The sequence below is a fragment of the Emys orbicularis genome, chromosome 1, assembly GCF_028017835.1.
Source record: "Emys orbicularis isolate rEmyOrb1 chromosome 1, rEmyOrb1.hap1, whole genome shotgun sequence".
In the NCBI taxonomy this organism is placed as follows: domain Eukaryota; kingdom Metazoa; phylum Chordata; order Testudines; family Emydidae; genus Emys; species Emys orbicularis.
The window spans coordinates 87084046-87199483 of NC_088683.1; the positions used below are offsets into that span (position 1 = coordinate 87084046).

The following is a 115438-nucleotide window of genomic DNA, read 5'->3' on the forward strand; positions in this document are numbered from 1 at the left end:
AAAGGAAGAAAGGAAAGCAGCAGAATACAGACCCCGGACTTCAGAAAAGCAGACTTTGACTCCCTCAGGGAACTGATAGGCAGGATCCCCTAGGAGGCTAATATGAGGGGGAAAGGAGTCCAGGAGAGCTGGCTGTATTTTAAAGAAGCCTTATTGAAGGCGCAGGAACAAACCATCCCGAAGTGTAGAAAGAATAGCAAATATGGCAGGTGACCAGCTTGGCTTAACAGAGAAATCTTCGGTGAGCTTAAACGCAAAAAGGAAGCTTACAAGAAGTGGAAACTTGGACAGATGACTAGGGAGGAGTATAAAAATATTGCTCGAGCATGCAGGGGTGTAATCAGGATGGCCAGAGCACAACTCGAGTTGCAGCTAGCAAGGAATGTGAAAGGTAACAAGAAGGGTTTCTACAGGTTTGTTAGCAACAAAAAAAAGGTTAGCAAAGGTGTGGGACCCTTACTGAATGGGGAAGGCAACCTAGTGACAGATGATGTGGAAAAAGCTGAAGTACTCAATGCTTTTTTTGCCTTGATCTTCACAGACAGGGTCAGCTCTCAGACTGCTGCACTGGGCAGCACAGTATGGGGAGGAGGTGAGCAGCCTTCAGTGGTGAAAGAACAGGTTAAGGACTATTTAGAAAAGCTGGACATGCACAAGTCCATGGGGCCGGATCTAATGTATCCGTGGGTCCTGAGGGAGTGGCTGATGCGACTGCAGAGCCATTGGCCATTATCTTTGAAAACTCCTGGTGACTGGGGGAGGTCCCGGCCGATTGGAAAAAGGGAAATATAGTGCCCATCTTTAGAAAAGGGAAGAAGGAGAATCTGGGGAACTACAGACCAGTCAGCCTCATCTCAGTCCCTGGAAAAATCATGGAGTAGGTCCTCAAGGAATCCATTTTCAAGCACTTGGAGGAGAGGAAGGTGATGAGGAACAGTTAACATGGATTCACCAAGGGCATCTGATTGCCTTCTATGATGAGATAACTGGCTCTGGGGATATGGGGAAAGCGGTGGACGTGATATATCTTGACTTTAGCAAAGCTTTTGATACGGTCTCCCACAGTATTCTTGCCAGCAAGTTAAAAAAGTATGGATTAGTTGAATGGACTATAAAGTGGATAGAAAGCTGACTAGATCGTCAGGCTCAGCCAGTAGTGATCAACGGCTCGATGTCTAGTTGGCAGCCGGTATCAAGCGGAGTGCCCCAGGGGTCTGTCCTGGGGCCGGTTTTGTTCAACAACTTCATTAATGATCTGGATGATGGGATGGATTGCACCCTCAGCAAGTTTGCGGATGGCACTAAGCTGGGGGAGAGGTAGATACGCTGGAGGGTAGGGATAGGGTCCAGAGTGACCTACACAAATTGGAGGATTGGGCTAAAAGAAATCTGATGAGGTTCAACAAGGACAAGTGCAGAATCCTGCACTTAGGACAGATGAAGCCCGTGCACTGCTACAGGCTGTAGAAAAGGACCTGGGGATTACAGTGGACGAGAAGCTGGATATAAGTCAACAGTGTGCCCTTGTTGCCAAGAAGGCTAATGGCATATTGGGCTGCATTTTTAGGAGCATTGCCAGTAGATCGAGGGAAGTGATTATTCCCCTCTATTCGGCACTGGTGAGGCCACATCTGGAGTATTGTGTCCAGTTTTGGGCCCCCCGCTACAGAAAGGATGTGGACAAATTGGAGTCCAGCGGAGGGCAATGAAAATGATTAGGGGGTTGGGGCACATGACTTATGAGGCGAAGCTGAGGGAACTGGGCTTATTTAGTCTTCAGAAAAGAAGAGTGAGGGGGGATTTGATAGCAGCCTTCAACTACCTCAAGGCAGGTTCCAAAGAGGATGGAGCTTGGCTGTTCTCAGTGGTGGCAGATGACAGAAGAAAGAGCTCAAGTTGCAGTGGGGGAGGTCGAGGTTGGATATTAGGAAAAACTATTTCACTAGGAGGGTGGTGAAGCACTGGGATGGGTTATCTAGGGAGGTGGTGAAATCTCCTTCCTTAGAGGTTTTTAAGGCCAGGCTTGACCAAGCCTGTCTGAGATGATTTAGTTGGGGTTGGTCCTGCTTTGAGCAGGGGGTTGGACTAGATGACCTCCTGAGGTCTCTTCCAACCCTAATCTTCTCTGATTCTATGAACTTATTCATAACAATTGTTCCTTTGAGTAGGAACTGCTCCTATATGTATAGTCTTTTGTTTTCTGTTATATACCTTCAAAAGATTCTTGTGGGGGAATGTACAGTGGCCTCCACATTATTGGCTTCTACACCACTCTCCTTTGCAATGAGTTGCCAGCCTGTCTCCCTGATCTATTGATTCCCTCCAAACAGAAGCCCAATTCTCTGAACATATCTGGAGTCACCCAAGCGGTTCAGATAATTGCAATGGAGTTGAAAGATGGCTCCACCAGGCCTTGTTTTTTGTCCAAATGTTATGTACAGTCGGCGTCACCATACAGCGCCAGACAAAAAAGGAGGGGAAGGGGGATTAGTGTAGTGGGGTTTAGTTGTTTCTGCCGTGGTGGGTTAGAAAGACGACAACAGTTGAAATATGACTGAAGAAAGACACCAAAGCTCTGAAATTTGAAAACCTTCTGCAGGACATAGAAGTGGTCAGAACATGGTAGGGGGACGGGCGCCTGTGCAAACTGTGTCAACATGTCGACACAATCTGCCTCCGATTTGAAACATTTCAGCAGCCGTATCTCCGGCTCCGGGTGGGTGCTGAAATCTCTCAGGGAGATGGGCGCCCCGGCCAGACACAGGCACTCCTAGGCAGGGCCGGCTCCAGGCACCAGCCTGGCAAGCAGGTGCTTGCGGCGGCCGCTCCGGAGAGGGGCGGCATGTTCAGGTATACGGCAATTCGGCAGACGGTCCCTCACGCCCCCTGGGAGCAAAGGACCTCCCGCCGAATTGCCGCCGCAGATCGCGATCGCGGCTTTTTTTTTTTTGGCTGCTTGGGGCGGCCAAAACCCTGGAGCCAGCCCTGCTCCTAGGCCAGGCCAGGCTGCCAGGGGCGCAGAGCCCGCAGGCACAGGCAGCGCGCACGCGGAAAACTGCCTGGCTCGCTCCCCTCGCAGCAGCACGTGCCTCGTAGCCCCTCCCGGCGGCCGGACTCTAGCCTTCCCGGCATGCCCTGCGCTTACCATCGAGTGCTGCGCGGGTGGCGTCGGCGTGGGGAGCGGGGCGGTCCCGCTGGCCTCTCCGTCTCTGTCAGGCCGCGGCAACATGGCGGGCGCGGAGCAGGGGGCGAGCCCGGAGCAGGCGGAGAAGCACCTGAACGGGGAGCTGCTGCTGGAGCCCGAGGACGCGGAGGGCGGCGCGGCGGGGCCCGGCGCCGAGGAAGGCGCCAAGAAGAAGCGGCGGAAAAAGAAGAAGAGCAAAGCCGCCTCCGCGGGTAGGGGCCCGGAGCGGGGCCTGGAGACCCTCCCGCGGGCAGGGAGGGGAGCCGGGCACAGCCCTGCGGCGGCGGGCGGCGGCTCGGTGAGGGGTCGCGGGGGCTGGCGTTAGTGTGGATGGGACTGGGGAGAATCTCCTTGGGGGCGGCTGTGACAGTGTGGCCGCCTCGCGAGGGGCTCGGGAGTGAAGCCGCCGTGCCGGGGGGTAGCGGGATGGTGGTGGCAGGGACGCGTGAAGCGGCTTTGGGGGTCAGTCTGTGGGTGGGGGAAGGGTGCGAGAAGCGGCCGTGGAGGGGGGGTTGGTCTGTGTGTGTAGCTGTGGTGGGACTGGGGGCAAGTCTCTCCTTGACTTGGGAGGTGGTTCTGTGAGTGTGGCTGCCATTGGGACGGGGAAATCTGCCGTGGGGTCAGTCTGCCAGTGGGGAGCCACGACGAGACTGATATTGTAATTGGCTAGTATCTTTGTGGCCTTGCTGTTGTTTCCCTCACTCTCTGCTCCTGTTGCTTGTCTTTGAGGCAGGTGATGTGAGGTGCCTGAAGATCATTCAGAATAGTGGTTAAGATGGAAAGAGTCGTAACATTGGCACAGGGACTGTTGGTTGCTCATACGTTTGTGTGAAAGAAAGTTCCTGTATGTTTCAGCTCACAGCCTGTTTCAGGGACCGTTTGCAGGGAGATTGTGAATGCTGCTTTGTACACAGCAATATCCACCCCTATGGCCAGAGATAAAGAACATAATTTTGTTGCCTTAAAGTTTATCCCACAGGAGGGAGCCATTCCCGCTAACCTCCCAAACATTGTACATAGAGATCTGAGGTGAGTCTGTGTAAATAGTTTAAGGAAGCACAATCTGAGTCTCTTTTAACAGGCTAGAAGTTAGAGTTGAAGATACTTCGTGTTTATCATTATTTTCATAACACTCGTGTTATCTCCCTGGAGCAGGCTGGTGCTAGGAACAGCAGAGTTATACAGACAGAAAAGAACTGTAGTTATTTGACCTATTGGATAATCTTACCTTTATGTGCAGGTTTTTATAATGGCTCCTGTCACCATAGTACCTAACAGTTGTTGTTACATGTTCCCTACTTTAGAAAAGGTGAGAAGTGCTCTGATATCTTCATAATGAGGGCGGTAAAAATATTTAGATAATTTTTTTAGGTTTTTATATCACAATTCGGAGCCATTTTATTTTGGTAATTCACACTCTATTTTGCAAACAGGACAACAAGAGACAGAGAGAGCATTAGAGAGTGCTCTTGATGATGTAGCAAAACAGTTGGATAAACAAACACTGGAGGAGAAGGAAAATGATGATGAAGAAGGCAAGTGTAACATTGTTTTTCTAACATCTAAAATGAAAGTCTATGAAGTGCTTGAAATTGTACTTTCTACAGCTGTCTAGTTTTTCCAGTTTAAGTAATTGTTTTCATCCAAGATGCCACTGTATACTTGCAGCATCTTTTTTTCATATTCAATAATTTGCTAACTGGGTTATTAGCCTCATTATGTCACTTGAGCAAGAGATTAAATTTCAGACAGACACATTATGCCAGCTGATAGCAAAAGTTGTAGTTGGTTTTTATCCTTGTGGATTTATACCACAAAGGAGATCTTTTAGTCTGATATAGTACAAATAATATAAGGGAATGCTGGAGGAAGACTCTGAGGAGATGTTATAATAAATAAAATACACTGTTATAAAACGTGTATTTCTAGTCACTGAGGAAAATTCTACCTGTAATCCTAGTTCTTGCACTGAAACCTAACTAAAGAAATATGAAACACATTGCAATACAGCAACAAAGAGTCCTGTGGCGCTTTATTGACTAACAGATATATTGGAGCATAAGCTTTTGTGGGTGAATTCCGTGCGTCTGATGAAGTGGGTATTCTGTAAGGTGCCGCAGGACGCTTTGTTGCTTTTTACAGATCCAGTCTAACATGGCTACCCCTCTGATATTGCAGTACAGGTACACACTTTTTATTGCTGCCAATATGGATTCTAAACAAGTAGTTCGTGAATCATTTTTTGTTTCTAATCTGAATTTAAACATATTTTATGTTATAAACATATTACATGATTGAAAACCAAATAGAATTGACCTGTTCAGTAAATTAATTGTTCTATGTAATAAAACCACGCAATTAGCACCTGTCTGCTGAATTATCATTTAAAATTGGCTCAACATTCTAAAGTGATCATTTTTAAATTTATCTCTTGGCAAACTACCTCTGGAGCTTTAGGTTTCAGAATATACACCTCTACCCCGATATTACGCTGTCCTCGGGAGCCAAAAAATCTTACTGTGTTATAGGTGAAACCGTGTTATATCGAACTTGCTTTGATCCGCCAGAGCCCCCCCGGAGCACTGCTTTACCGCGTTGTATCCGAATTCATGTTATATCGGGTCGCATTATATCAGGGTAGACGTGTATTAAATAGGAGGTTAGTATCCAGAAACACTTCAGTAGAAAGAAGAAAAAAATTGCATTAGTGCATATAGCACTAGACAATAACCTTTGATTCTGAATGTGTGTACAGTATCCAAGTCAATTTAATTGCTGTTCATAGTACTATGTTCTGATAAAACTGGATTTCTGATGGCTTACTTCAGGTGATATGGGGTAAAGGGATATTAATGTTAATGTAATATGTACATTGTTACTATGATTGCCGTTGAGTCAGAATTCAGCGAGAATAATAGCGAATGCTTCATAGTGAAAGGAATTCCTTGGCGGGAGCGGGGGAGGGAATTAGAATCAGAGTCCTTGGATATTTTATCTCGTGGAGAGTGTTCTTATTCATAGATCAATTAGTACATTGCATTTCATTCTGCTCTGTCTTTTTTACAGTGTAGTTATCAATATTTAAATAAATCTAAAATTTTACGTGGTATTCTCACTGAAATAATGCTCTCCCTATCTTCCGTACAAATTACTTGTAAATTCTTTTACAATATACACAAGTTAAATGTCAGAATTTTTAATTTTTTGATTGCCTTTCGTGTTTTTTGCTTGACTCATTCTCTTCACACCACTTGAAATCTGTATAATTGTGGGAAATAGAGGCTGTGCCTGAAATCTGTTCCTGTTTGTTTTTCTTAAAAAATACTCAATTTTTTGGCAGCAGAGTAAATTGGCAGCAATTTTCAAAGACATGGCAGTGTAGGCCCAGTTAGTTTGGCTTACTGATTGGCAGATTCTCTTGCGAGTGACATATGTTAAGACCATGGGAAGTGAATAACAGTAGCTACTGACTTCTTGAATTTTGCCAGTGTCTGCAGTGGTTAGCATAGGGACCTGGAAGATACCCTGACTCTGTGAGTTCGGGAACTATATGCCAAGACTACTACTTTTTCTGATGCATTGTTAATGGATTAAACACAGTTCAAGGTCAAGATCCATGTGACACAGTTATTGTGATTGAAAGAAATAAGTACAGGCTATTAGGAGAGATTGACCACCTAAATGCTAAATACATTTTTGATTGAGAACCTGGCAGGACAGATTAGAAAGCAGAAACAACAAGGTGTTTGTACCTACAAGACATCCTTAAAGATTATAAAACGAGATACTTAAGGCTGAAACTTGACTTTCTTTTACACACTGGGTTTTAATTAAGTACTAAAATCTACACCCACTGCAGGACTGCAACGATCTAAAAATCACTAATCTACTTAATAACAACTCAGATTACATTGACCATTTTACATAAGTAAAATGACCAGATTACATAAATCATTCTCCATTTGAAAGGCATGGAGATCTAGTGATTCCAATTTTTGTGCAAGGAATGCCCTGTCAATTTTTATAGATGAGCAAATACAGGGTTCTGAGTAAATATGATGAAAATAGCAACACTTTATATTGGAAGAAATTGAGACAACTTCTGGAATCAGTTTTTGTAACTAAAACGGGAGAGTTGGAGTGGGTAGTTTTTGGATCTAGGTGTAGGCAGATAGATGTGCAGAGTAATTAGCACTTCAGCAAAATGTATTGTACAATGTTTTATAATCTTTGCACATATGGAGTAGGTAAACATTATTAGATGTAGCCCCATCATGTTAAGTAAATGTTATTTTTGGATAGAGTCAAACCATGCTATAATCACACTCAGGCTGTTTTTTCTTGTTGCTTTGATGCCATGTGCTCCTCTCTCTTCAAGCTCTGAAAATTTGTAGAAAGGAGTACCATAAAAATTGGTCCCTCCCTTGGGTTACCTGTCATTTATATCTTCTGCACTACTTATGTGGTGAGCTCCACATTGACCTCTGTGAGTTCTGTCATCACTGTTTTTCTTTTCCTTTTTCTGGTAAAGGAAAGTATCCGTTCTCTAAAGTGGTAGTCACTTCTTTCCAGCTGTATTATCTAATATCTTTCTAACCCCTTTTCCCCAGAGGCCTCATGTTAGCTAGATTCAGAAAATGGGATTTGGGATGGAAAGTGTTTTGTTTCTAACAAATTCCTCATAGGCTTTCTTTTTTCATTTACTAACTTCTTAAATATGCCGCTAACATAAAGGAACTATTCAGAGATATGCTATCAGCAGTGGTGTTTTCAGAAGTATCTTGTTACATCTGAATCTGGAGTTGGGAAGGAATCTGCAACTGTTGGTGATTGCTTCTAGCTGTCTCTCTTACCTATTCAGCTTTCTTCAGAGTTTCTAGAATCTATGAATTTGGGGACTTGTAACAAATCTGAACAACATCAAGTTCAATGCAGCTGAGGTAGAAGCAGCATTGGTCCCAGATGCAGTGTTGTACCTGGTTCAAAACTCAAATTCTTCTATTTGCTTATGGCATAGTTTAAAAGGGATGTACACATTTTAAGTGAAGTCAGATGTTTAACTTTCAGATAGAGTTTGTATAAAACTGTTGATTTTTCATTGCTGTGTACAAGCTGTAAACTAAGGTGTCAGATACAGGTTGTCTCATAAGCTGTATAAAATTGAGGTATCAGTTTTCTGAGTGTTCTTTAAGCCATCTTACCTGGTAGTTTTTCAGTAAGGTGCCATGATAATTTTTATCCTACATTTAACTCTTTGAGGGTGTGTATGTATATATAAACACATTTCTTTTACAGATGGAGAGGGTGAAGGAGATGGAGCAACAGGGAAGAAAAAGAAGAAAAAGAAAAAGAAGAAAGGACGTAGGTGTCAATTACAACAATAATAAATAAATAATAATCTCATATTCTCGCTTAAACTTATTCTCCTATATTATGGTTGTCCAATTAAAAATATTGTGGGGGATGGCACACAACGTAGATCCTTGGCCAAGGCAGTCTGAAAGTTCTCTCTGGTGCCTCTGAATGCCGCACTGAGCATTGGCCAGGTCAGGTCACTTGAGGGCATCATAGTACATGGTGTTCCAGGGATAAGCCTAAATTCTGGCAGGAGGCTCTTAAATATACTTTGCTATTTTTGCTTTTCTTGCAGTTTATAATAATTTACAGCTTGCAGTATAAAACTTCTTAAAATGTTTACTCAACAGCTAAGGTGCAGACAGATCCACCTTCTATTCCAATATGTGATCTATTTCCCAGTAGCATATTTCCAAAAGGAGAAGAATGCGAATATCCACCAACACAAGATGGGTAAATGTTTTGTTTCTGTTTTTAAGTCTAAAAAATAACTAAGTTTAAAAAATAAATACTTCTGATCTGAAAGAACTTCTGATATACAATGAAAGACTTAATTTTCCTGCAGCTTTGCTTCACTAACCCTTAATGCAGATTGTGAACAAAGTTGATGGTAATGCCTCTTTACTGGATCATCTAACAAGTTCTTCCACAGAGGTCATCAGGTCAGAAATGTTCTCCCTTCCGACCCTTTAAACTCATTGGTCTGGATTTATATTTTACTCAAATATTTGTGTAGCTTGCTTTCTTTTGGAGTCCATATATAAATTAAAATAACTGCAGTAGCATGTGTGAACTTCCTTGATGCTCTTAATAGGATGTTTCCTGTGGAGCATAGTGATGACTGGAGTTGGGTGAAAAATATAGAAGGTGTGGGGAGCGAGGAGTATTTGAACACATGCAAATAATGTGATTTTTACTATCTTTTACTTGCTATCCACAGACTTTCTTAGGAGCAGACTTTTTTTAGGTGTAACATTTATGGAAAAAGTGTGTCTAATGTATGAAAGTTTACGTCCTGATGTCAAGCTCTCCTCCTGTTTGTTAAAAAAACAACAACACCCTTGTCTGCTCAGGTAGCAGAAGTAATGCCATGAGACTTAGGTGACCATCACACACATTAACTAACAGAAAATGGGGTAAAATTTGTTGAAAACATTGTTTATGAAATAGTCTTCACAGCTCTAGCAATATCTCTTTTTTTAAATGGCATGTAAATTTATAAATCACACCAATTTTTGTGTCTGCTAATGTTATAAGTATGCCTAAGATTACTGTAACTAAGATTTGAGAGAAATATTTTTCTGTTTACTTTTATGAAGTGCTGTCAACTACCTGTAGTACTTCTTACTTTCTGTATTTTATATTGCCAGTTTCTCTTGTTTGAGTCTGTCAAAGCAATGTAGAAGTGAAAGTTTCAAAAACAAAATGTGATTGTAAAATCAAAAACATTGGTAAGGGAACTCATGGACAGGTGCAGTACCTAAATGAAAAGTAGCTTCATTTTTTGAAACTGCTTAAATTTGAGGTTGATAGTGTTCCTTTAAAATGTGTCTTAAGTCAAAATACAAAGCATACTCTTTGACTGAGTATCCTGTGCCTCTCCACTCTCATCTGCTCTTACCCAAAACAACTCCACATACTTGCAAAGCGATTTTCTCTTTAGTTGGTTCCACATATAGATTTTAATAATTTGATATGTTTTAGCCAGCTAAATGCAAAAAATTACTAATTGTTAGGTTTCCTTTGTTTAACAAGGGATGATTATCTAACCTCAACAAGGGGGAAAAAAGTTCTTGCTTTGTGAAGAACTTGAAAGTTCAGTGAGGCTACCTCCTGTGGCTTTCCAGGCTTAGGTGAACAACTTTTTTGAGGGCAAAGAACTGTATAGAAATTCTAAGGTGTTGTTTGAACACAGTCAATAAATATTGCAGTATTTGTGAATGAATACTTGATTTTTCAGGGCTATGACTGACATAACTCCTTGAACAATGGCAGTTGAAATAATTTGAGATAATTCTCCCATTTTAAAAGTGACCTATACACGATAGTGGTGGCTTTCAAACTGAATCAAAGAAGATATGGAACTTTGAAGTCATTTAGTTCATTTACCCACCTACTATCAGTAAGGCTGGGAGTCTGTCCCGGAAGTCATAGATTCTGTGACTTTCCGGGACCCCTGTGACTTCTGCATCCGACAGGTATGACTGACCCCAGGGCTGCCCGAGCAGCAGCGGGGCGATCCCGGGCCAGCGGGGCTGCCCCCTGCCAGCAGCGGCAGGTGCCCCAGAGCCCCCACCCTGAGCACCAGTGGGCACCCCAGATGGCCCCCCCAGCATCAGCAGGTGCCCCAGAGACACCCCCCCTCCCCCAGAGCAGCAGCTGCGCCCCCGGAGCCCCCCAGAAGACCAAAGATTTAGTCGGGGGTATTTATAGTACAAGGTCAGGACGGGTCACAAGGCCATGAATTTTTGTTTATTGCCCGTGACCTGTCCATGACTTGTGCTAAAAATGCCCATGACTAAATCTTAGCCTTACCTATCAGAGCAGGGTTGTGTCCTGCTGGATACATTTGGGTAATTTTAGATCAGGGGTGGGCAAACTTTGTAGGAGCGTTTAGGAGCCAAAGCGGGGCCATGCCATGGCTTCCAGGAGTCGCATGGTGCAGCCCCCGATCCTGCGCCCCGGCCAGAGCGGGGCCCAGCCGCATGGTGCGGCTCACGGGCCGGCTTAAAATGACTTGCGGGCCAGCTTTGGCCCACGGGCTGTAGTTTGCCCACCCCTGTTTTACATGATATAAGAGAAAATGTGGAAAACCAAACCCCATGCTCTCAGTGTTCCTAAACCTCCAACCACCAGAAGCTGGGACTGGATGACAGGGTTGGATCACTCAGTAATTGCACTGTTCTGTTCATTCCCTCTGAAGCATCTGGCAGTAGCCACTGTCGGAAAACAGGCTACTGGGCTAGGTGGACCATTGGTCCAATATGGCCATTCTCATGTTCTAAGTCACTTGAAAGACCATTCCACAGTACAGTAGGGCCTCATCAGTAATTTTTTTAACCTCTACTCAGGCTAAATTTTCCTCTGCTTTTTTTCTTTTTCTCTGAAATAACTTCAGTTTGTCTTCCTGAGATTGAGATTCTCAGAACTGAATCTAGTGTGGTCTTGCTAGATTATTATGGATGGGGTTATCACCCCTGAAGTGATGTCTGGGCACTTTCAGCATAAAATTTCATTACTTTTTTTGGTATCATGTTTTATTGCAAGCTCATAGAACTTGTTGTCCACTCTCATATTAATTGTTTTTGTTTGTTTGTTTTGTTTTTTGTTTTGTTTTGGTATTACTGGTGAATAATTGATTTTGGATTACTTTTTATCACGTGCATTAATTTTGCATTTTTCCAGGCTGAATATCATTTTATTTACTGCCTGTGTTTCTAATCTCTACTTTCTTTTCAAGAATTTCTCTTCTCTGGTGTTTACATACTAAGATGTGACATTGGGGAGATTTAATTAACATGCTGTCAAAATCTTTTTACCCTTTCTCCTATCCCATGTTACTGATGAAAGTATCAAAGTAAGAGTGCATATATAACTGATTTTTTTGAGGTGCCCCCAACTGCTGAGACATCCCTCTAACATTTCATCCATCTTGCTCACTGTTCTGAGCCTTCATGTGCTTTCCCACTGCTTTGAGCCCCTCATGCCTGTACCAGCTCCATCCTTCTCCGTGCCACTCTATGTCCCTGTCAAATTTGATGGGCCCATGGAGCACTGGGAAAGTGGGGCTGTGAGGAATGCCTATACCACCTGGAATCAGGAAGGAGGAGAATGGAGATGGAACATTCTTACCCCAGATCTGGGCCTAATGTATGGGAAAGAGTCTTTACACATCCATCTGCAGCTTAGGAGGCTCAGAGATGTATGAAGTGGCCCATTCATCTCCATATGTTCTCAGCTAAATGAGAACACCCCAAGGAAATAAAGCCTAAAACAATAGCTTTAAGATGTGTGAACAGTGCAATTCATCTCAGTGGGTGTTCCTGTTATTTTTGTGAGCTTGTGATATGCAGCAAGCGTGCCCATTGTCAACCCCTCACTTTTGTCTCAGCACCATGGGCTTGGAGCATGCGCCGAGCATGCCTGTTCTCAGCTTCCCATGCAGAGAAGCAGGACTTCTCCATATCCTGGCTCACGTGAGAAGTCAGGGAAAGGAGGCCGGGGCATTCCAGTTCCATGCGCACACATGAGGGAAGAATGTGGGGCTGACAGGCCCAGTGCCACCCATGTCCTTTGTATCCATCCCTCTGGCCTGAGGCCTCCAACCCATCTCTTGTAACACCCATCCCCATTTATCACCTCATCCATCCCTGCACTCTCCCAGTCCCCACATACACCCACATTCTTCACTGTGCCAGTCCTCCCTCCCCACATTCCCTAAGTCTGCATTAAAAAATATTAAGAATCTAAGCATGTTACGAGCGCCTCCTGTTTAGGGGGCTTGGGAGAGCCCTTGATCTTAAGCACATTCAGGTTGGTTCAGGAGACACTCCTAATTGTCTTTCATCTTCTCTCAAATCAGTGCTAATTGATTGATCAGAGCTGGTGCTCTACTATAGTAGTCCCCCAGATGGCAAAGTTGCAACATGCCCAGCAATCATTTTCACGCCTCTGTGAAAAGTATATACATTATTATCTTTCTGTAAATAGTTTGAACCCCTTCCAAATTAGCTGTGAAAATTAGCAGGGCCCATTTTCCAAAAGTTTAAAAAAACAATAGAGAACTACTACTGCCCAGCCAGTTAGGCCCCATTTTTGGACCCAAAGGGGCAGTGTGTGCCATGCACTAATGCATCAAATCATGCCAGACCAACCTAATTTACTTCTTTGATAGGGTTTCTGGCTTTGTGAATTGTGAGGAAGCCATAGATGAGATACATCTTGATTGTAGTAAGGCTTTTGACACAGTCCCTCATGAATTCTCATAAGCAAACTAGGAAAATGTAGACCAGAGATGAAGTTACTATAAAGTTGGTTCGCAACTGGTTGAAAAACTGTACTCAAAGAATAATTAATAGTTGGTGTTAAACTAGGAGGAGGTATCTACTTGGATCCCACAGTATTCTGACCTGGGTCCAGGATTATTCAATACTTTCATTAATGACTTGGATAATGGAGTGGAGAGTATGTTTATAAAACTAGTGGATGACATCAAACTGGGCAGGGGGACGAGACATCAAGCACTTTCAAGGACTGAATTAGAATTCAAAATGACCTTGACAAATTGGTGAATTGTTGGTCTGAAGTCAACAAGATAAAATTCAATTAAGATAAATGCAGGATACTATACTTAAGAAGGAAATATCAAATGTACAACTACAAAATGGGGAATAATTGGCTAGGTGGTAGAACTGCTGAAAAGGATCTGGAGGTTATAGTGGATCATGAATCGAGTCTTGTATGTCAGGCATGGGAGACAATTGTTCTGCTCTACTCAGCACTAGGGGGATCTCAGCTGGTGTACTGTGTCCAGTTATGGATGCCACGCTTTAAGAAAGATATGGGCACTCTGGAGAGAGTCCAGAGAAGAGCAGTAAAATGATAGGTCATGTTTTCCAAACCTTTTATGAGGAAGGGTTTAAAAAACTGGGCATTTTAAGACTGAGGGGGCAATAACTGTCTTCAGATATGTTAAGGGTTGTTCACCAAAGGTAGAACAAGAAGTCACTGGTCTTAATCTGCAGCAAGGGAGATTTAGGTTAAATATTAGAAAGATTTTTCTAACTATCAGGATAGTTAAGTATTGGAGTAGGTTATTAAGGGAGGCTGTGGAATCACTATCACTGGAGGTTTTTAAGAACAATTTGGACAAACGTATACTTGGTCCTGCCTCAGTGCACAGGGATGAACTAGAAGATATTTTGAGTTCCCTTCCAGCTATACATTTCTATGATTCTATAAATGTTGAATAACTGAGATCTGTTGGGGGACATCAGAATCACACCAGAGCCCTAGCTGTGTGTTTAAAAAAAAAAAAAAAAAAAAAAAAAACAGTGAAGAACTAAGGCTGTCAAGTGATTAAAAAAAATGGATCATGATTAATCACACTGTTAAACATTAATAGAATACCATTTATTTAAATATTTTTGGATGTTTTCTACATTTTCAAATGTATTGATTTCAATTATAACACAGAATACAAGTGTAAAGTGCTCACTTTATATTTATTTTTTATTACAAATATTTGCACTGTAAAAAACAAAAAAAAGTATTTTTCAATTCACCTAATACAAGTACTGTAGTGCAATCTCTTTATCATGAAAGTTGAACGTACAAATGTAGAATTATGTACAAAAAAATCTGCATTAAAAAATAAAACAGCATAAAACTTTAGCACCTACAAGTCCAATCAGTCCTGCTTCTTGTTCAGCCAGTCGCTCAGACAAACAAGTTTGTTTACATTTGCAGGAGATAATGCTGCCCGCGTCTTGTTCACAATGTTACCTGAAAGTGAGAACAGGTGTTCTCATGGCACTGTTGTAGCCGACGTCACAAGATATTTACATGCCAGATGCGCTAAAGATTCATATGTCCCTTCCTGCTTCAACCACCATTCCAGAAGACATGCATCCGTGCTGATGAGGGGTTCTGCTCAATAACCTTCCAAAGCAGTGCGGACTGACGCATGTTCATTTTCATTATCTGAGTCAGATGTCACCAGCAGAAGGTTGATTTTCTTTTTTGGTGGTTCAGGTTCTGTAGTTTCCACATTGGAGTGTTGCTCTTTTAAGACTTCTGAAAACATGCTCCACACCTCATCCCTCTCAGGGTTTTGGAAGTACAGATTCTTAAACCTTGGGTCGAGTGCTGTAGCTATCTTTAGAAATCTCACATTGGTACCTTCTTTGCGTTTTGTCAAATCTACAGTGAAAGTGTTCTTAAAATGAACATGTGCTGAGTCATCATCCAAGACTGCTATAACATGAAATATGTGGCAGAATGCTAGTAAAATAGAGCCGGAGACATACAATTCTCCCCCAAGGAGTTCAGTTACAAATTTAAGTAATGCATTATTTTTTTTAACACGCGTCATCAGCATGGAAGCATGTCCTCTGCAATGGTGGCCAGAGCATGAAGGGGCATACGCATGTTTAGTATATCTGGCACGTAAATACCTTGCAATGCTGGCTACAAAAGTCCCATGTGAACGCCTATTCTCACTTTCAGGTGACATTGTAAATAAGAAGTGGGCAGCATTATCTCCCGTAAATGTAAACAAACTTGGTTATTTTAGCAATTGGTTGAACGAGAAGTTGGTCTGAGTGGACTTGTAGGCTCTAAAGTATTGCATTGGTTTGTTTTTGAGTACAGTTATGTAACAAAAAAAAAATCTACATTTGTAAGTTGCACTTTCACAATAAAGAGATTGCACTACAGTACTTGTGTGAGGTGAATTGCAAAATACTGTTTTTTTTGTTTATCATTTTTACAATGCAAATATTTGTAATAAAAAAATATAAAGTGAGCAGTGCACACTTTGTATTCTGTGTTGTAATTGAAATCAATATATTTGAAAATGTAGAAGAACATCCAAAATATTTAATAAATTTCAATTGGTATTCTGTTTAACAATGTGATTAATACTGTGATTAATCGCGTTTTCTTTAATCGCGGTTAATTTTTTGGTTAATCGTGAGAGTTACCTGCAATTAATTGACAGCCCTATTAAGAACCCATTGATTGTTGTAAAATACTGTTTTTTGTACTGGAGGCTGTATGTCAGGACCCCTTCTCAAATGATCCCAAATTTGGACCACTAACACTACCGAGCACCCCATAAGATAAGGCAAAGCAAATATCAAGACAGTCTGAGTAAGCATGTGGATTTCAGAGCACTTAAGAGTTGTCCTTTAAACAGAAAATGCTTCTCAACTTTATGTATACTAGTGTTGGTATTCTGCTATAATTAAGTTCAAAACTTTCTTTGAAATACTGACAGAAGATTCAGTTTGGAACCAGTAATACCAGTACATGAGAATACTGTAGTTTGTATTCACATTTGTTGTATTTTGTGCATTCTTTATGCCTTACATTTTCCATTTTAACTAAATTTTGAAACTCTTACATAAACTTTTACGGCTTTTTGAAATCCACATGTTTTACAGCAAATTTGATTTCTACAATATTTATGCTATTTTAGCAGTAGTTCTAAATATGTTAAGCACAACATAGGAAAGTAGACTTAATATTCACTCAAGGACCATTTAAAAATAAATCAACTACACAATTTTCACATGTTGCTATGCCTGATTAAGGCAAAGTTGTAATGCCCTTTTTTCTTTCACTGTCTGGCATTGGGATCTGGGAGAGGCAGATAATTAGGATAACTTTGGTCTCTGGGGGACATGAAACAAGTGCCCAGACCATATACTTACTCACTGTTTTCTTAAATCCTCAGAACTAATAGATGAAATAAATGTCAATTGTATAAACTTAGGGTATGTCTACACTACGAAATTAGATCGAATTAATAGAAGCCGGTTTTATAGAAATCGGTTGTATACAGCCGATTTTGTGTGTCCCCAGATAAAATGCTCTAAGTGCTCTAGTCGGCGGACCGCGTCCACAGTACCGAAGCTAGCGTCGACTTCCGGAGCATTGCACTATGGGTAGCTATCCCACAGTTCCCGCAGTCTCCGCCGCCCATTGGAATTCTGGGTTGAGATCCCAATGCCTGAATGATGCAAAACAGTGTCGCGGGGGGTTCTGGGTACATGTCGTCAGGCCCCTCCCCCTCCGTCAGAGCAACGGCAGACAATAGATTCGTGCCTTTTTACCTGGGTTACCTGTGCAGACAACATACCACGGCAAGCATGGAGCCCGCTCAGCTCAGCTCACCGTCACCATATGTCATCTGGGTGCCGGCAGACGTGGGACTGCATTGCTACACAGCAGCAGCAGCTAACTGCCTTTTGGCGGTAGACGGTGCAGCATGACTGGTAGCCTTCACTGGCGATCTGGGTGCCGGCAGCCGTGGGGCTGGCAGCCGTGGGGCTGCATTGCACCAGCCCCTTGCCTTTTGGCAGTAGATGGTTTATTACGACTGGTAACCGTCCTTGTCGTACAGCAGTGGCTGTCGATCATGGGCACCTGGGCAGATATGCTCAGTCCTATGGAACTGTCTTGATGATGATGGTTATCAGTCGTAGTATGCCATTTTCTGCCAAGCGCCCTGTTGACTCATCGCACGTTAGCAGAGTCTTCCCTGAGCAGCAGATCGTGCAATAGGCCTGAAGGCTAACTGCCAAGCGCCCAGTATTTGCTGCCAAGCACCCAGAAAATGCCGAGGGCTATCAGTCATGCTGCACCGTCGTCTTAAGATGTAAAAAATAGATTTGTTCTGTATTCATTTCTTTCCCCCCTCCCTCCGTCAAATCAACGGCCTGCTAAACCCAGGCTTTTGAGTTAAATCTCTGGGGGGGGCCATTCTGTGTGACAGTTGTTTGTGTTTCTCCCTGATGCACAGCCACCTTTCTTGATTTTAATTCCCTGTACCTGTACGCCATGTCGTCACTCGCCCCTCCCTCCCTCCTTCCCCTGGTCCGTCAGATACTAGTTTCGCGCCTTTTTTCAGACCAGACGCCATAGCTAGCACTGGGATCATGGAGCCCGCTCAGATCACCGCGGCAATTATGAGCACTATGAACACCACGCGCATTGTCCTGGAGTATATGCAGAGCCAGGACATGCCAAAGCAAAACCAGGACCAGCCGAGGAGGAGGCGATTGCAGCGCGGCGACGAGAGTGATGAGGAAATGGACATGGACCTAGACCTCTCACAAGGCACAGGCCCCAGCAATGTGGAAATCATGGTGTTCCTGGGGCAGGTTGATGCCGTGGAACGCCGATTCTGGGCCCGGGAAACAAGCACAGACTGGTGGGACCGCATCGTGCTGCAGGTGTGGGACGATTCCCAGTGGCTGCGAAACTTTCGCATGCGTAAGGGCACTTTCATGGAACTTTGTGACTTGCTTTCTCCTGCCCTGAAGTGCCAGAATACCAGGATGAGAGCAGCCCTCACAGTTGAGAAGCGAGTGGCGATAGCCCTGTGGAAGCTTGCAACGCCAGACAGCTACCGGTCAGTCGGGAATCAATTTGGAGTGGGCAAATCTACTGTGGGGGCTGCTGTGATCCAAGTTGCCAGGGCAATGAGAGACCTGGTGATATCAAGGGTAGTGACTCTGGGAAACGTGCAGGCCATAGTGGATGGCTTTGCTGCAATGGGATTCCCAAACTGTGGTGGGGCGATAGACGGAACCCATATCCCTATCTTGGCACCGGAGCACCAAGCCACCGAGTACATAAACCGCAAGGGGTACTTTTCAATGCTGCTGCAAGCCCTGGTGGATCACAAGGGACGTTTCACCAACATCAACGTGGGCTGGCCGGGAAGGGTACATGATGCTCGCGTCTTCAGGCACTCTGTTCTGTTTCGAAAGCTGGAGGAAGGGACTTTCTTCCCGGACCAGAAAATAACCGTTGGGGATGTTGAAATGCCTATCGTGATCCTTGGGGACCCAGCCTACCCCTTAATGCCATGGCTCATGAAGTCGTACACAGGCAGCCTGGACAGGAGTCAGGACCTGTTCAACTACAGGCTGAGCAAGTGCCGAATGGTGGTAGAATGTGCATTTGGACGTTTAAAAGCGCGCTGGCGCAGCTTACTGACTCGCTCAGACCTTAGCGAAAAGAATATCCCCATTGTTATTGCTGCTTGCTGTGCGCTCCACAATATCTGTGAGAGTAAGGGGGAGACATTTATGGCGGGGTGGGAGGTTGAGGCAAATCGCCTGGCCGCTGATTACGCACAGCCAGACACCAGGGCGGTTAGAGGAGCACAGCATGGCGCGGTGCGCATCAGAGAAGCTTTGAAAACCAGTTTTGTGACTGGCCAGACTACGGTGTGAAACTTCTGTTTGTTTCTCCTTGATGAACCCTCCGCCCCCCCCCCCCCCCGTTCACTCTACTTCCCTGTAAACCAACCACCCCACCCTCCCCTCCCCCCTTCGAGCACCACTTGCAGAGGCAATAAAGTCATTGTTACTTCACATTCATGCATTCTTTATTAATTCATCACGCAACTAGGGGGATAATTGCAAAGGTAGCCCGGGATGGGTGGGGGAGGAGGGAAGGAAAAGGACACACTGCAGTTTAAAACTTTAACACTTATTGCTCGGGAAATCATCTGGGGTGGAGTGACTGGGAGGCCCCCCCACCGTGTTCTTGGGCGTCTGGGTGAGGAGGCAATGGGACTTGGGGAGGAGGGCTGTTGGTTACACAGGGGCTGTAGCGGCGGTCTCTGCTCCTGCTGCCTTTCCTGCAGCTCAACCATACGCTGGAGCATATCAGTTTGATGCTCCAGCAGCCGGAGCATCGACTCTTGCCTTCTGTGTGCAAGCTGACGCCACCTCTCATCTTCAGCCCGCGATTCAGCACACCACCTCTCCTCTCGCTCATATTGGGCTTTTCTATAATCAGTTATTGACTGCCTCCACGCATTCTGCTGTGCTCTGTCAGCGTGGGAGGCAGTCTGTAGTTCTGTAAACATTTCATCACGCGTCTTTTGCTTTCAAATATTCACTAGCCTCTGAGAAGGAGAAAGATTTGCAGCTGGTGGAGGAGAAGGGAGAGGTGGTTAAAAAAGACACATTTTAGAGAACAATGGGTACACTCTTTCACGTTAAATTTTGCTGTTCACATTACACAGCACATGTGCTTTCGTTACAAGGTCGCATTTTTCCTCTTATATTGAGGGCCTGCCGGTTTGGTGTGAGAGATAACTCACGCACTGCCAGGCCACAGATTTCAGCTTGCAGGCAGCCATGGTAAGACAGTCTTTTGGCTTTTTTAACCTTCTTAACATGTGGGGATGGTTTCAAACAGTACTGCTCTCATTAACCATACCAAGACCCGTTGGGTTGGCCATTTAAAATGGGTTTGCAATGTAAAAGGAGGGGCTGCGGTTTCAGGGTTAACATGCAGCACAAACCCAACTAATTCCCCTCCCCCACACACCCAATTCTCTGGGATGATCACTTCACCCCTCCCCCCCACCGCGTGGATAACAGCGGGGAATATTTCTGTTCAGCAGAGCAGGAAGGGGCACCTCTGAATGTCCCCTTAATAAAATTGCCCTATTTCAACCAGGTGACCGTGAATATCACTCTCCTAAGGATAACAAAGAGCGATAAGGAATGGATGTTGTCTGTATGCCAGCAAACACCGGGACCATACGCTGCCATGCTTTGTTATGCAATGATTCCAGACTACGTGCTACTGGCCTGGCGTGGTAAAGTGTCCTACCATGGCGGACGGGATAAGGCAGCCCTCCCCAGAAATCTTTTGCAAAGGCTTTGGGAGTACATGAAGGAGAGCTTTCTGGAGATGTCCCTGGAGGATTTCCGCTCCATCCCCATACACGTTAACAGACTTTTCCAGTAGCTGTACTGGCCGCGATTGCCAGGGCAAATTAATCATTAATCATTAAACACGCTTGTTTTTAAACCGTGTGTAATATTTACAAAGGTACACTCACCAGAGGTCCCCTGTGTGCCCCCAGGGTCTTGGGTGAGTTCGGGGGTTACTGGTTCCAGGTCCAGGGTGATAAACATATCCTGGCTGTTGGGGAAACCGGTTTCTCCGCTTCCTTGCTGCTGTGAGCTATTTACATTATCTTCATCCTCATCTTCCTCGTACCCCGAACCCGCTTCCCTGTGTGTTTCTCCAGTTAGGGACTCATAGCACACGGTTGGGGTAGTGGTGGCTGCACCCCCTAGAATGGCATGCAGCTCCGTGTAGAAGCGGCATGTTTGCGGCTCAGCCCTGGACCTTCCGTTTGCCTCTCTGGCTTTGTGGTAGGCTTGCCTTAGCTCCTTAATTTTCACGCGGCACTGCTGTGCGTCCCTGTTATGGCCTCTGTCCTTCATGGCCTTGGAGACCTTTTCTAATATTTTGCCATTTCTTTTACTGCTTCGGAGTTCAGCCAGCACTGATTCATCTCCCCATATGGCGAGCAGATCCTGTACCTCCCGTTCTGTCCATGCTGGAGCTCTTTTGCGATCCTGGGACTCCATCACGGTTACCTGTGCTGATGAGCTCTGTGTGGTCACCTGTGCTCTCCACGCTCCGCAAACAGGAAATGAAATTCAAACATTCGCTGGGCTTTTCTTGTCTACCTGGCCAGTGCATCTGAGTTGAGAGTGGTGTCCAGAGCGGTCACAATGAAGCACTGTGGGATAGCTCCCGGAGGCCAATAACGTCGAATTCCGTCCACACTAACCCAATTCCGACCCACTAAGGCCAATTTTATCGCTAATCCCCTCATCCGAGGTGGAGTAAAGAAACCGGTTTAAAGGGCCCTTTAAGTCGAAAGAAAGGGCTTCGTCGTGTGAACGTGTCCAGGCTTAATTCGATTTAACGCGGCTAAAGTCGACCTAAACTCGTAGTGTAGACCAGGCCATAGAATAAGTAAGAGCAATCAAATCTTGGATGCCCTTTAGAGCATTTATATATTCAGATATAAAATGGAGTAGGGAGAAATTCTGTTTCTCTGATTTGATCCAGCAAAAAGTCTATTTTCTCACCTATAGATCTGGTGTGTACTAGTAACCTAGTTTTTCTGTTAGGTTCCCATAAAAGGGGATCCTTTATGCACTTCATATAAATGGCGTTAATGTCTGTATTCTGATTTTCGGCTGTTGGCAACAAGTCCTTCACAATGAAATTAAGTCGTTTTGTCCAGCACATCCAGGTCTTACATTTTAAATTTTGTTTGAATGTTTAGGTTTTTATGCTTGTTTTAACATTTAGAGCAGTTTCTGCTGAGTTATTGCCCTTTTAGTTACCTAAATTACAGTTTTCAGTTCCTTCAGTTAGTCTTCTCCAGATACAGTAGAACCTTGTTTATCCGACCCTCCAGGATCCGGCTCTCCATATTAACCGAATAGCCAGCGCACATAGGTCCAGTTGTGCATGATCTCTACTGTGGCTGCTAGACGTTGCTGCTGCCTTGTACTTTCCCATTGTCTGGATTATCTAAATTTTTTATTCTGATCTGGCCCCAGTTAGATCGGGATTTTGGTTCCATTAAAATTTCTTCTGTTTTAGCACCACAGAATGATGTATTGTTTTGTGCATCCAATTGCCTACTTTGAATCTGATGGGGCTGTGCACTGGTTGGCTGTTTCATCAACCGGGGAGGCTGAAACTATGCTCCAAACAGTATAATTTCAATTTTTCTTACTCGGGGCTTTTTTTATTAACTTAGAAACCAAGATTCAAACCAAAGCAACAAAATTCTGGTTTTGCCCCTCTGGTCGTAGTGCTTGAGTCAAAGAGCTTCATAGTCCTTGCAGCCCTTCTAGGGCTTCACAGCCTTTGCTAGCTGAGGCTTCTTCCCCAGCCATCTCCTGCTTTCTGCAGGTGTCTTCCCCTCAGACCCTTTCCCTAATAGGTTCAAAGCCCCCTCTGGTGTCCTTCTCTGACCTTGGGTGTCTTGTCTGCTCCACTGTGGAGGAGACAGGAATCCTTATGTGATTTCCTGTAGGCACATGACTAGGAGCAAGCACATGACCTGCATCTACATGGCCCAAGGGCTGTAACTGGTGCATGAGAATGAGCCCATGTGCCCTGTTACATGGACTTTTGCCATTATTCTTGTGTCTGCATTTTTCTTAGCTTTTTCCATACCTATTAAATGTTGTCCTGTAGTTCTAACATTAAGTTCATTTTGAGAGACTGAGTATAAGCTAACTAAAATGAATGAGAACCTTGAGTTCTCAAAACATACCAGAGGGAACTTCTGCCCGTTTTCCCCCCTTCAGCCATACTCTCAATCTCTCCAAAATACCTTTCTACAAAGAGCATCTTTGCTTGAAAATAACGTTACACAAAAGGTTTTGAGCACCTGCTCTGATTGGATAGGGGAAAATAATCCATATGGTGACCTAAGAGGATCTAGTATTCAACCACACAGTTATTTGTCTATATTCGGTAGACACAATCACATTGAAACGTTAACAAGATCAGTATCCTCTGGGTCCTATAAGGCCATCTCAATTCCAGAATCAGTGTGAAAGAGAAGATCTAAACCAGGGGTTCTCAAACTGGGGGTCGGGACCCCTCAGGGGGTCACGAGCTTATTACATGGGGGGGTCACGAGCTGTCAGCCTCCACCCCAAACCCTGCTTCACCCCCAGCATTTATAATGGTGTTAAATATATAAAACGGTGTTTTTAATATATAAGGGGGGTCGCCCTCAGAGGCTTGCTTTGTGAAAGGGATCACCAGTACAAAAGTCTGAGAACCCCTGATCTAAACATTGCTAGAGTAAATAGCTTGGGCTCCTTGTTTCCTTCGGGAAATAGGTCATCTGGTCCAAATGGTCTTGTTCAACTTGCAGAACTGAATTTCTTAGCTTTGTGCAGTATAACAAAATAGGCATAATTTCCTAATCTAATAGGACTGAGATCTGCATCTCCATGTATTCTCACTGGGAATTCTTCAGCATGCTTTTGCAAGTTTTTAATAGCTTGTGATTATGAGGTTTTGTAGTTCAATCATTAATTTAGTTTTGCATTTTATATATTTGTTAGGTATTGTGAAAGGTCTTGCCATGAAACCAAAGACTGTGGTTTAAAGACAAATTATTTGACTTGTAAAACTTCCTGGGAATTATCCACAAAAGAGTAGATTGTTTCAGTCCAGGCAAAGTACCTTTTCTGGGGTTACTGAAGTATGTATTTCATGTACTGTTGCTCACTTCTAAGAGAGGCTTACCTTTCATATAATGTGAATTATTTTTTTAATCTAATTTTTTAAAAGCATTTGTAGTGGCTGTGCACAGCCAATGGCTATTGCTAATATATAACATAACAAGCACTATAGGTATGAATAGGAGTTCAATATGTCCTATAACCCTGAGACTTATTGTTATGGAATATATTGAGTATCAAAGTAATGTAATTTGAATAAGGTGTTTCATTTCAATTCATGGTATAAAAGGCTTTCTCAAAAGGGATTAATATTGTTAATCTAATTAGAGTAGGAGGATGGAGGACTACTGGGTTTCCAGTGTAAATAGAGTCTTTGTGTCCACTGGAAGAACCAGCCAGGCACGCTTCATATATAGCTTTTGATTCACCTCCATGGAGGTGAATGTAACCAGCCTTGGTCTGAGACATGTTCAAATTTATTTATAACATGACCACTTTGTTCACTTGAGTTGTTTTTAGCATACTAGATAATACAAATAATAATAGGGTTTACCCAGAGCATATGAATTGATGACCCAAGAGAAATGACCCTTCCACTCTTCAGGAATTAAATCTATAGATATAGGTTTACATGCAGACTGACTCAGAGAATTCAGATTATAAAAGTTTGGACAACATTTCTAATTTATTAAGAAATGACATCCTGTTTTATCATTTGTTGAGTTGTGAAATACAGCCAAGTACTGAAGGATCAATAAATAAATATTTTGGTCAATTTTCTCTAGCCTTTATATATGACTATTTGTAAAAGCTATTTTGTTGGTGCATCTCTTTTGTACCTAAAACTATCTGCTATTGAAGAGGAGCATGGCTTGCTAAACTAGAAATAGTTCCTTTACATAGTTTGCTTTCAGCAAATCTACTCTTGAATTGCGCTTCTATTTTTTATTTAGATACACCTCTACCTCGATATAACGCTGTCCTTGGGAGCCAAAAAATCTTACTGCGTTATAGGTGAAACCGCGTTATATTGAACTTGCTTTGATCCACCGGAGTGCGCAGCCCCGCCCCGCCCCACTGGAGCACTGCTTTACCGCGTTATATCCGAATTCGTGTTATATCGGGTCACGTTATATCGGGTAGAGGTGTATTCTAAAATCCAAGAGCTGATCTGGCATTTTTGGCTTAAGCAATTAGCTATAACTTAAATCTGCATATCAGAACATTTCCCATAACGTAATTATTTTCATTTTATACATGATGAAGCAAGATTATTTCTTCATCCTAGGTCTTCTCGTGCTTCCAGTGAAGTCAGTGAGTTTTTTCCTTTGATTTCCTTGGGAGCAGGAGCATCTCCCATATTGTAGCAACACTATAATATGGTATTTAAAGAAATGCTGTCAACTTAAATGTTCTCTAATTGAGTAATCAAAAAATAATTTGTTTCTCTGATAGAGCACCATTTAAAGGGCATATACAGATTTTTTTTAAAAAAAAACTTAAATTTAATTTTATAAGGTTCTTTCTGCTGTTGTTCATACAGCTCTCTTCCCCAGGGGACAATGCATGTGCCGCAGAATAAGTGTGCTGTCTATGTGCCTACCCGTTGACACTTCAGTTTGTTTAATCTTTGCCACTGTTACTGTTAAAACACTCCTGGAGAGCTTGTGGTGAAGAGAGCATGTGAGCTCTTCCCAAAGCTGTGCATTGGAGTGATGTCCTCATGCTAGTGCGTGCAACAAGAACAACAACTGAATATTAGCAAAATAGTGAAACTGACTATATGCAGTGCTGCCAAATGCATACAGCAAACTGGAAAAAAAGAATATTCTCTAATCTAGGTACAGAATTTTTATATGAAAATATGATTTTCAAGATGGCTCTGACCCTTTAAGGGTGATTCTGCACTTTTATTCTGAACCCTTGATGTTAAATACATTTTTGAAAAAGTATCTTGGACTGGATTTTCTTATTGCGACCTAGAATATATGTTTTGTGTGTGGAGAGTTAACTAATAGAGCAAAACAGGTTAATTGAATTTAGTGTGGGGAATCTACCAGATGATGGATTTTTTTGTTTGATTTAACAATGGCTTTGTTTTTAAGTTTTAAACTTGGCTTCTGCTTAGTTCTGTCTGAAGACTGTTATCTTTACTTTCAAGGCACTTGGATTTGAAATAACTAAGTTATGGAGTTTTGAAAACAGCATGTCCGGCATCCTAAATACATTTTTTCCCCTAATTTCAGGAAGACATGGCAAAATGGATTTCTCTGATACATACATTAATTTGAATACAGGCTGGAACAGTTTTTTTTCAGGTTGAGGCTTTGTAAAACTAATTTGAAAATTTGTGACTGCAATTTCAGATTAAAATGTATAATGAATTAAGTTTTATAAATGCATTTTTTATAAATATCACTGCTGGTAGGGTATCTTAATTTAATTTTACAAAATTGATATAAATAAAAACCAAAATATTGAAAATGAAGGCCCTGATCCTAGAAAAAAACCACAAGCAGATATGTGACTTTACTCACATGAATAATCCCATTACTTCAATGGGACTACTTGTGCTTAACGTTAAGTAGTTATATCCTCCTGTGCATAAATGCTTGCAGGATTAGGAACTAAAATAATATTTTTACTACTTTTGTTTTAGTATCCCAATCTTTATCACTTCAAAACAAAATTGCTTCAGTGTTAACAATGAAAAGTTAAACATTCAATACATTAACAAAGTTTACTGTCCACTCATACAGATAGGCCCACACCTGCCAGTGTGTGTGTGTGAGTGATTTTTCATCAGCACCTAAATTAATTACCAGCATAAATCCCATTGACTTCAAACTGCAGATACTTAAGGGGGAATAGAGCCTGGCGGAAGCATTGCAGTGTTCTTGACTTGTAAAAGAAGTTCAATATATTGGAAGATGGTGTTGCTTGCTAGGCTGTTTGCTTTATCAATGTTGTGTTCACATTATTCTCATAGTAATGATGTTAATGAGGTTCTAGACTTGTCTTTTCAACATAGCTGAGTCTTTTAAGTGTAGGAAAAACTATGTTACATCTAAACAAGTTGAGAACATTCACCTTTACTTTGTTCCCATTTTATAGTCTTAAATTGCTGAAGGACTAGCAACAAAAATAAGTAGATTTTTAATTAAAACCCAATAATTTAAAATAATTTTTAAAAAATGTTTATCCTCCCTGTTTGACCTCACATGCATTCAGATAGGGGAGAATTTCATACCTGACTAAATATCCAGATCACTTATATGACCTTTACAGAGTTTTGAACTTGGAGCACATCTCAGTATGCTTTGTTTGCAACATTATCAGTATCTTGACAGGTCACTTGCACATCAGTTAAAGCTAATTGTATAACAGATTTTATATAGCTCAATAAGTATTGTTTGTATTATAGTAGAGTCTAGAGGTCCCTTTCCCAAAGAGCTTATAGTCTTAAATAGATAATATAGACAAAGGGTTAGAGGGGATGCAGCAGCACAGAGAGGTGACGTGAGTTGCTCAAGCAGGCTAGTGGCACATCTGATTAGAACCCTAGTATCCTGACTGAGCCCATTGCCCTATCCCTTAGACCATGAAAGATCCCAATTTGATACGCAGGCAGCTGTTAAATTTTTGTTCCATTTCTTTGAAAAAGACATTTGATAATGCTTCATATGATGAGTGTTTGTTTTTGTGGGTTCTTATATTGCACTCATTGCTGTGATATTTATGCATCTGTGGATAAAAAGGAAACTTAACAAGAAGCTGCTAATGCAGCATTAATTTGAGAATCTAGTAGAATGGTTTGAAAAGTTGCCAGACCAAACTTAACTTGTCCATTTGCATTTTGACACTGCAGTAGAATCATTACTAATCACAAAATGCTGGGCAGTGGTCCTGCTTGGCAAATACAGTAAGAATATCAATCAAGTAACTTTAGCATTAGTTACAGACACAGTGCATAGCATTTTGTATTGTTGAATGTGTAATGAAAGATTATATATGCATACACATAAATGGACAGTTATTGTTGCTGTGGGAACCTTATTTTCACTCAGGTCAGGAAATTCAGTCTTCATTGCACAAGTAGCAATTGCTGGGCTAGATTCTTTTTTGTGCTGAGATTCTTCTTGGCACAAGAGAGGCCACTGTCAGCAGTCACAGCTTCCTGATTCTGTGGCTGGCCTACACCCGCCCCAGAGTGAGCTAGCTTAAGCATTGCTTCTGCTACTCTAACTTACACCATCTGAGTAGGGACCATATGCTAGCTGAAAATCAGTGAGGCGCAGGTGTACTGCTTTCCCTCTCCGCAGCAGGGTGAACAGTTGGCTCTGGAGCCAGCCCCTACATCTTATTGCCACTAAGAGCTACTTTCTGCTAGGGGACTTCCTAGTTCAAGGTGACACAACTCTACATATTTCTTCATGACAGCATTGCCCAGCTTAAAGAAGAACTCCAGTGTTTTACTATTAAACACTGTGAATAGATAGATTGTCTTTTCTGTTCTATATATGTCCATGAAAAGTAAGGAAATACTGTGGAAATGTCACTTGTGTTAGTGGGTGGATCTGAATTTGGTAGAAGTAGTCAAGGCCCTGTGAGGCAGGAAGCTTGATTTATTTATTATTTTTTGAGCTGAAAAAACTTCACAGATTTCTTTGTACTTTGAGCTGTTTTTTTTCCCTAGGATGTATTTAAAAACTCATTATTGGGGGGAAGGTGTAGTTAGGTGCATTTCATTGGCAGATCAGTTTCAGGACCACTGGATGTAAACAGCACTCCCCATTCCCATTGACTGCTTCTCTGGCTTTTTTTTTACCTACAGACTCACTCTCCCCCTCTCTTGGAGGGGTTCCATCCCAGGATGGAATAGGATGCGATGCTGTTGAAAGAGCTATCTTTTCCATAGCATAAAACTGGAGTCCAAACTACTTGTGTCCATTTTAAAGATCCCGTAGTGATACTTGTAAGAATCAGTGTTCTGGCTAACTTCTAGTTGTAATAATTGCAGTGTGAATTTATATAGACAGAAAGTTTCTGTAGCTTCAGTATTTTTCTTCACTTCCTTTCTTGAACTGTTGTGTGATTCTGCTGTGTTCCACCCCAGAGCTGGCTGTGTTACAGTGATGGGTGAAGTAATACCTAAATTTCTGATGAATGATATCGGGCTGGCTGAGGCTCAATCAGATGAGGAGGAGGAGGTGGTGATGGGTTGGGGTAAGCAGATTAAGGTAATAGCCCTTTTGAGGGAGTACATCTGCCACCAGTCATCAGAGTTTGCAAGTTCTGGCTAAACATCAGACCTCAGCTTCTACTAGATGTTTATAGTGCAGCAGTAAGCAGGCTGGCTTTTCACCATCTGTAATGGGCCAGAAGAATGCACCTTTACTTTCAGAAGGAGACCGTACAAACTGTTACTCATGTCTTTCTAGCCTCAAGATTAGACTGTTGTAGTGCATTCTACATGGAGCTACGGCAGGGGTTCTCAGACTTCTGTACTGGTGACCCCTTTCACTTTTTAAATATATTTAACACCATTATAAATGCTGGAGGCAAAGCGGGATTTGGGGTGGAGGTTGACAGCTCGCAACCCCCCATGTAATAACCTCCCGACCCCCAGTTTGAGAACCCCTGAGCTACGGCTTAAAAGCATTTAAAGACTGAAGCTAATGGAGAATGCAGCACCTTACTTATTGAGTGGCGCATGTCGCTGAGAGCACATGGCTCTGAGATCTGCACTGGGTTTATTTTGGTCTCAGGATAGAATTTAAGATTTTGATCATGACGTGTAAAGTCCTAAATGGTCTCTGACCTGCCAGTCTGAAAGATGCCACAAAAACCATTTATTTCATGGGGTTTGGGGGAAAGTTGAGCATAAGTTCCTGGGAGACTAAAGGGGGGTTCGACTTACTGGCTGACTGAGTTAATTCATTCTTTGGATATGATTTTTTTCACTGCTGGATGATCATTTAGTATTGTAAGTCTAATTGATTGTTTGGGTGCCTAGAGTTTTTTTTTAATGGGCCTCCTGTAGTCTTTAAAATAAAAATAAGTATCTTTCATACCCCAAAGGGGCATTGAGGGTTAATTAGTTAGACTGTGTAAGCAGTTTACAGTTGTCAGGTCAGAGTTCTAATAAATACCATGGTGATGACTGGTGGTGATTTTAATTTTTAACACTTGTACATAATGTTTACTTTGAAGGCGAACTGCTGCTTGGAGAACTACAAGTGATGAAAAGAAAGCACTAGATCAAGCCAGTGAAGAGATTTGGAATGATTTTCGGGAGGCTGCTGAGGCACACAGACAAGTGAGGAAATATGTTATGAGCTGGATCAAACCTGGAATGACAATGATAGAAATCTGGTGAGGATAAAGACATTTCCTTGAAAGACACTATTATAAAAAGGGGGGGAGGAGGTGTCAAAATGTCACCTGTTATGACTGCATTTTGAATTCAGGGTACTTTTTGGTGGGTTCTTCCAATGTCCCCCATTTATTCCTTTCATTTCCTCTTGTCTATAGAGTCCATCAGCACCACTACTTTAATCAGTGTAGTTCTTAGTATTGAGTTCCCATACTAACATGACCATTGTATTTATCTATTTCTCACTTTAGCACCTGCGTTGTATGTTTTTCGGTTCTGTGCCTCTGTTCTTCTTGTACATAAAACTTCCTCAGGGTGCCAGGAGCAGCAGCATGTGATTCGGATAGTGGCACAAACATCTCTTCTCAGTTCCTGCCAGCATTGCCAGAAAAGTACTATGTGTAGGAGCAGCACATACTACTGTTAGGAATGGGAAAAGAGGCACAAAGCTAGCATGTATACACATACTCTCACAACACTACTTTTTCCTGCATATTATTGCTTCCTCACTAGCATCGTTTTCATTCTGCTCATGCTTCTGCTGGAAAAGCAAGTGCAGTCCTCCTTCTGTGACATTCTCACCTGGGAGCTCAGAAATTAAAACTTTTGATTGTCAGGGTTAATGTTAAAAAGAAATAATTACCCAGGTAATCTTTCTTCTGAGTCTTTGGCATTTGATACTGGGATGTGGGATAAACTTGCAGTTCCAAAACTTACTGCAGATATTGTTGTCAGGAAAATGTCATCAAGAAGGGTGAAAGACAGCTGCCTCCATAATCCTCAATCTGTTTGAATCAAATCTGGTGTGCTGTTGACTTACTTAACTTGAACGTTTTGGGTTATAAGCAGAAATTTTCTCAAGACAAGGCCTCCTTTCATAGTGTATCACAGGCTATGGGGGCTTACTTATCCATATAAGCTTTTTCAAAATTATTTTGTTAGGAGTTAATAGCTTTGTTGGATGAAATTGGGATAAATTGCAGTGATGAGTCACAGTTTACACCGGGGGCTGGGATTACATGAGGGCTTGCACTGATGTAGCTATATCACTGTAGCTACACCAGTGGCTAAGAAAGCCAGTGTAGGCAAGGCCCAAGAAAAAAATACATAATGCAACAAGCTTTAATTTTATCCCCATAGCTATTAATATATGGAAATGGTATTTATTTTTTTATTGGATTACCTTTTTTGAGTAGTTGAAAAAACTGTTTATCACATTACAAAACGGTTCTGAGACTATAAAGTCTCTGTGCTATAAGTAACTGTACTAAAATAAATCAATTTAATTTGCCCAGAATTTATATTGTGAATATTGTGTCCCTGATTAGTTAAATATAGCTTGCAAAGTATATTCTTTCAAATTTAAGTAAAAACATTGGGAAAACAAATTAATGTGGTCAAACACAGGACTAAATTAAATGGTCCCAAAACAGATTTGAATAAAATAAGGAACTAAATCATCACTAACCATGCTTACTTTACGGCTCTGTACCTGTTCCTGATTGGATGTTGCAAATAAGACTGAAATTAAATGTTTAGGCTAATGCTTTTCTTTGTCTTGTATGTTCTCGCATTTGTAAACAAGTGCTTTAAAATAACTCTCTTAGTACATTGTTTGATTTTTAATAGAAACATCTCTTTTCCTAGTGAAAAACTCGAAGACTGCTCACGCAAACTGATAAAAGAAGATGGTTTAAATGCAGGTCTTGCATTTCCCACTGGATGTTCTCTGAATAACTGTGCAGCCCACTACACTCCCAATGCTGGAGATCCTACAGTATTGCAATATGATGATATTTGCAAAATAGACTTTGGAACACACGTTAGTGGTTAGTTTTTCCTTATGATTTATAAAATGATATTGTTGGATTGTTTCGTTGGATGGAAACATTGTACTAACCTAATTTCTTCTTCTGATTTTAGGTCGTATTATTGACTGTGCTTTTACTGTTACGTTCAATCCAAAATATGATAGACTGTTACAAGCAGTAAAAGATGCTACTAATACTGGTATAAAGGTACACTAATTATGAAAATTAATTTTTACTGTGTTCTGAAATTTAAACACAAACTAAATCCCTCATCATAGATTTAAAAACTTTTCTCTCTCTCTTATTTTCAGTGTGCTGGAATAGATGTTCGTCTCTGTGATGTTGGTGAAGCGATCCAAGAAGTTATGGAGTCCTATGAGGTTGAAATTGATGGCAAAACATATCAAGGCAAGTTCTCTCCTTCAGTGTATGTAGAAATAGCTATCCTGGGAGTGTGTTTTACAAATACTACTTTATTCCTAGCTATTGAAGTGATATTTGTTTGCGGTAGTATAAGTGTGTGGTACAAGTAACTTGCATTATACGTACTCATGTGACCATTTTCCTCAACGGTAACCTAAAGGAACTTTGCCCTGAATGATTTTCAAACTCTAACTGTTTAACAAACACTTTCAAAAGCACCACATCTGGCATTTACTGTACTCAGAGGTGAAAAGTGAGAACAGTCTTTCATAATTCTTGTTTGTTTGCAAAATACATAGCAAATAAATATCTACTGGTTAGAATTATTAGTTAGTTTCCTTAAGGCCTGAATTATGACTGTCATAGTAATAAAGCCATTACTCCATATATATAATAAGTTAGGCTCTTGCCTGGCTGAAATTTGTACAAGAACAGTGTGATTTTCTGTTGTTCCTTCTGCAATATGTATGAGTCTTTCAGTTTGCTTCCAGTACTCCACGTGTGGGCTAATATAATCATTGGCATTGAAGGGTTAAACATTTGTTAGTGACTTACCTAACTATTTATATTTTACTTTGTTTTCTATAATAGTGAAACCAATTCGCAATCTGAATGGACATTCAATTGGGCCATATAGGATACATGCTGGAAAAACTGTGCCCATTGTGAAGGGAGGAGAAGCAACAAGAATGGAGGTACACTGAGAGTTCTTAAGTATTTAACTCCCTTCTGCTTAACAGTTTTCCTACATATTTAGAAAAGATCTCCTGCATTGTCCAAGTGTTGTAGTATTTTTGCTCACACGGAAAATAATGGTAGGGAATTGACCTTGCTATGCATAGTACTATTTTTTATGAAATATTGAACATCATTTTGGGGCTTGGCATTTCATCTTCATGGCTCGTGGACTTTTTTTCCCCTCCACTATTCCAACTACCAGTCATGTTTCTGAAATTAAAATTCTGGGATCTTGTAATAATACAGACTTATGTTAGTTAAAATTGTGAATACATATACTTAAGTAGTAATACTGTTAGAATATTGTAGTTTTCAGGAGGAAAACAAGAGCCAGGAATTCTAAAGTTAGAAGATGAACTTGAAATAAGAATAAGGAAGTTTGGAGTACGGCAGTTCATTCACAGGAGGGTGGATCCGGTAGATTAGGCTGTCCAGTTTCTAATGGAATTTTGATTGTGAGGTAAAGTTGGTTTTGGAATGTGTATGGAAGATAAGAAATACAACACAAGTGTTCCTAGTTGTTGAAGTGTGTATGAGAAGGGAAGAGTTATTGGGTGCATTGGTGGCCCCTGAGATGTGCTTAGTAAATCTGTATTTGTGGTGAGCGTGAAGGTTTGTGTTCCATATCAGGATTTCAGAAGAGGTCATTGCAGTGTGGTGATTGGGTATAAAAAAGATTCCTTTATGGTAAAGAAGATAAGCATTAATAATATGTCTGCTGAGGTTGATTGGGGAACCTTAATTATAAACTGACAGACTTTGTTCTTATTGGTCATTTAACTTTATGCATGTACAAAATTAATCCTTTCAGTGAATTTTTGCATGGGAATTATTTCTGTAGTATCATAGCTGTTCATGATGCTTTGCAAACAGAGCTAGACATGTTTCTTTTAGTTGAAAAGTTTGCAGTGTGATTTTGACAGATTCAAAACAATTAGGCATGTTTGTAATCTGTGATCAAAGATAATTGTTAGCTAGGTTTGGCAGAAAGATGGGTTTTAAGAAGCATTTTGAAGGAGAGAGGATACTTGTTGCACGAGACAAGGAAAGCTGTTCCAAGCATAGAGGTAATAAGTATATTACATTAGGTGCCAAGTGCATCCAGTTGCAATTTTGATCTGCATCTAATTTTTAAATGGAATAACAGGATCAGAAAACAAGGGCTTGTTTAGAAGATTGGTACTGGGATAAGGAGCCTTTAATTTTATTTCTAGGTCCCTGCTTCTAATCCAGTCATGGTCAGTAGTAATCGGGTGACTTACTATCACTTGACAGATGTTTAGTGGCCTATAAGAAATGACTTGGGTCAGTCATGACATGTTCTCATCACAAAAAAGCACCAATGCAATTGTTATCTATACTAACTTTCTTGTTAGCAGTGTAAGAAAGAGGTCAAGGATTTAACTGTCGTCTTACCCCTACAGATGATCCCTGCAGAAAAGGAGTAAGGAATATTTCCATGACCAGCATAACATTAATTAAAGAGTTATTGAAACATAGTTTACTTTAAATATTTCAGAGTTTTGAAGGTGCTGTTTAATGAAAGAACCAATCGATGTTTAATTCCTTGTAATGTACATTTGCCTACTGTTCATATTTTGCTAGACTTAAACTGTTAATTATACAAGAAGTTTCAACCTTTGTCTGTTGATTTACTTTACATGTATTTACATAATGTTCACTTTCTTTTTTTTTTTCTTTTAGGAAGGTGAAATATATGCTATAGAAACCTTTGGTAGCACAGGAAAGGGTGTTGTTCATGATGACATGGAATGTTCTCATTATATGAAAAATTTTGATGTTGGGCACGTGCCAATAAGGTTAGATCTGGTTTTGAAGCTATTTTTACTGCACCAGAGGAAGCTATCACTTTTTTTCGTTAGGGCTGGGGTACAGCAAAGCCTCTTAACTAATATCAGGTCTTCCAAGGGACTTGAAAAGACTAATGTAAATGATGCGCTTATATGAACTGCGCTGTAATATGCACGTGTGTGTGTGTGTGTGTGTACTAGACTCTGTTTACGCATACAGGATGACAGTTCTTACCGCAGAGCTTGAAAATAGCAACAACAAAAAACAAACAAACAAAAAAAACCCAGAAAAGGTGATGCCCTCTAAATGTAGTCTATATTCCTATCATAACATACATAATGAGAAAATAAATATTTTTTGTAAGTTCACAATTCCCCCTTCTCTACTCAGTCAGGATGCTTTTCTTCTTTCCTTCTGGGAGCTTCTGTGACTTATGGTTCAGTTGCACAAGCAAATCTCTTTTTTGGGAACAGAGCTGGTTAAACTGTTAGTGTCATCTTCTGCTGAGGATGGTGGGATGTTTGATTATTTAAAAATTAACTCCTCAGAACAGTGCACTGACATAAAATGAAGTGCTCCATTAATTTAGGCTAATTTCCAGATTTCACTGGGATTGCATTACACGGCATTTTTAGAAATGAAACAGATAAGTATTTTTGAAGCACAGGTAATCAGAGTAAGACATCACAATATAGCAAGTAACAGTATGGCACACTAGATGCACAACACTGTTTCCAGGTCTTTTTACTACATCCACAACATTTAGAAGTAAGTGTCTGTGTTTTGTGTGTGTATATGTAAAATGCATTATATGCTTTTTTGTATTAACATTAAGGTTGCAAAAGGAAGAGCTCAAGTCTGTAAATACTTAAGTTTTGAAGTTGTACACTTAGCTGTCTTGACAAAACAAAAACAGAAGATTATACATATTTTGCACATTTGTTACAGATTTTACAAATTATTTGACTTTCAGAAGTGAAAGTGATATTTACCAATGGTAAAGCTTAATCCCAAATTAGTTTAGTAAATTAGAAACTTCAGGACGATAGACTTGGAATACTTGTTTACAAAGTGAATAGTTCTGTTGACAGTCCCTTTCTTGAAAAGAATAACTTTTGTTATGCTTAATTAGGCTCATTTAAATGCCAACATAACTAGGTTTTGAAGTTATCCTCTTCATCTCACTCTAAGGAATTGAGGGGAGATTGGTAGGCGTGAGTTCCCACCTTTTCTCCTCTGTTTTGCAAGGCTGAACTAATACGACAGCAGCATTTTTGGTTTGTTTTGAAGGCTATATTTTTCAATGGAAAGATAAAGGTTGAACTTTTCTCCTTGAACAGAGCCTGAGATGATGTGAAAAGACATCAAAATCACTGGCTTTGCATTTTTGTAACACCCCCATATTTATCTTTTTACATGGTTTTTATTTCTGTATTAAATGCTTTCTTGATATGGTACCTTTTTTTTTTTCTCGCAGTTAATTCAGTGCATTCTTTCTTCTAGGCTTCCAAGAGCAAAACATTTGCTCAATGTTATCAATGAAAACTTTGGCACTCTTGCCTTCTGCCGCAGATGGCTAGATCGTCTGGGAGAAAGTAAATATCTAATGGCTCTGAAGAACCTGTGTGACTTGGGTATAGTGGATCCATATCCTCCCTTATGCGACATTAAAGGCTCATATACCGCCCAGTTTGAGCATACCATATTATTGCGCCCAACATGCAAAGAAGTTGTCAGCAGAGGAGATGACTATTAAACTCAGTGTCACCTCAACACCTTTATGCTCTAGGCTTTGTTGGAACATGTTATACCAGAATTAATTTGCACCGTATTGTCTGTTTTAACAGTGGACCGATGTAATACGTTCCATGTTTGGAAAGAAAGGAATTTAATCAAAGGCAAGTCTTCTAATGTAACTAACCAAGGAAAAAGCTTTCATGCCTCTAGAAATATTTCAGAAGGTTACGTATATTTTTTTTCTGTTCAGGGAAATATGTGCTATAAAGCTCAATTTTTAGTTTGGAATGAGTTATACATTTTGTTTTGAACATTTATGATAAGAAATGCTTTTCAAATATTTATATTACCATATTCCTACTTGAATGCTTTGAATGATTACACCTGACTTCTGCGCCTAAGCCCTCTATGGTATTGCCTTTTAAATTTCCTGGAATCCATTTTGTAAAAAATAGACAAATTTTCAGATTTTAAAAACATATATACTTTTTAAAAGTCTGGTTCTGACTCTGAGCAGGAGTCTGCTGGGGAACTGCTCTATTAAATAATAATAAAAAATATCCAGTTGCCATTTATTGTCTTGAAACTGGGCCTGTCCTACCATTTATGTGAAACTTGACAATCTATCATTTATTTAACAGTAGTATCTATGCTGGGAGCCAGGCCAAGGTGTTTGGGGTTTTTTGTCATTGAGCATGTCACTCTCCGGTCTTGAGTTTTTCTGTATTTGAACATGCTAGCAAGTACATTTTGACTGACTCGTTTGCTGCTGTTTTCAGTAGGGAGGCACATCTGATATGCCTTCTTCAGCTAAATGCCTCACTTTATACAATCACTGGGCTTGCTGCCAACCTTTAATATTAAAATGTCTCTTCAGATTCTTTGGTACCTGTATGCCCCATTGTATGACATTAAATATTCACTGATCGTAGTCTCCTGCCTCCTCAAAACACAGGATAGGCAGTGTAAAGATTTAGGAACAGTAGTGAGGATGAAAACATTAGCTTTAGTCTGTAATTGAATCCTCTTCCAGATGAGTAAACTAAATTGGAATACCTGACACTTTCTTGATGTAACAGGCATCATTATCTTTCTGCTACAATAACTGGCTGAATCTCATTCATGTTTGTTTTACTAAAACATGAGGATTTTTAGAGCTTGGACTGCAGTTGGCATAACATCACTGCCTACTTATGTGGCTCAATGTTAAAATTCTGCATAAAGTTACTGGTAACAAATATGCCAACTTCTATAGTAGTCAGCATGAGTGCCTTAAACTTACCTGCTTTGGGAAAACAGAACTCTTTACGAAAGTATAAAGATGGCTGGTCTCTGGTTTATTTCAATTTTTTTTTTTTTAAATTTTAGAAATACTAAATATTTTGTTCTTCCTTTTTGGATTAAAGGGAGCTGTATATTGATCTCACAGGACTCTGATATATGAGCTACAGCTCTCTTCGTCCCCTGTTTTGAGGGAGGGAAGCAAAAGATGGCAAAATGTCTAAAGTCGAAAAGAAACTAGACCCTCAAAATCATCCCTGATTTTTCCATACTTTATATTTGTTGCTTATAGAAATGGGTGATGAAATAAACTCATTTACTTAATTCATGTTTATCTGTTTCCCCTTTGGAGTCTATATATCCTGCATGGTATTTCCAGCCAATAGCTGGGCAGCAACATCTGCATGTGTCTGTGAACTTATACCTTAAAGTTAGATCACAAGATGGCATTATGCTGGTTAATGCTGTCCATACTGTACTGAGTACCTTGCAGAAGTGAAAACTGGCATTTGAAAAAATCTGTGGGATGGGTGGGGTTGTGTTAGGCAGTTAAATCATGATTTTTAAATGTATTGGCAGGACCAGAAATGGTGCCATAGACTTCTAGCCTTTGTACTAGTAACATACCAGTAGTGGGTACCTAGCTTTATTGCCTTATTTGGGGAAAGGGTTGGGGCTGAAAGGCTTTTGCCCGATCTGCACTATAAACTTAGCTCAGTAAAACGACATCACTCGGGGGTGAAAAATCCACACCCCTGACCTATGCAGTTATGCTGACCTAACCCCCCAGTGTAGACTGCTGTCTTGACAGGAGGGCTTCTCCCATCAACACAACTACCGCCTCTCATGGAGGCAGATTAATTATGCCAACGGGAGAAGCTCTCCCATTGGCATACTAGTGTCTTCACTGCCGGGCGACAGCAGCACAGCACCAGTGCAGCTGCTCCACTGTAATGTTTTAAGTGTAGATCTGCCTTTTGATTTTAGCTGATTTTCTTATACCATTCTCAACAACAAATTTTCTGCTTGAGACTCTGCAGGCAGCCTTATGGCTTCTGGTAGTGGTTATGTAGGTTACATCATTCTTTTTTTCTGTAGCATCTCTAATGGATCATTTCCAGAACAATTACAATCATATGAAACCAACTTTGAAATCTTACCACATAGGTAGTTTTCCCCCATTTCTTGTGTTTTTTCACACCCCTGAGCGCAGCAAGTTGCAACGCTGTACAGCGCCAGTGTAGCCAATTCTGACTGTCTTGTCTGCTCCTCTTGATGCAGGACACAGCTGTGCCCATATTGGGCAGATATGGCTGCTTTTTGTTATTGCACCCTTGCTTTTTGAGCTGCCTACTTCAACCAGCAGTAATGTTGTTGAGACAGTAGGGCATGGGAGAGAAGACTGACTGCATTTTGCAGAATCAAAATTCGTTTGATAGTCTCCTTGGCCCAGAACATAAGCATGGCGCACTGCATTATGTGAGTCCCTACCACAACTGTGATGAAGGTAGATGTTAGCACTACTGTGCATCCTCTAGCAAGGAGCTGGCACTAAAACTGGCAAGGCACTTCCTGTTTTATTAGGCAGTGTTGCCTGGGGAACATGGCAGGCACAAGGATTATAGAGTGCTTGAAGGCTTGAGTAGAATGTTTTCTGCTTAAATACATTTTGGAACCACAGAACTGCTGGATGCAAACTGTCTAATTAGCAGGACCTAATTACACAGAAAGTTGTCTTTTGAAGGCCTTGCATCTACGGTTCAGTAGTTTTCTGTGCACTTCACAGAATACACAGACAGCTCTTGACCAAAAGAGCTTCCAGTCTAAAGGCCAGAGTCTGCCACTAGGTTGAATAGTCCTTATTTTGGGAGTATTTCTATTGAAACCAGTGGGATACTTGCAGATCCTCAAGGTACTACTCAACTTGAGTAAGGGTGGTGAAATCTGACACTTTCAAAGAGTCTCGTAGTTGACCTAAAATTTCCTTGGAGACTTGCAGCTCACATGTTAACCTTCTGTCACATAACATTTTAGCTCTTGCTGAAGGCTGCCACCCTGATATTTCTATTGGGAGGCAGGGGGCCACTTTTTTGAAATAACTTTGTACTCAATAAAGAGCAGTAGTAAATGGCACACTTCTTTTTACTGCAGATTATATCGCTTGATGCTTAATATAGCAGTTTTAGCACTCTGGTTTCCCTGAGCCTGAGGTATGTAGCAACCTGACTCGTACTGTAGCATGCATCTTAAGTGAATATATTTTAGGCATGTGCTAGTGTGCCTTTTAAAAAAGATTAAACTTCAAAGTGAAGTAACCACAAAGTGGTTAATTCTTTAGCAGAACAGCAGTTCTTCACTATAAATCTTCAACTTGATCTTGTAGTACTACCTCCAGTATGGAAAACTATTCAAAATCCAAGAGAGGTACAAAAAGTTGAAAAGAGTTAAGAAAAACTTTTTAATGCTGTGATTTGTAAAAATTACTGGAATTCTTTAGTCTGGTTTGTACAGGTGGTGGTTGGAGTTAGAGAAACTGCCAAACCCTGGTTGCTTCAGATATTTTTTTGTATGTCAGGAAAAAAACTTAGGTTATCTTTATGGTTAATCAAAGTTTGTCATGGCTTTTGCAATTTAAAAATGTCATTGCTACTCAGTATTTTGTGGAGCATCTTCTAGCTTTCTTTAAAAATGAAAAGTGGTCTCTTCCTGTCACAAAATAGTGCTTCTGCAGAATGTTCATTTTCTTCATATGTAAATGTGTTCAGTGAAGACAGGTGAGCTATAAAACCATGTAATTTAGGAATGCATAACATACTTTAGGCAAGACCTGATATCACTTGTATAAGAATTTTTTTTCAATATCCTATTATGGATTTTTCCTACATGAATTTGAGGCACCTTTTTGTTTGTTTTATAATTGAAATGTTTCAGTACATTTTTAAAAGTAAAAACTCTTCATTCGCTTGGGAAAAAGTGTGCTGTGATTCTTTTTTAGGATTTCTGCAGCTAAAATTGTGACTTTTTGCCATGACAAACCACCAGCTTTAAGATTCAAGATAAAAGGTAACCAAGTAGATTTTGTACAGTGCTGGCACGTTTGACAGTTCTGCAAGGCTCCAGTCATTCAGAAAAGAACAGATTTTCAAGTTGACATTGTGTGCAAAAGTAATGTCTAGAATCCGTTTCTAAGATACACTGTAGCTAAATCAGTGCAGAATCTGAGAGTAGACCAGCCCTTTACACTTGTCTCCCTGCAGTATAGGAGGGCAGTTCAGACTTATCCAAACAGTTCTGGGGCTTGGCCGCGCGCAAGATGAATACCTCCCAATTAGTACTGTAACACTAAATTCTTATTAATAAACCTAAAAAGCTTCTGCAAGTAACTTTAGTTAGCTTTAACTGTATACGTAAATCTGTGTAGCCCAGCACTTACACGGCGCTTGTTATGTGACTAACTCCCTTCGTTTTATTTAAAAAAACAAAAAGACTGAAAGATTTGTCAGGGGAGTTGATTACTGCAAAAGTCTGTCCCTGAAAGGCAGTTGGGAAAGAAAATTTTCCATTCTGGATCCTAAAGCCTCTCACAGCACAACATGGTTGAGATGTATTGAGCAGTAAGGGTTCTCCCTCCCCTAAAACTATTAGTAGTCTATTTTGGGAGTACTTGGAACATCATTTTGCAAAAGGATGTTACTGTTGAGGATTGAAGGTCATGCCTGTACTGATTTACAAAGTTGTTGATGATGAATGAGCAGGTGGCAGCTTTACCGACTTCCTATGTGGCTATATGTCTTTTCTGCCCAGGTGGTTGCCGTGGAATTGAAGGATTCAGATTCTTTGAGGCTCCATAGTATTTAAGACGAAAGGAGACAAATCATTAAAAAATGAAGTGGCAAATTCTGTTTTTTGTTTTTTAATTGTTATCCTTGACTTTAGATTACTCATCCTCTTCCTCTGGCTGGATTTCAGTCATGGACACAACTTTCCTCCCTGTGGGAAAGAGCATCTGCTCCTTTGATCTGGTTGTATTGTGATCCAAAAGCAAGAGTTCCCCATCCTTTAGGGAGAAACTAAGCAGAAGTCATAAGCACTGTGTGGAACCCCTCTCCTATCCTATATCTCTAGCATTGTTGTTTTTCTCTTGCCTTTTAGGGTGGGTGGGTTTTTTGGTTGGTGTTTCCTTTTGGATCTGTTATCAGCACTTTGGGATTGGGGAGGGGGAAGCCTGAGACATAATTGGGGAAGAACTGCAAAGGAAAATCCCTAAAGAGGCCTGAGTTTTCCTCTTGGAAGGGAGAGTTGGAAAGAATGACAATCACTTGATTACCCATTTAAGAACCCGAAGGGCTGAGGTGGACTGGGGACTTAACCCTGGAGAATTTGGAGCCCCAATAGCTGGAGAGGACTAACCTGCACTGGGCTGAAGTTTCTCTATTGGGGCTCATTTGTGTAGGCTCCAGTGAGGCTTTTCTTCTGGCAAAATATTGGTCTGTAGGTTGTGGCAGAGTTCCCTTTAAGGTTGTCTTAAAGATAGAGCAAGCAAAAAAGCCAAGAGCCATTTGGCCTACCCGATTTTATGGGGGTGTGGAACACAGAGGGAGACTGACAGGTGGTTGGTTCTGTTTGTGGCACAGAGCTCTCAGACTGTGGCTCCCCTCCCAAAAAAAGGGGAGGAGAGATTCTTGCTTGCTGGGATCCCCCAAAATAACACCAAACCCTAAAACCTATGAAGTGCTAAACTGCCATTCTGTTTGCACCATAACAGGCAGAGACCTGGTGTATAGGTAGATAGATATCCACAGGTCTTGACCATTCCCCAAACTGCCTCTGATATTTAGAGGAAATATCTAAAAGCCCAAAGCTCTCAAATAGGGGGGGAAAGCTCAACACCACAAGGCAGGAGAACCAAAGACTCCATGAAGTCCATGACAATCAATTTTATGTGGAAGATGCTCAGTTACTTCAGTGGTAGATAGCAATATAAAACTCTTACATCAAAAGTATCAGCTGTAGCCCCTGAAAGATCAGTGTAAAACTTGTAAGCAGTTAACTGTTTCCAGATAAGGGACTATAGAGTGAAAAAACATGAAATATTGCACTAAGGCCTAATCTATAGATTCATATTCAAGATATTCTAATAAAGAGTAACTTTCTACATGTTTTGTATGGTTTTTGAAGATAAAGAACTATTTTATAATAGCAACATGTTAGAATATCAATCAAGGAGATAAGGAACTAACCCTAGTAAAAAATGTTAGTCCACACAGTGTTTTATTGAGGTATAATTTTCCAAGAGCTGAGGTAATTTGCATACGTTTTTATGAAAAAAAAAAATACACTTCACACCAACTTAAACTAATCATTACAATTTTGGCATTAGCTACAATTGGTGGGGAAATGTTCTGTTTTTTAGGCAATGAGGAAGAGGTGAATTCTCTGTTAATACTAGTTTAGAAATGATGTGCTCCTACAGCACATCCACATTTAAATATTCTCCAGTTTTGTTTTATGCAACCTGTTTTGCTCAGTTAATTATGGTGCTTTATTCATGTGTGCTAGAGATTACTGAAGGAATGCTACCTTTCCAAGGAACTAGGCTCACTTTTTCCAGTATCTTTGTACACTGTTTGGCAAGATAAATCCTTTTGGTAGCTAAGGAATTTCCCCCATAGTTTAGCAACCCAATTAAAACTTTAGGTTTAGCATCTCACTTGTAAAAGGGTGCATGTAAAATAGGTAACCTTCATGTTTTATCTCCTAGCCATCATTTCTGTTCTATTAAATTTTTCTATCTCTAATACACTGACATGTAACTAAGCACATATGCTATTGCTTTCCTCTGGACACTTCACAAATAAAACACTATAATTTGTTTTCCTTTCAGTATAGCTCCATAGGCACCACTGCGGGAAAATAGTGACTAAGGGTGGGAGCCATAAAGGCAACTTGGCTGTGGCAATGCTGAGCATTACAATGCCTAATGGTTAGGTACCTAGAAAATCATAACACAGATCCACAAAAGCCAGCATGGTAGATAGGGAGCTAGCCCCTGGGAGCTGCTGACCAGATGGGTGTATACTAAGCCTCTCTCCTCTTAGAGATAGGCACTGCTTTGCAATCCACAAAGGGAAACTTGCTGCCTGGAGGCAGCTGGCTTAGGTGCCTAAGCAACTTTTTGAGGGAAATGAGTTAGGTGCCTGCCTCATTCCACACAAAACCGCTGCTGCTGGTGGTAGCTACCTTAAAGTTTTAGGTGGTATGGGTATTTGTCTAGGATGTGAGCAACCCAAGTTCAGTTCCCTCCCTCTCTGCCAATATTTATCCACAGTGGAACAATCATTGGCTGGATCAGCCAGTGAGAATGGGAATGAGTTTGTAGACCAGGAGTTAGGGCACCGAGCTGGGAGACTGTGGGTCCAGTCCAGTCCTCCTGCTCCAGTCATTCTTTCCTTATTTACACATAGTGGAACAATAACAGGAGAGAATGAGGGAGCGGCTCCATCACATAATCCCACAGCTCTGTGGTTAGAGCAGCTGGAAGGCAGGAAACTCCCTGTTCACATCCCTTCTCCTCAGGCAGAACGGAGGACTGAGCCTGGGTCTCTCCCATCTCACAAGTGCTCTAACCCCTAGGTTACAAGTTATAAGGTGAGCACTACCACCTTCTCTCCCTCTTCCCCCCCCCCCCCATTTTTGAATCTGGTAGGTGGCCTCTGACCATGCGATTTAGGCAGCGAAATGCCCCTCATTCTTAGTTTGTGAATTGCTCTGGGGCTTAGGCAGCAGATGGACACACCCGTGTGCATGTTCAAAGGCTGAAACATGGGCATCTATAGGGTTCAGTAGCAGTTTTGTAGATCTGAGCCTAGCTTCTTATCTATCACTTGAAGGACATCCAGGAAAAAAATCCCTACCCCAATGAAGAAAGGTTCTGTTATTACTTGACATTTAATAGATGCTTTCTTTGTTAGTGCACCTTCATATTCTGTGAAGAATAAGACTGATTCCCACAGACAGAATCAATATATGCTATAAAATTATACTATCAAAATTTACACATGTAGAAAGTTAACAAAAATTATACAGACATCAGCTGTCCATTGAGAATATTTTTTTCTAAACCAAATCAGATTATCAAAATATAAAAACAGAGCTGAAAAACAGCCTGAGGTAAGAATTAAAAATTCAAAGGGAAATTTTTTTAAAAAAAATTGTAAAACAATTCTAGGTACTTTGAAAGTTACCTACTATCAATATAAATTTATACTAACACTTAAGAGTGCTTACTTTAGCTAATACAAAAGTGTATAAACATAATGTACATTGATTCACAAGTAAAAAAAAATACAATTTATACTTGCATTTTCTCTTTAAAAATACGCATAAGTTGACAAGTCAAACTTTTACTGTACACAGTAAATTGGCTTTGGATTAGCTGCTACTGTTTTCACTTGAACAGTCGACAAATTCAGTACACTGCTGGTTTTCAGATGGTGAGCTCGGAAATGATATTCTACAGTGTCTGTTTGCCTGAGTAACTCGCTGGCTGTAAAACAAGATGTAGGCTTGAGCCTTGCATACTTCTTCCATAGTGCATATGTTGAGTATGGAATCATTGCAGTGTGCCCAGAATCCTAGAATGAAGTAAGACCATTGTAAAATAACCAAAATATTTATGTAAAATACTTGTACTTTACAGGTGACAAGTGTCTGCTACCGTTTGTTAAAAACACAATACCACAAACATTCACTAATTTTATCTTTTCATTTTGGGTGGAGAATAAACACTTAGTTTTACAGAGAAACAATTGTCTATCACATATTGTATAAGGAATGTTTCTGCTGTATACACCACCTGATTATATTTGTCTAATCATCAGGGAAAAAAAATCTCAAATCTAAACTATTAGCTTTAATTTTATTGACCACCTATATCGTTATAATTCTTTTGGCACTGGTTGGTCTGGTTAGTAAAATCTTGGTCCATTTTATTTTAAGAAAGTAAGGATCCGGTTTGTGGCTACATTGATTCAACTAAGGAACCAGAAGTGCAGCTTCTGGGAAAGAAAAACAAAACAAAACAAAAACAACATTTCTGATTTAAATTGCTTGTCCATACCTCCTTCTGAATTATAGCAGTAGGCAGTGTAGTGCCCTGAACCAAATCCTTTCCCATGATGCATAATCACAGCAGACAAGTCATAGATAAAGCAATCAGGTAAGAGGGACTTTAGGGACTCCCGGCAGCAATAAGGCTCCATATTTAATATCTGATCAAAGCTAACATGTACTCCAATCTTCTCACGATGATTGCGTCCTGACCACCTGGAAAAATATAAAAATTAAAAGAAAATGTGAATATTATTCAGTTGATTGGTGTTTTCTGAAGGTAGTTTAATAGATTATTTCAGTGAGTCTATGCACATATAAATTCTGCACAGTTAGAATTCTGAGCTACTAAACCATCTCACCTGCTAGTGCTTCTGTACTAAATGTTTGCTAATTTATGTCCCTCAAAAGCTCCCCCTTAATTAATCTCCTCTTTCACTTCCCCTTCGTTTCAACGTTCACAGGGAAAAATCTTTTACATATGGCTTTTCACCTACACTATCTGCTGCTCTCAGCCTCCAAAATATTCCTCCTCACATTTGCCTGCTCTCACGTGCTCACTAGTCATCCAAGCTGAAAAGACACTGGATATAATTATCAAAAAATATTTAAAATCACAAGAATGATGCAGAAGCTGCAGAGACTTCTTTATTACAGATTTGACTCTATACATTAAAAGTGAAAACAGATCACCCCAGGGGCTGGTTCCCACTCTCATTTATCTCCTCATTCAGGAGTCACTCTGTCCCTCTGGCTGGACTAAGATCACGTACAGGTGCAATCTCTTCTCCCTGGCTGCTCATGTTAGCATACTTTACCAGATTTAGATGGGGGGGGGGGAGGGGTTAAAAAATGCTAGTAAAGCTGCAGGTTATACAATCACCCTGGTGGGTTGCATGCAATCCTCAGACTGCACTAGTGACTAACGCAATCATCTATTTTAAATAAAGTTGGTTGCTATGATCTCTCAACATATTTAGTAAAGTCGTATGGTACCGTTTGTCCACAACTCAAAACAATGAACTGTAAGCTGTTGTTTTCTCAAGATATCAGAGATACTTCATGAGACAGATTTTTTTCTCTGTACATACAGAGAAAAAAAGTCTCTTTTTCAAATAGAGAAAATTGATTCTTTTGTCTCAAACTGCATAAGTGTTCAAGATTCAGGATAGTTTTTTAATTCTCCTGACTTCTGTTATTGGGAAGTAGCAGGAATAAAAATCTCACTTCTCTGCCTGTGAGATGCATTCTAACAATATTTTCTTTACCAGGAAGAAATGGGTTTCCAGAAATGGTTTTTCCTTATACTATTGAGCTTGTGGGCATTCTCAAGGAAGACAATTTAGAGGGATTTCTCAAAAACTGATTTTGTTCACCCACTGAATGAGCCCAGAGGATTAGTGACTACTGGAACAAGGAGGAATATACTATTCAAAGAGAGTTTGCAACATTTCTAAGTTGCTTATAGCACTGCTTACCTGAACCGTTTAAGGTGTAGTCTCAGAACTTGAGGTAGTCGACACACCATAAGCTGTTTCTGGGCTTCTGTAAGTATAACTGGTTTGGAAGAAAATTTCCTACGTTTTGCTGTGACCAAACACACACAATGAAATAAGTGCTAAATTTAAAAAACCTACCACTAACAAAAAAAACCCTTGAATACAGCTTCGAAAATTCGTTGTCAAATATGCTTGTTTCATTTTAAGATTTATTGACCCCATGATTTAGAGTATTTAGATAATGTAACAAGGGCTACTGAATATATGAATATATCGTCAGTTTAATAAAGCATTTTGGAATCCATTTGGCAAGGATTATTTTATGATTATTAGGCATGCAAAATGCCTCTGTTTTTTGCCTCTATTTTTATCTGGATTATTCATCTGAATGTTGGAAAATATACAAATACTTCAGCTATTTTCATCAGGACCAAGTGCGGACAGTCTGTTAATTTAATAAAGTGTCAGACTTATTTCAACAGGTTTCTTTCATCTCTTCTTGGAGACTACCTTCTAATGAAAAACAACAGTAGTTGGTATGATGACCTAATCTGAGCTCCTAAACCCACTTTCAAGCCTACTTTTGATGCACTTAATTAGAAGAGCGATTTTTCTATACTATTTCCTTTCACAATTAAAGAAACAGTCTTATGCTTTACTTATATGACAGATTCTTTTAAAATTTGTCTTGCTTTCCTTTTAATTGCTGTTTTCCTTTTCTTACACTTTTAATGCCTATATTAATTTATATTTTATGTGGAGAACATATGCATGAGTACATACTGCCTTTACTCACTGTTGCACTGATCACACGCATATATTTTTCCTTCTAAAGCTTCCGTCTCTGTAAACTTGGCCAACATTTCTGTCAGCAGGCATGGATACTGAGAAGCCATCTCCTTCCCATTGCAATGATACCTCTCAGGAAATTCCAGCGACAGATCCCAGAAGGATTCTATAGTATTTGATTTATTGTCACACGCAAGACATGTAACCTGTTAAGCAAAATATTAAGTTAGTCTCTAACATCCAAAAACCTGCTTCTCTACACGTGTCTTAATGTAGCTCTGAGAACAGTATGTGAATTCGGATCACAGATGCAAATGTATACAGTAGAAGAAATATTTTAACTAGAAACAAAAAAATTACCTGTTAACTTCTTTTCTCTGAAGCAGCATGTCCACCACTGTATTACACTAAGGTGTTTGATAGCTTTCTCTTCTGTGAACTAGAAGTAGTTTCAAAATGATCTGTCTGGGATTGCTCAAGAGAAGGAAGAACAGTCCCTGAGATTTCTTTCTAGACAAATATTTACAAAGCAATAACTAACATGAATTATATATTAATATATAGTTTTATTGAAAGGAAAATAGTGTTTTTTTTTAAATCACATTCTTCTTATTTTGGAAGTCTTGCAGGGAAGGCCTGGATTGGTAGACATGCTTCTTCAATTTAACAGGTAAAAGATTTTTTTTTCTTCTTTCAGTAAGTATAACCACCTGTCACACTAAAGGAAAAAGGACAGCCACTAAGATAGATTAGCAATAATAAAAATATAGTGAACTGAAATGAGAATTTGCCTGGGAAAATGGAAGATAAGGCATCAAGGAAAATATAATTCACTTGATAGATATTTAATGTAAAGGAAGGGTCCTAAAAAGCTGTTGATTTTTTTAAAAGAACTAGAATAATGTAACCGACAAATTACAGATAGGCTTGCAATACAGTCAGAAAAGCTAATGCCAATTTGAGCTGCATTTGGAGAGGTACTACATCATGCAGCATCAGAGTCCTTCTCTATAATCCTTCCATATGCAGCATGCAAGTGGATTCCCTGTGGATCAGTTTGGAGGATCTGGGCCTGAAGCAGTAGCAAGACTGCATTTGGAATATAACAGATATAATTCAGGACACTCTAACACCAAAAAAGGGCCAACCAATAGGTTTGTTTCACACCCTCAATAAAGGCCAAAAAGGCACATCTGGAAATAAATCTTCCACATTTTCTAGTTTTACCAAGAGGTATCCCTACCTCTTGGTTTTCCACATGGTTAAAGTACAAGTAACCCACTCACAGGAATATTTACACTTAATATGTAAGAACCTTCCAAATAATCAGACTAATAAACACCTGGGGAAAAACCTCTCAATATTTATAAATATTCAGAAATCTCTAACTACAGCAGCTCTAAACTTGTCATCGTTCTGTGGAGGCTAAATATTTTTGAGAAATCAATGGAGTAGATCCTGACTGTTAGGTGGACCCATATGGATAGCTTCAACACTACTTCCAATACAGGACACAACCCTATTGTGATATAATGGTTAACACTGTCCCCAAATTATGGAGTTTATGGAATTTAAACAGAATATGTTCTGTAAATGTAGATTTACAGACTCAGAACATAATATTTTGCTCCAGTGACATGCAATTTACACGTTCCACACACTTGAAAACATGTTGAGGTCTGTAACTGTAACTATAACTAAAAGCCAAAACAGTGGTTGATAAGTTCAATTATTTATTATCCACATAAATACATCCTTCCTATTTGGTTGTTTCCATAATCTATAGCTAACATGAAAATATGGTGATAAACGTCAATCACAGAAACAACTGAGGGATCTGAATAGTTATTATATCAACATGATATCATAGACAAAAAAGCTCAAAAAAGCACCCTATGCTCCAGTTCTAGAAATCGTAGACTGTGTGATCTACATCACTGACCTTCAGAAATGTGGAAATTCAGCCCATGTGCCCAAAAGCTCCTTTTTTCATGATGGCTTGGCTCACAATCTTTCCCAATATGCTCTACTAGTATCTGACTCTTTAAATCTAACACAACCATTTGCAGCCCTACAGGGGTCATTTTGCCTCTAATGCAGGTTGCAATTCCCTCACTTCCTGAGCCTCTTGTGTTGTTTTTGCCTTGCTATCTTTATCTTGTTAGGTTTCAGAGTAGCAGCCGTGTTAGTCTGTATCCGCAAAAATAACAGGAGTACTTGTGGCACCTTAGAGACTAACAAATTTATTAGAGCATAAGCTTTCGTGGGCTACAACCCACTTCTTCGGATGCATATAGAGTGAATCATATATTGAGGAGATATATATACACACACATACAGAGAGCATGAACAGGTGGGAGTTGTCTTACCAACTCTGAGAGGCCAATTAAGTAAGAGAAAAAAAACTTTTGAAGTGATAATCAAGATGGCTCAGTACAGACAGTTTGATAAGAAGCAAGTGTGAAAATACTTACAAGGGGAGATAGATTCAATGTTTGTAATGGCTCAGCCATTCCCAATCCCTATTTAGCCCTGAGTTGATTGTGTCTAGTTTGCATATCAATTCCAGCTCAGCAGTCTCTCGTTGGAGTCTGTTTTTGAAGTTTTTCTACAACCTATCCTGAAAGATGATCCTTTACTCTCACAGATCTTGGGAGACAGACCTGTCCTCGCTTACAGACAACCCCCCAACCTAAAGCAAATACTCACCAGCAACCACACATCACTGAACAAAAACACTGACCCAGGAACCTATCCTTGTAACAAAGCCCGATGCCAACTCTGTCCACATATCTATTCAAGTGACACCATCATAGGGCCTAATCACATCAGCTATACCATCAGGGGCTCGTTCACCTGCACATCTACCAATGTGATATATGCCATCATGTGCCAGCAATGCCCCTCTGCCATGTACATTGGCCAAACCGGACAGTCTCTACGCAAAAGAATTAATGGACACAAATCTGACATCAGGAATCATAATACTCAAAAACCAGTGGGAGAACACTTTAACCTGTCTGGCCATTCTTTGACAGACCTGCGGGTGGCTATCTTAAAACAGAAAAACTTCAAAAACAGACTCCAACGAGAGACTGCTGAGCTGGAATTGATATGCAAACTAGACACAATCAACTCAGGGCTAAATAGGGATTGGGAATGGCTGAGCCATTACAAACATTGAATCTATCTCCCCTTGTAAGTATTTTCACACTTGCTTCTTATCAAACTGTCTGTACTGAGCCATCTTGATTATCACTTCAAAAGTTTTTTTTCTCTTACTTAATTGGCCTCTCAGAGTTGGTAAGACAACTCCCACCTGTTCATGCTCTCTGTATGTGTGTGTATATATATCTCCTCAATATATGATTCACTCTATATGCATCCGAAGAAGTGGGTTGTAGCCCACGAAAGTTTATGCTCTAATAAATTTGTTAGTCTCTAAGGTGCCACAAGTACTCCTGTTATTTTTATCTTGTTAGATCTTTATCTTGTTGTTGTGAGAACCCCTTGGTCTAAAGCCATAAACTATCAGTAATTCAGAATGAAAAAGGAATCAGAGTCTATACCTGGCCACAGTTTAGGTGATTATTTTTGTCTTTGAGCATAATTACAGCATAAATATAGACTAATAAACTTCTGCTGTACAAACTGGTGTTTGTTGGAGTAAATGCTTATTTAATTGATGTATTACTTGAAGGATTTACTGAAAATGAATGCACAAGGTAAAGTTGTGGGCTCTGGATAAGATGCACAAATAAGAGTAAGAATGCAAGCAATTTTTGCAAGTTCTGGAGTTTTAAATTCAGCATGTTTTCCTGTCCATCTGTGCCCAGTTTTTAAGTTGTTCTGCAGAGGACAATGAGTCCTGTACTGTTGTTCTAGTACCAATCCTGACCCAGCAGAAGCACAGCTCAACTGAAGCAACCTGGCCGAGTGAGTCATTCTGTGTAGAAACCTTTCTATTCCAAGTCCTTGTATGTAAGCAGTTCTTCATTCCATAGGCTCTTCATATAAACTGAGTGAATCTGATCCCTGCAGGCCAGTTCCTGTACTGATGCAGAGCCCTACTGACTTCAATGGGACATCACGTAAGCATAAGGGTTCACTTGTACAGATCAATTTGTAGGATCAGAACCTTAACTGTGGAGTTAACATAGCTCCACAATATACCCACAACAACATTAATTTTTTTTCTCCTGTGTAGGTTTCATGTGTTAGAGTGCAAATATATGGCACAAATGCACAGCCAGTGAGTAATAGTTTTTCAGAAGTATGTAGTTTACTGAATAGTGTATAATAGAGAGACAAGATGGGTGAGGTAATAGATTTATTGGACCAACTTCTATTGGAGAGGGAGACAAGCTTTGGAGCTCACACAGAGCTCTTCAGCTCTGGAAAACTAACCTGAAGTGTCACTGCTAAATACAAAATGTGAACAGATTGTTTAGCATAACTAGTTAATACATATTTTGAGGGACCATTCAAGGTGAAGTGGCCCCTTAACACCCCTCCACTCCTGTCGGGGGGGAGGGGAGAGAGAGAACACACAGGGCCCAAAGGGCTGTTGGTGGGTTACAGATTGTTGCAATAAGCCATAAATCCAGTGTCTATTCAGTCCATGATTTTTAATGTCTAACAAAGTTATCAATTTAAGCTCCCAGGCTTGACTTTTCAGCTCTGAGTAAGCTCGAAAGCTTGTCTCTCGCCAACAGAAGTTAGTCCAATAAAAGATATTACCTCATCCACCTTGTGTCTCTAATATCCTGGGACCAACATAATTATATGCAATGTTGTTGTAACTAAGTTAATCACTGTGGGGGAGTTTAAAAACTGAAGAAATAGAGTAAGATCTGACAAGTATATTTACCTCTTTCTGATATAGCTCAGCAGTATATCTGGATATTTTATTGAGAGAAACAGTATAATTTTATAATGTAGGTGATGAGTATGCATGATAGCAAAGGGCATGAGATTTTACTCCAGGTAAGGCAGTGGGTCTCAAACTTTTTTACTGGCGACCTCTTTTACACAGCAAGCCTCTGAGTGCGACCCCCCTAATAAACTAAACACACTTTTTTATATATTTAAACACCATTATAAATGCTGGAGGCAAGCGGGGTTTGGGGTGGAGGTTGACAGCTCGCAACCCCCTAAGGGGTCCCAACCCCCAGTTTGAGAACCCCTAAGGTAAGGGTTTGGTTAGTGGCAGGAGTGTGTCATGTTTTATTGCACTATTAAGAGTTTTGACTTTTAAAATATATAACTAGAATATAGTAAGGAAAAATTAACAAAGATGTATTGTAGAAAATGTTTGTTACAGTTTTTACATTAATTTACATACATGGATAGCCGATCCAGAGTGATAAGTGAGATTACAGTTTAGTGAATGTCAGGCAAAGTGAGCACGTGACATAATGTTTCCCTGTTACATAGTCTGGGAGTTCCTGTTGCACTGGCTCCACCCTGAACATTCAATCACATCTCAAAACAAGGATATTACATACAATTGGTTATGTATGAGTGGCTGGGGAAAAAAAGCCACTTTACCTATGAGGAGATGAAGACCAGTCTGAAAAAAGCGATGAGGCAGAGATGACATCTAGAGTGGCAACTGAATCAAAGGCTGCTTGCTATGTCTGAGGAGTTTGCTTGTGGAAAGCAGATAATTGGCCTTGCAATCCTTTTCCACATAAATGAATTTTAATGTGTAGAATGTACTGACATGAGATCGCCAGATTCGGCCACTAGATTGAAGATGGATAGGGCAGCCCCTTAGAAAAGCAGCCTTATTCTGACAGGCAGCCACCTCAAGAATACCATTAAATCTAGCTATAGTAGAGGAAAGCAAGCTGTTACCACACTGCTGTGGGACAAGTTGATCAAAGATCCATTTCCCCCTGCTCTGTGCAACAGACGAGAAGAAGGGCAGAGCTTGACGGTGGATGTCCTGGTCTCCTTCACAGCAACACAGTCACTCCTCTTCTTTACTTTCATTGTTGGGTTTAATGCTATGAGAGCACACAGGTGACTACACAAACTTTAAATATAAAAAAAATAAGAGTAATCTTTGATGGGGCTACGACGTTTTGTTTTGGGGGAATGAGAGGAGGAAAAGACTGCCAGAGATCAGCCACTGTACAGAATCCTGCCCTATTGCTGCCCATGCTGAACTTGTTCAGTTCATTCAGAACATGGCTGCAGGGATCTCACACTTGCATCTTTCACACATTAAATTAACTTTTTAAAAAAAAGGTTGCAAGGTGGATTGTTGTCTGCTTCCCCAGCTGCATGCTGCTAGCAAACAAGCAAACTCCACAGAAGTAGCAAAAAGCTGTGATTCAATTACTATTTATAGATTAAGTTAAATGTCACCTAATGGAGAAATACACCTAGCTGGAAAGTTGACAGGAGATATTTTTGAGAATCGGTAGACACCCCCTCCCCTAAAAAAAGCCCAGAGACTCACACCAAGAGGTAGAAATTAATGTGTGGAGTGGTACAGACTAATATATTATGAGCATAAACACTCTTGCTGTCTATCTCAAGTCCTGCTATTTTGTGACATGACATATCCAATCCAGGCTATCATAAAACCCTGATTTTCATAGGCAAGACTGTATGCTAGCCATCCTCCCTCCCTCCTGCAAAGTTCTCCCCTTAAATTCATAGCACGGTACTTAAAACATTTCAACATTGTTCACTCTGTGTGTGTGTTATACTCCTTTCGTGTCTATTTAGATTGTAAACTCTTTGGGGGCACAGACTGTTTACTACTCTCTATTTGTGCAGCACATAACAATGGAGCCCCAATCATGATTGGTCCTTAGGCACTACCATAATAAACATGAAAACCTACACTGAAGTTTCTCATTTTTAAAAATGAATTTCCATACAGAGACATCTAAAGTTCTAATTGCTGCTGATATCATATTTGGTAAGTGAAACACTGATATATCAGAAGCAAAGTAATACTAGCTACAACTAGTTTTTCATTAAATTCTAAAATAACTGTTTTTAATCAATGATAAATATTGGTAAATTTGGCTTAAGAAAAAAGGCACTCAGTTACAATTTTGTTGTAAGAGGAGCCAAAGGATACACATCTTCCTCTTGTTGTACTAGGATGTCAAGTGAAAAGCTTCGCATAAGGTCTCTGAAATTCAAATGCAGTGGAATACTCACAAAACAGCCTCTTTAAGTTTATGATATTTCTCATTTGGAGCAGGTTTATATATAATTATTTTTCCTGTACTTAAAAAAGTGCTTATCACAAATAATTTTAAACTTGCTGTATTTCTCTGATTTAACTTTAAGTTATAAAATCAGATTTCACAATTCAGAATTACTTAGAAGCATTAGGTAAGATTTAACATGTAATTGTTTTGTAACATGTGCCAGTTCACCCAGTCATACTTAGCAACATTCATTTTCTTGTGGGAAGTGGTCACACGTCCTTTAAAGGTGATTTGCAAATGGGGGGGGGGGAGGGAGAAAATAGGTTTGTGCCCTTTTATGCTTATAAGGAGGCCTGAAAAAGTTTCAGCATGGCTTTTTTTCTGCTTGTTTCTTACATTAGAAATTAAAGTTCCACCTAGATTGGGAGACCACCATCACTGGTAAATTGGTGAAATGTAACAAGAATCAAGAATGAAAGTGGAGCAATTGAGAGGATAAGGGATTTTTAGTTAGACTTAACATTTTGTTAATAGCAATGGAGTTTCAATTATTAATTTTGGATAAGGGATCGCTTTCAGAGAGAGTCAAATATACCTCTTTACACATTCCTTCAGTTAAAACGATAGAACTCACAAACATGTTCTGACACTATCAAAAGGTCCTCTAGTGTGGAAGATTACTTTTGAAATTTGATTTATAATTAGGTTTCAGAATTGAAACCCCAATTCAGATGACTGTTTCACAATTAGACCCTTTCCTTGGAGGACACCACCATCAGCTCCAGAAACTTGGTTCCATCTGGGACGGAACTGGACGATTCTCGTACTGAAGGTTTCATGTGGAAGAGGAATGGGGATCAGTGAGTCCACTCAAATCTAAGGATACCTCCAAACCGAAGGATGCTAGGGCTAGTTCATGTTTTACCACCACACAAGATACAATCTTTCTCCTTGAAGCTGGTTCAACTGTGTTGTATCCGCACTTCCTTTACTACTAGGGGCTTTCTACACCATGTCCTCTGTAGCAACTGCTAGTTTATGGTCAACAACTCACTTTTTACCTTTGCAATACACCAAGACCAATATATTTTAGAATTTCTTTTACTGAAGTGACAAGCTGCTTTGAAAGCTCCCAGAACTCGTTAGTTAAATGTTAAAATCCCCAAAAGGTGGTCTATAAACCAGCTATCAAATATTAAACAATTAATATGGGCTTCAAGAAAAAGTGGCGAAGCTAAAAATTGACTTTCAAGCAGCACAAAATTTGTTACGTTTCCTAGAAATTAGGAAGACTAAATTAGTTGACAGTTGAGCAATCTCAACCGCCAGGCATGTTCTGTTGCTACTAAATTCAACAAAATGACTACAGAATACAAAGCTACATGCTAAGTGCTAAGGCTGATGTAACCTCACACTTCAGGAGCAGGAGTGTAATAGTAACTGGTTATTTATCATGGTACACTGGCTTTCCTGTAAAGTCCTTTGTTTTGTTCCACTTTGGTTTGTTTTTTTGAATGGCTGACAGCTAGGTAGTGCAACAGGTTTTGAACCAAGATGTTCAGAAATAAAAAGGTGAAGAGTACTCGTTTTCCAAATTACTTTGTACATGCTTATCTCTAGTACTATTTGTGATGCTTTGTTACCACCCTTTTTTCATGTGCTGTCTTCATGTTCTCAGCCTCAACTGTTCAAATATCCAGATATGCCAACTCTGTCAGGCACTTGTCTAACTGAGGACACATGAAATCTTAGTAAGTGGGGAATAGTATGGAGATGTGTTAGAAGTAGAAACCCAAAGTCCATGTACACATTTATAAACAGACATGTTTACTAACCATATATTTTGTATAGGGTGAATTGATCAGACTTCAATCAAAAGTACATTAAAACAAGCTATTTTGTAATGATGCTTAAAGTAAAGGATTCCACCATTCTCAAGTTTTCGCTTGAGCCCCATTTCGTTTTTTCCCCCCTGCCCAAGGGGATAAAAACTACATCATTGTGATGGGATTTTTCATCATATTGTGATAGACCCAGGCCAGTTGGGTACAGCAGAATAGCAGAAGGCAGATATACTGGCCACTGGATTAACAGTTTTCTGTTCCCTGACTGACCAGAGCAGGGGCTGCTCCAGGCTAATGAGAACACCTGACTCCAATTAACCTGCAAAGAGTCAGATGAGAGCATTAAGCTAATGTGACCACCTGACTAATTAAGGCACCACTGATACTATAAAAAGGGCTCACTCCAGTCAGGCAGAAGAGAGCCAGGGAGAGAGGAAGTGTGGCTGAAGGGCTGGTTAATGAAGACACCCTCAAGTTATTGATAAGGGAGCCATAAGGTAAGGGTGAAGAAGGGAGAAGCAGGAGAGCTGTGGGGAAGTGGCCCAGGGAAATGTAGCAACTCTGGCAGTGAAAGGTTGGCTGCCAACAGCTGCTACCATTAGGGTCCCTGGGCCGGAACCCGGACTAGAGGGCGGGCCCGGATTCCCCCTAACCCACCACTACAGGAACACCTCCTGGGAGGGGAAGTCAGGCCCCTGTCAGGACAGGAGGCTAAACTGTTCTAAAACAAGCCCTAGGACAACAGAGACTGTGGGAGTTCTCTCACCAACCTCCTTGCTGGCTTATGATGAAAAAGGCTCAGTAGACTGTAACCCTGGCCCTAGAGAGAGCGCTACATGGAGGGTCACAGAGCCACTGAGGCTAGCATATACCACCTAGAAGCGCAGGACCCGCGGGGACAAGGTCAGAGCTCTGCCACAATATGTACTTCCTGTTCAGTAAAGATTTTGCTATTCTCTTCCCCGAATGCAGGAGGCTGTGAATGTTCTCTTGCCACTGGCCTCCTTCATACAGGAAAAGGCAGTAGTGGTACTGTAAGATTTTGATGCTGTCTACCCTCTGCAGAACCCTGAAAATTATACCACCAAATGGCACCTGCAAGGAGGTTCGTAATCCAAAGTAAGCCTCAACCTTGCAAGTAAAAATGATTATATATTGAACATGTTTTCCTGTAACAGACCTAATGCCAGGTCTTCAGTTTTTGTATTACTACTGCATTAGTATTACTATTTTGTTAAAGGGTGTGGTTTTTTGTTTGTTTTTTGTTTTAAACCCGATGTTATACCAGTGCAACCCTGTTATAAAGATGCCATATAATAGTGTAGCTTATTTACCTTCACTTATGGGAATTAAGCTATACCGGTACAAGTACTTACACACACACACATATATAACTATGCTCACACTGGCCGGGGTGGGGGGGAGGGAGGAGAAGAGGAAGGGACTTGATATAAATCAGCATCCTCTCCTGTGTAGAATCCATACTTGCAATCACCTCTGTATTAAGGTGTTTCCAGATCATGTTCAACCCATTTACTACAATAGAACAAATTTTCCAATTTGGCACCTGTCATATGAAAACAGGAATTGTCATACCTGACCAGACCAAGAGCTTATCTAGTGTAGTATCCTTTCTCCACCTGTGGCCAACCAGACACTGCAGAGTGAAGTGTAAAGCCTCTATAGTAGACAATTATGAACCAATATGCCCATCAGAGAAGTTTCTTACCAACTCCACCAGTTAGTGGCTGACCTATGTCCTTATGTATAAGTTACATATTCCATATCCCTAAAGTAACTAGATAGTAAGTGTTTAAGATTTAAAAAGAGGATTAAACTCCTTGCCTCAATAATATGTTGTAGGAGTGGGTTCTACAATTTAATGATATAAAAATATTTCAACCTATCATTGAAGTTTACTTTTTAGTTTTTAATCAGGCAATTCCTTTCACTGAGAGGGTAATTAGGAGTTCTCAAATGATCATCTTTATACTATCATTTTATAAACCTCTCATATCCCTTTTTATTCACCATCTCAACTAAGTAGTCCTACTCTTTTCCCCTCAACTCTTTAATCCCTTAAATGTGTACTGTACATCCCTGACTAGTCTCCTGTCAGTGATTTGTCAATATTAAGAGGTTTTTTTAAAATCATAAAACATACCTGACTTAAAAGCTGTCCATGAAAAATGGTATTGACCACATTCAGAACCTGTTTGATAAGTTTCCTTTGAGAAGTGGGGATGAGAGCTGGGTATCTGGTCCCAGTTGTCTCCAGTTCCTGCTGTACTTTATCCAAAAGTTCACAGAGGAATTCCTGAGCATCTTGTTGGGCATAACCTCGGAAGGCTGGGATTAGTCTCCACACAGAATGGAGCATGGCAAAAGGAGACACCAATGCCCACTTGCCAGACCACATAACTTGGAACAGAGTATGTAGCTCATGACACAGAGAAATGTGCTTTGAGCTTGGCTCCCTGGGCTGAATAAGCTCCATATTTCTACTTTTTGATGCCCCTCCACTTAGTCCGGATGATAAACTAGGTCGTCTAATAGAAGATGATCCTTCTACCTTCACTTGGGTCTCATTCACACAAAATGCAGAACCAGTAATTGGAGGGTGCTTAGTAGAGGATCTTGTTTTTTCATTCGCTGCTGTTGCCAGCAACTCTTGAGTTTGGTTCAGATCAAGCTTTAAAAAACATTCCCGAAAAATAAGCAAATGACTCAATACTTGCAGAATAGAGTTCATATAGCATGTATTTCCCAAGTTTCTCAGTCCGGTTACACCAGGAGTCACTGTAGGCCTTCGCTTAATTGGAGAATCACCAATTTTTTTCAATCTTACTTCATCTGAGGTAGAAGTTACTTTCAGCTCTGCAGGAGAGGACAAATTTTGTGGTAATTTTTGTACATAGGGCGATACTTTTGAGGATATTTTATTTTGATTTTGTAAACGAGAACTCTTCCTTGGAGGCATTTTTTCCATCTCTACTTTCAACTGACGCTTTCGCTCTTGTCTTCTTTTCCTAGCTTTGTCCCTTCTTTCCTCTGCCTCCTCCTGGCGCCTCTCTTCTTCCAAAATCCTTTTCCCACTAGGTGTTAGCTCAAACCATGATCTGAACACTTTGCCCATTAATGCACGCCTTCTGTGCCACAGAGCCGTGAACATGCGGTCTTCATTTCGAAGCAAGGCTTGGGCACCATTGTGTGAAAGGTAAGAGTCATCACTCATACCCATAGATCGCAAAGTCCTGCCACTACGGGTAGTGCAGTCATAGTTTTGACTCTTGATTGCACTTAATGTACTTCGCAATAGTTTTAAGTCACCAGTTGCATTATCATTAAGAACATAGTCATCACAAAGGTAACAGAAAACATACAGCTCATTCACTTCCAATGCCACTGGATGACTACTTTCCTGAAAGTGCTTTAGTGCATGCTCTTCAATGTATCTTCCACATGCAACATGCGAACAGCTAAGGCATGCCCAGACAGATTCTGTAGTATTGCAGTCCACGCAATGCCATTTTTGAGGGTTCAGGATGGAATGATCTTGGGCTAGCCGTAGTCGCCCTATGTGCTTACACTTATCCATTATTAATACTGAAATACTGGAGAAATACTAGAGAAACACGTTATCCAAACTATTTTCTGTCCATGACATTCTGACCTGCAAACTAAAGGGAAAAAAAAAAAGTTCAGCTTCACATATAGTGTAAGTCAAAAGTAAGTTAATACATCCTTGGCAATAAAATTATTTGGTTTAGTTTTAAATGAGTACTGATGTACTATTCTGTAATCAGAGTCACAATCAACAATCTTGTTACAAGTTTTAGCAGAAAGGTCCGTGACTGAATGGGCATGAAGACTGAACTACTCATGCCACTAGTACCTTCTGTATCCAGGCTGAGGCATGTTGATAACATAAGCCTGTTGCGCTGGTTTAATTAAAGGTGTTATTCTAAATTGTTTTTGTTAAACCAGTGTAACTCTGTATGAACACCTATCTGTTCAAACCTGGCATATATTGGTTTAGCTTACATTAGTAAATTTACAGGGCAAGCTAAACTGAAAAGTTTTTTAAATTAACAAGAATGTCCACACAGAAAAGTTATACCAGTTTAGCTAAATCGGTTTAGAATCGCACCTTTCATCTAACACCAGTTTAGCTAACTGTGTTTCGACAAGCCCATAGTAAACAGAAGTTTACACCATCACTGACCTCGCTAGTCTCTATTTGATAGATAAAATAGACTTCAGTTTCTAGGGTCATTGTGGCATATTACATAACTAGCTGGTGACCTCCCCCAGAATAAGCAAGTTTAGTACTACTGTACCTCCTCTCCTGTCCCATCCCATGAGAACCTAATTGTAGAGGCCTGATCAAAACATGAGGTTGCACCAGTTTAACTAAAGATGTCCTTTTAAACAGATTTCCAATAAGGGCAATTGTGCCTGGATGCTTAAATGAACTTAAATCTAGCTTATATTGTTTTAGCTTGTCCCTGTAAATAGATATAACCAGTTTTAAGCTTGTCCACATAGGGGTTTGCACTGGTTTAACTAAATCAGTTCAAGATAGCATGCAGACAAGCCCTAAGTGAGAAGATTGACAAATGGGAGGACTCCTTCCCTCCCCTTTATTCTGTTCCCATCCTTCACAAAGAAGTGAGTCAATACCTTAAATTTGAACTCAAGTGCTGGTGCCCAGGATGCCACTAACAAAAAGGGCTAGATGGCACACAGTACTAATATCACTCAGCAAATTAACTTCTCTAAATCTTGTATCTATGTGTACTTATCTGAGAATCCCTAAGCACTTTTCAAGCATTAAATGTGGATGCATGCCAGGCTGTGCCAAAAAAGGAATGTGCTAGTACAAATTTCTAGTGTGGACTAGGCCAAAGCCTCACAACACACTAGAGGTACAGAGGTAAACATTTTGCAAGTGATCAAACTGAGATACAGAGATTAACAATGATAGAGCTGGAATAGAACCAACAAATTTGGACTCCTATTCAAATTATAAGAACTCTTCTTCCATTTTTGCAGATTACTTTGGTATGTTCAAACAGAAATTCATTTCTAATCAGGCCAATCCAGTCTAATGTCCATTAGGCAATCCAATGTTTATGATATCATAGCAAATGTTAAATGACATCAGTGAATGAAGGGGGTAAGAAATGGCAGCTGCTTATGAAAGCAGCTTATTTACACATAAAATCTAAACAAAATCCTTTTCTTTACCCATTTTTAACTGAACGAGGCCACATTACTCTGTTTTTTTTTAACATTTGACAGTGTGAATATGGTTCTTTAAATATTAATGTTTAGTTAGCAAAATAAAGCTATTGAATAGTTTATAAGCTGACACTAACATCTAAATAAGACTACATATGTATTTGGTTTGGCTTTTTTTTTTTTTTTTTTTAATTAAACCCCACAGAAAAAGTCTGCAGATGAACCAATGGTGCTGAAACGATTTAAGCACAAATGATTTGATGCTGCCACATGCTAATCATCCTGATTCAGTTTGTTTTGCCCTGTAGCCGTACTAGTGCTGACCTACACAGTTTCAGTTGCAATGCATTCAGGCTACCTATTCCATAATTACCAGATCACGTGCCAGAAGCAGCGTATCCTGAGAGTACATTCAGAGACATTGCTGGGCTGTTGGACACTAATGAAGACTATCATTTTGTCTGCATCTATATTGACACTATTACTCCTGCTGAAAGCTAGACTCTTTTAGAATAGTTATTAGACTATTTGAAAGCCATTAACAATGTTTGTACACGTATTTATCCTCTCAACACCCTGGTGATAGAGAAGTAGTGTTCTCCCCATTTTACAGATGGGGAACTGAGACAGAGACTTGCCCAAGGACATGTAGGATGCTTGTGCAGAGCAGGAGATTGTATCCAGGTCTCCAGCTAGTGTCATCACTGACCATCCTCTCTCTCAGGGCTTAGTGACTTATGATTGGAAATAGTTCTTTGTATTTAACTCAAACATTCAGTTCACCTTAATTCCTCATGAGATAACTAATGAAAAATGCTACAAGATAACCCATTAACCTCAGTGATTAGATAGTAAAATTTGAAAGTCAGTATTCATATTTTGGTAACGTATAATTCTGAGACAAATTTTCATTTTAATTTCCATACAAGTGCTTAGAGTCAATACTATCTTTGTACAGGGAAGTTAAATATCCATAAGACTAGATATTTCATGTGCAATAATAAAAATTAAAAAAAACAAAAAAAAGACAGCTAACCCCATTCTTCCTCTACTCCCCCCAGTCTGAAAGGCATGCTTTACCAAGTGTGTTGCACTTATTTTATGTCAATATTGTATAATAAAGTTCAACTAATGGCACACAACACTACTGCCACTCAGTTATACTCTTACATATGAATGATTGCCAGCATAGTGTAACATTGAAACTGCACGATTTCCAGTAAATTTAGTTTTTGTTTTACAGAGCTTCTACCTAAAGAGCTTTTACACAGAACTACAACACATAGCAGCTTAGTGTTCTTTGGTTTAATTATAAAATTACTGTAGTATTTACCAAAGAGCAGGATTTTGCTACAGGGCAGTTAGGTAACTAAATATAACCATAACAGTTGCTGTCTGTTCTCATTACTTAACCTGCCTGCTTGACAAGCAGATTACTTATATTTAAGATATAAGTAAACTTATTGATAACACCTGCATAGTAAAGTCTAAATATTTAGAAGAAACTTTTGGAAGAAACTTTTTATTATGATTTTCAAACTGAAGAATTTAATCCTTAAAGCTAGAAACATCATCAGAGATGCACCACTATTCTTTTCTATAGGGTGCACACCTGATGCAATGGGATACGTGTATGAAAATGAGGGATTTTAAAAATCAGTTGCATACTGATGAAATTCTTATGTTTATTTTATGAAGTTATAGCAGGTCAAATATTAATAATACTTAAGGAAAATACCTACTTAAGGATATTGTAAGAATTAGTTACTATGCATGCTTTGAAAATAAGTACTACATACAGGTGCTTTTACAGACTACTGAACGCTGTATGCCCATGCATGCTCCCACAGGTCTCCTTCCCAAAGCTCCACAAGCCAGCAGGGAGTGTTCCCATTGGATAGAGGAAGAACACTTAAGCTCAGACTTCCCTATGTCTGGTCTGAGAATGACACTTGGCTGGGCAGCCAGACACCACAGCCCCCAAAGCTCTTATCAATCAGAAGGAACTGATGGGAATTGGAGACTCCTTGATGTGGGTCAGAACAATGAGGGGTTGCTGATTTTGGTTAGACAACAACATTTAAATGGGGAAGTGATTTTGTCTTCTCTTTAATATTAGAGCTGGCTGGGAAGTCTGACAATGGCATTTTCCTTCGGAAAGCAAAATGGTCCATGGGAACACATTGATTTCAAAGAATCTGTCACTGGAAACTTGTCTGGTTTCTGCTAGCTCACCTACCTGCTGGGAAGCCAGGAGAGAAACTAGAGAGGAACAGAGTTGTTCAGATTATTATTACAGCTGTTATAAACATAACTACCAAATATAACACCAGAACATTCACTAAAAATACTTTATATAACTAAAGCTTAATCGTGCCACTCCTACCCAGACCTCAATTGAGCAAGATACTTCAGTATGTACTTTAAGCTCATGAATAGTCTTCAATGGGACTATTCATGCTTAAAGTTAAGCACATGCTGAATTGAGGGCACAACTAGTTACACTGACTTCAGAGGGATTTCTTGGGTAATTAAGGCCAGTGTGATCAAACCTGTAGAGCAGGGATCCTCAACCTTTGGCACGCGGCCCTTCAGGGAAATCCACTGGCGGGTCGGAACAGTTTGTTTACCTGCAGCGTCTGCAGTCTCGGCCAATCGCAGCTCCCACTGCCCGCGGTTCGCCGTTCCAGGCCAATGGGGGCTGCAGGAAGCGGTGGCCAGCACATCCCTTGGCCCGCACCGCTTCCCGCAGCCCCCATTGGCCTGGAACGGCAAACCGCAGCCAGTGGGAGCTGCAATCAGCCGAACCTGCGGACGCTGCAGGTAAATAAACCGTCCCGACCCGCCAGCAGATTTCCCTGATGGGCTGCATGCCAAAGGTTGCCGATCCCTGATGTAGATTAATAGAATGGGACTATGAAAGCTTAAGGTGACATTGCTTTAAAATTGCCATATGGGCATAAAGACAAACAGGAGCCAAGAGTACACTTTTGTACAGCATTGAGGGAACTCAGAAGAAAAAACAAAACTGTTAATGCACTGAGTGGATTTGTTTATAAGGAAAGACGAAGTGTTGTATAGTACGTATAGCTTGGAGCTAAGCAAGTTTTTTTTTTTTAAAATAAATAAATACTTGTATAGCATTTAAATTACACCTCTACCCCGATATAACGCTGTCCTTGGGAGCCAAAAAATCTTACTGTGTTATAGGTGAAACTGCGTTATATCGAACTTGCTTTGATCCACCGGAGTGCGCAGCCCCGCCCCCCCAGAGCGCTGCTTTACCGCGTTATATCCGAATTCATGTTATATCGGGGTAGAGGTGTATTTAGGATAACACATGGGATGAAGACAATATCAGGAGCCACTTCCCTATAATTTTATCTATTAGACTGTAGAATAGTCTCAAGTAGAAACAAACAATGGAAGTCACATAACTTAAGACACTTATGTCAAGGGTGGGCCAAACACTAAGTACCTAAGGGAAAAATCTTGAACTGGAAAGATGGATTAGAAAGACTAATAGAATCACAGAAGAGACCTCTGATAGAGCCTGCAGCTCTCTTCTCTAGTAGCTGGAGCAGGGAGGATGAAGCAGCCTACTTGTGCCATTAAACTTTACAAGTTTAAATTCCCTAAAACCAAGTTATTTAGTACCTCCTTGTGGGTAGTGTCTTGCCCTGTTGTCCTCCCTCAGCACTCAGCTCTCTGTGCATGGGGAAAAAGAAATGTTAATTAGTTGACCAGCACTTCAGAGACCAAATTCTCCCTTTTGCCATTAGCACTTAGAACTGAGTAGAAGGAATGAGCAAAGTAACAGAGGAGATAATGGCAACACAGTCAGCCAACCAAAAAGTGTTTAGCTAAAACTTGTGGGAGAATTCAACTCTATAGAACCTTCTCTTCCCTGAGTTTCACTGGCAGAAAAGTGAGTGTATCAAGGACTCATATTTTCTTCACTAATAAAAAGTACAGAAGTATTGCCTTTAACATTGATAAAATAAAGCTTTGCATTATAAAAAATTTTATTTAAAATGTTATTTAGTCCTACTACTAGGAGAGATGAAAAGATTTGTAATTAAAAGGGCAGTCAAATTTGGTCTAAAATTTACATTTGGTTAAAAATTGTCTTTTTAAAGCCAAAAAACTCTTTACTCAGTCTTTTAAATTCAAGTTAAAAAAACAAAACAAACACTTCCCCACAGTCACTAAAATCTGAACCTAATAGCACTAACATAGTGAAAGTGAAACCAACAACTGACTCCATTGATTTGTTTTGTCCAAGCCAAGTAAAATACTGACATTGGATTTTAAAATATCAGTTGTAATAATCTGTTACTGAGCACATAAGGAAGTGAACTGTATGAATTTTTTAAGTGTCCCTTTAACACTTTGGGTCCTAAACTGATTGACAGAATTCACTGAACTGGTTTCCACTTTATCCAAATCCAGAAAACATGCACAAGCATAACTTTTTGCAGAACTTAAGCCTTAATTTTGTTATGCTAAATAGTAATATTTAAAAAAACTATTGGAAGCATTTTCCCATTGACATCAAAGCAACCTATTACACTGGTCAGGGTGTCCCCATTTCCTAGTTATTCTGCACCCAGTCAGATCTGGATTTAGCAACTAGTTATCAATCCTTAAGGTTTTTTGCCTGCTAGGAAGTTTGTACTGTTTACCAAAAGTGATGCAACTGAATAAACTCTAGTGTAGTTCTCTATTATGTCAGCGACACCAGAACAGCCAAACATTACAGACATGTGGGCAAAAGATGCCTTCTTTTCGCAAATAGTTGTAAAATTACTTCAGTTACAGAGACTTCATGGTGAACAAGTGTTTAAATCAGAACAAGAACCTGTTTTTTACAGAAGAGTGTAGTGTCTCTAATGAGTTTGGATACACTTCATAGCAAATAGGAACAGATGTACAAACTTGACTGTTCCAACGATAAATTAAAAGCAGCAATTACACATGTGATTATTCTGATAAGTACCTTAATGTTTCTACAGAGCCTAGTCCCAGTCCTGATGGGGGCTTTGGGTGCTACCATAATAAAGAAAAGTCAATCAGACCAAATTAGCGCACACAATACTTGAGGCAAGAGCAGCAGTATTTCACTGACTGTTCTTCTGTCATATCAAAAAAGTGAAGTGGTTCCGCTCAGTGAGGTAAGTAATGAAGAAACCTTTTTGCAACATAGTGATTGTTAATTGATTGTTCAGATTGAACATAAAGAAAACGTTAGGATTCACCAGAAACAACAGATTTGCTTTGTGAACCATTTTACACCATTGTATTGTTTCTTGCTTATTTGCATTTAATTGCAGTTCCTGGCTGACTCATTAGCAAATTTACTAGTTCACAATATTCTTTGAGGTCCCTCCCCCACAAAGGTACTTTTTGAAACTCTCTCAAATGAAACTCAGCATCCAGGGCCTTAGCAAAGGGGTTTCCAGCCCTAACGATGTCAGTTACTCAGGCGTAACAAAAGAATTCAAGTGTGAGCCCTGAAGGTTGCACTTGGCTGCTTGTTCCACAAAGCCCCCCTACACACGAATGCATTATACCCAGAAACGTGACGGCTTGGAGACAAGCTCGGTAACTAAAGTGACCTTCTACACGAGCGCGGTGCATTTTGCCTTGGAAAAAAGGAAGGACTATTTTAGAGAGACTGGCAGCGTGTCGGCCTCACCTTTACGGCTACCATGAACCTGACTTTTCAGTAATCACAAAATCTGTGCAAACCCCCCCCAACCACCACACACACACACACACACACACCGCCGGCCTTCGCGGCAACGAGTTGGCATTTGGCTGCCCTGGGAGAGCGCAGCGCCCGGCCCAGAGCTCGCAGCACCGAGAGAGACAGAAGTCGTGAGGGTTGTTTTACTAACAAGCCCTTGGCCGTGTCCCGGGAGGCTCCCCAGGTCAGAGGCAGGCAGAGCTCCCCCGGCAGCAGCAGCATCCTTCCCCCCCGCGCGGGGCTGCAGCGCCCGGGAGGGGAGCGGGTCCCCCGGGACCTCACCCGGCACCGACTTTATCCCGAGCCTACAACGGCCGGGGGAGAAGTGGACAGAGCCAGGGCCGCCCCCCCGCATGAGGAACAGCTGCCAGGCGGCGAGGGGCTCCCCCCGCGGGGGGCGGCTCCTCTCCTGGGGAGGGAGAAGCTCGCTCCCCGCTGTCCCTCCAGAAGCGCCAAATCCGGGCCAGCTCCTCGCCCCCAGCGCGGGACGGGTGCCCCGGGAAGGTGACCCCCGCCCGGCCCCGGGGGCGGCTCTCACCCACCTGGGCTGGGAGCCCGGCCCTGCCGCCCGCCCGCCGCCTGCACCCCGCGAGGGGAAGCTCAGCCGCGCCGAGCCCCGCGCCCGAACTCACCGCCAGCCGCCGCCATCTTGTGCGCCCGCCTGCGCGGCCTCCCGCGGCAGCTGGACAACGTCAGCGCCGCTGGGAGCCCGGCCCCAGTCCCGCCGGGCCCCCCCGCCTGCCCGGCCCTGGCGACGGGCTCCGCCTCCCCCGCGGCGCCCAATGGGAGCCGGCTCAGCGAGCGCCCCCCGCCGTGAGGAGGGGCCTTGGGGGCAGGCCCAGGGCTGGGTGGATCGTTCAGCCTGTTGCCTTGTCCTGCCTGTGTCTGCTCCTCCGCGCGCGCGTGTGTGTGTGTGTGTGGGTCTGTCTGGGGAAGGGGGGGTCTATGTCTGCTAGTCTGTGTCTGTCTGTGGAACTGGGTGTGTGTGTGTGGCACTGGGGGTGTCTGTCCATGGGTGTGCCTGGGTCTTTGGGTCTGGGAGTGAGTGTGTGTGTCTCTTTGTTTCTGTTGGTCTGTCTCTGTGTGTGTCTGGTTAAAAACCCCCAAGGGGGCAGAATTGTGAGATGAGTTTCCCATAAAACCTACACAGAAGATACCCCAAACCTATTATTTTGTATAGCAAACTGCACAGGGAGCTGGCAAGTCATAGAGATCCCCTATCCATCTACCCATCCCGTACGCACCAGGAAGGTGTGCAGGGCTTTGTGGGGGCGGAGGGGAATCAAAAACCACGATGCACTTATATGTATACCATTGTATGCAATATAATGTGTCATTGTAATCATATTTACCGGTTTATGTTGTAATCATATTTATCATTTATTATTTGCATTGTGGTAGCTGCCAGAGGCCCCAATCAGGATCATTGTGCCAGGCATGCTACAAACACGTAGGCCACATGGTGCCTACCTACCCCAAGAAGCTCATAAGACTATGCCTACAATACTGTGTGTATATTAGGTGCAATGTAACTGAAATCAGAAATACCCTGAGTGAATAAAGCAATTAAACTAGGAAACTGGGGAAAATACCAGCACTAAGCCTATCTGGTTCCTCCTTGTCTGGTACGACATACTAAAGACAGCAAGTGGAAGAGATTGTTGCATGCTTATTTTGTATGTCACTTGAATCTGCTGTTGCAGCAAAATTGTTTGCTTTCAAATTTAGTGAATTTTTTTTCTGTTAAGTAGTGCTTTATGTATCAGCAGGAAAACAAGCCAAGGGAATCCTCTATATCCCTATTCTATCACGTCTAAATATTCAATAACTCCCAAAGCAAATATGTTTGTTTGCATCCTGTTACTTTAAGCAGCTTGCATTGTCATTTACCTAAATGTATTATGATGCAACACTATTTACACTTCAGTCACACCACAGCTTTAAGACATTTGAGTGGTTTTCACCAGTAATACAGGAGTGCTGGTAAGAGACTGATCCTTATTTCTAAATGAGTCAGGGTTGTTCTTGTCTCAAGAAGCTTGTTAGTTCTTTCCTGTTTAGTTCAACTAGATCCGCACCAGTCTTGGACCAAGAGCAATCAGGAATCTCCTTTGTTTTCAGTGGTTCTTTTGCATTCTGTTTCCTGTGTTCGTTGCAGATTTCAGTCTTGGACAGCTCTATCTTTGATGGCATCATTCTTGCCTAGGCAGAATAAGATCTCTCAGGCTCTGTTTTTATACTTCTCAGTACCCTGATGGACACAGCTTTATGCTTCGCCTTTCTGACCTCATGCTATATATAAGGTGTTAAGTCACAATGTTCTTTGTACAGAATTGTACATGGTATATGGTATAGTTTCACCTCTTCCTGGAGCTGTTGAAACTACATGCTCTGTAAGAAGTTCTTATTTCATTATGAAGGCTTAAACAGAGAAAGCCGTTTATACTTACATACTATTTTACAACCTGCAGATACCATAATCTGTAAGTCTTAAGTATCTGCACATCTTTCTTTTTAAACTAAGCTTTCTGACATAAAACCAAAGGCTTTTAGCTTGTTTTCAGTAATGCATTTTCTGAATAATCAACTTATATTTTGTATTTTCTTTTACTGTGTTTGTTCTTGGACATAGCATATCAGGGTATTGGTGGGTGTTGAGTAGTATCTTGGGATAGATGCCTGAGAGAGCCTTAGGTTGGCACTGGGATCATTTCAAATGTATGTGCGCTTAACAATGTTTAAAAAAATATCTATTGGGTACATATCCTAAGAAACTAGGCACTGTGCTGATAAAAGGAATTCACTCAGAGTATGTCTCTGACATCTGTTTGCTTCTCATTATCTGGGGAAAACAAGAGAGTGTTTGATTTACCACTTCAGCATCTCAAGCTACTCCCCCAGTTTGAAATTTATAACACGTCAGGGTGTTTACTTGACTGCGTTTAAAATCTTGGACATCTGGTTAAAGGGTTCCATTTGTGTCATAGCAGAAAGTGTGTTTTTTAATGTAAATCTTGAAATGAAGTACATAGTTGGTCCAGTTCTGCTCTGTCACAGCTGGGAATCCTCACTGATTTTTATCAAGATTGCAAAAGTGTAACTTGGTGGACTCTGGCCAAGAGTGTCAACATTTCAATCTTCCTTCAAATATAAATGAAGAATTAAAGGATTGTCAGGGACACGTTACATTTGATGTTTTTAGCAAATTAATGTGAAGGAATATGTGGATGTGAACAAATGGACATCACCTGGATGTCCTTTTACCGTCTGCATGTGTTCCTAATCTTGCAATTTTAAAATGTTGTCTTGTCAGAATATCTGGTATCAAAAGTAATCAATTATGCACTGTGATTAGGTGCCTTGTCAAATCTTTCTCTTGTATTTCTAAGGCACCTATCACCCTGGTATCTACGTTTTGAAATTAGCATTATATTTTTCCTTTTTGCCAAGATGCCATATAAATCCAGAGTAAGGTTTCATTCTTCCTATTAAAAAGAACAGGAGTACTTGTGGCACCTTAGAGACTAAGGGTATGTCTACACTACGAGGCTAGTTCGATTTCTCTTAAATCGAAAATGTAGAATCGATATTGCAAAGTCGAACGTGTGTGTCCACACTAAGGACAGTAATTCGACTTTGTGAGTCCACACTAACGGGGAAAGCGTCGACATTGGAAGCGGTGCACTGTGGGCAGCTATCCCACAGTTCCCGCAGTCCCCGCTGCCCATTGGAATTCTGGGTCGAGCCGCCAATGCCTTCTGGGTAAAAAAAAAGGGTCGAGGGTGCTTTTGGGTAATTGTCGTCATCCGTCCGTCACTACCGCCCTCCCTCCCTCCCTGAAAGCGCCGGCGGAAAATCAGTTCGCGCAATTTTCCGGTCAGTGCCAGCACGGACGCCACAGCACTGCGAGCATGGATCCCGCTGCGACCATCGCTGCAGTTGTGGCCGTTGTCAACGCCTCTCAGGTTATCATCCACCTTTACCAGAGGCAGATGCAGATAAACTAGGCGAGGAGGCTACGCACCGCGGTGAGGGCCTGAAGTCTGAGAGTGGCACAGACCTGTCACAAAGCACGGGACCCAGCGCCGAGGACATCACGGTGACAATGGGTCATGTGGATGTTGTGGAACGGCGATTCTGGGCACGGGAAACAAGCACGGACTGGTGGGACCGCATACTGCTGCAGGTCTGGGACGAATCCCAGTGGCTGCGAAACTTTCGCATGCGGAAGGGGACTTTCATGGAACTTTGTGAGTTGCTGTCCCCTGCCCTGAAGCGCAATGACACCCGGATGCGAGCAGCCCTGACTGTCCAGAAGCGAGTGGCCTTAGCCCTCTGGAAGCTTGCAACGCCGGACAGCTACCGGTCTGTCGCGAACCACTTTGGCATGGGCAAATCTACCGTGGGGGTTGTTGTGATGCAAGTAGCCAACGCAATCGTTAAGGTACTGCTCTCAAAGGTAGTGACCCTGGGAAACGTGGAGGTCAGATCCAAGACTTCCCGATCAGTCCATGCTGGGGCCCTCTTTCTATTCTGGGATTGCACGGCCATCTCTGCTGGAGAGCTCTGCATCGTTGCCAGTGCTGCTGAGCTCGCCACGATGTCCAAACAGGAAATGAGATTCAAACTGCCCAGACAGGAAAAGGAATTCAAATTTTCCCGGGGCTTTTCCTGTGTGGCTGGTCAGAGCATCCGAGCTCGGACTGCTGTCCAGAGCGTCAACAGAGTGGTGCACTGTGGGATAGCTCCCGGAGCTATTACCGTCGATTTCCATCCACACCAAGCCTAATTCGATATGGCCATGTCGAATTTAGCGCTACTCCCCTCGTTGGGGAGGAGTACAGAAGTCGAATTTAAGAGACCTCTATGTCGAACTAAATAGCCTCGTGGTGTGGACGGGTGCAGGGTTAATTTGATGTAACGGCGCTAAATTCGACATAAACGCCTAGTGTAGACCAGGCCTAACAAATTTATTAGAGCATAAGCTTTTGTGGGCTACAACCCACTTCTTCGGATGCATGCTCTAATAAATTTGTTAGTCTCTAAGGTGCCACAAGTACTCCTGTTCTTTTTGCGGATACAGACTAACACGGCTGCTACTCTGAAACCATTCTTCCTATTGTCCTGCTGATCGGCTTGTCACTTAACATTTTAGAATCTCCACTAGATGGACTGTGTGGCTGAGGGGGAGGAATGGAATACAGCAGCAGGAGGAGCTAAAGCACTCTCAAGAAGCAGAGGGAAAATAGCAGGTTTCTAAGCTCTGCCAGAGCAGAGCTCCAGTTATGCAGGACTTATTTGACCCACATGGCTGATGCCTTCCCTTGTTATACAACTATAAAGATGTACAGAAGCAGAGCTCATTTTTAGGAGCTCCTGATAGCAGCAGCCTCTTCCCACAAGTCTCTCCCACTACCTCCAAGAGAGCACTTGTACTCCTCCTACCAAGCCATGCCCCTAATGTTAATGTTTAAGAGTCACAAAGATAATCAGGTGATTTTATAATCAGTTAACATTACTGGATAATTCCCAATTTGACAGTGCCATTTTGCCACATACCATCTGTCTAATGTACTAGGTAGTACACAGGGCCCTGTGTATAACATACAGTCCTGAAAACATCTAGAAATACAGCAGTTTCCATGTTTCATGGTCTTAAAGGACAATTTTAAAGGCAGGGGGTTCCAGGTTTAAGAGTGGTGTAGATGAGAATAAATACAGAAGGAAGAACAAGATTCAAAAGGAATGATGAGACAGACTATGAAAAACAACATCAACTAGACCTGCCAACACTGGATCTCTGTGTCTAGCATCAGCATCAAAAAGTTCCATCCCAGAATCTTTTTGTCTGGCTGCCATGGTATTGCCTATGAAGCCACCAGTACAAAGAATTCTGGGGCACGTTTGGACACCAGTGCACCTATCACTGGCTCTGGATGGCACTACTTTTGGTACTCATCAACACCACAGCAGACCTGATGAAAAGAATTGTTGGAGAGTGACATACTCCTTGGACCCTCCCCCCACCTTCATGGGCTTAAGGCATTATCTTCATAGCACTCTCAGCTTACAGTGGCCTAGGGGTTCTCACAACAAAAATTTTGGTGGCCTCAGAATGCCTCAGACAAATTTTCCTAAAATACTTAATTAACTTTAGGAAAAACAAATAAATATGCACATATACATGTCCAAATCGTAATTTATTTATGTAGGGTTTTTTTGCAGACTCAGTAATAAAAATAATGTACAGTTGTATGTTGATGCCCCTGGCCCTGCTGCCTCCCCCCATCTTTCACAGATCCCCCCCGGTCCCTGCTGCCTCCATCCACTCCCCTAGTCTCCACAGGTCCCGCTGCTTCTTCCCCACCATTGGCCTGATCTCCCTTCCATGGACTCGCACCCCAGGCTCATCCCACTCCCTGCCTCTTGACCATGGCACCCAGTAAGACTGGCCCTGCTGAAGCCCCACCCCCTGGGCTGAAGCCCAGAACCAGAACCCCATAGCTGGAGTGAGGGGCGGAGGGCTGAAACCCGAACCCGGAGCCTCCAGGAAGGGAGACTGAAGCCCACCCCTGGAGTCCCATGGCTTTGCCCCTTCCCCCATCTCTACCCAGGAGGCTGTTCTGGCTTCAGGAAAAACCCCTGGTGGCTGCATGCATAGGTACCGACTCTGTGGGTGCTCTGCACCCACCGGCAGTCAAGCACCCCACCTCCTCCCAGCTCACCTCCGCCTCCGCTCCGCCTCCACCTCCTCCCCTGAGCGTGCTGCGTCCCCGCTTCTCCTCCCAGTGCTTGCTGCTGCAAAACAGCTGTTTCACAGCGTAACAAGCTGTGGGAGGGAGAGGGGAGGAGTGGGAACGCAGCGCATTCAGGGGAGGAGGCGGGGAAGAGGCAGGGCTGGGGTGGGGATTTGGGGAAGGAGTCCAATGGGGCAGGGAGGGGGCAGAGTTGGGGTGGGGACTTTGGGGAAGGGGTTGGAATGGGGGTGGGGCAGAGCCTGGAGGGGGCGAGGCAGGGGTCGAGCACCCACCCGCGCCAGGAAAAGTTGGCGCCTATGGCTGCATGCAGCCACGGTGGCCACATTTAGGGAGTGAGAGACTGGGCATCAACTCCACCCATCCCCTTTCCCTATTTTCTGTTCTGTTCCCCCCTTTCCTTAATCCATCATCTCTTTCTTTTCCTCTTTACTGCCAAACCTGTTTACTCCTCAGACACCTTTATGTTCTTGGTCCAGCTCCCAACACACAAACTCTCACACTCAGACCATGTCTACACTACAAACTTTTGCCAACACAAGTTACATTGGCATAAAGCCACTGCGGTTCATATATTGCTTGTGCGTGTGCATACTTGGCTCCATATGTCAGCACAACGCAGTGCACAATGGATAGGTATCCCCAGTGTGCAACTTGCTACTGCCCAGCGCACTGTCTTTTGTGAAATGTTGGCAATGCATAGTGGGGCAGAAATGAGTCATGCAAGGGTGACTGGGACTGTGTGGTCAAGTTCCCATCATGCAACTTTCTCCATCCCATAATGCCATCCCTAGTCCATAATTATCATGCCTATTTTTAAAATCCCACAAACCCATGCAGGAGTTGTTGCTGTGCCATCTCTGAGCGCATGATCCACCACTATTTGCAGAGCCACAAGAAAAGCTGCGGGGAGGATGACAATTTCGTGGAGAACAGATTGTTGTGGGACATTGGAAGAACCAGTTCAAGGTCATTGGTCATGTTCATGGAGCAGCTGCAGATGGTGGAGTGCCGCTTCTGGGCCTGAGAAACAAGCACTGACTGGTGAGATCACATCGTAATGCAGGTTTGGGATGGCGAGCAGTGGCTGCAGAACTTTCAGATGTGCAAGGCCATGGTCCTGGACCTGCGTGCCGAGCTCACCCCAGCAGCTGGTGCAGCTGGCCTCAGGGACTGCCGGAGCAGCTGGCCCCGGGTCGCTCCCAGGGACTGCTGCTGAGATGCTTCCTGGGGCTGCCCCCAGGACTGCTGCTTGGGTGGTCCCTGGGACCAGCTGCACTGGCCGCTGCTTGTGTGGACCCAGAGCCAGCTGCCCGGTGCTGCCCAAACAGTGGCTGGTGCAGCTGGCTCTGGGGCGGCCCCCAGGACCACTTCTCGGGCGCTCTCCGGTGCTGTCCCCAGGATTGCTGCTCGGGCAGTTTGCGGGAACAGCTGCACCTGCCGCTGCTCGGGCAGTCCCCAGAGCCAGCTGGCCCCGGGCCTCCTGAGCAGCAGCTGGTGTGGCTGGCCACGGGGACTGTCTGAGCAGCTGGCCCCAGGTCGCTCCAGCAGCAGCCAGTGTGGTTGTCTGTGCGGCACCCGAGCAGCTGGCCCCGAAGTCAGCTGCACCAGCTGCTGCGGAAGTCACGGTAGTCACAGAAAGTCACGGAATCTGTGACTTCTGCAACCTCCATGAAAGAATCACAGCCAGGCCCGCTGACGGCAATTCCGGGCCCCAGGGCAGAACAGTCAGTGGGCCCCCATGCACGCACAAGCCGCACCCGCGTGGATGCGGTCCGCCTCACATTTGGGTGGTGCTGCACTTGCGCTGGCTGGTGCCCAGTGAGCTGCCGGCAGCGCTGCTGGTGCCCAGCAAGCTGCTGGCTGCGCTGCTGGGCGAGCTCTTCCAGCATGGCCAGGGCTTCCACATGCCCATCCGGTAGGGTTGCCAACTGTCTAATTGTGCAAACACAAAGACCCTTGCCCCGCCCCTTCTCCAAGGCCCCGCCCCCTGCTCACTCCACCCTCCCCACTCACTCTCCCCAACCCTCACTCACTTTCACGAAGCTGGGGCAGGGAGTTAGGGTGTGGGAGGGGGTGAAGGTTGCAGGCTCTGGGAGGGAGTTTGGGTGCAGGAGGGGGTGTGGGATCGGGCTTTGGGAGGGAGTTTGGGTGCGGGGGGAGGTGTGGGGTTGACTCTGGGAGGGAGTTTGAGTGCTGGAGGGGGTGAGGGGTGCAGACTCTGGGAGGGAGTTTGGGTACGGGAGGGGGTGTGGGCACTGGGAGGGAGTTTGGGTGCGGGCTCTAGGCTGGGGCAGAAGGTTGGGGTGCAGGACGGGGCCATGGGGGCTACGCATATGTCGGGCGGCTCCCAAAAGTGACCGGCACACCCCTCTGGCAGCAGCTCCTAGGTGGGGGGCCGAGGGCATCTCCACGCACTGCTGCCCGCAGGCACTGCCCCCGCAACTCCCATTGGCTGCAGTTCCTGGCCAATGGGAGCTGCAGAGTCAGTGCTTGGGGCGGGGGCAGCGCGCGGAGACCCCCTCCCCAGGGGCTGCAGGGTTGTGCCGGCCTCTTCCCCAGGCTCTTATTTAGGTTTCATGACGTTCTACTTTAAACTTTTGACCATCTTTTAATCCTGTACACAACCATGCACTTATTAAATAATAGTCACACGAAAAACATTCAAGGCTGTCAAGAGAATTTCTGAGCCTGGGGATTTTACAATATCTGATCCCCTTTCACCATCCAGATATTATACCCACAGTGTATTTGATTTATTGAGGCTGTCAAGAATCATTTCCCAAATTAAATTAATTTTTAAGTTTGTCATATATTTATGAATACAAATGCTAAGTATAAAACATGGTGTCCAAAAGCAAGAAAATGCAATAAATCTTTTTAAAAAATGTATAACCTCATATCTACTTTTTACTATGAAAGCAGGAAGAAAGATTCACCGCTGGAGAAGAAAAATATTGTTCTGACTCTATGTATTTTTTAAATCAGCCATTGATTTTTATATATAGCGCGCACCTACTACATTAATAACAGTGAAACAATATTTACCTAGCCATTTGGCAGACTCAAGGCTGCTGCTTTAGTGCTCTTTTGAGGGAGGCTTCAGAGCTGCAAGGAAATGCTTGAAATTTAAAGCCTCTGCCACATATTCACACAGACAATAAAGCACTAAGCAGCCTTGACATTTGAGATCACCAAATAGATGAATTAAATAACCCTTCTGAATAGCTCTGAAAGTATGAGCAAAAAGATACTGAATATATTAAGAAGGAAATAATAAGGATGCCTATTTGTCTCCACAGTATCTGTGTTTCTTTGGATCTGTTTTTATATTTAGAACATACAAAAATGGTAAGAGGCTGTATATGTGCTACTGAAGCATGAAGCAAACTCAAACCCTGAAGCTGAGTTTTGGCTATTGCCTAATTATTGTTATTAATTTGTTTTGTCAGGATCCCATTGTGCTACAAACACACTGTATAAACACACTGGAAGACACAATCCCTAACCTGCAGAATTTGCAGCCTAGGTCTCTGATCCTGCCTTTGGATCAATGACTGAGGATGTCTTCCTACCCCTCATGGAGCCCCATTGAAGTCAGTGAGTGTGCCTGCAGGCACAGGTGTCTGCCTGCCTAGAACCATTTGCAGAATCAAGACCCAGGCAGGGGTGCTGGACCAATTTTTATAGTGGGGGTGCTGAGAGCCATTGAACCAAACTGTAAATCCTGTATACAATGGAAACCACTTCAAGCCAGGGGGTGCGGTAGCACCCCGAAAAACCCCAATTTCCAGCGCCTATGGACCCAAGTTAAGACAAGACACAAAAAAATGTAACAAACTATGGGGAAAAGTGGGAAAGGAGGTTTGAGGGTATACTTTTTCTTAAAATTCAGCACATCCACAAGCATTTGCAGAGTTGGGGCTTAACTTTCCCTACAAAAACAAAAGAGTATTAGTGAAGTAAAAGGCAGATTCAGCAAAAGATTGGCATGACTTCTGTGTTATTCAGTCATTGACAATAAGATAGTTTGACCTAAGGGCTTGATCCAACTTCTATAAAAAATCAGTAGAACAACTCCTATCAACTTTAGTGGGAGTTAGATCAGGTCTGAAGATAGAAGAAATGTTTGTTTCTTCTAAAGTGGAATACAAATTAGAAAACCTTAAGTGTTTTAAGTGCTCTACAGTTTTAAAAACAGAACCAAAAATGCTGCCAATTAGGCACTAAACATGAATAAGTATGGTCATTTGAATCACTGGATATTTTTCAAAGGTCTTCTTGAGTTTTCTGCATAAGAATCAAGGAGATAGTAAATATTCATTCTCATGCTGATTTGAGTAAAGCTTGTCATTACCAAGGTTGCTGCTGTACTTATTCAATTCCCATCTATTCTCTCATTTCTCCAATTCATATTGGCTTTTCGAATAGGGGCAAATGTTTCTTTGTTTTGACTATATTGACTTCAATGGGCTTACATCAGAGGAGTATTTAGGCTCATAGTTCTGAAGACCTGTTGGCTAAGGTATGAGTCTGCACAGTAAGATTTTGAACTTTTGCTTTTTAAGTCTTATTTTGAATAGCTTGGAAGTAAAAGAGAAAGATTTCTTAACACGCATGCAGTCAGAGACCATGCTACCAAGATTCTATTTCTCTTATCAGTTCCTGTGGTGAAATTACTCTCCGTAATATCTGTTTTAATACTAATATTTTTACCAAAGTGTCTCAGACACTTCCATCCAGGCTGCCACAGAACCTAATTAAGCACACCTTGGAACAAGCCAAAGACAACCTTGCTGTAAAGCAACATAACTCTGTTAAAGTCAGTGGAGTTGATTGCTTTACAAGAGGGCTGAACAACTTGGCCTTAAATATTGTCTATAATCAGCACACTGACTGTACCTTGCTTCTAACATTTATGGTGTGATTCAGGGCCCAGTGATGTGAACAGAACACAACTCTCCCCCCCCCCCCCCCCCGACACACATGCACATTATGAAGAAGTTTCCCTTACTGCTGAAAACTTGTCTGTCATTCTCTTCTTGACCTGCTGGATTAGGAGCTGAAACACAGACATGTGGGGTGTAGTGGATTCTCACCTAACGCATACAATTCTCAAAAGGGTTAAATATTATAAGCATAGAGGCTGGCAGGCACACATTTCTTTATGCTTTTGGGGGCAGCAGACCACAGGAAGGTTGCTCTTGGTTTTTTTTTTAAATTCTGGGCCAGTTTTGCACAGTTTTCATGCTCTTCTAGCTGCCCTCCCATAATCATCACAGCACCTTTCTTCTGTGAGGCCATCATCAGTGCTTCACCATATTCTAGATTATCAGTGTGGCAGAGTGCTGTAGTCAGCTCACACCCGTTCTTATTCTCTTTCCCCACAACGCCCATACTCTGATGTGTGTGTTCTCCATCTGCCTGGAGCGCCATCATCCCCAAATTCCCTCCAGAATACAAAACACCATCATCACAGCATGAGACCTGGCTGCCCTGCCAAATGGTAACCTCCCTTTTTTCATGTGTGTGGGGGACCCTTAGTGCTTGTTCTGCTGACAGTGATTTTGGCTTCACTCTGACTTCAGTGGAAGTTGCATCCAAGGGTACAATTGGAACTGTGATTTTTCAAATTGGCAAAAATCATAGGGAGGGCTAGATTTATCCCTGGTATAATTCCATTGAAATAGTTATACATAGGGCAAATTTGGCCCATTTTTACTATACATCTGGAGAATATTGCTTTATATTAAACAGATGTTGGGACACATTCTGTTTTATAAGCTGATTGCATTTTTTCCTTTATTTTGATCCAGTGCCTGGGTTAAATAGCATTGGCTGCAGAATTAACACTCAGCAAGCTAAAATTTACAGATTTCAGCCCCACTGACTCTGTATTTGCTAGCTAGATCAAGATGCCGTTGAGTGAAATGCTTCTATAACTAAAAACAATTATATATGCAAAAAGAAAATGTAACTTTTGGGAATTACTGTTATGACTACTCTGAAAGGCACAGTGACCGTTCTTCTGCCTTGTTCAGATGTAAATGGTTGTGAGACCCTGGCTCTTAAATTAAGCTGTAGTACAATTCACTGAAGTTTAGCCAAAGAATGTCTTTGATTGAGAACGCTTAAGTGATATAGTAGGATTTGGTTACAGACTTTGCATTTGTTTTCTCAACCAAGTGTAAAACAATAATAAAGTGATCCACAGGAGAAAAGACTGTATTTAGTTTTTGTTTGAGTGTCCATGTTAACAATCAGAGCTTGAGTGTTTTAGATTTCAGTCTGAAATTAGGAGTTCCAAGACAACAATGAATGCTTTTCATGGTTGTCAGCTTTGATTAATGTAACATTAAACCCCTAGAGTACAGTGCATTACACAACTGCTTTATTTCAGGACTGGCAAGGCCAGCCCTCAACAATAATGAAGACCTGATTATTTTGCAGCCAGAACTTTTTAAACATACCATAGTTGCTTTTTATTCATTGTTAATTATTTTAGTTATTTGGATTTTGTTTGCTGGTATTTTCCAAGGTATATGACAATACTGGTTATGATTTTCCCAAATTATACCCATTCCAGCTTAATAAAAAGTCTTTCCGATTTATTGATTGTGGGCCTGATCCTGCTGTTGCTGTACTCAACCTCAGGAGCCCAGTTCACTGCCTTCTGCTCTGTTCTTTGAAGGAAAATAATGCTGGGCATATGCACAGGACATCCATACACTTCTCCCTTGTTGGGTAAAGTACAGAGAAGCACAAAGAGAGTCAGGGAGCAAAAATGGCAGCTGAACAAGCTGTGGGGCACAGAAAAATAGCACAAAATTATTTCAGTAATTCTGCAATAAAAGTGATCATTTCTCTGACAGCTAGGTATACTTTTGCTGCCATTTCCATGGCTGTGGAATTGCTGAGTATATGAGACATGGATTATTATTCCCCTTTTACAGAGGGAAAGACTGAGGCACAGACAGCTTAGGGGACTTTTCTAGGGTCACACAGGAAGTCCATGGCAGAACTGGGAATAAAATCCAGTTTCCCTGACTGCAAATGCTGTGCTTTAACCACAGACTACAGCTTTATGAACTTTTAATTGAGAGACACACTATACTTCATATGCAATTTGTTTAATAGTGTGTGGGTTTTTCACAGTTACTTTACAGAAATGTTTGTACGGCTATTTTAGGAAAACTGGACAAAGAGAACGTCAGCTTCCAAATCTGCAACTATGAGATAAATGTACTGTTGTTCCACAAATTCCAAATGTTTCAGATATAATCTTTTAATATAGACGTAATATATTCACTCTCACAGAAAATACTGTGTGTGTGAAGCACACAGCATAAAAGATGAGAAGTGGTATAAAATAAATATTCTCTTCCATTTGAGGTACTGTACTTGTATCTCTTCACCTATTAATTCAACTTTTAAAAGGATTAAAGTTGAACCCGGTCTTACTTCCCTCTCATGTCACCCCCCTAAACATGAATGTGTGAGGGCAAAAAGCTGCATCACGTGAGACCAGTATTGCACAGCAGCCCAGTAAATAAAGCATTGAAATATCTACTTGATGTGCTGGGTCCAATTCTGCATTCTCAGCACACTCCAAACTCCCATTGAATTCAGTAGGAGTTTGGGGATGTGCAAGGAATGTAAAATTGGTCCTTAGCTTTCTCCCTGCCCCATTGCTTTTGTGAACTTAAAAGAATGTTTACACATGTATATATGGTATATAAACCCTCTTCCCCCTCACATATGATGGTGTAATCCTTGTAATAAATCATCATTTATAATGTGTATTATGGTAGTGCCTAGAGTCTCCAACTGAAAGAAGGGCCCCATTATGCTGGACACTGAACCCAGTAATGCCAAACCCAAATGTTCAAAAATCATGAGTCAGGCTCACTAAAAATCATGAGATTGGCTTTAAAACCCTAAGATTGTGTAGAAGTAATAGCTTTGGTGTTCTTTTTATATGCCAACTGCTTTTTGAGCCTTTTGGTGCACCGGCGGGGGGTGTCACACTTTGAAGCTTTCTCCACAGCCACAAGGACTAGAAACTTACTTTTTCTTTGAGAATGAAGGCTTAAATCATCCAGGGCTGGTGGAAGGATGTTTCGCGCCCTAGGCGAAACTTCCACCTTGCGCCCCCCCCCCCCGTCCCCGAGCCCCCGCCCTGAGGCGCCCCCCCCGCAGCAGCTCCCCCCCTCCGCCCTGAGGCGCCCCCCCCTGCGGCAGCTCCCCACCCCCCCACCCTGAAGCACCCCCCCCGCCCCAACTCACCCCTGCCCCACCTCCTCCCCGAGCACGCCGTGGCTGCTTCACTTCTCCCGCCTCCCAGGCTTGCGGCGCCAATCAGCTTAGGCGCCGCAAGCCTGGGAGGCGGGAGAAGTGAAGCAGCCACGGCGTGCTCGGGGAGGAGGCGGGGCAGGGGTGAGCTGGGGCGGGGAGCTCCCCTGCGTGCCGTCCCCCCCCCCTTGCTGCAGGTGGCCCTCCCCACCCTCCACTGCCCCAGCTCCCTCCGCCTAAATGCCTGTGGCGTCCAGGGTGGCCGAAGATCCGGCCGCCACGGTCACTGCCGAAGAAAATGGCGCCCCCCAAATCCTAGTGCCCTAGGCGACCGTGAATGGCTGTCCAACTACAGAAGAGCACCTCACCCTCCCTGATTGAACTAACCTCGTTATCTCCATACTGATTTATACCTGCCTCTGGAAATTTCCATTACTTGTGTCTGATGAAGTGGGCATTCACCCACGAAAGCTTATGCTGCAGTACTTCTGTTAGTCTTAAAGGTGCCACAGGACCCTCTGTTGCTTTTTAGGGTAAACAGTGAGGAGGCAAAATTTGCAGATGATACAAAACTACTCAAGATAGTTAAGTCCCAGGCAGACTGCGAAGAGCTACAAAGGGATCTCACAAAACTGGGTGACTGGGCAACAAAATGGCAGATGAAATTCAATGTTGATAAATGCAAAGTAATGCACATTGGAAAACATAATCCCAACTATACATATAAATGATGGGGTCTAAATTAGCTGTTACCACTCAAGAAAGAGATCTTGGAATCATTGACAACTTTAGAGGATTGTTTTAAAAGGCCCCCCATCAACTTAAAAATCACACTTCTGAAAATATTTACCATATATTGTTACACGTAACTCCTAAGGCTAAAGCTTGCAGCAATTCAAGAAAACATTTTTTTCCAGTCTGTTTACTGTATGCATTTGACACCATTTTGTATGGAGCCAGTTTCAGTGTTTCCACTATATAATCAGTCAGTAAATCAGTTACTCTGAAACCTACCTCTTTTGTATATGTGAAAGACTCACCCAACAGGGGAGAGAAAAATAATGTAATACAAATATGAATATCGGATTGTAAAACTTCAAGAATTGGCTGAGCGAATCAGGCAGGCATAGTAGCTGAAGCTCCTTTAATTAATTTTTTTTAAACTGACTAGATTTCAGGTTGATAGTGTCCCTTTAGCTTCAATGTTTCCAAACAATCAGTACAAGTTTTTAAAACTGCCCTGCACAAATATGTCTTGCTGTGCTTTTCTTAGGTCCTACCTTGCACTATCCATTGACCTGTGAATAAAGTATTGAAACTAGTTCCTCTCTCTGCCTTATCATTAAAAGGCTCTGTGTTTTTAATCTAACCATACTATTATTATGGTTCCTAGCAATAAAATATCATTACAGCAGAGAACTGAAAGCCAGGATTCTTTCCCCAATTCTTCCACTGACTCTCTCTTCAACCTTGAGCAAGTCAAAATGCTCTGTGTCTGTTTACTCATCTGTAAAATGGTATCATGTTTACTTCACTTGGGTGTTGTAAAACTTAGGCCTTGTCTACACTACGAGAGTACTTCGATTTTAGTTAATTCGACTATGTGGAATCGATATTACTAAGTCGAACGTGTGTGTCCACACTAAGGACAGTAATTCGACTTTGTGAGACTTTGTGAGTCCACACTAACGGGGCAAGCGTCGACATTGGAAGCGGTACACTGTGGGCAGCTATCCCACAGTTCCCGCAGTCCCCCCTGCCCATTGGAATTCTGGGTCGAGCCCCAAATGCCTTCTGGGTAAAAAAATGTGTCGAGGGTGCTTTTGGGCGCCTGTCGTCATCCGTCCGTCACTCAAGCCCTCCCTCCCTCCCTCCCTGAAAGCGCCGGCGGGAAATCAGTTCGCGCGCTTTTCTGATTACTGACAGCGCGGACGCCACAGCAGTGCGAGCATGGATCCCGCTGCGACCATCGCTGCAGTTGTGGCAGTTCTCAACGCCTCGCAGCTTCTCCTCCACCTGTACCAGAGGCAGCTGCAGATCAATCATGAGAGGAGGCTACGGCACTACCGTGACGGCATGAAGTCGGACACTAGCTCCGACCTCTCTGAGAACATGAGACCCAGCGCCCAGGACATCTCGCTGTCACTGGGTCTTGTTGATACTGTTGAACGGCGATTCTGGGCCCGTGAAACCAGCACGGAATGGTGGGACCGCATAGTGCTGCAGGTCTGGGATGAATCCCAGTGGCTGCGCAACTTTCGCATGCGGAAGGGGACTTTCCTCGAACTGTGTGAGTTGCTGTCCCCTGCCCTGAAGCGAAAGGACACCCGGATGCGGGCAGCCCTGACTGTCCAGAAGCGAGTGGCCATAGCCCTCTGGAAGCTCGCAACGCCAGACAGCTACCGGTCCGTCGCTAACCAGTTTGGCGTGGGCAAGTCTACCGTGGGGGTTGCTGTTATGCAAGTAGCCAGGGCAATCGTCAAGCTACTGCTATCTAAGGTAGTGACCCTGGGAAACGTGGAGCTCATCAGAGATGGCTTTGCCGAGATGGGATTCCCAAACTGCGGTGGGGCTATAGATGGGACTCACATCCCTATCCTGGCACCGGACCACCAGGCTAGCCAGTACATCAACCGGAAGGGCTACTTTTCCATGGTGCTGCAAGCACTGGTGGACCATCGGGGACGGTTTACCAATATCTACGTTGGATGGCCTGGCAAGGTTCATGACGCTAGGGTGTTCAGGAACTCTGGTCTGTGTAGACGGCTGCAGGAAGGTATTTACTTCCCGGACCACAAAGTAACTGTTGGGGATGTGGAGATGCCTACAGTCATCCTCGGGGACCCTGCATACCCGCTAATGCCCTGGCTCATGAAGCCCTACACTGGCGCACTGGACTCAGGGAAAGAACTATTCAACTACCGGCTCAGCAAGTGCAGAATGGTGGTGGAGTGTGCTTTTGGCCGTCTCAAGGGCAGATGGAGAAGCCTACTCACTCGCTGTGATCTCAGCGAGACCAATATCCCCATTGTGATAGCTGCTTGCTGTGTGCTCCACAATTTGTGTGAGAGCAAGGGGGAGACCTATATGTCGGGGTGGGAGGTTGAGGCAAATAGCCTGGCTTCTGATTACGTCCAGCCAGACAGCAGGGCGATTAGAAGATCACAGCGGGACGCACTGTGCATCAGGGAGGCTTTGAAAGCCAGGTTCCTGACTGAACAGGGTCTCCAGTGACTTTTTACTTTGTGGACACAGATGCTGAACCTGCCCCCGTTTCTTTACCCAGTTACCGTTGACTATCCTTCCAAGTTACATACCCCCTTCCCCACCTTCCCAACAAATAAAATCTGTTCTGTTCTGTTAATGAACAAGGTTCTCTTTTTTACTGTTTTCGCGGGAATGTTTTAAACCGGGGACGCAGACTGTGGCGGGGGGCGGGCTTACTGTTTTGATGCAAATGATGCTTCTAAAGTCCGGGAATGACAGGCTCTGCAGTGCTGCATTGGTTGTTTCAACGCAGCCTGCCAGCAGTCCTGGGCAGGACTGGATGTATGTGTCGGCCAAGTGACTTTCTGGCAGGGGGCGGAGGGTAACAGATCCCCTGCTGCGTGGCTCTGTGATCCAGGATAAGGACCGCGGCATAGGATCTCTAACTGCCCTCCCCCGACACAAAGTCACAGATCAATCCCCCTCGCACCCCAGAACAAGAAAACCGCCTCCCAGACTGACCAGGGTAACTGGTGACTGTGCTGTGTATGTGTCCTGATGCTGGACCTGCCCCCGCCTCTGTAGCCTGCTACAGGTGACTGTCCTGTCCAAGTAACAAACCCCTTCCCCCCCTTCAGACAGAATCCCCTCCAAAAAACACTCTCGGAAACAGTACTTAACAGAAACCGATGTTTTATTACGAACCGCACATGAAAAGGGGGGGGGGGGGGAAGGAAACTTGGACATGGGCTAGTGTGAGATGGGTAGGAAAGGACTTTTCAAACTTTGGAACGAGAGCCTTCCATTGCTGCAGCAGTGTGCAGTGGCCGACTGACAGTTTTAACGGCCCTTGCCGCCCCTCCTTCTTTGTACTTTTGGTGAGGGGGGTGTGGGACTTGGTGGCGGGGGAGGGCGGTTAGAGATAGACAGCAGCAGTGCTCTGTCCTCCTGCCTCCGGTCTTGCAGAACATCCACTAGGCGCCGGAGCGTCTCCGTTTGCTCCCTCATTAGTCCAAGCAGGGTTTGAGTAGCCTGCTGGTCCTCCTGGCGCCACCTCTCCTCCCGTTCCATGACTGCTCTGTGCATTTGTGACAAGTTCTCCCTCCACTGTGTCGTCTGGGCTGCCTGCTCTCGTGAGCACTCCATAAGTTCATAAAACATGTCTTCACGAGTTTTTCTCTTCCTTCTTCTAATCTGCGCTAGCCTCTGGGAGTGTGATGCCAGGCTGGGTTGGGAGACAGTCGCAGATGTGTCTGTTGGAATGGGAAAAAGGGAGTAAATTCCTGAGACAGATAAATGAAGTTGCTAACAAAGAGCATAGTCTTTCTCTGTGAACAACACCATGCACTGCACCTTTCACATGCGCACTCAGGACAAGGTCGAATTTTCGGCCCTCGCCTTATGTGTCTGGGGTCCTGCAGTTGCGATCAGAGAAGCGTTGCAGGACACCTCTACTTCTGCTGCGGGAAAACATGGTAAGCCGTAGACTTGTGGCAGCTTAAACATGTAATAGTAGCACCGGGCTCCTTTCGCACTGAATGCAAGGCCACTCTCTGCTGGCAGCAATCAGGGAAGCATGAGCTCTGCCCCTGTCCCACCACCTCGCGGCTGTCCCCGGGAAAGATCCCTGTATGCTGCCCCTCTGCCGCCTCCACCGCGTGGCTGTAAAGCAGTCCAAATACTAACATTCCCCTCCCTAATTTAAAGCAGGGCGTCATGTGTGACATAACCCTCATGAGGATCTCGGAGACCGAGAGGGGAAGGATGCTGCGTGAATGCATGCAGAGGCCTGGGCCATATGCCGCCATGCTGTGCCGCGCACTGATCCCCGACTACCTCATGGACTCATGGCGTGGGAACGTGTGCTACCACGGGGGACCAAACAAGATTGCCCTGCCGTTGAACCTCGTGCGCATGCTGGAGCGGTACCTCCAGGAGAGCTATGCGGAGCTATCACAGGAGGACTGTCTGTCCATTCCCGGGCACATTGATCGCCTTTTCCTTTAAGTTGAGCATAACGGACTACAGAGTGGAGGGGCCGTGTTGTGGACTAATCATGAATATCCGGACAGTACTTGATTTTAAATAGATAGTTAGTAGAAAAAAGTTTACTAAGCCAACTAAATCATGAACAACAAATTACTGATATAGTTATTATTCCTGTTTTGTTATAAATAAAAGTTTCTATGTTTAACTGAGTGACTGAAAAGCCCATTCTTAACAATATAAATATTCCACTTATGTTAAAATGAAATGTTTAGATGTTTAAAGCACTCACTGCTTGATCCTTCCCCTGATTCGGTGTCCGGGGTAAGGGCTGTGGACGGTTGGTAGGGGATCTCGGTAAGGGTGATGAAGAGCTCCTGGCTGTCGTTGAAATCAGCGGTGCAAGCGCTGTCGACTGCCTCGTCCTCCTCATCTCCTTCCTCATCTTCCCCGTCACCTAACATTTCCGAGGAGGAACCGGCCGTGGACAATATCCCATCCTCGGAGTCCACGGTCAGTGGTGGGGTAGTGGTGGCGGCCGCACCTAGGATGGAATGCAGTGCCTCGTAGAAACGTGATGTGTGGGGCTGGGATCCGGAGCGTCGGTTTGCCTCTTTGGTTTTTTGGTAGCCTTGTCTCAGCTCCTTGATTTTCACGCGGCACTGCGTTGCATCCCGGCTGTATCCTCTCTCTGCCATGGCTTTAGAGATCTTCTCATAGATCTTTGCATTCCTTCTTTTGGAGCGCAGCTCTGAAAGCACGGACTCATCGCCCCACACAGCGATGAGATCCAAGACCTCCCGATCAGTCCATGCTGGGGCCCTCTTTCTATTAGATTGCACGGCCAACTCTGCTGGAGAGCTCTGCATCGTTGCTAGTGCTGCTGAGCTCTCCACGCTGTCCAAACAGAAAATGAGATTCAAAGTGGCCAGACAGGAAAAGGAATTCAAATTTTCCCGGGGCTTTTCCTGTGTGGCTGGTCAGAGCATCCGAGCTCAGACTGCTGTCCAGAGCGTCAACAGAGTGGTGCACTGTGGGATAGCTCCCGGAGCTATTACCGTCGATTTCCATCCACACCTAGCCTAATTCGATATTGCCATTTCGAATTTAGCGCTACTCCTCTCGTTTTCGAGGATTACAGAAGTCGAATTTAAAAGAGCTCTATTTCGAACTAAGTAGCTTCCTGGTGTGGACGGGTGCAGGGTTAATTCGATGTAACGGCGCTAAATTCGATATAAGCTCCTAGTGTAGACCAGGCCTTAGTGTGTAAAGCTCATAGAGATCCTCAGATGAAAGGGCAAAATACTGTTACATTCTAGGATCTAATCTTTAGAACACAGACCACTCTTCTGAAGAGTCAACCAAGAAATAAACAGATAAACGTAAAGTAGATCTGCTTAACATATTTTTTGTATCATTATTAACCTTTCAGACCACATCACACATGCCTTTGGAGACCCTTGAGAAAGGCATACTGGCAGTTTTAGTAGGAGTTACTGTGCTGGGGTTGGCCTGGTGGCCCACTGATAGCCATCAGAACAGCCATACAGTGTTTGATGTCTGTGTATGGTCTCTTGTTCTTCAGACTTGCAGTCACAGGGTTTGAAATGCTACTATTGCAGCACACTAAGCACTTGGAGAAACCAGATTTCCTTGGGTAGCTCAACAGCAACCTCTCCTGATGGTTATGGAGCAATACTAAGGGGGTTGAAAGGAAATTCTATCTATGGTGATTGCCACAGTCTATGTCAGTGTTTTTCAAACTGCAGGTCGCGACTCAGTACTGGGTCACGGAATGTAAGGCACTGGGTTGTGGCAGCTCTGGTCAGCACCCCCATCCGGGCCGTTAAAAGTCCCATCAGCGGTGCTGCCCAGCTAAGGCAGGCTAATCCCTATCTGTTCTGACATCGCGCTGTGCCCTGGAAGCGGCCAGCAGCAGGTCCGGCTCCTAGGCAGGGGGGCGATGGGGCTCTGTGCACTGCCCCCACCCTGAGCACTGACTCCACACTCCCATTGGCCAGTTCCTGGCCAATAGGAGCTGGGGGGTGGGGGGGTGGTGCCTGCAGACGAGAGCTGCACAGAGCCGCTTGCACGCCTCCATGTAGGAGCAGGACCTCCTGCCCCAGCTCCGTTGGGTGGCGGGCATCAACAATTTTCCTCAACTGGGTCGCGAGAAATTTTTTTTGAAAACCACTGGTCTATGTAATGTCACAGCCATTCTAATGTAGGGAAATATTGCAGTATCTTAGGCATGATGCTGGGGGCCTTCACGTGGGCTCAGCAGTTGCGACCAGGGCTGCTAACAGGGAGTTTCGGAAGGGAGTTCTCCAGGTGAAGGAGGAGCAAATACGGGACCCTTGGGGTAAGTGGCTGTCTGTAGGGTGTGTTTGTGTTTGGGGGTTACTTGCTGTGTGCTGAGCTTGTGTTTGTCTGTCTGTCTTTTGTTTGTTTGTTTGAAGGATTGTGTGCTGTGACTGGCAGTTGGAAGCTGTGAGCTTCAAAGTAAGGTTCTGTTCATTGGCTGAGCCTTAGTGGATGGGGCTATCAAGAAGGCCAGGGCTTTATAAAACAGTGAGCAAGCAACCAGGGAGCTTTGCAAACATGGCTGCTAAAAGGGAGTTTTGCAAGAGTTTGGAAGGGGAGTGGGAAGGGGGCAAGGTTCACTTGCTGTCCTTTTAAACCTGTAAGCTAAACTATATTCAAAATGTTTTGATTTAAACAAAACCCTTTCATTAACCTAGGTAGCTGTAGGAGAGAATGCAGTTTTCTGTGCTCAGAAGGATGGTGACCACAATGAGGAGCTTTAAGACCAAGCAGTTTAAAATGAGAGGAGAAATAATAGGAGTTTTTGTGCCTTATACAGAAATGTTGAGGACCTCTGGGAGAAAGAAAAGAATTATCCTACTGCCAGGAAATACGTGTATTTTTTGTACTTGGTGACAAAAAATATTTCCTTCAATTAGCAGCATTGATTATTTTTAAAACTCAAAATCTGTAGGTGATTATTCTTTCCCTTTTTGTGTACAGTGTATTAAAGAAATATATTTTGTATGAATTGTTATTTTCTGGTATAGTCTGACCTCTAGTGGTACATGACTGTACTCATCACTTCAGGAGGTTGAAGGTGGGCAATTGATGTGGGCCCTCTAGCATTAGCACACTTTTTGATCACTGGCCACTTAGTATATGAGTTAGTGACTTTAACAAATCAACTAAAGGAGTTAATAAGTCACATTTCTGTAGCACTTTTCATCCAAGGCTATCAAGACACCTGAGAAATGTTAATTTCTCGAACTTCACAGAACCCCCTCTGTGAAGCAGAAAAGTACCAGGTGACAGACGGGTAAACTGAGGCAGGGCCAGGTTTTGATTTGCTCAAGGTGACACAGTAATTCAATTTATAACAAAGAATATAACCTGACCCCCCGTTCTCAGCAGCAAACCACACTCCATTCAGTTTTCCAGCTCTCAATTAATTACAAATGCGATTTATCATTTTTGTCCAGGAGCATCTGATATTCTCTTTCCCGCCTAGATACTTCTGTAAAGGAGCCTATTTGGAAACTGTTTCTAGGGTACAGTGTAATATTTATGCTATGTCTGGCTGTGCCTGTTCCATTTTTCTTTAATCAAAAACAAGGATTTTGGTATCAAATAAGAGATTGGTTTATAGGGACACACAACACATAAGAAAGACCAAAAGACCAGAGCCATGGCTGATATTGTCAATTTCCAAGAAATGGACTTATCTTTTGCATTTTCTGATAACGTAGTGCCCCGGTCATTCCTCTAAGATCTAAGCACAGGCGGAAACACTTCTTGCATAGAGCTCTCCCCTCCCACATGGAAAGAGGGAAGAGTTGTCCATCTCTGTGAATTTCCCTCTTCCCAGGGCTCCATCGAATGCTGTCTGTGGGGACAAACAGTGGGTGGAGGAGGAAGCACGTCATCCTGCCCCCACTGCACCATCTCTGCGGGGACTACCTGGGAAAAGTAAATACATATGGAGCATGTGGCTCTCCTGCCTTTCCTGCAGAATCACCCCCAGGGTGGGGAACCCCTTTTCAGGCAGTTCATGGGGGCAGCCATGGCCAGGGATAATCCCTCATAGCATGGCTGCATTGGAGGCTTGTTACTAGGGAAAGGGAGGAAAACTCCGGCTCCAGGGCTGGGGTGGAGGAGGCTGCAGATCCTCTGTGTAAATAGCCTTGGCCTTCTATGGATCTGCAAGTTTGGGGGTAGACCTGCTTCTCATTCGGGGGGGGGGGGGGGGAGAACAAACCCTGGCCTTGGTGGATCAATCAGGGAAAAACCCAAACGGGAACCTCAGAGTTTTCCTTTCCTTTAGCCTCCTCTCCTGAATTTTTCTGTTGGATGAGGTGAGCCAGACTTCAGTTTTTATTCAAACTTTGTATTGTTTTGGGTTCTTTTTGTTCCAGATCTAATGCTGGTAAAGTGTGCCAAGGCTATCATTCCTGGAGGTGGAAGCCCTACATTTATTCATGGAGTAGGCACAGCATATATGATAATGATAATAATTCCAGTGTATATAGAACCTGTCATCTGAGGGTCTCAGAGCACTTTACAAAGGTAGTTATTATTCTTGTTTTACATATAGGAAAAATGAAGCTCAGAGATTAACTGGCTTGCCCAAGGGCCTGCAGCAAACCCAGCAGCAGTTACGAAAGGAACCCAGCTCTTTTGAGCTCTGCCAATTGTGTTATACTTCCTGCCAGTAAAATTCCCCCTCACCTCACCAGCGCTGAAGCGGATGACCACCTCCAGGACTGAGGAGATACAGAATTGGTACTATCTTTTCAATCCTTGATCTCGCTGCTGAGAATGCTAATTAGGGTGCAATTTAGTACCCTTTTGAGATGGTCAGTTTTGTAACATGGACACCTGCTTATTAGAAATAAATTAGTTTATTATTTATTTAGCTTTCACAGTGACTTAACTCTGTTGAAGCTTCATTTTCACTACAATGGCGTATCAGTGATGTACTGTTTGTATTTTTAATTGAAGCAATTGGTATTCGGCTACACAGTCCAGTTTCTAATTTAAATTGAATGTACATCTATTGAGCCTGCAGAGACCAATCCTCAGAAATGTTGTTTGTGGATATAAGTGTGATGACTTCTCATTCTGAGCAGGATTGTAATGTGCAAGCAAGACGACTCCCATTTAAAAGTAGAAAATGGGGATATTGCTACTCCAAACTGAAGGTTCAAATGAAAGGACGTCAAGAATAAATTACTTCAGTAAAAGTAGCATATGCTGAGGACTGGGAAGCCAAATGTGACTGACTAACATTAGATGATTCAATTACGTGTTCACCTTTCATCTCTACTTTGCTACAGATAAAGCAGGCATAAGGGGAAATAACTCTTTCCAGCCAGATTGTAGTGCCCTCCAGAGTCTATATATCCCTTCACAGTTCTTTGTCTGTTATAATCAGGTAAAAGTTCTGCCTTGAAAATGATTTTGCTGTTTGGGAGGTATAATTATATCTGTGGATTATATAATCATAAATATCTCCAAGGTACTGGATGGCTCTGGGGGACTGGTAATGAGATATGGAGCTTTTCACTTCTAGGTCACCAGTTAGCATAATTAGTGTGATTAATGCAATTTCCCAGCTCTGCCTGGTGAGATATGTGGAAATAGGCTCTCTGCTAGTGGCAAATTCCTCAGCCTGTTTCATGGTCGTGGAGGTGTGAAAGGCATAGGGCCCTAAAGGTAAGATGCACAAATGGTGACTTCAGCTGAGACAAGTTTAGCAGAGCATAGAATCATAGAATATCAGGGTTGGAAGGGACCTCAGGAGGTCATCTAGTCCAACCCCCTGCTCAAAGCAGGACCAACACTAACTAAATCATCCCAGCCAGGGCTTTGTCAAGCCGGACCTTAAAAACCTCTAAATGTACTGGGGTAGCCAAGGAAAAACTATTTTTGGCTCACTTTCTCAAAAAAATAAGCCAAAACTAAATCTAGGAATTCTGTATCATTATAGATAGGGCCCTATCAAATTCACAGTCCATTTTGGTTGATTTCGCAGTCATAGGATTTTAAAAATAATAAATTTCATGATTTCAGCTATTTAAATCTGAAATTTCACAGTGTTGTAATTGTAGAGGTCCTGACCCAAGAAGGCGTTGTGGGGCAGTTGCAAGGTTATTATAGTGGGAGTTGCGGTACTGCTACCCTTACTTCTGGGTTGCTGCTGGCAACAGTGTTGCCTTCAGAGCTGGGCAGCTGGAGAGTGGTAGCTGCTGGCTGGGATCCCAGCTCCGAAGGCAGAGCCACCGCCAGCAGCAGCGCAGAAATAAGGATGGCATGGTATGGCATTGCCACCCTTACTTTTGCTGGGCCCTCAGTCAGCAACCACCACTCTCTGGTCGCCCAGCTCTGAAGACAGCACAGAAGTAAGGGTGGCAATACTGACCCCCTAAAATAACCTTGTGACCCCCCTTCCCCTGCAACTCCCTTTTGGGTCAGGACCCTCAATTTGAGAAACGCTGGTCTCCCCCGTGAAATCTGTATAGTATATGGTAAAAGCACACAAAAGACCAGATTTCCAGGGGAAAACCAGATTTCATGGTCTGTGACGTGTTTTTCATGGCCGTGAATTTGACAGGGCCCTAGTTATAGGGCTACTCTGTCTAGGACGACCTTATTGTCAAGTGTTCATAGCAGTTGCAAGTTTCTTTTGCTTGCATGCAGTGAAGGCTATAATGGTTACACAGTAGTGCTTGAGGCTAATTTTGCAGTAATAGTGACTTTCACCCAACTATCCAAAGGTGAATAATAAATTTGGCAAAGACATCTTTTTCGCATATTCAGTCTATAATACATGTGTATATAAAATGTGCTACACATATCATAGAATCATAGAATATCAGGGTTGGAAGGGACCTCAGGAGGTCATCTAGTCCAACCCTCTGCTCAAAGCAGGACCAATTCCCAACTAAATCATCCCAGCCAGGGCTTTGTCAAGCTGGGCCTTAAAAACCTCCAAGGAAGGAGATTCCACCACCTCCCTAGGTAACGCATTCCAGTGCTTCACCACCCTCCTAGTGAAATAGTGTTTCCTAATATCCAACCTAGACCTCCCCCACTGCAACTTGAGACCATTGCTCCTTGTTCTGTCATCTGCCACCACTGAGAACAGCCGAGCTCCATCCTCTTTAGAACCCCCCTTCAGGTAGTTGAAAGCAGCTATCAAATCCCCCCTCATTCTTCTCTTCTGCAGACTAAACAATCCCAGTTCCCTCAGCCTCTCCTCATAAGTCATGTGCTCCAGACCCCCAATCATTTTTGTTGCCCTCCGCTGGACTCTTTCCAATTTTTCAACATCCTTCTTGTAGTGTGGGGCCCAAAACTGGACACAGTACTCCAGATGAGGCCTCACCAATGTCGAATAAAGGGGAACGATCACATTCCTCGATCTGCTGGCAATGCCCCTACTTATACAGCCCAAAATGCTGTTAGCCTTCTTGGCAACAAGAGCACACTGTTGACTCATATCCAGCTTCTCGTCCACTGTGACCCATAGGTCCTTTTCTGTAGAACTGCTACCTAGCCATTCGGTCCCTAGTCTGTAGCAGTGCATAGGATTCTTCCGTCCTAAGTGCAGGACTCTGCACTTGTCCTTGTTGAACCTCATCAGGTTTCTTTTGGCCCAATCCTCTAATTTGTCTAGGTCCCTCTGTATCCGATCCCTACCCTCCAGTGTATCTACCACACCTCCCAGTTTAGTGTCATCTGCAAACTTGCTGAGAGTGCAGTCCACACCATCCTCCAGATCATTAATAAAGATATTAAACAAAACCGGCCCCAGGACCAACCCTTGGGGCACTCCGCTTGAAACCAGCTGCCAACTAGACATGGAGCCATTGATCGCTACCCGTTGAGCCCGACGATCTAGCCAGCTTTCTATCCACCTTACAGTCCATTCATCCAGCCCATACTTCTTTAACTTGGCGGCAAGAATACTGTGGGAGACCGTATCAAAAGCTTTGCTAAAGTCAAGGAATAACACATCCACTGCTTTCCCCTCATCCACAGACCCAGTTATCTCCTCATAGAAGGCAATTAGGTTAGTCAGGCACGACTTCCCCTTGGTGAATCCATGCTGACTGTTCCTGATCACTTTCCTCTTCTCTAAGTGTTTCATAATTGATTCCTTGAGGACCTGCTCCATGATTTTTCCAGGGACTGAGGTGAGGCTGACTGGCCTGTAGTTACCCGGATCCTCCTTCTTCCCTTTTTTAAAGATGGGCACTACTTTAGCCTTTTTCCAGTCATCCGGGACCTCCCCCGATCGCCATGAGTTTTCAAAGATGATGGCAAATGGCTTCGCAATCACACCCGCCAACTCCTTTAGCACCCTCGGATGCAGCGCATCCGGCCCCATGGATTTGTGCTCATCCAGTTTTTCTAAATAGTCCCAAACCACTTCTTTCTCCACGGAGGGCTGGTCACCTCCTCCCCGTAGTGTGCTGCCCAGTCCAGCAGTCTGGGAGCTGACCTTGTTTGTGAAGACAGAGGCAAAAAAAGCATTGAGTACATTAGCTTTTTCCACATCCTCTGTCACTAGGTTGCCTCCCTCATTCAGTAAGAGGCCCACACTTTCCTTGACTTTCTTCTTGTTGCTAACATACCTGAAGAAACCCTTCTTGTTACTCTTAACATCTCTTGCTAGCTGCAATTCCAAGTGCGATTTGGCCTTCCTGATTTCACTCTTGCATGCCTGAGCAATATTTTTATACTCCTCCCTGGTCATTTGTCCAATCTTCCACTTCTTGTAAGCGTCTTTTTTGCATGAGGTCGGCAAGGATTTCACTGTTAAGCCAAGCTGGTCGCCTGCCATATTTACTATTCTTTCTACACATCGGGATGGTTTGTTCCTGCAACCGCAATAAGGATTCTTTAAAATACAGCCAGCTCTCCTGGACCCCTTTGCCCTTCATGTTATTCTCCCAGGGGATCCTGCCCATCTGTTCCCTGAGGGAGTCAAAGTCTGCTTTTCTGAAGTCCAGGGTCCGTATTCTGCTGCTCTCCTTTCTTCCTTGTGTCAGGATCCTGAACTCGACCGTCTCATGGTCACTGCCTCCCAGGTTCCCATCCACTTTTGCTTCCCCTACTAATTCTTCCCTGTTTGTGAGCAGCAGGTCAAGAAAAGCTCTGCCCCTAGTTGGTTCCTAGGTATTTCCTATGTATTTACACAGATAATAAAGTATTAGGTAGCTATGTGTCTACTACTGGACTCTACTGAATTGGATCAGAATTACTCAGATGTGTGTTGTAGGCTCTATGTTGCTAACAACTAATGGAAATTCTCTTTTAGTTCAATAATCCTTTACCTGTCCTTCACATACGACCATACCATTACCACCATGATGGCCCAGTGCTTGGACGAGATCAGCTGGCAGAAGCTGAACCTGAGGAAGTCAGCGGTTATGCTGGTGGGCAGAGGAAAGCACTTTGAAGCGTTTGCAGCCATGTCTCCTTCAGTTGAAGGCACACACCCACAATTGGTCAATTCAGTCTATAGCTTACGAGTGCTCCTGTATTCCTCACTGATGGTAAGGTCTCATATAGCAGCACCTGGGAGTAACATTTCTATAATCTCTTGTTGGCTTGGAAACTCCATCCCATCCTGGCAAATGATGACCAGGCCTCACTTATACACACTTTTGTCATCTCTCAGTTGGACTGCTGCAAGGCAGTATACCAGGGCACAAAGCCTTCAGCAGGAAACGCCAGTGAGTATGGAACCCTGCAGTACACCTCCTCAGCAACACTGGCTACTGTGAACACACCAGACCTGCCCTCTGCTCTCCACAGTGACTTCCCATAGAATATAGAATCAAATTCAAGGTCTCTGGCCTTATCTTCAGGGTGCTCAATGGCCTGGGCCCAGGGTATCTAAAAGATCACCTAAGGGTCTGGAATGAAGACTGTGGTCAACCACTTTGCTCCTTTGGCACAATGGAACTTTCTCCCAGGAGGGTAAAGCTCGTCTCTGTGGGAGATAGAGTTTTCTTGGGGCCCAGCCCAAGAGTGCAGAACAAAGTCCCACAGGAACCAAAGACTATTACAGACCTCACCAATTTCACTTCCAAGTACAAGGCTCATTTCTTTGACCGTCCTTCTCTAACAAACACAGAGGAATGTGTGTTCATGTGTATATAGATCATAAAAAGAAATACAAAACACTGCATTGCGCACATTTCTGCCTCTTGGGGAAAGAATGAGAGAGCAAACATGTAGCAGATGCTAGGCACATAGCACTGCTGGAAGACATTCAGATATTACAGTGATGAGTATGGCATAAGAACCTATATAAAATAGAACCGAATCAGGATTTCTCTTCAGTGATCTAAAAGCCTCCAACATTCAGCCTCTGCTTGCAAAACCTTTCAATCGGAAGAAACCAGTTTTATTTCCCCCTCTAGAGTTTTTTGTTTTCCCATAAGGGGGCACTCTGGGATAACCACACAGAGAAGTTTTACCTTGTAGAAATGTATTTTTGTTTGTTGAAAACCAAAAACCTATGAATTGATTAATTCTGCCAAAAAAGTCATGTCTTAAATTTAGAAGGAGTTTGTTCTATTAACTAAACAGGTCCAGTGTAAAAGAGAGTGGCTTGAAATAAGAACAACAGGTGTCTGACTTTCCTAGTAGACAAATAAAAATGAAGGGCTGAGTCCTGCACCTACAGAAGTCAAAGGCAAACTCCCATGTCCAGTCTATAGAAATGAGATTAACCATTGCACAGGTGTATACTTCAATTAGAAATAATGATTAATATTTTCTCTTCCGAGGAAACACTATGTGGGCTAATGGACTGAGTCTGGGATTGAAAGCTGGGTCTCCATCTGTAAAGCAGATATAATACCTTACCTGTAAGGGATGCTGTCCATTAGTTAAAGCAGGGTTTGGCAGCCTTTGGCACGTGGGCCATCAGGGAAATCCGCTGGCGGGCCGGGACGGTTTGTTTACCTGCCGCATCCGCAGGTTTGGCCGATCGCAGCTCCCACTTCACCATTCTAGGCCAATGGGGGCTGCGGGAAGTGGAGGCCAGCAAATCCCTCGGCCCGCACCGCTTCCCGCAGCCCCATTGGCCGGGGACGGTGAACCGCGGGCAGTGGGAGCCGCGATCGGTCGAACCTGTGGATGCTGCAGGTAAACAAACCATCCTGGCCCGCCAGCGGCTTTCCCTGACGGCCCGCGTGCCAAAGGTTGCCAATCCCTGAGTTAATGCTTGTACTGCATTTTCAAAATATGGAGCCAGATTTGACTCTATAATTTGTCCCCTTTTTGCTTCTTTGGTACATGGGAGAATCCCTAGGTAGCAGAGTCTGCATAGCAGCTGTTTGCTACCATCCTCCCACTCCTCAGCATAGGGGATGTGGCTGGGGAAAAGGGGGGTCTAGCTAGAGTGCCATTGCCTTCTGTTAATTCCTGGCTCCTGGAATAACAATTTGGAGCTGGTGGCAACCATAGGTTAGAACAATCCGGAGACTTCTCTGAATCATGCTGGGAGCCAAACCAACCCCAGGCTGGCCCCAGAATTGGGGGGGGGGGGAGGGAGGGAAGATAGTGTGAAGCCAGCATTTTCTCCAGTGAGTCATGCACTGAAGCAGCTCAACTAGACCCAAGAATCAGGGCCATGCAGTGCTAAGTATTATTAGAGAACAAAACATTTTTTTCAGTATCATCTTTATCGAAAACATGGTACATCTCATTCTCATTAGCTCAACCAAAAATATTTTCTTCATGACACATTCCAAGGGCAGCTGTTCTGGCAATAAAAGCAGAGAAGAATGCAAGTGTTGTCTGTGTCCTGCAAGCCCCCAGCAGGATGAAGATAATGCATCTTGGTTTCCTCCAAAAAGAGACATGCTAAAGGAGTAGGGTGACCAGACAGCAAGTGTGAAAAATCAGGACAGGAGGTGGGGGGTAATAGGTGCCTATATAAGAAAAAGCTCCAAATATCAGGAAAGTCCCTATAAAATTGGGAAATCTGGTCACCCTATAAAGGAGACAAGCAGTAAATGCTGCCAGTAACTCTGGGACTCTCATGTCTTGAAGCAGGCTTCTCTCCAAAAGACCGTGGCAGAGAGGGAGAGCTGGTGCCGTGTCTCCAGCTGCAGAACAGGAGTCCACTCTCACTGAAGTTAACAGGGGAGGTTTTTTAGCCTGTGTTACCTCATGAGAGGTCAGAGTAGAATCGGATGACCATAATCAGATAATCTTTGGCCTAAAACCTGTATATCCATGAATGGGAGTTACTTTTATCCTGCTGTGAGAGAATTTGGCCCCAGTTGTTGAAGGAAAATTCTTGTGTCTAATACATGGAAGAAATTGTCAAAGAATGGTGCGTCTTTATGACCATATAATCCTAGCTATTCTCCCACTGTCAACTAAAGCCGAAGCTATCTGTTAAATAAGTGTCACTGGTGTGAACTAAGTATTTCTGGTTGAGTGAAGTTGGAAGCTGGCCTGACCAACACGGTCTGCGTTAGAACATCAAAGTCTGTGGGAAGTCTTGGTTCAGAACCAACTCTAATTTTAATTGTGCCTTCTGTGTTTCTCAAATTTCAGAAATGTTTGGTAAGGAGAATATGGTGACATATTCATTTTTCTTTCCTCTTTCCCATCTCTGTTTCCAACATGCACACTTCTCAAACATGTACAGTGTATATTATTCCCGGCAAGATTCTTGAGAGGCATCACCATAGTAATTAAACAAGAGAGACCCATGCCACTGGTTTTTCTTTTTTTGCTTAAATTGTCCCTAAATCTACGCTTCATAGGTTGTTAGCAAGATAGGTCTATTCCAATCTCACTAACAACCTCTGAATCTTAGATTTAGGGAAATTTTTTTTAAAAGGTCAGTTTTTATGATAAAATATAGTAATTTAGTAATAAGTAACTAAAGATAAAACAGCACTAACTTAAAAGTGATAGCATCTGCACACTTGGAAAAAAATGGAAGATTTCACAACCTGTTTCAGTAGGCAATACTGGAAAAAAGGTGTAGTGATTGGAAACATTTTTTGTAAGGACAGATGAGTGTTAGAAGTTTATGCTTGTGATGCACCATCAACATGGCTAGTTGTTTGTCATGGCCAAAAATGTGAAAAGACATCATTTCAGTTCTGACCTAAAGGTCACAGCACATGGTATTTTAATTAATATTAAGTTGTTCATCATGGGAAAATGAGAAAATATAGTTCTAATCTTACAATAAATTCACCCTTGTGCCAAAGGAGCAGAACCAGGCCTATGTGCCACGTAAGCTGTATTTTGAGGGTGTGGAAAAGTCTACTCAAGGCAAGTGCACCCCTTTTGTGACTGGGCAGGGTGCAGTGGCTCTCCTCCTCCTTTAGCACCCTCTGCTGAGAGCCCCGCTGGCCCCGCTGTGGTTTGCCGCTTCCTGAGGCTCAGCCCTCCAACCAAGTCAGTTTTAGTCCTGCCCCTTCCACGGAAGCCCGAATCCAGTACGACAATGGTCTGGCATAGGGTTGCCAACCTTCTAATGGCACAAAACCGAAGACCCTTGTCCCACCCCAAGGCCCCATCCCTGCCCGCCCCTTCCCAGAGGCCCCCCCCGCTCACTCCATTTGTTACTCTCTCTCCCCCACCCTCACTCACTTGCTCATCTTCACTGGCCTGGGGCAGGAGGGGGTTCTGGTTCCGGGGTGTGGCCAGAAATGAGGGGTTCAGGGTGCAGGTGGGGGCTCTGAGCTGGGGCAGGGGGTTAGGGTGCAGGAGGGGGATGAGGGCTCCGGCTGGGGGTGTGGGCTCTGGGGTGGGGCCAGGGATGAGGGGTTGAGGGTGCGGGAGGGGGCTCCAGGCTGGGGCAGGGGGTTGGGTACATAAAGGGGTGAGGACTCCGGCTGGGGGTGCAGGCTCTGGCGTGGGGCCAGGGATGAGGGGTTCGGGATGCAGGAAGTTGGCTCCAGGCTGAGGCATGGGGTTGGGGTGCAGGAGGAGGTGAGGAGTGCGGGCTCTGGGTGGTGCTTACTTCAGGCATCTCCTGGGAAGCGGCTGGCATGTCCCTAGGTGGAGGCACGGCCAAGCGGCTCCCATTGGCCATGGTTCCCGGCAAATGGGAGCTGCAGAGCCAGCACTTGGGGTGGGGGCAGCATGTGCAGCTCCAGTAGCCGCCGCTATGCCTAGGAGCCTGGAGGGACATGCCGGCAGCTTCCTGGGAGACACGCGGAGCCGGATAGGGAGCCTGCAGCCCTGCGCCAACCGGACTTTTGGCGGCCCGTCAGCAGGTCCCTTTTCGACTGGGTGTTCCAGTCCAAAACTGGACACCTGGCAACCCTAGTGTGGCAGGGTCACACTGGAGGTTTGCCCCAACATCAGGCTTCTTGAGCCTGCCAGCCCTTGGCTCTGGAATGCCATTACATCCAGCTGCCATCACTAATTGCTTCTATGTAGCTAGATCAGGGGCAAGGCTGAGAAGTAACTGCTACTCACAGGCCAGGCTGAGCCCAGCTTTTCTTAAAGGGCCAGCCATCCTGTGAGAAATAGATACTATTTGTGTTACATCACAGGTAGCCAAATTACCCCAGAGGAATGGGCTTTGATTTGAAAAACAGAAACCAGCCACCGTGGTCTGTAGTACAGTAAAAGACAATTTCTTGAAGATAATGTTTCACTGGTGTTTTACACCAACAAGGTTAAAACATATACAGAAATTGGATGGAGATGGATATTGGAAAAATTGTGGAGGGGGAAAGGTGGTTCTGTGCATATAAGATGGACATTTCCAACTATTAAGGAGACTTGGGATACGATTAATAACCAAATATTACAAACTGTTGGTTATTTGTTACCAAAGGATTCTTTGGGAGTCTTCCTGGGGCTTCCTAGAGGAAACGATCTGACTTAAAGAAACAAGGAATTAATCTGTTATCTATTAGTAGCTGCTACACTATTGATAGTTTTTCACTGGAAAAGAAAAAATGCCCCAGATTAGAGGAATGGTTGGTTCCCTATCATAAAGGAGACCATTGTTGTGGGAAAATTAACACATGAAGTATGTATAAACAGCAAAATAGACAAAGGACATATAGACATAGAAATATTTAGTTTGCATTTACCCAGTGCTCAGTGTCCACTTGCTCAGAAAGAAACCATCACATTTTGACAATTTAAAAATATTAATAACTAGAATAGATTTGCTCTGTGTTGTTGGTGAGTGAAGACAAAATTGTTGCCCCAGAAGCAGCACACCCTGGCTGGTGTATGGAGATTCATCTTTTGACGTGGTAATGTCCTGGCCAATAAATAAACTTGGTAATATCATTGCACAATATTTCATGTAAACAAAGACTGGGGAGTCTATGTTTGTATTAGTTAATACTGATTATTTTGTCTTCATGTGATAATAACTTGCAAATTTGCCTATACTTCCCAAGTTGTTTAAAAAAAACACCTCAACTGCCTGGCACCTGGGAACATATTTCTCTTAATTCCATGCCCTCTATTGCTAATTTCATAATTCTGTGATAAGGATGGAAAGTGCAGAAATAATGAGGCACTGGATCGAAGTTTTATTCAGCTCTGCCCATCCTGCATACATGGGCACATCATCAGTGGAATGATTAAAATTTTTTACTATACTTCTTTGTGCTACTGGGGTTAATTCTATGAAGAACTGAGCACTTTCACTCAGCCCCTTGCAAGATCAGGCCTACTATAAGTAAGGTGTGGAAAATAAAATCTGATGCTTTAATAGTACATGCTGCAAAATGAAAGGTTTGTTAATGCAGTGATAACAGGCTGAAAATAGGGACTAAATTGAAAGACACCAAAAAATATAGGGCCAGATTATAGCCAGCCTTTGCCAGAGCTCACAAGTGGAACAGCACAAGGACTTCCCTCCTCCAAGCACAACAGCTGTGTGGAGTTAGTGCACCATGGACACTAGTCTTTCCAAAAGGCATGGGGAAGAGGCAGGGTCAAGACCTCCTTCTCCACTTTTCTCTTCAGCCTGGCCAATGGAACTGGCTTACTATAGACAGGACTACAGGCCCTCTAAGGCTATGTCTATACAACAGCTTATGTCAACATAACTTATGTCGCTCAGGGCAGTGAATAAATCACCCCCCTGAGTGACTGAATTACACTGCCATAAGCACAGGTGTGGACTGCGCTAAGTTGGTGGGAGAGCTTCTCCCATCGACATTGCTACCGCTCCTTGCGCGGGCCGGAGTAATTAAACTGACGGGAGAGCTCTTTCCTGTCTGCTTAGAGTGGCTCAGTAGCTGCGCCACTGTAAGCTCTCTCGTGTAGCTGTAGCCTTAGGTACATGCCCCCAGCAGTGTCTCTGGCCTGGTGCAGCTCCAATTATGCTACCCACTGCTGTCTCCTGATGGCACAATCTGGCCCACAGAAAATAGAATGGAATGTTAAAGGCAACACGCCTGATTTTGCTCTCATCAGTTTTACAGCAGTGTAACTCCACTGACATAAGTGGAGTTACCGCCCATTTACACCAAAAAGGGCTCATTGGAGCAGTCACAACTTTGTATCTTGTTAACCCTTTTGGTTATGGTGCTATCATAAAGAGATGTGGGTTCCTTTTCACTGTGATTGAGCTTCCAAGATGATATTACCAAATAGCCGAGATAAAGGAGCTAGTTAATATCTTTCCTTCTCTTTGCATATTATTCCAGAGCCAGGGTTCTTAAAGGAGGTTTGTTATTTCACTAGCACGACCATTTGAGCTTGAGATGTGCCATATTTATCAGATATTTGGGAAACATGATAGCCCCATTTTTTGATAGATGTCACATGACATGAAAAGTCAAATTATCCTCTCAGTTATACTGGTGTGGTCCCATCCAAGTCAATGGGGGGAGGGGGGGCCCCCGGGTAACTAAAAGAAGAATTTGGCCAAAACCCACTTGTATAATGCAATCAGCTAGCATGGACCCCTGCATCTATGGAGCATCTCATTGCCTTCAGGGGCATGTGCGCAGGGTGTCCAATGATTGACATTAAGGCTCGGGTCCTGGGGTGCGATCTGCTAGCACTGCTTTACCTTGTGATCCAAGCATCCAGCTCAGCTGGTCTTGGCTCAGGGCTTGAGTGGGGAGGCAAAGGTGGTTTTAAGCCATCATTAGGCTTCCCCTCCCACACAGGCTTATGTCTGCCTGTAATTGCCTCCAAGGGCTACTCACCAGAGGGGTAGCGCTCCAGCCACGGCCCTGCTGTGCCATCCTCACTGGAGGCTACAGGGAGTGTGGTGGAGGATCAGACATGCTGGCTGTATGCCACTGAGAGGATTCCCCTATGTAAGAGCAATCCTCAGCTGGCAGGTCAGGCCAGCTTTCTTTCTGCTTTGTGGGGCCATAGTGAGGTAAAGCAGATTTCACAAGGGCCAGGGTCTGGCCCTGAGTGTTTACTCCAAGGAAAAGATTTTGAGGAAAAATAGGACATGTTAAAATTAAATGTCTTTTGAGCTGCCTTATTTGCTACATATAATAAGGCTATGAATAACATTTCATTAAATGTATGTTTCTGCCAACATAACAAGCCCTTACCTGCAATTGTGTGTGAAGCACAAATAACCTTAAGGCATCATACTTGAAGAAGAAATTCCAGTCCCTTGCATAAGGTATTCACATTTTTAGTGTCCATTTAAGACAGCTGATGCACTATTAACAATGTAGGTACCGGTTGGCTTGATTTATAATCAATAAGAGGCAGTCGGGAAGACTTCAGCTTTCATTTTATGATTTTTAAATGTGCATCCTTTGTTGAAATCTGTTGGCATAAGAGAAGACTTTGGGAAGTCAGCTGGAAAAGCTGGATTTCATCATTAGTCAGTTGGAAAGTTCTGGGCAAAGAGATGTATCTTGCAGTTCTTCCTAAGCAGGGCTAGGTCTGTGTTTCAGCATATTTCTGGAGTCAGCAAATTTCAAAGATACTGGGCAGCTAACAAGAATGTAAGCCCTCCAATAGCCCTGAGCTCCTCCTTTGGGACAGTGAGCTGATAAAGATAGGTTTTATGGGAGATCAGAAATGGCAAGGCAGTTCTTACGGTAGTCTGGGCTTAATCCATTTAAGGCCTTGGGTGAGATCTTCACATGGCTGCCTCGTCCGGCTCCGGCTACACGAAGTGGCATCACAAAAAGTGAGAGCTCCCTAGTTGCGGTTCCCTTGGCACAGGGTAGTTCTTTGCGGGGTACAGCTGGCCTGTGCCCTTCCCGCCCCCCAACCCCACAGCCCCTAGTGTAGGGAAGTGTTGGGGCAGTGAGGGATGGGGAAGGGGCATGGCTGGAGCAAACTGTGCTCCAGAAACCACCACCTGGGGGGCAGCCCCCTGAGCACTGTTACTAGCCAGCGTATTTTACGCTACGTCTACATGGCAGTAGTGATGTGCGATTCCTGGCTCGTGTAGACAGACGCATGCTACCTCTGTTTGAGCGAACATGCTAAAAATAGCCGTGTGGCGGCAGCAGCATGGGCAGCAGCTTAGGCTAGCTGTCCGAGTACAAAGCCACCGGACCCAGGGTACGTACTCAGGCGGCTAGCCTGAGCCACGGCCCATGGTGCTGCAGCCACAGGCATCCTACTTCAAGCAGAGCTAGCATGTGTTTGTTTACCCTGGCTGGAGGGTCACTCTTCCCAGCTGCTGTGTAGACATACCCTAAGGCTGCTTTCAAGTCTGATGATGCAGGGCTGGCGTAGAAGTGGTCCAAGACTTAGGGTATGTCTACACTACGAGAGTAGTTCGATTTTACTTAAATCGAATATGTGGAATCGATATTACAAAGTCGAACGTGTGTGTCCACACTAAGGACAGTAATTCGACTTTGTGAGTCCACACTAATGGGGCAAGCGTCGACATTGGAAGCGGTGCACTGTGGGCAGCTATCCCACAGTTCCCACTGCCCATTGGAATTCTGGGTCGAGCCCCCAATGCCTTCTGGGGAAAAAAATGTGTCGAGGGTGCTTTTGGGTAACTGTCGTCATACAACCGTCACTCCCGCCCTCCCTGCCTGAAAGCGCCGGCGGGAAATCAGTTCGCGCACTTTTCTGGTCAGTGACAGCGCGGACGCCACAGCACTGCGAGCATGGAGCCCGCTGCGACCATTGCTGCAGTTATGGCCGTTGTCAACACCTCGCACCTTATCATCCACCTTTCCCAGAGGCAGATGCTGAGAAATCGGGCGAGGAGGCTACGGCAGCGCGGTGAGGACCTGAAGTCTGAGAGTGGCACAGACCTGTCACAAAGCACGGGACCCCGCGCCGAGGACATCATGGTGGCAATGGGTCATGTTGATGTTGTGGAACGGCGATTCTGGGCCCGGGAAACAAGCACGGACTGGTGGGACCGCATAGTGCTGCAGGTCTGGGATGAATCACAGTGGCTGCGAAACTTTCGCATGCGGAAGGGGACTTTCCTTGAACTTTGTGAGTTGCTGTCCCCTGCCCTGAAGCGCAATGACACCCGGATGCGAGCAGCCCTGACTGTCCAGAAGCGAGTGGCCATAGCCCTCTGGAAGCTTGCAAAGCCGGACAGCTACCGGTCAGTCGTGAACCACTTTGGCGTGGGCAAATCTACCGTGGGGGTTGTTGTCATGCAAGTAGCCAACGCAATCGTTGAGCTACTGCTCTCAAAGGTAGTGACCCTGGGAAACGTGCAGGTCATCATAGATGGCTTCGCTGCGATGGGATTCCCAAACTGCGGTGGGGCTATAGATGGAACTCACATCCCTATCCTGGGACCGGACCACCAGGCCAGCCAGTACATTAACCGAAAGGGCTACTTTTCAATGGTGCTGCAAGCACTGGTGGACCATAGGGGACGTTTTACAAACATCAACGTCGGATGGCCGGGCAAGGTTCATGACGCTCGTGTTTTCAGGAACTCTGGTCTGTTTAGACGGCTGCAGGAAGGTATTTACTTCCCGGACCACAAAATAACTCTTGGGGATGTGGAGATGCCTATAGTCATCCTCGGGGACCCAGCCTACCCGCTAATGCCCTGGCTCATGAAGCCCTATACTGGCGCCCTGGACACTGAAAAAGAACTCTTCAACTATCGGCTGAGCAAGTGCAGAATGGTGGTGGAGTGTGCTTTTGGACGTCTCAAGGGGAGATGGAGAACCTTACTGACTTGCTGTGATCTCAGCGAAACCAATATCCCCATTGTTATTGCAGCTTGCTGTGTGCTCCACAATCTGTGTGAGAGCAAGGGGGAGACCTTTATGGCGGGGTGGGAGGTTGAGGCAAATAGCCTGGCTGCTGATTACGCCCAGCCAGACAGCCGGGCGATTAGAAGAGCCCAGCGGGACGCGCTGTGCATCCGGGAGGCTTTGAGAGCTAGGTTCCTGAGTGAGCAGGGTAACCTGTGACTATTAAGTTTGTTTACAGAGAAGCTGAACCTGCCCCCGTTTCTTTACCCAGTAAATGTTCACTATCCTCTCCAGTTACATACCCGGTTCACCCCGTTCACCCCCTTCCAACACACATTTAAAAATAAAATCACTTGAATTTTGTTAATGAACACCATTTTCTTTATTACTGTTTTCTCGGTAAAGTGTTGAACCTGGGACGCAGACTGTGGTGTGGAGCGGGTGTAGTGTAGTGATGCAAAGGACGCTTCTAAACTCCAGGAATGACAGGCTCCGCAGTGGTGGACTGGTTGTTTCAACGGAGCCTGCCACCCCTCCTGTTCGGGACTCTGTGTGTGGGGGCTATGTGACTTTGTGGCAGGGGGAGGATGGTTACAGATCCCCTGCTGCGTGGCTCTGTGATCCAGGATAAGGACCGCTGCATAAGATCTCTAACCGCCCTCCCCCGCCACAAAGTCATATAACCCCCTCCCCCCCCACAGAACATGAAAACCACCTCCCAGCCTGACCAGGGTAACTAGTGACTGCAATGTGTGTGTGCCCTGCTGCTGAACCTGCCCCCGCCTCTGTACCCTGGTAAAGGTGACTGTCCTGTCCAATTACCAACCCCCTTCCCCCCCTTCAGACAGACTCTCCTCTAAAAGAACATGATGGAAACAGTAATTAACAGAAACGTATTTTTTATTAGCAACTACACATGAAACTGGGGGATGAAACTGGGACGGGGGCTTGGGTGAGGCGGGAAGTAAAGGACTTATCAAATTTTGGGGAATGAGAGCCTTCTGGTACTTGAGCAGTCTGCAGGGGTGAAGTGAGAGTTTTCATGGACTCTGCCGCCCCTCCTTCTTGGGACTTTGGGTGAGAGGGGCATGGGACTTTGTGGCGGGGGAGGGCGGTTAGAGATAGACTGCAGCGGGGCTCTGTCCTCCTGCCTCCGGTCCTGCAGAACATCCACAAGGCGCCGGAGCGTGTCCGTTTGCTCCCTCATTAGTCCAAGCAGCATTTGAGTCGCCTGCTGGTCTTCCTGCCGCCACCTCTCCTCCCGTTCCATGTGTGATCGGTGCATTTGGGACAAGTTCTCCCTCCACTGGGTCTGCTGGGCTGCCTGGGCTCGGGAGCAGCCCATAAGTTCCGAGAACATGTCCTCCCGTGTCTCTTCTTCCTACGCCTAATCTGCGCTAGCCTCTGGGAGTGTGATGCCAGGCTAGGTCGGGAGACGGTCGCAGCTGGGAAAAAGGGAGTGATATCCTCAGAAAGATAAATTTAGTTGTGAACAAAGAACATAGTCTTTCTCTGTGAACAAGACCATGCACAGCACCTATCACATGCGCACTCAGGACAAGGTCGAATTTTCGGCCTTCGCATTCAGTGCCTGGGGTCTTGCAGTGCAGATCAGAGAAGCGGGGCAGGACAGCGGAATTTGTGTAGCAGGCCAACATGGTAAGCCGTAGACTTGTGGCTGCTTAAAACTTTAATAATAATACTGCCCTCCTTTCACGTTCAAAGCAATGCCAGTCCCTGCTGCCAGCAATCCGGCAAGCATGAACTCTGCCCCTGTCCCACCCCCTCGCGGCTGTCCCAGGGAAAGATCCCTGTATGCTGCCCCTCTCCCGCCTCCACCGCGTGGCTGTAAACCGCCGGTTACCGTTCTGTAAAGGAACAGGCAAGCAGTCCCAATACTAACATTCCCCTACCTAATTCAAAGCAGGTCACCATGAGCGACATCACTCTGATGAGGATTTCAGAGACGGAGAAAGAAAGGATGCTTCGGGAAAGCATGCAAAGACCAGGGCCGTATGCCGCCATGCTCTGCAAGGCAATGATCCCGGAGTACTTGCTTGTCTCCTGGCGCGGAAACGTTTCGTACCACGGAGGACCCAATAAGGCCGCTCTCCCCAGGAACCTGATGCAAAGGCTTTCCAATCGTGGAGATGTCCCAGGAGGATTTCTGCTCTATCCCTGGACATATAGACCGGATTTTACTGTAGCTGCACTGGCAGGGACTAAACAGTAGAGCGCCTAGGGCAAACCAATCATGCTAAACCGGACATTGTTAGATTTTTTTTCAGTAGTTGCACTGCCAAGGACTGAAATGTGAAGCGTCTAGGGCAAACTAATCATGAAAAACCCATTGTTAATATTGTTAATATTCCTGTTCTGTTAAAAATAAATGTTTACATGTTTAAAACACTTACTGACTGATCCTTCCCCTGATTCTGTGTCCGGGTTAACGGCTGGGGACGGTTGGTAGGGGATCTCTGTAAGGGTGATGAAGAGATCCTGGCTGTCGGGGAAATCAGCGTTGTAAGCGCTGTCGACTGCCTCGTCCTCCTCATCTCCTTCCTCATCTTCCCCATCCGCTAACATGTCCGAGGAAGCGGCCGTCGACAATATCCCATCCTCAGAGTCCACGGTCAGTGGTGGGGTAGTGGTGGCGGCTGCACCTAGGATGGAATGCAGTGCCTCGTAGAAACGGGATGTCTGGGGCTGGGATCCGGAGCGTCCGTTTGCCTCTTTGGTCTTCTGGTAGCCTTGTCTCAGCTCCTTGATTTTCACGCGGCACTGCGTTGCATCCCGGCTGTATCCTCTCTCTGCCATGGCTTTAGAGATCTTCTCGTAGATCTTTGCATTCCGTCTTTTCGATCGCAGCTCGGAAAGCACGGACTCATCGCCCCACACAGCGATCAGATCCAAGACTTCCCGATCAGTCCATGCTGGGGCCCTCTTTCTATTCTGAGATTGCATGGCCATCTCTGCTGGAGAGCTCTGCATCATTGCCAGTGCTGCTGAGCTCGCCACGATGTCCAAACAGGAAATGAGATTCAAACTGCCCAGACAGGAAAAGGAATTCAAATTTTCCCGGGGCTTTTCCTGTGTGGCTGGTCAGAGCATCCGAGCTCGGACTGCTGTCCAGAGCGTCAACAGAGTGGTGCACTGTGGGATAGCTCCCGGAGCTATTACCGTCGATTTCCATCCACACCTAGCCTAATTCGACATGGCCATGTCGAATTTAGCGCTACTCCCCTCGTTGGGGAGGAGTACAGAAGTAGAATTTAAGAGACCTCTATGTCGAACTAAATAGCTTCGTGGTGTGGACGGGTGCAGAGTTAATTCGATGTAACGGTGCTAAATTCGACATAAACTCCTAGTGTAGACCAGGCCTAAGAGAGCTGCAACCAGCTCCTTTGCTGTTGTCCCCCCGTCCCCCTCCGCTTTTCTTTAATCTCAGCTGAGAATCTGACGCTTTCTGCTGAGTGACTGGTACTTGAATTTCAGCCAGCCATTCACAGGCAGCCAGTTCAAAGCACAGGGGTGAGGCGCTCCCATTGGGTCACCTTATTCAGAAAGTAGGAGGCTATGTTCTGAACTTGCTGGCATTTCCAAATGGCTTTCAGAGTCGGTCTGCGCTGTGATTGTACTGGGTAGGCCCACAGGTGTGAGGGAGGAATGAAGTGATAGAGAATGGCCGTCCCCATTGCCTGGCCCTCTCCTGTCCCTTCTGGCTCTTGGCGCTTGAACCCCATAGAGGGGCTTCTATGGGATTGGGGCGTAAAAATGAAGCGTACTGTAGATGGTATCGTGTCTTTCTGCCCCCAGCTGGATCCACAGGCTGCTGAAAGCACAAGGGAAGCAGGCCTATATTTGTGAATGCATTCATTCCTGAAATCAGGCTTGATTTCAGACTTACTGTATATATCTAGTTAGGGGAAATGGCATTATTAGTACAGTCACAGTGTAGTGGTTTTATTAAAAAATACTTAACATGCAAAGAAGAGTGATGCTTTTTCTTTCAGTACATATTTGTAGCAAGGTTCTCACCAAAAAGAGAGCTGGACAATAATGTCTGACCATGACAACAGTATAACGGCGACCAACAGCGAGAGGAGCAGTGCTGAAGTTCAGCGAAACAAAATTTACTTGGCAAGAACAAGAGAACTGAGGCTTTTCAGGAATCCTTGCAAATGCTAATAAGGTCTCTTGAACTATGTTTGCTTTTTTTTTTAATCTGGGAAATCTTCCTCCTTAATATTGGACACATATATTTCATTATTTAATAATAAAATACAAGATTGCAGTGGACAGGGCCCATTTAAATTAGACATCAGTTTTAGAAAAAACGCACCGTACTTTTACCTAGGTGAGCTTTCCATTCTGAGGAGCAGACACTAAAAATCAGTGTCTCTATTTGCATTTTTGAACTATACTGCCATGGAGATGGGAGCACCTCATTTGCATCCATTTTTCTCAGTGTTGTGTGAATGTGAATGAAATACATTTGCAATGTGTAAATAGTTGACTCAAAGCACCAGCTCTGTTCGCATGAATAGGTCTTTTAAGCTTCTCTGCCCTTTCTGCCCCATGGTTGCATAGATAAATAAAGAAAAGGCCTTATTATTTTTGTGGTGGCTTAATTTAAAAATCTTCGCTAAACCAACTATAAACTAAGCCTTCCCACATGTACCCTATCACTTTCTGCTCCTTAAATCGCTTGGCACAAACTGTATAAATAACCCGGTGAAAGAACACTATTTTGAGGGTGTGTTAAAACTAGACATGCTGTTATGTCCCAACAACAGCAGGGTCTTTCCCAGACATAAAACATGAAGTCTCACAGCTGATGGGCTACAGCCCCCTTACTGGTATAATTAGATGGATGGAGCTTTTATCCTGTGATTTATTTTCTTTTTCAGAAGCATAAATCCCACAAAAAAGGGAAGATAATCTGCGAAGAATTCCCACAGAAAAGCACTTTAAAATCTTGCTGTTTTGAAAATGTTCAATGGGGACATAATTATTTGTGGAGCAACAAAACAGAACAGAACAAAAAAAAAAAAAACCCAACCGAACCCCCTCCCCCCCATTTCAACTATTCCATCCCAATAAGCTGCACTTCTTTTCTTGACTCTCATTTAGGACTAGTAATTACTATACAGTGGAACCTGCTTATAGTAAATTTGGGGAAAAAATTCCATGTGTAGTGAAGAGGAGTCAAAGTCACCAACGTTTTCTGTGCATTGCTATGTGCAGTTCTGATGATAATTAATTTCTATGTATAAAGCCAAATTCTGCTCTCAGTTACAACAATTGGACAACCCTCATTAACTTGAATGAAGTTGAATGGGTGTAATGAAAATTGCATGTTGCCAGTATTGGATACATAGAGTGGTCCCTTTCAGTCTTACATTTCTGTGATTCTAGAACCAGTTTCTGAAGATAAGTAAGCTATTGGGGTAAATTCTCCATTGGTTTAAATGGGTAAAACACCACTGATGTCAATGGAGCTGCACCCATTTGCAGAAGTACAGAATGTAGCAAATAGATGTACTAAAAAAAACCCTACTAGCCAGGAGTTTGCAAATGCTTCTTTCAAACATGGACCTTGCTTCCATGATTCATGCCTTTGTCACCTCCAGGCCTACAGCATGTGCTCTCCTGGGACTACTTCTTAGCTCTGTCTAGAAGCTGAAGCTACTGCAGAATCTGATGCTCTATTTAAGTGAAGTGCTGGCTTCTGGCTAAGAGTTTGAAGTGTTGATGGTGACCTCAAAAGTTCTAAATGGCTTCCGCCCTGCCTGCTTGGGAGAGCCTGCCTCTAACCCTGTGTGACATCAGCGCCACTGTGATTGGCGTGGGTTTAGCTGGAGTGCCCATGGTTTACAGCGAGGAAGCTGCTGACAGAGTTTTCTCCCTTTCTCTAGGCATGCTGAAAAGCTCATCTTTTAGGCAGGATTTTGGGAATCACTGAGGCACATGGGTGGGTAGGGGATTCTAGGGCTACTGGCAGATGGGGATTTTTTGTTCCCTTCTATGTAGAAGGGCACAGAGCATCTAGCCGGGTGGGTTCTGTTGCTGGTTTTCTATATTATTAAAATGGTTTTCTGCTGCATCTTATTGTCATGGAT

General features: G+C 43.3%; 2 protein-coding genes across 2 annotated transcripts; one reads left to right on the top strand and one right to left on the bottom strand.

The window, feature by feature from the left end:
* Nucleotides 1–3227: 3227 nt before the first annotated feature.
* Nucleotides 3228–37821, top strand: METAP2 (methionyl aminopeptidase 2). Its single transcript, XM_065409944.1, has 11 exons — nucleotides 3228–3396; nucleotides 4618–4719; nucleotides 8480–8545; nucleotides 8890–8992; nucleotides 30526–30687; nucleotides 32336–32517; nucleotides 32612–32706; nucleotides 32811–32907; nucleotides 33514–33617; nucleotides 35365–35480; nucleotides 36976–37821. Exons 1-11 carry the CDS (start codon nucleotides 3228–3230, stop codon nucleotides 37226–37228), a joined length of 1449 nt encoding a protein of 482 aa, XP_065266016.1. The 3' UTR covers nucleotides 37229–37821.
* A 7735-nt stretch (nucleotides 37822–45556) lies between these two features.
* Nucleotides 45557–69569, bottom strand: USP44 (ubiquitin specific peptidase 44). The gene is made up of 7 exons (XM_065406017.1): nucleotides 69535–69569; nucleotides 66811–66861; nucleotides 60074–61589; nucleotides 48895–49093; nucleotides 48078–48186; nucleotides 46610–46815; nucleotides 45557–46124 (listed from the first exon to the last, which is right to left on the bottom strand). The coding sequence occupies exons 3-7, from the start codon at nucleotides 61505–61507 to the stop codon at nucleotides 45922–45924; spliced, it is 2151 nt and encodes a 716-aa protein (XP_065262089.1). The 5' UTR covers nucleotides 61508–61589; nucleotides 66811–66861; nucleotides 69535–69569; the 3' UTR covers nucleotides 45557–45921.
* Between the last annotated feature and the right edge of the window lie 45869 nt (nucleotides 69570–115438).

Bases quoted from the DNA above. Each gene is read 5' to 3' on its own strand.
- METAP2 (XM_065409944.1), top strand. From the start codon at position 3,228: ATGGCGGGCGCGGAGCAGGGGGCGAGCCCGGAGCAGGCGGAGAAGCAC. The intron at 32,518-32,611 runs GTTAGTTTTTCC...TTCTGATTTTAG, and splicing joins CTTTGGAACACACGTTAGTG to GTCGTATTATTGACTGTGCT. The intron at 32,908-33,513 runs GCAAGTTCTCTC...TTTCTATAATAG, and splicing joins TGATGGCAAAACATATCAAG to TGAAACCAATTCGCAATCTG.
- USP44 (XM_065406017.1), bottom strand. From the start codon at position 61,507: ATGGATAAGTGTAAGCACATAGGGCGACTACGGCTAGCCCAAGATCAT. The intron at 48,187-48,894 runs GTGAGTAAAGGC...GTTTGGTCACAG, and splicing joins TGCGTGTGATCAGTGCAACA to CAAAACGTAGGAAATTTTCT. The intron at 46,816-48,077 runs GTAAGCAGTGCT...ATATTTTTCCAG, and splicing joins CTACACCTTAAACGGTTCAG to GTGGTCAGGACGCAATCATC.